Source organism: Calidris pugnax, unplaced genomic scaffold, assembly GCF_001431845.1.
Source record: "Calidris pugnax isolate Ruff unplaced genomic scaffold, ASM143184v1 scaffold1, whole genome shotgun sequence".
In the NCBI taxonomy this organism is placed as follows: Eukaryota; Metazoa; Chordata; class Aves; order Charadriiformes; family Scolopacidae; genus Calidris; species Calidris pugnax.
In genome coordinates this window covers 5,965,794-6,089,870 of record NW_015090800.1, presented here as the reverse complement: position 1 = coordinate 6,089,870, position 124,077 = coordinate 5,965,794, and the positions used below count along the sequence as shown (strand labels likewise).

General features: G+C 45.4%; 2 protein-coding genes across 7 annotated transcripts in view; one reads left to right on the top strand and one right to left on the bottom strand.

The window, feature by feature from the left end:
* The first annotated feature begins 45,608 nt into the window (after positions 1 to 45,608).
* Positions 45,609 to 104,885, top strand: IQSEC3 (IQ motif and Sec7 domain 3). Of its 6 annotated transcripts, none has more exons than XM_014937204.1 (15): positions 45,631 to 45,689; positions 52,666 to 52,744; positions 65,571 to 65,859; positions 72,833 to 73,926; positions 81,365 to 81,526; positions 92,923 to 93,045; positions 93,696 to 93,862; positions 95,947 to 96,086; positions 96,953 to 97,078; positions 98,234 to 98,333; positions 100,341 to 100,502; positions 101,301 to 101,393; positions 102,031 to 102,074; positions 102,158 to 102,237; positions 104,322 to 104,432. In XM_014937204.1, exons 1-14 carry the CDS (start codon positions 45,650 to 45,652, stop codon positions 102,230 to 102,232), a joined length of 2,694 nt encoding a protein of 897 aa, XP_014792690.1. In that variant the 5' UTR covers positions 45,631 to 45,649; the 3' UTR covers positions 102,233 to 102,237; positions 104,322 to 104,432. The 6 variants fall into 6 exon arrangements, with proteins under 6 accessions (XP_014792692.1, XP_014792693.1, XP_014792690.1 ...); XM_014937203.1 differs by having other exon boundaries at positions 104,305 to 104,432; XM_014937201.1 differs by lacking the exon at positions 102,158 to 102,237 and having other exon boundaries at positions 104,305 to 104,885.
* An 18,253-nt stretch (positions 104,886 to 123,138) lies between these two features.
* Positions 123,139 to 124,077, bottom strand: part of LOC106885315 (sodium- and chloride-dependent GABA transporter 1-like) — a 24,224-nt gene continuing 23,285 nt past the window's right edge. The window contains exon 14 of the mRNA XM_014937408.1: positions 123,139 to 123,243. Coding sequence (XP_014792894.1) covers positions 123,139 to 123,243 — 105 coding nt within the window. The remainder of the gene's footprint in view (positions 123,244 to 124,077) is intronic.

Below are 124,077 nucleotides of genomic sequence, written 5' to 3'. Positions count from 1 at the left end.
GAAGGGGGGCGGGCAGGGGTGGCGGTGGGGGAGCGGGAGCGTAACGGGCTCTTTCCGGGCCCAGATCCAAGAGGGAACTGGGTTATACCCCCTGCAGCCTTGCACGGAGAGAGGCAGCGTGTGGGTGGGTGGGGAATCCCTCCCTCCATGCGTTCTCGGGGTGAGCAGGCAAGAGTGCAGGAGAGGAGCCTGGATGCTGCTTCCCAGAGAGGCATTTGCCTCCCGGTTTCACCCCTTTGATTTCTGTGCACAAGTGTCCATGGCCCGTTTGAACCCGCTCGGGCCGCTCGCCTGCGGTGCTCACCCACAGAACCGTGCCCTCATTGTCTGTCATAAATAAGTAAGTCTTTGATCAAAGATGAGTGCGGTTCAGCCCAGGCAGGGAGAAGATTCGCAAAGGACAGCGGCATTGTAGCAGCTTCTCTTTGCCTTAAGTCTCTGGTATCTGTCAAAAAAAACCACCCCATCATCCCTGGAATGAGCTGGGATTTTCCTGCCCTGACTGATGCAAGGGGTCTAGGGTATGCGTTACATCGCACATGATATGCGTTACAACGTGATAATGCACATCATCTATGTGAACACATATGATGTGTTCATAGAGATACAGATTCTGTACATATGTTTGACATTTTGGATGCTTATTGCACTTGTGCGTGGGTTGTCTTGTTGTCTTTTTTTTTTTTTTTTTTTGGTGGGGGGCCCTTAGTACAAATGTGGGTCCACTGCCAGATGGGGCAGGAACTTGATGACAATGGACACAGAAAAGGCGAAGGTACTTGATGATGCTTTCTTCGTTTTGGAGTGGGTTGTTTTTTTTTTTTTTTTTTTTTTTTTTTTGGTGAGTGGCACCTGACACTAATCCAGCTCTTCAAAAGGACAAAGTATTTTTTGCTGGTCTTGCCCCTTGAGTGAAGAAAGCATGGTTACTAGTACTGAATACTGATGATGGTCTATATGCATGTGTGTATAGTAAACAAGGATGAGCATTCCAGCACTATAGGTGGTGGAAGAGGCTACTATTAAAGAGTCACATTTTCATGGATTACGCATCCAGTATATGCCATCAGTTCACCAGCTGGTAATTACAACTGCACTCGGTATTGTAATTTCCTTTGTTTGGGCACTTTGAAAGCAGGGGGATGATTTCTGGTTGAAAGTCAGAGTTAGTGAAGTTAGGATGAGAAGGAACATAGTTTCTGATGCGGCTTCCTTTATGTAAGAAAGAAGCTCATATAAGTAGTAAAACTAGATCAGAATTTCCTTCCTAGAACGTACTCTATTGTTTTGGTTATAGTAATGTCAAAACAAATGAAATACACAGCACACAGTATAGCCTGAAACGTCTTCCTTGTCTCTTTTGACACTTTAAATAAAAGTGACCTGTCTCTCATGTTTGTTTTGAATACACAAGCATAGCTACAACATGGAGCTGGATTTTCAGCTGGTGTAAGTAGAGTTACATTCATAACCGCTAAGCATCTATCACATGATTCTATAAAAATCAGTGGAGAAATTACTATTGAAAGAAATACTATTCAAGGAATATGTAGAGTCAAGGCATGCTAGAATCCCGAAAGGCAGATCCATACTTCTAAAATACTGCAGTGTAAGACTCAATTTAGCAATCACAACTTAAAGGAAGTGAGCAGGCTACTCAGAGTATTATTACAGGTAGTAAGCATTTGCAGGATCTAGCCCTTATTCATCATGCAATAGATGGAGCTTTAAAAAGACATAGGGCCAGAGCCTGAACTCATGCTGAATGGTGTAAATTCAGAATAGCATAGTTGAAGTCACCGGAGTCAAACCAGTAAGAAACCCATATAAAAATGCATAATCAACCTCATTGTTTTTTTCAATAGTGAATCCCTGCAGTGAAGGCTCTGTTAGAAGCATCGTATCGGCAAGGGCTTTCCTTTCTTCTGAAAAGAGTTTCTAACATACGTCATTACACAGACTGAAGAATCAGTTTCTATACATAAGTCTAAATACCTGCTTCTTATCTGAGCTTTTTTGGCAGTGGGGTTTGATTGGGGGAAGAATTGTAGATTTTTTCTTCATACCAAAATGCACAAGGAGAAGTGGATTAAGAACACAGCTGATTGCTGGTATATCATATGATAATCTTTATATTTCAGATAGATAGATGGATGTAGCCTTTTTGTGGAAAGACAGAGCTGCTGCTCGGGATAACAGAGCAATCCCTGCAGCGCTCTTCACTCAGGAAGATTAAAATAGACTGCTTCTGTTTCCTTCTATAGCTTAGGCAAACCAAAATCTTTGTATAGAAAAGGAAATATAAGAGATGCAAAACAGTCTACATTTCTCACTCCCGCAGGTTCTTTTTTTTCCCCCATTGATTGTACATGCTAGGTTTCATCCTCTCGCATCTCCGACTGTTGGAGGGAAATAAAAGAGACTGCAAAACCTAACTTAAAGACAACTTGGATGGAGGGAAGGGGGAATCTTTCACCGTCTATTGACAGCATGCCTGATATCCCTTATAATCCAGCTGGTCAACCCGAGAGTTATATTTTTGCTTTTGTGTGACAGCAGGATTATATACTTTAATATCTACACAGAGTAGGTATCTGCACTCTCTTCCTTCCTCCCCACATCGGAACATATTTTTCCCTACATTATAAACCCTGAAATTCAATGTTATCTATTTTTTTTCTCTTAGCTGAGAGCATAGGAACTGACTGTTCACTACAGAAAATGGCCACTCTAAACAGAACTGAAATTAAATTTTAGCATGTCAGAATGCAGTGGCTGAAAGCAAGGGTTAAAGCAGCACCCAGGCAGTGCCTGGCTGTCACTGCCCAGTAATGGAATTTCCTCTGCCTGTCACAAGGCAGGAGATTCTGGCAGCATGTTTAAGTGTACTTCTGCTGGCCCTTCTTACCTCGGGCACAGGCCAGGGATTTTGTTCATTTTGAGTCAGGATTGAGGTTTGAGATTTTTTGTAGCCCAGCTCACCTCAAGCCCTGGATAGAAGTGAAGACCTGAGCTTTTGGACTTGTGTGACTACTCGTGTCAACTGGGGCAGTCTTTTGTAAGGGATCCAGGTGAAGAAGAAACAACTGAAGGATCTCTATTATTTTAAAGAGAAGTTCAGTCTTGTTTTTGTTGTTAACTATTGCCAGAAAACTGATAAGCTTTCTTTTTTTAAAATAAAAAAATAGAGCACATTTTAAAAGAGAACAAAACCCAAGCCCATCTCTAGAAAGGGAAGAATTCCTGAGTTCTGCAGAGGCCCACTAATTGCTGTTGCATGTTGTTGTGTGAGAAAGGTAGCACTGAGCTTACCTATGAAAGGAGAGGCAAGGAGAAAGATTTTTGCAGAGATTCTCAGCAAGAATTAGGCTGATTATTATTCCGCGGCATCTGTCTCTTTCTACCTTAGGAGTCTATTGCATAAGCGCTTCACAGCTTTAAAAACAAAAAAATAAGGTCATTCGTCATGGAATGTTTTGCTTCAAAAATACAGGTTACCAAATTAGCATAGCTTAGATCACCCTTACAAGGCAGCCTCTTGTCTTAAGGGACCATCCCAAAGTATCATCAAATCCTGTGAGTATAAATTTTCCTTTCCTTCTTTATCAGAATACTACCTTTTTTGATAATCCCTAGTACCCTTCATTGAGTATCAGGGAAATGCCACGGGGTTGAATTTAGCAGATTAAGTCTAAATGGCCCAAATCCTGCTGGTTTTTATCAGTGAAACTCTCAGTAGGAGCACTGCCTATGGAAGGGCTTCAGATTTTGATCCCATGCATTAGCTGGAAAACTCACTTTGATAAATACAATTAGAATAATAGTTAATAATCCATGTTAGTTCATTTCATCAGAAGACGTGGGCACAATTTACAAACGTTCTGCATTAAAGTGGCATTAAAGTCTTCTTTTAACCATGGCACCAACATTGAAAACTAGGTGTAGAAACAGTATTTGTCTAGCGTGACATAAAAAATTTAAGTACTGCCTTTAAATTATTAGCCTGTGTTTGCTCTACGAGATACCTCATCATGCAAAACAAACTCTTAAAACTCTTGGAAGAAATTTTCTGAAATCACATTTTCCCAGAGGTCTTAAAGCTCATTTGGATTTGCATTGGGCTGAAAACTATTTTATTTTATTTTGTATTGGTTTAGGTTAGTATTTTTTTCTCAGTAAAGAGGCAAGTTTTAAAAGACAATACTAGATTCACTTAGTTGCTATTGTGGTCTGAGGCTGTTTGCTATATTTTCGTTTAATTTCAAAAGCTCAATTATGTAACTTTAAAATGAAGATATTGCATATGCAGAGGTGCTGTTTTCCATAATTTTTCTTTTTAACTATGCATTAATGTTCTATTCTATGGATTATCTCCAGGGTAAAGGCATTAGACAAAATCCCACAGATTTCAATGGATACTAACAATAATTGTAAATATTATGGCTTACTATTAACATATTTTGCTATATTTGCGCATTGCACCAGCACACACACACAAAAAAAAAAAAAAAAAAAAAAAAAAAGAAAACCAGAACAACTCTGAATGGCTTGTGCACCCCAGATACCCACTCCTTTCACTTAGGGTGCACAAGGGATGCTACGTTTGCCCTCTGCTTTCATTCCTTCAGGTTCAGATTTCCCCCAGCCTATTTCAGGGTTTAACTCCCTTGAGTTTTCACACGCCAGAAATAGTTGCATTGGTGCTGCCCTGGGTTGTGCAAATCCCTGCTAGCAATGTACCGTTTCGGCATCAAAAGTTATTTGGAGTTGAGTGCTGTGAGCTGGTTTCAAGTGACAGAGGTCTGCATTGGCATAGCTGCACAGATGCTAAAGCCCTGCTTAGATGATTTTGAAATAAAGAGTATAATGAGAGAAAAAAAGAAAGTAGACTCTCTGTGACTGTGGCCCGTTTAAAGATATATCCATACTGGTTCCATTCATATTGTAATGCAAGACAAACTTTATGACACGAACACACCTGTGTCGTATCTGCATCAGGGCCTGTATAATCCCAGGCAGAGGAATATGGAATTAATGATTCACAACAATATTTAAGAAATAACCGCTAAGTGAGAGAAGAAAAACGTCTCAGCTTAGGAAGGGTTCAGGATGAAGTTCTAGGTATAATATTACTGAGTAAAGATGGTATGAGGAATTCCTCCTGCAGGGACAGCACCTCAATATGATGCTGTATAAGGTCCCAGCAGTGTCAAGGCTGAAAATACTATTGTGGGAAATCTTTCTGGTTGGATGGAACCCTCAGGAAGTAATAACAAGGAAGGAATCTGTGTGAAATACTGCCTAGTGGTGCTTTGGCTAGATATTACCTGTGTATCTGTCTCCAGAGCCCAGGTATAGCAGCACCTGGAGTAACAAAGACTCATACTAATCTTTTCACAAGAGACGACAAGGGCTGAAAGCAACAGCAAAAAAAAGGTGAATTTTTAAATGTTTAAATGAGGAGGGATGCAAATGGATTATTTTATTTTTCTGACAAGATGGTGATATTTTTGTATCGCTCAGCTATATGTTCTGTTGCAGTCAGGCTGCTCTTGTCTTGTGACGAGAGCACCTTTCTTCCATATGCTTTGTATTGACCTATTTGGTGTCACTTCCCAGGCAAATCCAAGGTAAGGCTCTATGAGAAGATTTTAGGAGCAATGGACTCACATAGGAACGCTGTTAGCATTCAAAAGAATTCATGCATGGCTGTTTGGAAGAGGTATAAATGAAAAAATGTCCCAAATGAATAGGTATTAACAACGCCCTTGAGAATTCCTGCCAGGGACTCAGTGCCAGGTGACTCTTGGGCTGGCTGTCCCATTCTTTGCAGCATGCACAGCATGGAAGGACACCCGTTGTTCTGAGATTGCAACAAGCAACTGATACCTCCCCGTCCTTCATAAAATGGTGCACACACAAGAATACACAATTTAGGCATGGTTCATACAGTTTATGCATGCAGAAAGTGGCTAGTTATATGAGGCATAGACTGTACACATTCCCACCTACACCATACTTGAAATTATTTGCGCTTTTAGTCAGCGTAAGCCAGAGAAATCTAGCCTTGGGATTCTCTTCTAGTACTTATCTGGTGCCACACCAGAACCTGTCAGCTAGAAGTCTGGTCTTCTATTAATGATGCCTTCTACCTATTCATTCAAAAAAAGTTTTCACATGATAAAATGCGGTACACTTCTGCAAGCAAAAATACCTCTAGACAAACAGATGTATTAGATTGCAGAAATTTCCCACTTTTATTTTTTTTTCCTTCTGCCTTGGAATCCAAGTAGAAACAGTATAAAAGAGCTACTGTCTCTCTACCTTAATCTTTCTGTACGTAGTGTTTACTCATCTTCTGCTTTCCTGTTATTTTCCCTATAAATGCCTTGTTAGGTTGCTTGTTTTCTCCTTTCCTAGTTCAGCAGTGGTTTATTTCTCTTTTTCCATTCTTGATAATGAAACCTTTTGTTGTTTCTCCCTTAGGAAAACATTATAGAAAGCCAGAAATATTCCTCTGTTTAACAGATGGAAAATATTTCATTTATTATAAAATTACGTGTAGCCTGTGAACATTACTTGGTCCACAATCCATGGAACCACATAAGAAGAAATAAGGAAAAAAAAGAGTCATTTATGAAGACAGAGCCTGAAATGTGACCATTTTATCTTTCTTTTTCATACTTAAAAAATATATATATATTTTTTTTCCCTCAAAGAGGTGTATCTTGAAACAAACTTGTAATATTCCTGTACTCATCTATTCCGGAGTTTGTAATTTCTTTTAGCTAAGCCCTAGGTGAGAAAATGGGAATCTTGACTATTGGATTTGTTCTGCCCAATGGCTCTGTTTAAGATCTTTTGGTTAAAGCATCAGACTAACAGTCTTAAGATCAAAGTTTAATTCCTCCTAAATGTATTTTTAACAGACTTGTGATGTTGGACAGTCCCTTTCATCTCTGTGTATTTTAAGATCTGCAGCAAAGCAGTTGGAGATCTATTGTTACAGATAAGAGTGGGCAGATAGATCAGGAATGATCCTTTTTATAAATTTCAGCATAGGAAGCAGCATAAAGCTCCTGTCATTACTTGCAAAGTGTACTACAAGGCAATATGTATATTTGCACATAGAAGAGAGAATGCATTTGCATGAGCATTTTTCTACAGTAAGTGCCAAAGAGCAAAGTTGAAACAGTACCTAGTTTCTGTGCTTTTTACATACAGAAAAGCAAATCGTCTGCTGTAGGAAATCAGTGTGTATTTACTGACGTCAACACAGCCACGACAATTTACATCACCTGAGGATCTGTACCAGATTTTGTGTATCTGTCCTCACGCACAAATACTCATGGATCTGCTAGTGTAGATGAATGTTGACTATAGCAATGGATAGCAACTCATCACAGAATGAACAATGAGAAGACCATTAAGCAACATTCTGATTCTTCGTATAATAGGTTTGTAATGTTTTCTTATGGTATTTTAATATAAGGTCGTAAGAGTTTTGTTGCTGCAGGGTTATGAAGATATATTTGCTCTGTTTGATAATGTTTTTTCTTTTCTCTACCCTGTGCATGCACTCTCAGTCTGCTTCTCATACAGGTATTATTTTTATTGCTTTGCTAAGATTATGCTCATTGATCAGCTGTTATCTTCACGTGCTCCAAAGTTGCACTTTCTGAGAGGGATAGAAGGCGATCAATATTTTCCATGATTAGTCACATCTAGGAGGGGACATTTAGATGAAATTGAAGTGATTTTGAATACTAAATTAAAAATGGCAAACCTTATCCTTCCTGCACTTTTCTAGCTGAAAACAAAGGGGTCTGAGAACTGAAGAGCTAGTGAAGCTTGGCTTCCAGAAGATTTGTGTCACGGTTACATTTTTGGATGCCTAACAAGATGTGAGTTCTGATCCAAGCTTCTCCTGGTGTTGAGGCTTTTATAACATCTCTCTCCAACATGCAGACTTCTGTGTGGAGTAATGGCTTCAGTTCAGTTGGCAGCCTCTCCCTCAGTGGAGAACCTACAAAGTTCTCTCTGTTACACCCCACCAGTGATTTCCCTGAGATCACTGTTACTCACTCAAACTTGGTTGAAACTCATGGTGAGATCTGCAGTTACAAAGTAGGAACCGCCATAGACACACACTCACACAGAGAAAGAGAGACACACACATGCATAGAAGGAAAAAGCAAAAGATTATATGGTCACAGAAAATATATTTTGCTTAGGAACCCAGGCAGTAAAGACCAACTCCTAGATAATTTTTTGATTTAGCTCCCCAGTACTTGAAAATGGCTGAACAGTCCACTCCAAATCTATGACCCTTTCTTGGAGATGGTGTTCTACATGCAATAGCCTCTTAAAAGTCTTGGAATATTAAAGTTATAAAGAATTGGGAAATCACTGTAGGAATTCGGGGGGCAACTAGGTGGAGGTTTACCATTGGCAAATGACGTCTCTTGCTCCTCCTGTCTTTGCATCTGAAGTTGGTGCATCATCTTAATCCACCTGCCAACATTTGTGTGGGCACGGGCTGCTGCTGAGATGGTTACTACTAGAGAGATTAATTTATATTTGCTGAAGAACACTAAACCACCTATGTCATTCTCCAGATTGGTAGAAAGTTGACACTGAAATTATTGTAGATCTTTAGGAGGCTTGGGATTTTCTTCAGGTTTTGCTGTACTTTGGATGTTTGTTCAAATTCTGACCTTTCTATTAAAATTCAGGACCTTGCAGTCAATCTGTTGGTCTCTGTGATGTGGATTTCCAGGGAGTCCTCCAAAGTGGTTCACACTATCCTGCTCCAGTGGGAGAGTTGCTCTGATAGCATCTCCTTCAGCCTCAACGTCCAGCATCTTAGTGTTGCTGTGCCTGGGCGGGCTGGAACATCTTCAGATCTGCCTCCCAGATAAGTGTAGTTTTGGCCCCGAGGTCTTAATGGACTTTATAAATGATGGCATTTTCCAAAAGAGAGGGTATCTCTCCAGATTTATAGACTGTTACTTCTCTACTTCAGTTATGGAACCAAGATCAGACCTGTCTTTCCTTGGTTTTGCCCCTCTGTGAGGAATACTCTTTCTGCCTTTGTTGGGCTGTTCCAGGAAAAGTTTCAACTCTGCAGTCAGTTCAGAATTCTCCCAAATGTCCTTGTCTTTCATTTGCTGGTTTTTAATTTGCAAATCCATTCCCAGTAGGACACCAGTAAATTGCCTGTATCTGCCTAGGTACTTGCATGGCCCCCTTCACCATAGTAACTGAGTATCTGGATTTATCCTAAGGGCCCATGCTGATATCCATGTACGCTGGACCACTAACCTTCATCTGAACCAGCAAAGAATCTGAGGAATCTCCTCCCTTTTCTCTGAGCGTTCCCTGGTTCTTATGCCAAAGAGCTCTCTTCAAGCAGTTCTCTTCTATAATGTTTTGTACCAATAAATCTATATCCAGTCAAACTCCTGATATAGATGGACTGCACGGCTCTGATCAGTACTTTGCACTATTTTACAATCTAGGTATGTCTAAGAGCCAGATTCTGTTACCACTTACTGTAAATTTGAGTGGCTGAACTCACTTAACTAAGTGGCTTCAAATTTGAAGGGACCTGAGATAACACTCATATATAACTTCTGATATTATGGATCTTCTTGAACTGCCTTCTGTCCCACCACTGGAGCTCCTCAGTTTGAGTTAGCTCTTAGCCTATTAGATTCTGTGCATACTTGCCATGGCAATCATTTGGGATGGCACAGCCAACTGCTATAATGTTTCCCCCAAGAATTCTTTATTACTCATTTGGGAAAAGACTGATCTCCATGTTAGCTGCAGCAACATCCATTGCTGGTCCCTTGTTTCTGCCAAGAAAGGAGTGAGCTTCTCATCTTTGTCAAGCTAAATACATAAATATTGACTTCACCAGATATGCTCTGACTGGAACTATTATACCACCTTTATCACCTCATTTACCATGGCTCTTACACAGCCAAGCAGATAGGGAATACCAGATTGTATCCTTGATGGATGAAAAGCATTGGCAGAGAGTTTCAGTCTCAGATATTTAAAGGCTTTTAGCCTCCCAGAGGTGGACGAAAGAATCTACTCGTTTTTAAGGGAGGGATCAGACTTCTGCCAAATTTCATTTGCTTTCAGCAAATTATTTTACAGGTAGGCAGCAAAAAGGAAATATTGGTGACAGGGGAAGAGGGGAAGAAGAGGTTGAGAGGCATCTACAGCATCTCTACTCACTGCTAAGGGCAACCTTCAGGCTCATTTTCAGTCTATATTAACCTGCTCTTCAAATCCCAAACCTGAAAGCATGGCTGGAGCATTGCCTCAGGACTACATCCCAGTGGTGTGGATATATGCATGGTCTCCAAAGCTTCTGCAGCAGTCATTACATAGGGTATACTATACTTTTGGGTCCTGCAGAGGCTGTCTGTGGAGGGAGATACAAGCTGGTGGAAGAGTGGACAACAGTTCTAAGGGGAGGAGTTACAAGGGGAAGGGGAAAGGCCCCAGTGGAAACTACAGAATGCAGGAGAGCCAGGAGCCCCATCCTGCAGAGGCTGTGAAGTTTTCGAGTGCCTGGTTCATTTACATGTGCAATTGTAATGATGCTTCAGTGTAGCTGGGGGGAGGGAAGGAATGACAGGGGTTTATGTTCTATTTTAATAAAGCTTTTTTCTCAGGAGAAATAAATAATAAACAGCACATGCTGAACATTATCCTTAACAGATACTGACTGATTGAAGCTATCTCTTCAGTAGGCAACTCCTGATCTTAAGGAAGGAGCCCACTACTGTATGCCCAGAGGGTATGTGGCTAGTTCTCAGTGCTCTGGGATTGGAGGCTTATCAGATATCATAAAGTAATGCAGTTTAACCTGTCCAGGCAGCGTCTGGGAGATCTCCAAGAAACACCCAGAGTGCTAGGAGAGCACAGTGGGGTCTGTCTGCAGGTAGCATCCTTTTCAGGATGCCTCTGCCTGGCATTAGCACTCTTTTTTGAGATTAGATGTTGGGGATGTTTACCACCTTTGTCCCTTTGCAGGATTTACACACATGCAGAGCAAAGGTGTTATCCCTGTTCTCATGCTGGTGTAAATTTGTCATCATGTTTCTCTCACTGTTTTGCTTAATTGACAAGCCCCATTCTTTGCTATTTTCCTTCTTGTGAAATTGTTTTCCTTTGTGTGACATGGGTTTGAGATGCTAGCAAATCCTTGCTGAGCAATTTACATCCCACTATCTCAAGCACAAATGATAACATGACTTATAAAGTATAAGGAGACAGGGCCATTCCTCTGCTGCAGTTTTTTACAAGGCATCATTCTAGGCTGCTACAGCCAACTCTCATATCTAACACCAGAAACAGCTGCACTTCAGAGATGAGCACAGATACACAGTAATGTTATGTTTTCTGAAGTGCTTTGGGAAGTAATGCACTTATTCACGGGTGGAATATTGTTAGTATATGTCCCTACAAATATCTGAAAGTGCAGCAAGTACGAAAGCTTCTCCTTTAGCACACCTCTAACTATGGCAAGATCTTGCTGCAAGATGAAAGATAGAAATACCATGCAGAAATAGGTAGTAGTAGTAGTAGTAATAATAATAATAATAATAATAATAATAATAACATCTCTTCTGCATCACCCTTTATTTGCAGACCCTTCAGTGCTTACAGAGGTAGTCCTCATTTTACAGAAGGAGATGAAGACATGGAAAATGTTTTGCTTGAGTTCACCCAGCTACTCAAAGCTGAGAGTAAAACCTGTGTCCCATGGCTCTGATCTGTCAAGTAGGCTACAATGCCTTGAAAGAAGCAGACAAACAGGACAAGAAGTGTTAAATGCTACGAGGTCACTTCTATGGCATAAATAACACTGCTCTAAATCACAGAATCACAGAATCTTCTAGGATGGAATGGACTTTAAAGATCATCTTGTCCAACCGTCAACCTAATTTTGACAAAAATAAACACCCACACAACAAACAAAAAGCAACACCATCACTAAACCACATCTCCCAGCACTACATCAATCAGACTTTTGAACACCTCCAGGGATGGTGCCTCAACCAAATCCTGAAATCTGATTCACTGTCTGGACAGCTTGATACCAGGAAGAGGTTTGGGCTATTACAGATACATAACTTGGCCAAAAGTCCTTAACAGCCATTCATGATTGGTGTCAGTTATGTACACTACAAAGAACATGCAGTGGATGCTGGAGGTAAAATTGAATATTGAATCTGGGGAGGAATTGAGACACATAGTTTTAGCTTGGTGGGCTGTGAATGTGCACTGCATGCAAGTCCAGTATGGTTTACAAAAGCAGCTAGTCCAGCAAGAAAATATGTTGGAGTAAAAAAGGGGTGTAAATGTGTCAAAGTAAAAAAGTCCAAGAAACTACCCATGCATGCTGGAGCCTGTTTTGTTTCTTGCAGCAACGAACCAGTTATGAGTTGCACAGAATGGTGAAGGGAGGGGGGCAGCGAGAGAAGGTAGGTTAAGAGTCTATAGTCTCTGATGCTTCAGTCTGGTTTGATGGAAGAAAGCTCACCAAGCACATGGAAGACACCAAAAATATTCCTTTTGTGGGAGCGAGAGGAAAAGCCTCCCACAGAGATAGGCACTGCATGTGAGCTAGGGAAGCGGAAAGCAATTATCACATCTGTGCATGTGAATAAGTTGACAGAATACCTTCCCCAAAAACCACTGCCTAGCAAGACACAGTTTCTTCTTCCCACAGCTATATTTTTCCTCCCCCTGTTCTCCTATTAAATACAGAGCTATACTGGGGTCTGCTGCCTCCGTCCTCTCCTCCCCTGACACAGTCACAGCAGCACGCCCAGTCACCAAGGCATGCAGACAGTCTCAAAGTCTTGCTCTGTCAGATTTTTCCTACCTCACCCAAGGAGACCTCTTGCATGACTGGTGTGTGGGGCTTAATTAATTTCCGGTAATAAGAAGAACATTTGGGTTCCCTCCTCCCTCTTGTTTGTGGTACGGGGCTTAATGTTAGCAATGTTTCATTAGCTCAGTCTGATTAGCTGTTACCCGGGGACATCACTTCGATAGGGGTCTTCCATCCTGCCTGGTTCTTCATTCAGTACTGGGACAGGCCCCAGTGTTGTACAAACTCGTGCTCTTTGGCACGCTCTCGTGCATGTATTGTGTGGGGGGAGGATGCTCTGGGAATTCTTATACAACTTGAATACATTTCCCACGGTCATTTCAGTTGCATTTAGTATAGACCCAGCCTGCATTTAGTAATGACAGAGACGGCAAGGAAGATCTGGAACAAGGGCAAGAATGCCTTCAGGATGTGAATGCGCCTTGGATGTTTTTAGAATTCCTTTCTCTTACCAGCAAATAGATATTTATGTTGGTTACTTTTTCCTCTCAGCTTGTACTGTGGGAGTATACTGATTTCCTCAATTTGAAAGGACTCAGCACCTCAGAGTATCAGGACCTCACTCTCCTTTATCTTCCAGCTCTATTTTTTATTTTTCCATTCCGGTTTTATTTGCTGCTGTTTTGAATTCCCTGAGGTGAACACTAACCAGAGGCACAATTAGTAACTGTTCCCTTGGGATCCAGGATGACACTAGTTGGAGATATGTCACAAAAGATAGCTAAAATATGACTGATTTAATGACGTTTCTCTATTACTACTTCTTTTATTAAAGTCATTTTTCTGGTTTCAGCTGGGCTAGAATTAATTTTCTTCCTAGTAGCTGTTGTGTTTTGGATTTAGTATAAGAATAATGTTGATAACACATATTGTTTTAATTGTTGCTAAGTAATGTTTATATTAAGTCAAGGACTTTTTAAGCTTCTCATAGAATCTGAGGGGGAGCATAGACAGGACAAGCTGGCCAAAAGAATATTCTATACCATAGACAGCATGCTCAGTATATAAGTGGAGATTGGCTGGAGGGCAGGAATCCATGATTGCTGCTCAGGTTGGGCTGGGAAATAGATCATTGTGTGGTGAACAAATGTATTGCATTGCTTATTTTGTATATTCTTTTGCTATTATTATTATTATTATTATTATTATTATTATTATTATTATTTTCTCCTCCATTACTATTCTGTTAAACAGTCTCTATCTCAACCCATGAGGTGGGGTTTTTGTTGTTTTGTTTAGGTTTTTTTCCTTCCTCTTCTTGCTACCCTACCGGGGCAGGGGAGTAAGGGGAGTGAGTTAAGAGCAATGTGGTCCTAGTCGCCAGCTGGAGTTAAACCACAACAGTCCAAGTAAGATGTGCTTTATCTCACATATATCCAGTTTTTACATCTGGTGACTTATATGAGTTTCAGGAACCCATTGAATTAACAAAATCATCAGTAAGGAAAGACAAAAGGGAAGATTTGCCCAATGGTTTTTAAGGAGCCTAAAAGCAGCTCTGAGTAATTGAAAGAAGTCATGCTATAAGAAGGAAAGAACCAAGTAGAAGCTTCTAAGCAAGAGGAAGCTGAGCTTAGAAAAATTCTGATGGTGCACAAAAAAACAGAGATGGAAGTGCTCAGGAGGCAAGTAAAATGCTGATTGAGGCAAGCAAAATGCTGCCTGTCTACCTGTTACCCAGGCACCAGAAATTGTCCTGCTATACACTGAAACAAAGAGCCCTAGTTACACATACTACTAAAATCAAGCATAGCCTTTATTGGTATCAACCATCAGACCACAGTCTGTGGAGCTAAAAGATAATATCAACCTTTTTTGCCACTCCATTTCTGAGCTGTTGTAGCAGACAGTGTAGCTGTAGGATCAGCAGCAGCCACGGGTTTGTTTTGACGTGAACTTTAGAGATGTATTTATTGATACTAACACCATAACAGGGGATGCTCCTATGTAAACTGAAACAGTACATTTTGTCTATCCTCTGCTAGGTGGGGAAAGCTCTGACGGCAAGAAGTCCATACAGTAGCTCTCATGCTAGTAGGCTGCCATGGGTCTACCTTAAGATAAAGTAGAATGAATTTAGTGATGTTTGTCTACCCTTTAGGTGGATATTTCCCCAGGTGGCAAACCCAACTTGGCTCAGCAGAGCTGCTGTGCAAGTCCAGAACTGCATTTGTGAGGTAGGAGGATTTGCTGGGCAGTGTTGTGATGAATGCAAGAGCTCTGTGTTTTAAGGAAGAGACATGGAGAACTGGAGGAGGGGATGCTGCAGGAGTCAGACAAAGACTGAGTGTTGTGCAAGGGACTAGCAAATGCTGCACGTGGTGACAGGTGAAGGAGCAAGACTGGAATAACATGGGAGAGAGTAAGACAGGATTCTAATGCATCAGCAGAGCTGCATGGGCAATCCACACTGGAACAACAAGCGATAACACAGGCAGCTTTCTGCATCAGCAGCAGAGGATGAAAAGCTCTGGGCTAGCAGGGTTTGGGTGTACTGGCAGCTGCACGGGTGCTCAGGACTAAGCTAATGGTGGTGCTGCAGGTAAGGAGAAACTGCAGAGCTGCACGAAGGAAGCTTGCCTGCACTCTGCTTGGCACTAAGCAGTTGCTATTAATCTTTCACTTCTCCAAGCACTGATATTCATACAAATTACGAAGAAAAAAAAAGTTCCTCAAATGCAGCAGGAAATGCTCTTTAGCTTCATATTTATGAACTTAGATAAAAGAGAACATGGTGTGAATCTGGAAACGTGACAACTCAATTTTATCCTGCCCATCATCATGATGTGTGCAAGTGTGGGTTGATTTCTTGCTGCTGACCCCTCTCTTTCCCTCATCCTTTGTAAAGTTTTGTTTCTTAGGGAACTCCTTTTCACCGAACAGCTCAGGCTGTTCTTTGTCCTTACAGCCTTGTGATTTCCACTAGCACCAAGTCAGGAATCACCTCATTTACTAATAGGTATTCTAGTTAATAATAGCAAATCCATCCACTGAGGATATTTCTGGCCTGCTTTGCAAGGGAGGAATGCTGTTTTAATGGCACAATACTGACACAGGAGTGGGAATGCTTGCACCCATTTGTGTAGCCACATGTTGCACACAGTTGCACCCCTGAGAACTTGTGGTGCCCCAAATTGCTCACCAAACCGTAATTATGTTGGTGGAGAGAGCGTAACAATTCCATAGATAGCTGAAAATCTCCTGGGTAGAAAGACTTGCTGAATTTCCAGGGCACAGGATTTCTGGGTTTGCGTTCATGGGCTGTTTGGGGATTTGACTATGAAGAATCCAAACCAATTTTCTCAATCAGGCTTTTGATGTTGTTTTAATTATTAATTACATAAGAATAGGTTTTCAAGAAAAGATAGATCAAGCCATCTCTCAAACAGCATTCAAACCAGTTTCCAAAACTGATTTTCTTCAGAATGAACTATAGATCTAAACCAGAAAATTACTCATATTTTGTCTGTTCCCGAAGTCTTCTAGGTGCTTATCATATAATTCCTATTTTGCCCACCTTGGCACAAATGGCGAGTAACCTTTGAAGGCAATGAAACCAACCAGTGGAAGCCCACAGCCATGAACAGCCATAACTGAGGAGAGACCAGGGGCCCTTAGAGTTCCAATGGGCCCACAGGCAACAGATGCAGATTTTATTAAACTTTTAGTAGCTGGATTGAACAGTTAATAGGGAAGGCTATTTCAGCTTTGGTAGAAAGACAGGCTGCATTGCTAAAAAAAATGTGTTGAATAAGCAAACAAGAAGAAGGGTAACACTGTAGTCAAAAGTGGCTGCTGGCTGTAAGAGAACAATGGGACGTGGCGTGGGTCCCAATGCCACAGCAGCTGTTCTGTGTACTGCTGCATATCTCAAAGTTCACACCCATCCGGGTTCTATCACGAGTGAGACAAAGATGCATTGAGAAACATTTTTTTTTTTCTTTTAACTTGCATTTTTTAGCAACTTTTAGCAACAGATTTTTATTTTCCAGACACCCAAAGCATGAAGTCTTTGTCCCCCTATTTCCTCCTTTTTGTTGAATTCAGTCAAGGATATTGAAGAATCACGAATAGGAATGTCACATGAAGCCAACACTGATGCACTGCTTTTCTTCCACACTCCACTATTTAAGTACAAAAAAACCTCAAAGAAAACAATAATGATCATAATAATCAAAAACCTCCCAAAATGGAATAATAGTTACCCTAAATTTGTCCTTCATCCCCTACTTCTTCCATGACACACACTGTCAAGACCAAAAACCCCACATTCCTTTCAGTAAGGATCTGACACAAAAGAAAAAGAAGATAAGTTTGAAGAAAAATTGTGAGAGGAAAGGAGATATGAAATTAAAAATACAGTGTCACATGAAGTAGCCTTTATAGATGCTTAAGAAGCAAAAAGCAAACCACTATTTTGCCTTGCATTTCCCTGGAAAGCATTTACAGGGGGACACGAATACAACAGTCAATCTGTTGTAATACATGTATAGTTTTTAGTATACTTACTCAGTTGCTTTCGTTTTGCCTCCTTTAACAGACTGAGGGTCTTAAGACAGATTGCAAGCCTTCACAAGGAGAGATAATAAAGAAAACATTGATACAATAATTTGTTAAGACAAATGAGTTTCAGGAGAGTGATTTATGTAAAGGATCTTGTAATCAGTCCAACCCCAACACTGTCTGACAGCAGCTGGTTTTATGAAGGAAGTTAAATGCAGGAGTGACTGCTGCATAGCCCTCTCCTTCAGAAGGCTGGGATAATTAAACAAAGCAAAGCAAAACAACAAACAGCTGGAAGGAAAAGATGAGGTAGTAGCTGATGCTGTCAACTGGTAAGACCTGATACATTTCAGAGGTGCGTGCCATCCAGGAGTCACAAAGGCTCAGTGCAACTCAGCAAGATGGGGTTTGGTCATCAAAAGTTTCTGCTCCTGAGCCAGATGGCCTTATTGCTGTTGCATGTTGAGCAATCTGTTCTCTGATGCCAGCATTGTTGTTTTGTGGAGAGCTAAGGCTGATGTGGCAAGTTTCCCATTCTCAAATGTGATAGTTTTGCTTGATCCCAGAGGTTCACAATTACCTCACAGCTTTTTGTACTTCTTATGGAGCCCATCAGTGATGGAGCCTGCAGATTTGCCTTTGAGGACCAACTTTCAGATGCCTCAATTTCAATTCTATAAGGTTGCACAATCCTTTTATAATTTTTTCCTGACTGTATCCTCCGTGTCTTTCCATTAACAATTCCTTGTCTTTCATTGCAGCACCCCCTGGCTTGATGTAAAAGCCCTAACTTAGTTGGCAAGGCAGAATTAGGATGCCCAAACGCCATGGTAACACTCCACATCTACCTCTTGTACTTCCATCAGGCTCTGTTCCTTTCCTTTTTTAATCTTGCTTCTTGTAGGTTTTTCTTCCTATGAATCTGCCATTGGTCAAAAACCTCACATAACTGGAAAGACACAGGATTTTTATTTTGTCTGAGGTCAAACAATAAATGTAAGTGCCATCTCTTTGATTTTTTTGAGGTGCTGAGGCTGCCACAGTCTTTCTGAGTCATTATAAGCAAGCGAAAGGCTGAAGAAGGGGAATGAAGCACAAGCACCTCCTAATTTCATCCTGGCACTTGGAGCTGTCAGTACCAGCTGTTACAAAGTCACTGATTCTAGACCTTGCAGACAAAAGAAGCCATGGAGTAGATATCTAGTAACAAAAATCCACAAGGCTTTTATTCCATTCCACTTCAGACAGCAAAAAACTTTCCAACAAACTTGCAGCCTCCGTCAAAAGAGCAGAAGAGCACAAGCCAGAATTACAAAAGTCCCAGAGAGAGAGCAAAGGAAATCAAGAATACTGTAGAAGTTGGGTGTGGTAAGTCAAACTCAATGACCCTAGAAAGCAAGTCCTACTGTCCACTGGAGAGGGAGCCGATTAGAAAATAATGATAGCGTAAGGAACAGCATGAGAGAATATGACAAATGCTTTGGGTTTAGAATCTCCCAGAAAAAATGAAAAAGTGGCACAGACTTACATACACATAATCAAACTCCTCCCTCCCAACCATAACACCTCAGGAGCCCATGATTAAGGAACCTAGGTCTGTTTCTAAGCATTCACAGGATTTTGTTCAGAGCACTGAGCACATGAAAAGGCCAACCTGCTGCACCGGACTAAGATGGCCTGCATCTTTTATGTCTACATAGCGGCTATGAAAGTTTGAGTACTATATAAACCCTGTAGAGATTCAAAACACCGTCACTCCTTCTCTGCTTGTGAGTGTCTCATTAGCACCTCCTGCCCTGAGCTGTGTTTTAGCTTCTAAAAATTGAAGAGTCAGTCCTTTTACAGACATACTTTCAGAGGTTTAAGAGTTCAGCTCTGGGTTATGGAGAAGAGGGTGATAGAGAAGGCCCAAATAATTTTTTTTCCCATTTTAAAGGAAGGGAAATGTAAGGCTACGACACTGAACTGTTGAGTAAAGAATATTGAAGAATATCTTAGCAACCTCTAATGTCTTACTCATTCCAGCTAGCCATGGTTAGATTTCCAGTTAGATTTCCAGAATCAGCGAAATGCGAACTGTACACACGTGTGAAAGTTCAGCTCATCCCTTAGTCTCTTTGCTATTTAGCTTTCCTAAGGAAAGTCTGGCATGTACTTCCCTTCCGTGCATGCCCTCAGCAGTACCCAGCCCCACAGGTCAGCCTCAGAGCATCTCCTTGACACAACCATTATATATTTTCTATTCCAAGCATACTTTCAGGGTGCCCATGATCATTCCAGTGGATTCCAGTTCTCCTGCTCAATGAGCCCATCCCCTTCCCCCTCCTCCTCCCCTTTTTATATATCTTTGGTCTGCTAGAGGCTTTGGTGTGCACTTCACAGCAGTGCAATTAAATTTCTATTAGTTTTCGATAGGTGCATGAACTTTAAAGGGGTTCTTGGCATTCATATCCTGCACTGAAGCACTAGATGAAGCAGTTAAGAAATTCTCTCCCTCCATACACAGCCTTAACAAGGCTTTTCAGAAGCATTATTCCCCTTAGAAAAAAAGGGTTTGTGAATTAAGGAGTTCAGAGGATGTGTAATTGGAAACAAAATCAAATAATGGCTGTAGACTGGAATTCCCTTCTTGCCCTGAGGGACATTGTACTTTGTTTCTAGGCCAGAAGAATATTAATTTGCATTGACATAACCCTTCTTCTTTCTGAGCACTCAAACTGACCATTACCTGCCGCTGAGACATGGCTGCCTCTGGGACAGAAGGCAGCAGTCCCCTGTGATCAGAATTGCCATTTCTTCCACCAAATCTGTTGTGCAGGTGTTAGGCTAACCATCTGAGAACCAGGCCATTAGCTGGTGCACAGGACTGTAACCCCAGTGATTTCTGTTAACCAGATGGAGTTTGATAGAAGAGTCCAAGTTTAGACATGCAAGCATGGAAAACAACAAGAAAATATCCATTTACTCTTATTTGGAGTTCCAGTGACTTCAGCATTACATCTTGCTAGGAACACTGAACCTTACAGCAGCATGCCATGGCACTGGTGCAGTGACGACCGTGAAGGAAGACTGCCACTTACTGCAGCACCCCTTTTTATTGGAAGTCTTCAATCGGACTGCACGCCCAGACTGACTCACTTAGCTTATAATAGCTGCCACGAGTGCAGCCTAAGGAAGCGTAGCTGTAGGCCGCTGAGGGTTCCTAAATAGACTTTTTCAACTCGGTGAAGGAGGTCTAGCAACCGCAACAAAAACTTGTCACAGTCTGTCTGCTTAGGAGTCACCCTGAATCTGACTTTGCTATGAATTTTGTCATCCTAAACACAGGGATCTCACTCCAATTCTTTTTAAAGGAGAGAAATTTACCCTTGCAGGAGGTGAGAAAATAACACGAGCAATGCCCTGTCTTACTCCTAAAGCATTTCTAACTGCCAGTCTTGAACTATATGAGCCTCAATTTGTGCCTGTTCTCAGTATTTTCACATTTTTTCTTATATAAAGTCTTCTCATGCTGCATTTTCTACTGGTGAGAGGAAGGCTAAGCTATCAAACACAAGTGAAAGGGTAATTTTCCTTTTTGTAATCCAATCAACTGCAACAATGTAGAAGTGCAGAAAGACTAGTGTAAAGTGATAATCACATGCAAGCTTATGGATGGTCTAAAAGCAGTAGAATGACATACTCTTGTGGGAACTCACATAATCCATCCTGTACACTTGCTCTAGGACAACAGAATAAGCTTAAAGAAACCAGTCATCTTTCAAGGAACTTTGTTTTCCGAGGATATGTTGCAGTCATATGTGGCATCTTCAGGTTACCTGCAATCTACAGTCAAGCAGGACAGCTCTAAATTCCTATCCAAATTGGCTAAGTGATCCGAGCATTTATTTTCAAAAGGGGTGCAGTTCAAAGGGAAAGAAACTGGCTTCTAGATGCTCACAATGAAGAAGCAAATCTCAGATTTGGAATCTGAATGGCAGCATTCCCATCTGCTCTGAATGAGTTAAAAAGGCTGAGTCTTCCAAAGTCAGCAAGGGATTTCAAGTGCTTAGTTTCCATTAACACTCACGGAAAAGGAGCAGTTAGATGTTTCTAGGCAGACTTGAATCCCTAAATGATTTTCCAGTATTTTTTGCAAGAGAAAGGGTTTGTTTAGATGTCCCTGACTCAAAGCTCCTCCTTACACAGCTGTGCAGAATACTGACTGCCAAATCCCACCTAAGAAATGGCTAGACATCAATGGCACTCTCTCTGTTTCTCTCTCCCTCCTACGCCCCTTATAAAGCACTTAGAGGATTAATGGAAGTATTAAAAAGGTTGCTTATTTTTCTTATTCCCAACAGCTGTTCTACCTTCATTTTACAAAAGACATTAGTGGCGCCACAAATGGCAAGGTATCTTCACTGGTTCTTTTGACCAGTTATGCCCCTCATAAAGGGTTGGGAACTCAAGATGCTTAAGTTTAGTATAAAGAGATTTTTTATCTCTTTCACACCTTCACCAGCAATCAGGTTACTAGTATTTCCCTCCCCCCGATAGAAATGCAATCACATAAGTATCCGTGGTCACCACTACTGCATGAGAAAGAGTGACATGTTCCAGATCAATGAATAGCATTGCAATGCATTTCTCACAGCCACAGTGTGAAGGCAGACATCATAATGCCAGTAGATGGGGTGGGTGGGGGAGAGGAGGCAGGAATGTTTTCACAGGTAGTTTTGAACTGTACTAATGCTCTTTTACAGGGAGGTGAACTTCTCAGGTGAAGTTCAGCCACCCTAAACTGAGATGAGGGAGAAATGAGGGAGAAAACACTGCACTTAGTTCATGCTGATGGAATTGTGCTACCAGAATAACAGCATCCAGTGGCTAGTCTCCAAGAGGATAGGTTCCCCATGTTAAGAGGTAACACAGATTAGTTAGAATTCAGAAGCCCTTTCTGTTGAGCACAAGCATAAGGAGTTCTTGTAATCTCTCTCTGGCACCATTTGAGAATATTTATGAACACTAAAACTGGCTAAGAAACCACCCACACATTTTCAGTGTATGATAAGGTCTCTTGAGAACCTGTATCTTTCAATAAAATGTGACGCTTAAGAATCAGAAAACTGTTTTTTTGTTCCTAGCTTTTCAATTGGAAGGTCGTTAAAAAAAGTTAACCAACATTTAGAAAATTTTAAGTGTCCCTTCTGGGCCAAAAAGCACTTTTTGTCAGGAGAATGTTTGGACTCTGGCAATTTTTGATTACTTGTTTTTTAATGAATTGTCGTTCAGACAAAAACTTGAATCCGTTGACTTCTTTTGCTTCAACCAGAAGTGACATGGGTCACAGCACCTTTGGAGCAAGCTGTCAGAAAACGAATCAACAATTTTGCCTGTAATTGTTCCCATTAACAGAGCAAGGAAACTTCCTACTCATTATTACAAGAATAGCAACAATGCCTTTTTGAAAGGGGATTAGCTGAAATTTCAAGTGTGCCAGTACTCCTCAACTCAGAAAGCTCTTCCATTGACGCCAAGCAGCAAGATTAGTCTGCAGGAGGAAGGGAGCCTGCACAGCAGTGATGTGGTGTTCAGAATTGGTGACATAAGTTGCAATGTGATGAAAACTCCAAGCTATTCCATATGAGTAAGCACAGGTATAGCAAGATGGCCTTCCTACCGCCAGGCTCAGCAGAACTCATGCCTGTGGGAATCTGCAAAGGCTAACAACCTTCTTAAACCTAAAACTAAAGACAGGGCACAATGCTAGAACAATACGGAAGGGGGAAAAAAGCTGCTTTCCGTTCTGTGTGCATGGTATGGCCCATTGCTTTCAAGTTCTTTCTTCACACTGGAAATTCCACACAAAGGAATATGTGTTGGGATCAATCACAGAAGGGGATAAAACTCATGTGGGAGCTGCGTTTTGTTTATCTATGTTGTTCAATAAAGACAGAATGTCTTAAATGCTTATATGAAAGTTTGTTGGTGTTTGTTCCTGTTGGCTGTCTGAGGCTTCCATTTTGCAGGCTCTCCATTTTATTGTTTCCTTTGCTTGCAGTAGCTATTAGTAACAATTGGTTAGTAAAAGAGATTTATTTTTGCCTGTTAGGGTGTGTTGTAATTTTTCAGTCAGATTATTTCATTATATCAATCCAAATTAAGTATCTTGCTTATGCTGTACTTCCTGCCTCCTGATACACCTTTTGGACTGGGCAAGGTGTGAGGATTCAAGTAGATTGTTAATGTCTGCCATGGGGAAAGTTAACATTTTTAACGATCCCATGAAATAGACGCAAGTTCTAGACATACCCTTTATCTCTAGGGTTTTTTTGTGCATATGTGCCATCTGCTTTTGGCAGTGTAATAGAAGAGATGGAGAATGGAGGAAATAATCCCAATGACACCTACGCAGTCTCATAGAGATCCTCTTTTAGCTCAACCAGGAGAGGGTTCTTTCTCCATAAGAAGACATCAGGGCTCCATTTCTCTACTCACAATGTAGAAGCAGATATTTAGCCAGGTGCTGCTGTGCCCATTTGTATGCTGCTGCAAAACTTTTATGAGCTTTAGTGGTGATTTCAACAGAAAGGTGTTGCTTATTTGGTGTGCTTACAAATAACTGGAGGTTCTCACTGGGTTATTGAGGCTATATGTTCTCTTCTGGAGAGTAGGAGACTGGTTAAAATACCTGTAGAGCTAGCTTATTAGTAACAACTGAGCAGTAAAGGTCAGCTTCATGTCTGCTCCTGTGGTTTATTGGTGATGTGAACCATTTCATTCTAGTTCATTGTGTTGCCTTTGCTACTAATAATGAATGGATTGGTTTTTTTCAGGTTTATACTACTTAAGTTCAAGGACTTTTTCTGGTTATGTGAGCTCATTTGCTATTCCAATGACAGGTTACATAGCATCTGTAACCCTGTCAGAACAAGGGTAATACTTAATTTAGATAGGCACAGCATAGTGCTTCTGAGAGAGACATACTCTTTCAGGACCACAGTTTAGGCAATGTAGAAGAGCACCAGGATTCCGATGCCATTCTTTTCAAGGAGAGGTGTCCAGTTCTGTTTCTTGGGGCTGCTATCTAGTAAAGGAACTTACAGTGACCATTAGGGCGGCACCTGGCCAAGTGAACTACTGGGCAGAAGTGACTTGCACTCTGTTCTCTCAAAAGTTTTCCCCTCATTTAAAGAGACATTTTGCTTTAAAACTTATCACAAATCAGGGCAGGGGGAAGCAGTACGGGAGGGCTAGATTTGACAACTACAAGCTTTAGCAGTTAAGCATAGACTGTTTCTGTCTCTTAATCAGTACCTATGTTCTTCACCCCCCAACTTGCTGAATTCTTTGTGCTAGTTTCTTCCTCCCCTGTGACATTAATTCTTTTGGCTCCTGTTCAATATGGTGTTAAGTACCTACTTAATCCTTTGCAGTAGTCTGAGCTGCTGAATAGAGTGGAAGCTTGGGCTATTGCTTAGAAACCAGGACTGAGGTGTTAGAAAGGTAGGAGCTTCGTGCTACAGACAAGGCTGCTGTGTGACAGTGGGCAAATTGTACCGCCTCACTTTACTTTAGCATCCCTCTGCGCGACTAGAGGAGTGTTACTCATTTCCCTTGCAGGGGGTAGCACGAGGTGTCTGCCAGTGGGGTTTGTAAAGAGCTTTGAGGATGCTGCCTTTGAAAGATGAACAGTTTTGCTGCAGCGAGTGCTGGATGACTGGACATGTTTGACAGCACTTTGTGGAGCAAAGAAATGAGTGGGACTGTGCATTATTGTCACAAAGGGGAGACAGTTTCTGAGACAGCTTTTGAAGTTGAATTCTATAGATCATTTTAATGCAAGAATATATTTTAATTTAAACACAAGACAAGGCGCCACAACTTTAAAAATTAGAGTAGAGGCTGAATCAGGCAGCCATGCTAGAACATTCCTCAGTGCCCCACAGCCAGCCAAGCTTTGGGTCTTGATAGCCTCTGATGGAAAGAGTCACATACTATGCTTAACAACTCCCATGTTCTTTTTGAGTTCAGGTGAGGTGGAGCAGTTTGAGGTACAAACACCGGTGGGTGAGAGCTCTGAGGATGTTTTAAATTGCTTACCCACATTCCTATTTTTCCAGCACCTCAAAGCAAGCACAGCGATTAGGACATAAGGGTAACAACACAACTTCCTATCCCAAAAGGTGGAAGACAGACTCTGAAAAGAGGCAAAAGTTGCCTGAGAAAGCTCAAGGAAAACAAAAGTAGTGAGAGTGTTCTGCTAGTCTCTGACGAAATTTAATAAAATTGTTGGTATTTAAATACGTTTACATGATTAAATCTGTAGATGGGCATGGCATTCCAAATGCAATGGTATAATTTGCTAGTGAGAATACTAAGCAAAAAATTTGGAGGCTGAAATTCACATCCAGCTTAGCATTTTTGCAGGTAAGTTTTTTGGATTCAGAGCTCATTTGCAAAGGGAGAGGTAGGCATAAGCTCAAGTCTCTGAAAATTCAGAGCAAAGGTTTTTCTCTCCAGTCACCCCGAATTAAGTAGAAGAGGAACACAGCTCACTCAGTCTTCCACATGCCACATCAACAACTGGAAAAGCCCGTTATGCAGGTTGTACAGGACAATCAGAGGTCTCCTTTTGCCCTTCTGGCACACTCATGAGAGGACGATGTAAGACAAGATATGAGATAACTAAATGTCGAGATCACTACTGCTGCTCTTTTCCCTTCAAACGGAATTTAGCCCTGGTGAGAAGTTCAGAATTGACGTTACTAAGGTCTGAGATTTCCTGTTTACCTCAGAAAACAAGCACAGCACAGGCCGTGGTAGCTCAGGCTTCCACGGAGTGCCTCAACAAATCATCATCACCCCTCGCCCAAAGGAACACGCCGCAGGAGCGCAGGGGTAATATCATACAGCCACCACCGCTCTGCTCTTTCAAAGTGTCTTCAGCCCACAGATCAAAGGTCTTTCCAGACATTCCTAAACGGTGTGCCTAGCACCCACAAGAGATTCAGTGATCTCAGTGAGGAGATGGGACAGCTAAGGACTGCTGTGTTTTTTTTTCCCTATAAGTGAAGCACGCACCGCCTTCTGCTGCAAGCTGTGCCTGCTCTCGGCATCAACTTAGTGGGACGCAGTAAGTCATGTAGAACTTTGTAATACTGGCACGCAGGCTCTGTACAGATAAGTGGGACAGTTCACACCTCTCTTGCTGTTGCTTCAATCTTCTTGTGGCTCGTGCTTGTTCATGTGTTGTGGATTATATGTGAGCCACAGACTTTTCAGAACTGCATGCCTGCACACGTAATCTCTCTTTAAACCCATATTCAAGAAGTATTCAGCATGGAATCACTTGGGGCTCTTAAGATCACACTGTTGATTCTGCTACCCATAGGAAAATATTCCCAATTTAAAGTGTTTAGTTATAAATGTAAAAAGATTGAAGACGGACAGTATAGCCTAGGGGAGGCCGCTGTGTGAGAAGCCATATTGTTTACTGATTCTCCAGCTTGAACTGGCAATAAATGACATTTCTCATGCAACAGACACAAGAATAAGTTCTGTTCATAAGTAGGAAGAGCCTTCATTTGGATGCGGATATTTAGCATTTGAGTCAGGACAATCCTTAAGAGCTGAATTGGCTAGGATTCACTGCATGGGACTTGAAATCAGATCACATACAGACTGAGTGGAAACACTGTTTTAGTGGTAGTTGGAGGAGATCCCAGATGAATAACAATCAGATTCCATTTCAACCCTTACTCTTGGCCAGCTGCTTCTTTTGTATGTGCTGGGAAAGATTAAAAAGTTTGGAAACAGTATTCATGTAGTGCCTTATCGCAGTTCTGGGACATTCTCTGTCTCTCTCACTGTACCAGAAGTACGAACAGTTTAATAAGACCAGAGTTTGGGGTTTGAGAGTGTGATATGAAAGGATTGCATATAGCCAGTCAAGGTACATTCTGCTTCAATGAAACCCATTCTGCCTTGAGAAAACTTCGAGGACAAAGGATTGATGCCTACACAAGCAAGTAGGTGGTCAAAGACATTACCAGCTTTATTTACCATTTTCTGACGAGTGTATTGATAACAGTTATTATCTGTTTCCTCTGAAAAGAGTAAGAATTGCCTCCAAACTTCCCCCTTATGTTCTGTACCTCAGAGTCTGTACAGAGATCTCCCAGTGTATCATTGGAAACCTTTTGGTCTTCTGGAATTCTTCCAGTCTTTTTGCTTATGGGGAATCTCCTAGTACATTTATGTTTTGCTTATGTTTTATTTATGGAGCATCTTCTGTTATGGTTAACCTTTGCCAGAATCTCTGACCCTGTCTCATAACTGTTGATAAGAGGATTGCATGGGAACATTACCATGGTACCTATGAAGATCTTTCATAGAGCTGGACAAACTGATTCTAGAGTAAGAAATATCACAAAGTTCACTGAATATATTATTCACTGATTTTCACTTTATTCACACAGCTACAGAGTGAATAAAAACAGTTAATGTCATTTGCCTAACTACTGCATAAGAACAGAATCCTGCTTCTCCTGATATCAAGGGCTGACATTGCCATTAAACTTGTTGATTAGATAGGAGCTACAAGTCTCCAAACCAGATTGATCTGTGCATAGGCTATGTAAATGCCATTGATGCCAATAAATTTACAGGAGGGTTGTGTTTTGCCTTAGGTGTCCTTTAGATGATTCTTCTCCACAAAATCCAGTGTTTTGTTAGTACTTTAATCTCAGCGTAGCACAAATTCACCCTGGGTTTGACTACTGATTCTTTTTTAAAATAGCCTTATATCTTGAAAACACACAAAAAAGCTGTATGTTTTCAGCTATGTAAGCAGTGAGAGCTGACTACTCCAGATAGCATCTTAACAATGGTACCTGAAACACACATGCAATTGAATCATTGTATGCAGTTACACACTGTGGATGAAGCAGCAAAACTCCCCTCTTTTTTCTCTATTGATGACTTTTATACAATTTAGCACTGTTTTGCAAAGTCTCAATAAATGCTAGAAAAGCATGGTCTGTTCCAAGTGCAACCTAACCATGAGACTCCAATCTGTAGTGCAGCCTGTTTTTCAAGATGGGAAATTCTGTCTCCGTCCAACTAAGAGTGGATCACTCTTTGGAGGTGAATGTAAGAATGGAGTCCAAGTCCTGCTGTCGTAAGACTGGAAGAGAAAGACAGTCTCTTCCACTTATTTGAAGAGCATTACTTTGGCAAGAAAAGAAAAAATATTGCTATTCTGAGACATTGCCGGTTCCAAAATAACATCCCTGTAGAATATTCCAATATACTTTTCCAGTGATCCTTGTCTGTGCTGGGTCAAAGCTCTGGCAATATGATCTTCACAGTCTTAATACTGTCTTAATACTGTCCACTGTGTAGACACAAGTGGTACACAAGAGGAAAATTATTAAGGCAGTGATTGTTCCTAGAGATACAGAAATTAAAGCATGTAGTAACTGAGTACATAGAAACAAGGTCTGACATGTCTTATGTGTCATTCCATCAATTTTCTTTGGAAAAAAGAGATGGTGGTCTCAACATGACTAAAAGGGTGGAAGAATTCAACTGTTCTGCACAAAAGTGCAAAATCCAAACAAATGCACTGAAATTCACAATGGCATCAATTACCCTGAACTTGAGAATTTGGAAGATATGCTTCAAATAATGGAGTAAAGCAGAAACGGAATAAATAAAACAGCCAAGTATGACATTACCCTTAACACACAGAGAGTCATGGAGTGAAGTAGCAAAGCAGACTTTAGAATCTGCCCTTTCCTTAAAGAGACAAACCTAAAGTTTGTCATGTACTTCCTTCCCCAGCCTCCACACCCTGCTGTGCTTCCTTAAAAGGTGGGAACCTTGCACCAGCAGAGGGAATTCCACAGCCATCAATGAGAGTAACTTCTGACTTGCAAGAATCAACTTAACTTTTTTTTTCAGTATTCTGCTTTATACAAAATGCCTATATCTCAGGACTGTAAAATACTGCTTCTTTCTACCACATACAGACAAACATTAGTACCTTTAATAACATCTCTTTGGTCACTGTGTAAATGTCACATAATCCATCCTTGCTCATAAAAGCAAAATTCCACCAGGTAGAAACTGGCTTTCAGAGTAGCCCACCACATAATCTGTAGTGACCACTGTTATTGTCCTCTTGCCAAAATAATGATTCAGATCCCAGCAAGGACCACTGTGCTGACCCCCATCCCAGTATTGTGAGCATAATTGCTGCCACACAGATCAGAGAGATTAATCCATTAGCATCAAGCTAAATTTGAAAATATGGTGGATAGAAGGAGATTCAAACATGAATGAAGTATCAGTTTATATGAGCGGTGGTGAAAGCAATTCAGCTGAGAAACAACTGTTAGGAGAGGTACAATGAGAAGGGGAATAAAATGCAATGAGAGTTAAGTTTAGACTGAGCTGAGAGACAGAAGCATATAATCATAGAATTATAAAATGGTTTGGCTTGGAAGGGACTTTAAAAATCATCTAGTTCAAACCCTCCTGCCATGGGCAGGGGTACCTTCCACTAGACCAGGTTGCTCAAAGGCCCATCCATCCTGGCCTTGAACACCTCCAGGGATGGGGCATCCACAAGTTCTCTGGGCAACCTGTTCCAGTGTCTCACCACCCTCACAGTAAAGAATTTCTTCCTAGTATCTAATCTAAATCTACCCTTTATCAGTTTAAAACCATTACCTCATGTCATATTGCTGCAGTCCCTGATAAAGAGTCCCTCCTCATCTCTCCTGAAGTCCACCTTTAAGTACTGGAATGCTGCTATAAGGTCTCCCCAGAGGCTTCTCTTCTCCAGGCTGAACAACCCTAGCTCTCCCAGCCTGTCTTCGTAGGAGAGGTGCTCCAGCCCACTGATTATCTTTGTGGCCCTCTTCTGGACTTGTTCCAATGGGTCCATGTCCTTCTTCAGTTGGGGGCCCCAGAGCTAGATGCAGTACTCCATGTGGGGTCTCACAAGAGTGGAGCAGAGGGCTAGAATCCCCCCTCCCTTGACAAGCTGGCCATGCTTCTTTTGATGCAGCCCAGGATGCAGTTGGCTTTCTCGGCTGCAAGAGCACATCACTGATCATATTGAGTTTCTCATCAACCAATACCTCCAAGTCCTTCTCTGCAGGGCTGCTCTCAGTCCATTCTCCACCCAACCTCTATTTGTGCTTGGGATTGCACTGACCCACGTGCAGGACCTTGCACTTGGCATTGTTGAACTCATAAGGTTCACATTGGGCCCACTTCTTAAGCCTCTCAAGGTCCCTCTGGATGGCATCCTTTCCCTCCAGCATGTCGACCACACCACACAGCTTGGTGTCATTGGAAAACTTGCTGAGGGTGCACTCAGTCCCACTGTCCATGTTACCAACAAAATTATTTAACAGTCGTGGTCCGAATACTGACCCCTGAGGAATGTCACTCGTCACTGGTCTCCACTTGGAAATCAAGCCGTTCACCACAACCCTTTGAGCGTGGCCATCCAGCCAATTCCTTATCCACTGAGTGGTCTATCCATCAAATTCTTGTCTCTCCAACTTAGAGACAAGGATGTCATGCATGACAGTTTCAAATGCTCAATGTTATTTACTTGCTGTTTTTGCAAGCAATGCAGAACAACTTTTCTCTCAAAAATAGGGAGAATGCCCCTTTCTCACCCCATTTAGGTGTTTTTTTTGTCAGTTTGCTGCAAGGATGGATATAATTTAGTATTACCTGCCTCCCATTATGAATCCCTTTTGATTTTTTTTTAAATCAGGTGACTGCTGACTGTGTAACAAGAATTTCGCTTTACATATGGTCCCCAGTTCTCTGTCCAAAATGACCATGGAGGCCTCAGCCGATACAGACTAAATAGTTATCTGCAGCTGCAACTCAATTTCTGCCTTTCTCAAGGGCACACAGGCAGAAGCCCAGGACTGCTTCTTCATACATTTTAGGAGTATTTCTGCGGTGTGACTGTGCTTATCTCTGCTAACTGTGTAAGGAATCAGGTACTAATTCTTTAGAAGAGTAAGTGGCAACCATGGGAAGACAGGAGTTCTGGCAATCCGGAATCAAGATGCAAGGCAGTAAGATTCATATCTCCCTGTAGCACATGACTGGGGTGGACCAGCAGAAGCACATACAAACAGCATAGAATAAGACAACCCTGGAGAGAGTGTACGCATCCTATCACAGTGGGGAGGGTATTTAGTCTCCATGGCACATTGAGTGAGCTTTATTTCATTGCCATGAAAGAAATCCAGTGACTAATGAATCTCTGTCACAATTTGTTTGCTCTGGAGTCACCCTGAGAATAGCTATTATGTGTAGCTACTCCCTGGATGCAGGGGGCCTGTGCTTCAGCTACAAGCAAGGCTGACCCTCCTAGCCTAGGGGTGTGATAATTGCTCTCGCCTGTTTATACCTCAGAGAATAGGAAGGAAGATGGCTCTCCTTTCTAATCCAGAGTTCTACCTCTGTGTTTCTCACTGTTTGACACTTGTTTGATTAAAATCTTATTTTTACTAGGTTGTTTTCCCTGTGAGAGGCTTCATTGTCTCTTCCCAACACCTTTTCTACAGGTCTGGGATCTCTTCATGCGCTACACACTTCTTATACAGAACAGTAGCTGCCAGAAGTGGAATTTCCCCCACCACGCAGCTTCCAAGGTTAAACTAGAGTCCAGGAATAATCTGTTCATCACAAGAATCAAGCTTTCAACAGCTCCTAGTGCTAAAGTAACCACAGATGCAGATACTGCCACTGCTGTCGCCTCTTTTCAAGATGGGAAGTATTGTCACATCCCAGCATCTAGGGTCTGGAACCATCACTGAGGTAGCTTCACAGCTGAAGTGTGAAAGCACAAATAGCACTGCCAGCTTATGCTGAGCCACATTCTATCAGCTTATGCTACAGTCCTGTTGGCACCAGGGTACTGAAGCAAACTTGCTAAATCTCAGTTGTTAGAGGAGATTGCCCAGCTCTAAGTACCACAAGGTTCAGAAGGTCTACATCAGCCGTCTTCTTTAAGGAGCAGAAACACAATCAGTCCCACAGTTCCTCACTCTGATTTTGAGTAATTGCTATTGCAACTTTCCTGATATATCTCTGCAAATAAAGGGAAGGAAACAAAGGACTCCAGTGCATGGTGGGAAGCTCAACGCTTTATTAAGTAGAGAATAGTAATGGATTTCTAAGTCAGATGCTTCAAAAAGTTAAGACTCCCCACAAGGCACAAGCTAACTGCTGTAAGGCACTGCAGAGAAATCCAGTAGCACAGACAGATACAAGCTGCTCATTTAATTCAAGATGAGCTGTACGTTTGGTTGCACATGCAGGCTATATAGGCTCCTATAGGCTCCTATAGCCACCAGTGGCTGAAGAACTGTTCTTTTGGCTAGGTATATGAGTGTAAGCTGACATTTGTATCTCAATTCAGAGATAAGGTATGGATGAACAGCTAGTGTTTGCAAAGCATCACGTTAAGAAGTGATGCCTTCTCCATTTTTGTGGTGGTTTTTTTCCCACTGCTGCTACACCCGACAGGCAGTATAAAATAATCCAACTTGTGGGTCTAAGACTAACTTAAACTGTCACCATTTTGATAAATTGACTTGACAGTACATTGTATGTCTTACTGGTTTTAAATCATGGGAATTATTGAGCAGTTAAGATGGGGAAAGGGAACAACTTGCATAGCTTTTCCAAACCTTAGGATACCTCACTAATTCTGCATGCTCTTGTGCTACCTTAGCAACCTCAGGAGTTTATGAAGCCTCAAGAAACTGTGAAATCTCTTAACCCAAACCCAAGTGTCCATGATGGTCAAGTGGGGATGGTAAAACTCCTCTCGTTGTACTGTTTTGTGTCAAGCTCCAACATACAGTAGAGCCTGAGCAGCTCAGTACTAGGCAGCAGGACTTACCCACAGAACAATCTTGTTAATCTTTGGTGAGTACACCCAAAGTACAGGAATAAAACCCTTACTTAAATTTAGTGCCCCAGCCCAATGTGGTAGTAGCAAGCTTTTAAGCTTGTCTTTAATAGGTGGTACAATTCACTGTCATAGTACTCTGGTATGCAGCATTGAATACCGAGCTGCCTGCAAGGGCACAAAACTGCTGTGATAGAAGCAGCAAATCTGGCCACGCATTTCTATGCAGGGGCAAGTCTACAGAAGGCAGTGTTGCTAAGGTTCATGAAGATCTCAGTGGTGAGCCATTTCTTTGTATGCAGCTAATTTGCATGTTTATGGGATTCTGAATTATTAAACAGCACTCCTTCATATAGCTTTGTGTCATTCTTCAGTGCTGAGGGGACAGTTTGATTTTAGCCTCTGGAAAATTCCAGGGCTTTCTTCCTATACTAAGGAGTTAAATATGAGTGAGAAACCAGTAAGAAGTCTAAGCCTGATTAAAAACAGATCTAATACTCAGTCATAACAAAAATCCTTTTACTGAGTCCAATTCTGATACTTATTCAAGAAGTAAAAATAATTTATTCTTACTGAGGAAGAGACCTAAATTCCATTTATATCTCACAGTCCCAGTAATTGTGAAAAGGGTTGCCAATTCCACCAACACAAGCCATAGCTTTTTTTTAGTGTTCATGCATATTAGCCCAAAATAGGAGAGAAGAAAAAAGGTGTTTACTCTGCTAGCAGAGCATTCAGGCTGAGTTCTAGTTCCTGATCTCTTTAGGAGGACCATGTGCTCATTGGTATTAGGCTGGCAAACTATAATTATTTTATGAAGAACTGGAAGGGATTTGAAGAATGCTCATCAGTGTAATTAAAAGTGAGCTTTTGCTAGCTATTTCCATTTTATGTAGTTATAAATCTATTATTTGAACAAAGAAGACAGGGCCTTTGTATAGTACAAAACAAAAGAGGTATGAAAAGATGTTTTAAAGGTACAGAAAGGTCGCTATCAGCATGCATTTGCAGACATGCAATTATTCCATTACATATATAACCTTTAAAAGAAATTATGATATTGAGGATAGTTGGAAGTGAGGGATGCTGTCTTGGAAAAGGTCACATGTTGTCTTGGAAAAGTAGTTTTGTATGAATATACCATCTTTCCATTAAGAAATTAATCGATACAACTTCTGTTTATGGTAATTATTTAATTGAAACTATTTCAGGAACTTAACACAAACTCCCCCTCACACATGCTCCAGATTTACATAGCAGCTTCCTAGTTGTGATAGCTGAAGTGTAGTTTTGGCTACAACTTATTAAACCTCTGCTCACTCCCAGTGAGTGTTGCATGTGTCACTAGAGGATCCCCTCCACACGATTAGCTGTGCACACGCACTTAGAATATCAGATTGCTCTTTTATACAGTAGCTGGTTTTTCTGAGTACCTGTTTGCAAGTCAGAGCAAATGATGCTGTGACTTGTCTATCACATTAAGTCATCAACTGTTTTCACCGTCGACAGAGGATCTAAACAAGACTGCTGGTGAACATTGAGGTATTCCATAGTCCAACGTACAGTGCTTCCTCCCATCATGCCCACTCTATGTTCTTCCTCTTAGTGCTTACAAAGTTCCAACCCAATTAGCAGACAGCCATGATCTATGTGGCGGATGTTCTTCTGGAAGAGAGAAATCCAATTTAAATGGGGTGAATGGACTCCCCATTCACATGTGATTCAAAGATATTTCAGGAGAGGCAGCCCCCTACAACCTTTCTAGCAGCTGATGACAAACTCTCTTCCACCCAGGAAGTTTCTTCCTGGGAATTGCATAGCAGGTACAATCATTTCCCTCATCCCTATTCCTACTGTGCCTTAGGAAAGGAATTAATAGCAAGAAGAGAAGCTTCTGAGTGAATCACTTCCTCTCGGCAAATATGAGAGCATGAGAAGCACCCTCCATAAACCTAAAGAGTATTTCCTCAACTAGTAATGCAATAAGAGACACCAATGTAGCTAGATCAGATACAAGTACCCCTCTACAGAGAGCCTTCAGAATGCTAGCTTCTCCCAGGCCATTCACGTATCCCAAATCTGAATGTTTTTGTTCCAACTGAATTGAGTACTGTTTCCAAATCTCTTCAAGCTACTGCCTTTTATTAAGGCACCGCATGTGTATGCAATGCATTATGTTTACTGCTTTAAGGATTAGACTTTCTTTGTACAGTAGATACTTGATCTTAAGTTTCCTCCTGTGGACAGTTTTTGTCACCTAGACTGACTCTGGTTTTAATGAAGTTAGTTCACAGATAATTGAGAGTGAGCGTATCATACTTAATTCACCTCAAATAAGTTATTTCATCCCACTGTAGTTGAAGCACCAAGAGCCACAAAACTGCATAAAGAGTAATGTGCCACCTAACATGAAAAGTGCTGGAAGTGGGTCCAAAATCAGGCCCCAGACTTTGCTTCTGGCTGTCACAAGATTATCTGTCAGACTGGACCCAGAAGCCAGTATGGTCTCTCCCCCTCCAGTTGATATCTGGGGCATATATGGGTACCAGCTGCTCCTTCCATTCCTTTTTCTGCTCTTGCCCATTTCTAGCACGTAGGGGAAATCTGACAGTTTGCCCAACCACTCCGTGTAGGCTTAACAAATGGATTAGATTTCCTTCAAGTGTTTCCGGGCAACAAAATGGGAGTTGTCTGTAGCAATTTTCACTGAGTACAGTGAATCCACAGGTGACATCTTTCCAGTCTTCCTCACTCTTGTTAGTGATGTCTGGAGCCTAGAGCCTCAGGTAGGGAAATTTCTGTCAAATATGAAATTTCTGTCAATTTCTGTCACCAACAAGAGAAAACAGAGGACCTAGGTCTATGACAGAGGTGCAGAACCCACTGAGCCAAAACACAACCACAGCTCATTTTCACTATCTCCCAGACACATGGATTACTCTGAACTTAAGCCCATAAATGCCAGCTTATACTGTGGGATCTACACACATTTGTCCCCTGGTCATGTTCTTCGCACTGAAGTTGGTGCAGAACACCCCAAGTTCTTTTGGAAATTCATGCACTCATCTGCCAGACATTCCTACACTTTTCCCCAAGAATTTCTTCAAGGTAAGAGTGAGGATGTACAGAAGAAATTCCTGCCCCATATATAGACTCAAGTAAGCTGTGAAACAAACCGTTCAGGAAGAAATGTCATTAATATCTCCATCCCTGGAAGCAGATGGTGATAAATGACTGGCATATTTGACATATCTGTTGTAGTCACCCAACTAGTTAACCAAAAAAAGATCAGATCACAGCAGCATTGGCTCAGATCTTCCTCCAACACAGGAAATTCCATTTCCTCAGCACGGTGCCTTGTGCTTATCCTTCCAAGCTGTGCTGTTCTGAAGAACCCACAATAGCTCAAAGACACACACTTGCGTCAGCATGTCACATTGAATTTCCACTTTCCAAACGGTAGTGTATGCATATGGTGTTTTGTACTACTGAGGTGAAATTGTTTTAAGATATTTTATAGGGCCTCTAAAATGAACATATTCTGATGAGAAACTGGAAATAGTCTGTCAATGGGAATCCCATATTCATCCCATCCCCTAGCACTAGAAAAACAAATTGATAGTAATGCTATACAAAGGGTGCATGACTCAAAATTAACTTGTACCAAGAAACAATATAATGATTAAGCATATACTAAGGAGGTTTTAGAGGATGAGCTCTATCTTTTGATCATCAGATAACTAGGGAAACATCATGGAAGAAGACACTCTCTCCAACACTCATGAAGTGTTCAAGCAGGCCAAGTTCCAAACTACAAGACATAAATGATTTTTCATTTTTGTCAGGCAAGCAGAGAAGATTGCTGCTCCTGTTAAGTTCTCCCCTCTTCACCCCTCCCAGCATGACTTTGTGGGGTGGAGAAGGGAAGAAGGAAGAACCACTTTCAAAATGGTAAAGAAAGAGCTATGGAATGATAAGCACTCAAGTGGACTGAAAGAAGAACTACCATGAATCCTGGCAAGGCTGGGCATCTATATGTATATTATACATTCATCCATCATGCTGAAAGTGTCAGGGGGTTTCTTCAGCAGTTTGTTTGTACACAGTAGTTATGTGCTGGTATCTACACATTGTGTAGACACATAATCTTTTTTTTTTTTTCACACAATTAATTAGATATCTAAGCGTGTGAAGGGTTACAGGCAGACAGCTGTAACAGTCCCTAGTCTGAAATAAGTTAAGAAAGTCCTAGATCTGGATGATGTAACAGGCACTCTGCACGTAGATACATAACGAGCATCTTCCTCTGTAGGCAACAGACCAGGGGGTCAATGACAAGTATGTGGAACAGATATAAAGTGGTTCTGCATAGACTATAGTGGCGTATGCAAACCCTTTACAAATATGGCACTGTCCTTCCAGATAGCTAAAGGACTAAGGATGGTCACTGCCACTTGAGAGGATGTTTCTGATGAGGAAGTGAAGGCACTGATGACTTGGAAAGCGAAGTAAACCTATAGCCATAAAATTAACAGATAGGAGTATAGGAAGAGGCAGACACTAAGAAGTTAGGAAACAGAAAATAAAATCAAAGTAACTTATAAGTGTTGGTAAGAGCTTGCTGGGTCAACATACAGAAATTCCAAATCATCTTCCTATCATCTTTTGCTCAAGTCTTCCTTCTGCTTCACTTCTTGTAGTTTCATCCTCAGTAATCTACCATGCAAATCTGACTCCAGACTGCTTCATTGTTGTTCTCCTTTTTGAATGTTAATACTGGAACATTTTTTGGCTGAATACAGTTGTTTTTGGCAATTTAGAGCAGTTTACCAAATCAGTCCGTCCCTAAGATGCATCCCAAGGACACTCAGGTTGGGATTGTTGTAGTTACTGGGAATGTGTAATAAATGAGTTTCAGTTTTGCTGCGTGCCTACACTTCAGTATCTTGGCTACTAAGCCCCTTACCCTTTAACATGGTATTTCTGAGACAGTCAGATGTGTGAATCTGGTTTGTGAAGCTGTTTTTCAGAGATAGCCAACATCAAATGCTCAGTGGGAAAAGCAAGAAGAGGCACAGTAGATAGCCATGGGACACCCATAAAAGTCTGCTTCTAATACTGAAGGATTTCAGTCCTATACATTGGCTTTGCAAAGGATCTGCATTAAGTATTCCCATAGGACGGTCTTTAAATTGTCCACTTCCTCTCTGAATCTTGTCAAATTCTTGCCATCAACAGTACCCTGTAACAGTGAGGAGGCCATCAGAATTACAAGATGTTAAAGAAATTCCAGAAGTTACCTTGAATTTATTTTTTAATCACGTATGGTTTCCCTACAACATAAACTCTGCCCGTACTCAGCTCCCTCCAAAACACCGGTCTAATGAGCTACAATCGAGATGAGTAATTAAGACAGCTATAAAGTTTCAGCAAGGGTATTTTGGAATGAAGTGAAGGACTGAGGGAGAAACAGCAAGTTGCTATAAAGTACTCTTTTGGAAACACTGCCTCTTTCAGATCTCACTTCAAGTGTCAGTTCCGTGTTGACTGCAGTCAGAAATAGATCTAGCTCAGGAGGGAGGTGATAGAAGGAGTAAGACCTGCAGCTAACCTTAGCTAGGTTGTGTCATAGCTCAGTTGGTAGGTAGAGGTAGCATTGAGCTACCTCATTTTGGGTGAGTCAGAAGACTCTGCAACTGTCCTTTCGTAAACTTAGCATTGCTAAATAGAACCTGTTTGTGGTTCCCCAGTCCTCATCTTAGAAAAGATAACAGCCAGTAAAACTTCATCTGAGATTAATTGAGTTCTCCTTTGACTTTTTCTGCCTTTAATCTTCCCCTTCTAGGCCATGATTTTCTGTGACTCCATCTGTTCTGTTGGCAGCTATCCAAAAAAATGCAAGATAGAGACAAAAATAAAGACTCCAGGAAAGCTGAGATATCCAGCACTGCAAACAATGACTTTTGGTCAAAGCCTCTAGCATTTCTTCAAAAGGTGGAGTTTTAAAGAGGCTATGTGAGTTGGACTGGTTATTTACTGATAGAACATTGTTTGAGGGGTCACCATTTGCCTTTTAGCATGGTCAGATTTCTAAGAACTGATGTGCTTTTGAGCCAAGAGCAAGGCTACTGAATATGCAGGTCAGTAGGACCCAAGTTACCAGGCTACAGGGGTTAAGCAAGTACAGGCAATTGGAGGACCCAGTGATCTTAATTTTTCTTGCAGAAGGGCCCATGCCAGCTATCCTACATAACTGACCAGGGCAGCAGCCATGGTGGGATGCAGGGGTGATGCAGCATGTTAGAGAGAAGCATGCTCTGTGTACTCACAGTGAGAGCAATTTTCATTCTGTCTTGTTTTGGCATTTCTTGTAGTCTAAAATCATTCATGCAGAAAAACACAGAGCTGCTCTTTATCTATGGGAACAGGCCACACTGGATATTTGTTTAATTAAAGCTGACTGCTGAGAGCAGGGAGCACCACTGTTTTCCGTATGTTGTCTGGGTTGGGGGGTTGCTTCTGTGGGGGGCAGGAGAAGAAGAAAAAGGGGTTAGACTTGTTTACCGTAACACAGCTCTCAGCAGACAGGCATCTCTATTTCAGGACAGCTGTCATCACTGCTAAACTAGTGGGCACTGATGCTTGGGATGGGCAACAACACTGAATGAAGATAAAGCCCCAGGCACTTGTCCTAAGGGAAGATAAAGCATTAAGGCAATTTTAGAAAGTTTGCACTTCTTTGGCTCTGAGATGTGCAATGTTGGTAGCTGCAGAGACTTTTAGTTTTTGGAGCTCAACTCTTGTACTCTCTGTAACACCAGTTTTTAAGAGAAAAGAGGCTTGGCTCTTTGGGATCCATAGCTGTAAAGACCAAGGCAGCACAAGTCAGGCTGCTCCTTTTCAGCACAATCTAACTTTTTAAGAAGCCAGAAGGGTAGAGCTAACTGCTGAGCTGATTAGACAGCTTGTGCTAGCCAGGAAGTGTGGCACAGGGCTCTCTAAAGTTCATCAGAGAGGAGGAATTGCAGTGGCCGGACAGTTCATTCACAGATACCCGCATGGAGGCTGCAGGCAGCTAGCTGGAGGACACCTCTTGTCAGGAGCAATGTTAAAGACAACTGAATAAAATCCAGTCAGTTGTTTTCTCTCAGAGGAGAGGGGGCTAATGTTTCAATTGACAGCATGGGTTACTACTGGGCCAAGCACAGCTTTCTCTGCATTTAAGATAGGTCTGGACTGTCAAATCCTTGCCTCCGGAGCATGCGTCCCAGCTAGACAGAGCAAGGCAGTGACAGGCTTAGGCTGTTCCCAGTCCCCTTTTTGCATCTGTGCTTGTCCTTGTCCTCTGCTGTTCCTCCACACACAACTCACATACTGCTTGGCAATGTTTACCTCAATAAGCTCTTCAGCATGCTGCCTTCTCTCCATTAGCCTCTTCCTCTTCTGTACCACACAATGCCTCTTCACTCACCCAGAACACCTTTTCTTCTTGCTGGCTTTTCCCTTCCAAGCTTTCATTGGGGTGCAGCCCAATAGATTATAATTTGTTTGGTTTTAAAGCAAAAAATTGGAAGCAGAACACTTTAACAGTATCCTGACAGGAGAAATTCTTTCTCTTCCCAATCTCCTGCCTGATCTGCCCACAACAGTGTTTGTTTAGCTGCACTCTCTGATGGTTTGTGATTCTGAGGAAAGCAAGGTAGGGGACGGAGAGGACAGAAAGGCAAAAAAAGAAGCCATGGACCTACCCTTTTAATTGGTAGACCATTACCACCTACTTGAATTATTTAGAAACAACAAAAAAAAAATACAGATCAGGACCCCAAAGTAATGAGTCTGAATCAACTGTCAGTGGATTGAAGACACCTTGCCTTCCCTCCCTGTTTTTCAAAGGCAAAGAAGAACTTATGCTTCCTCGTGTTTAACCCCTCAGAGGCTGCACATTCAAGTTTTATGTAGCCTTTCTGACTTACGAAGTAAGATTTGTTTAAAAAACAAAATAAAAAGAAAGCACAGAAAGGAAATAAAACCCACCATCAAGTGTCTTACACTGACTTCAGACCGATATTTAGTATCTCAAGACTCACTTTAAAGCTTCAAAGGTTGACATCACCAAAAGGGAATGAAATCCAGGTAGCCACCAGCCATTACAAGCCTGCCAGGCCCTCTTGAATCACAGCAACAAAAATAACATCTTACCTGAAGGCTTCACGCATTAAGAAGACAGCTGCTTTCCTAGAGCACTTACTTCAGGCTTAGAAGTGATAGTAAAGCCCTAGGACACTTGTCTTTTGCACCCAAATGAGAGCTGCTTTGCCTAAATAGAAATTAATACAGCCTCTCCAGGGTGGGAACAGGTCCACTTCTTCCATAACAAGTTAACCCTTCCTCTCCCAGCTCCTGTCTGGGCTTTGCATGCCATGCTACGAAGGCGAGGACATGGATTTGCAAAATGTCAGATATATGCAGGATCAAGAGATGGAAAAAAAGAGGAAGATGAACAGGGATAGACTCTAAGGTAAAAACCCCCATCCCTGTGGCATATGCCTGGATAGCACAAAGGAGAAGGAGAAGCAAGCTTTACAAGAAGAATGTAAATAGACCCAGAGCTCCAACTGCTTGTAGGCATTTGGGGAACTCAGATATAATAGGACTAACAAGATGTCCTTCCCTGAGTCAAGAGAAGAGCTTTCAGCTCAGTCTTGGAATACCCATTTACACCTCATATATTTAGCTCTATCAGGGAGTGCCTGCTCCTCATCACCTCCCTGATGGCTTCTCCATGGGAGTCATGGCCCTGAGAGGGGGATTCAAGGATCTCAAATGGCCTAGAGGCAGATTTCTGCCTGTGGACACGATCAACATCTGGTAGTGGTATATAAGGTGCACAACTACTTCAGAGATCCTGGGATCTCTGAGGTTCAACAGGACTCTGGTTTGGGCAGAAAATACCAAAGGTTAGTGTTAAACACACATGAGAAATCATGAAAACTAGAGTCAACAGCTGACTGTGCAGCTGCAGTGCTCAGAGCATACTGATTCTCTGAAGAGTATTTGTGAGATGTTTTTTCTTAAAACACCCACAGGAGACTGAGTTTAAAGTCCTGTAACTTCGCACCATTCTTACTTTCCCTGTTTCCCCTTTACTTTTCTCTGTGTTTCTGTCCTCATAATTAACTAGCAAGACATTTAATCTATATACAAGCTTCTATTTCTCATTTTTTTGATCCTTGTTCCTTCCTCTCTTTCCCTGTGTTTTTCCTCCCTGTTTGCTTTCTTCATGGGTAATTAGGAATTGGAGTGGTGCATCTGCTGTTCGAATAAAAGCAGAGGACAGTATAGTTCATTTAGGTAAATGCCAAGACTAGAAATGGCTGAAATTTGGGGTGTCCATTTTTTGGAAGATTCCATTTGGAAGTTGGTGAAGGGTCTAGAGAACAAGAAGCAGCAGCTTCTAGAGAAGTGGCTGAGGGAACTGGGGTTGTTTAGACTGGAGAAATTGAGGCTGAGGGGAGACTTTATCACTCTCTCCAACTCCCTGGAAGGAGGTTATATCAAGGTGGAGGTTGGTCTCTTCTCCCAAGTTACAGGTTATAGGACAAGAGGAAATGGCCTCAAATTGTGCCAGAGGAAGTTTAGGTTGGATATTACGAAAAATTTCTTCACTTAAAGGGTTATCAAGCATTGGAACAGGCTGCCCAGGGAAATGGTTGAGTCACCATCACTGGAGATATTTAAAAGATGTGTAGATGTGGTGCTTAGGGACATGGTTTAGTGGTGGACTTGGCAGTGTTAGGTTAACGGTTGGACTCAATGATCTTAAGGTTCCCTTCTAACCTAAATGATTCTATGGTTTCAAAATATGTTGTTACTTTTATCTGGAAGTAGGCCCTTTTTTTTCCCCAATGGTACCTGTAGAGATGAAATTCAGTAAGAAATGCCGATATATAATACTTCTGAAACCAGTTGGGATCTTCAGAATGAATGTCAGCTGTTGCTGATTCAGCTGAGTGCCTTGTGCATTTCCACACTGCAGCTGAGGATGTCTGTGACTCCAGGGCTGCTCTGCAGAGCTGATTGCCTTGGTGCAGGTGCTCTACACCTCTTGAGCCAGCTAGCTCCCAGCATGGCTGCTTTGGGAGTTGGGCAGAACAAAAACCTGGGTGGAAAAACTGATGGCCCTTCTCCAAGGGGCTACTTGTATGGTGTGACTGCCTAGAGATGTGGGATATGGAGCCATGGCCCTTCAGCAGCCTGCCAGGAAATCCAGGTAATTTGGTGAATCTTTGTCAAACCCAAGATGATTTCACCAGATGAATTTGATGAATCAGTGTTTTTATGCAAAATCAAAATTTTAACAGAAAATTCCTGATGGATTCTAGCTGGAACCAGAATGACAAGATGTAGGAGCTGGAGTATTTGTGTGAGCCTGCTTGAACATAGCCTCCAATGTGTTCCTACCACTTGCTTTAGTAAAAAGACAACACAAGTAATTTATGGACACACCAGTCAGATAGGTACTTGCCACATGAGAAGTTTAAATAGGAAAGAGTGTAGTGAGAACCAGCAATAACCAGGTTGGCAGGAGAGAAGGTTTGTGAGCTGGGTTACAGAAATGGAAGACCAGGAGATGAATTTGATATGTCATGCAAACATGTCCTCTCTTTTCCAGCATGTTGCATGTCATAGGCAGGGATGGAGGGCATGGGCAGAGGTCAGTGAGATAAAAACTAATGCTTTTATCTTTCCCCTGCTGTGTTGCTCCTGCCAATCCTGTTGTTTCTGAGGAAAGATACCTTTTGAGAATGCATTGGAAGCCAAGGAAGCAGAAGAACTAAGCTGTTTGTTATATTAAGCTAGCCAGGAGGCCTGAAGGAGGTGCTGAGAATCATCATTGTAATTTAGTTATATTTGTGTCCATGTCTGACAGATTTTGAGAAAGACAAAGGTGATAAGCTTCACATTTCACAGTGTAGGAAACTGTGGCAGGGCCTTTGGAAGAATCTGAGACTCCATGAGAAGCCAGGAGACTTAACTTTACAGCTTATGTCTGGGTTAGAAGCTGCAAAAATATTTTTGAAAGGAAATGACCCCATTTGAGCCCTGGGTCTCTGCAGTAGCACTGAGAACAGAGCTCTAAGTGCTGTTCCACTGACTTGGAGACGAGGTGATTTTATGCTATCTGAGGATTCAGCCTGCTTTATCTGCCCTGCTTTTCTTCTCCTCTTTTAATTTTCTTTTCCATTCCCCTCTTACCTCCCCGCCTTGACACTGTGTCTCTTTTTAGTGACTCCTTTTCATTGATGAAGGTCATTGTGTTTAAAGTTGTCTGTTGATTTGTGCTGCCTGTGACACCTCAAGGGTCTCTCTGCAGGTATCTTAAAAGGATATTATTTTCAGAGATGCTGAGCAGCTTTTACTGGGTTCCAACACCGTGATAAGTGTCCAAACCCCTGAAAACCAGGCTCCTTACAAATGTTTTCAGGCAAGGGACCCAAGAACAAGTCACTCAAGACTAGTGAGCAGTTTTGGAAGTTTAATGTAGAATTTCTTCCTTTGGATGAATTCTTTTGCCTTTTTTCTCTAATAAATGCATTTTAAGCTTTTTATTCTCATGTTTTGCTCAGGTTTGTTACTTCTTATGGTTTTGCTTTTCTTTGCTCTGATCTCTTCCTCTCATCATGATCTCAGCTCTCCTACTTGTGCTTGTCCTATAAGTTTCTGCTACTATATCTGATAATGCCCAGTGCTGATGTGCTGAGGCCATCTCTGTGCTCTAGACAGGTTTCAGGAGAAATGTCTGCAGAGTTAATTTGGCACTGTCAACAAAAATCAACATTATATTGTATAGGAACCATACCTAAGGAAACATATAAGGAGATGTTTCTGTCCCAAAAGAAACAAAAGTTAGAGACAGGCAAAACTATTTTTCATGAGTTGTATGGGTTCATGAGACAGATACTGATAGAAGGAAAGCTTTTTATTTGGGTGCTTTTGCCTCATTCTCTTCAGCTTGACATGAGCAGCAGGACAGGTGAGGCAGGGGAACAGAACTGTCAGCCTCCTCCTCTCCTGCTCCCCACCACCAAAATGTTCATGTAGTAATCAGATTTCTGTTTCAGCATCAATGGGAGTCTCTGTCCCTTTGGAACACTCCCAGGAAGGGCATTTTCCCTTGAATATTATGTTAAGTGAACTGAACACTGACCTGCTATGTTTTTTTTGTTGTTTTTCTTACAGGAATGAAACTGTTTTACACCAGTTCTGTTGCCCAGCAGCTGATGCAGAGCAGAAGCCTTCATCTCCAGACTCCTCACCAAGGTGGGAAATTGCTGCCAGCAAGACCTTTTCTTTTCCATTCCCTACTTCCTTTTCATTCATCATTAATCTTCCTGCCCCAGACTAAACTCACGTATTTTACACTCCCATCCTCCGACATCCTCCCTTATGGCCCATGTCCCCAGCACTGCTGTCTCTCTCTTTTCCCTCCCAGAGATTAGTGATCATTCTGTTGTGCAATTGCTCACAAACCTGTTCTGGCCTCCACTCACACACACCTGTGTACCTCCAAAACCATACTTTTAGCCTCTCTTCAAACATCTACTTCCATCAACCCACATTCACACTTGTACCTTTTCTTACCCTTCTGCATCACTTTGACACCAACATACACATGCTTCACTCTTGTCCTTTAAATTTGTTATCCCACATTATTAGGTGCCTGGAGACACGCCAGTGTAGACCCATAACCTTTAAGTTACAGCAAAAGTCACCAAATGAACTCAGGGTTCTGTGTCTCACCCTGGGACAGGGTGGGAGGGTGTACAGTTTTACGTGTGTTGAAATGCTCTGAGCTTACCAGTGAAGGTCAATTATAGATGGGTATTATTAACTATTACCAACTTGTATCCAGTGCAGCCAGGTGTGGGTACACCAGCAACTGTCATAGCTCTCCCTCATCAGTGACCCAATGGGTCCAAGGAGCTTCAAAAATACTTGAGATGTACATACTGTATATAGCTTCCATGCTCACCCTTGTCCCTCTCTTCTTGCCATGTCCTTCTCTCACAACTTCTTACACCTCCATCTCACAAACCTACTCCTTTTCCTCGTGCCCTATCGCCCTTCTGTCAACAGCAAACAGGTTTCTCTTTCAAAGTTTCACTCATCACACTGCTAGACTTTACATCTAACCTTTGGCATCTGTATAAGAAGCCTGAGTTACTAGGGAGGGCTCTGGACAGAATTGGGCAGCTGAATTGCAGTAGTGAGGCTACAGCATATTTTAAATGATATTTCTCTTATTTGTTCTGCTCACTGGAGCAAACCATGGTTTCTGATTTCCTTCCAAGGAAAAAATGTGAGTGCTGGACATCCGTAAAGAGAACAGGGCGGTACGCATGTATGTTCAAAAGTAGGGTTCAGCCACACTTGGAGACATGGTAAAGAAGCAGGACCCCCCCCCGCCCCCCACCAACTTGTGTGTGAAGATGGAAGGGTTAAGCCCCATGATGTCTGTACGAAGGCCTTTCAACCATTGGTAAAGTTTGCATGACAGCTCAGTGGGACATCTGCAGTAGCACCTCTGTGGCAGCTGGGGAGATGCTGGCAAGGAAGAGGAGGAGACAGCAGAAGTTTCTGTGGCAGGGAGAGCACCCTCTCCCTTGCATTTTTGGAGAGAGAGAGTTTTGGTTATGTGCTCTATTTTGTCTGAAGCAAGGCTCAGTTTTGCCGTAGTGTTCTGTCTTCATACCCTTCTCCTTGACCTTGTCCCCTTCTTGGCCAAGCTTCCATCTCATTTCTGATCAGTTCCCTTGGTTTCTAGTGGTTTTGTGTCCTGCAAGGCTCTCACTCCTACTGTGAAGACACTCTAGTGTCGTTTTTGTCATGCTCATACTTCACGCCTTCCTTTTGTCCCAGTGACTCCCAAAGGTCCTACCCATCCTTTGAGCATGAGTTTGTCTGCCCTCCTTGTGCTGGGAAACACCAAATTTCTCACCTGGGGTTTGGCAGATAAATTGAAGTGGAAGCAATCATTTGTTCCAGTAATTTAACAATTTTGGCAAGCTGCATCTGAAGAGGAGTCTGAGCCAGGAAAGTCAGAAGTGGGGATGAATGACAGTGACCCCTACAGCATGTTGCATCTGGGCTTCCAGTTAAGGGGCTTCTCATACTGATCTACTCCTGTCCATTTTGTGTCATTTGTAGCTTGTCTGACTCTGCAGGATTCCTGCTTCCCTTACTTTTTTTCCCAAGGCTTTCCCTTGTCCTCTCCGTTTCTGTTGTCCCCCAGATCCCAATAGCAGTCCTGAATCTGTCTCTGTGTGACACAATATTCTATGTAGAGATAGAGATGGTTGGAGCCATCATGGCTATTTGAAGGTGAGAAACAGGCATGCAGAATTTTTGCTTTTGGAAACAGAGAAATTTTTATATGTTTTCTCATGATCTCTCTATGTGACTGTCTCAGGCAAGAAGAGCATCCCTACTTCACACACTGTGCCAGAGCAAAGGCAGGGCACAGGCTGGAATATTAAACTCACTGGTCAACTTCATGCTGACTGGAAAACATTTCCTAGCCTCTTGCAGGTCCTGCAGTCAGCCATGGGCTTCCTTCATATCTGAAGTTACCTATACAATGCAGTGAAGAGGGCAAAAAATGGCAGAGGGAAAAACACAGGGTCAATGTGGAACTGGTGTCCGTAGCTGATAGCTATGCTGCTCTGGAATGGCACAATAAGTTGCTGGGAGAAGCTCATCAGATCATTTACAGAGTCCGTCATCCTGCTCAAATCATGAACAGGCTCCCCATTGAACCAAGGCAGAACAAAAGTCAATCGAGACTGAAATATGTGGGTCAGACAGCCTGAATAGGCAATCAATTCCTGGGTGAGCAAGGCATATCCCTAAATAAGCTCATCAGGGCTCCTGGTGGGAGAGCCTGGGACACAGGGGCTCCCTGTGCAGCTTTCCTGAGCCCTGCTGAATGGCCAGCCAGCCACAAGTGATGCTGTGATGAATTTGATAAACCAACTTGGGTTTATTCTTTCTTTTCCCCCTCCATGATCAGGCATTTCCCTAAATGAGATAAATCCTGTCAGAACTGATGCCACTAATAACCATCAGCCGTCTAGTTTTAATTAGAGTTTGCTTCATTAATGCCCCAACTCCTCTCTGTGCAGCAGATTAAATAATGTACTTGCAGCTCATTTACACAAACCCCCAAACTGCAGGGCTGAGCTGCAATCCTTTAATTAAACAGCCCGGCTGATCCCTACCGCTGCCTCGCCTCATCAGTCTAAGCCGATTAAAGAGAATAGGGACTAATAAAGAGCATAAACAGGGAAGTGACTCTCGTCTCTTCAAGGGACTTGGAGACTCCAGTGGTGATTGGCTGCTTTCTCCTTCTCTACCAGGAACCTTACCTCAGCCCATGTAACTTCCTTCTGGGACCTGCAAGAATAGTCCTGCTTTCAGCAGGAACCCAACCTTACCTTGTGGGACAGAAATCCTTTGGGAGACTGAGGGAACATTGGCAGCAGGAGGGTAACACAGTAGGGAAAGTGAAGATGAAGGGGGGCTTCAAGGCAGTAGGAAGGGTGACTGCATGAGAGACCAACAAGAGCAGCCATACAGCTCAAGCGTGGGGCAGAAAGAGAAGGAAGCAGAGAACATGACAGTAAGAGGTTGGCTGGCAGGAACAGTCTGGGACAAAAGTTTGTCTCTGCTTGTGGTTTGTGATGGTCATTGTTGTTCTTGTGTGGTCTTCCCTAATGTTTGTCCTGTGAGATTTCTGACTCTTTCTTTACTACCCGTCCAGCTAAAAATGCCTTGGCTTCACTTGGGTGGGAATGATTTGGAAAATGTCAGTGTCTAACCACTCAACAGAAGCCAGCTCAGTGAGGCGGTTGTGATCATTCCCACTCGTATTGTTCTGCTTTGCTTCACTGACTGCCATAAGCAGCGCTAGCTCCCTTCTCTCCTCCAGCATATGAATTCCTTGTGGGGGGGTTACAGCTCCATGAGTTTAGCAATGCAAATTTCCCACCTGGCTGCTTAGCTGGGTTGCACCAGCAATCAGCAAGACTGGTGCCGTAGGCCATGTGTATTAGGAGATAGATTTGATGGCAGAATTTGCCCTCAAGAAGCTCAGAGCCAAAGTACAGTATGAGGTGATGGCAGCAGCAGACAGATTCCTGTTGCTGAACTCTTATGGCTTCCCCATTTCAAAGTGCAGTGTAAATCCTGGACATGGACCACCACTGGACTTGTATACCACTGGTTCCATGACCATAACCCATCCTGCAGGTTGAGCTTCTACTGGGGATGCCAAAGATCAGGTTGAAGGGAATGAGGAGACTCCATGTATGGCAGTAGGAGCTAACCTTGCTCCTTTATTGAGGTGGTGATTAGACCCTGATTTAGCCAAACCCTATAATTTCATAAAGCAACTGCTCTTTTTCTTGCTGGCTTCTGCCTGTTAACAGCAGCATTTCATTCTAGGGAATTGAATAGCCTAGTAATTGCATTTCCCACTTCTCCCAGTCTCTCACAGTGGAGACTGGCATCCCAGAACAATGACCTTAAAATGTGTCCAGCAGCAGCCCAGCTCTAACAGGATTACATACCATTTTCCTTTGTGTGAGGTAATAGGGCTGAGATGAGAAAGATTTGTTTCTATTAGAGTAATGAGAGGAAATGATGGAGTCACAATTGGAGGGAACAGTATATTCATTCAGTTGCCTTTCATAGGCTTTTTGGAGCCTGCCTCTGGCTCACCTGAGGTGCTGAATAGGAAATCAGCAGAAAATCATCTCTGCTCCAGTGATGGGAAAAGTTCTGCATAAAACTTTAAGCACCTGAGGCAGGTCCACTTTAGCAATGGACATGGGGATATCACTGGAGGGCTGAAGAATCATGTCACAAAGGAGACTGAATGGGGTCTGGGTACATTTGTGTGAAGGGAAGGATGAGATGCCAGATGGCTCTTTGGGAAGGGAAGATGTTCCATCTACATTTGTGAGAGAGAGAAGGTCCCCTGCCCTGCAAGAAGGGCAGATGAGACCTGAGCTGCTTTTAAGGCCAAGGAGACCAAGAGTCCTCCCAGGAAGAGGAGAGGCTGGGGATCTAAACAGAGTCTTCTGGAAGGACTTGGATGTGTACTGAGCAGAAGGGTTAGGGTCTGAAACATCCATGGAAAAGTTGGGCAAGATTTGCTCATATTTTCATATAATATTTCCTCCCTTTCTGGTAGGGAGACTGCTGCCTAGATCAGGGTTGAAACATGATTAGTACAACTGGCAAGTGTTTACTTCATGATTACAGACCAATTAAATTGTAACTCAATATAGTTTAGACTTCAAACAGCTGTGTACTCGTTTCTAAAGTGCCTGCTGGAATAGTCACTGTCACAGATTGGTTACTGCCTGGCATCACAGCACCAATTAGTGGTAAGGAGACATGTAAGTCATTGGCTACATCTCCAGGCCAGCCTTACTTGCAGTTCTGGTGAAATTCCCTCTTGCCCCACTTCTGATTTACCAAAGTACTCAAACGGAAATATGTCTGGAATGAGTCCTTTTCGCTTGTTGCTCCATTTTTACATGTGGGAGTGTGAAAAGTGGATGGACAGATTTTAGACAGTTCTTTGAAATCAGGCCTTCAAACATCTTTCTTCCCAGCTCTCTGAGTTGCATAATAGTATGCTAGACCCTAAGAAGCACATGGTTAAAAAACAAAATCTGATTTCATTTACTTCTGGAGATCTGCTCTCTCTGACTCTTCATGTCTCTTTACCTGAACTCTTGGTGTTCATTGAACATGTGTTTGTACTTTGTCCTATGAAGTCATCATGGAAGGCGTTGGCACAAAAGAACCATGAGTATTATCCACTGCACAGTCACAGCATCATGTCTCTCTTTGGCTCCCCACTGCTGTAGCCCAGGAGTGTCTTTCCTCTCAGTACGGCTCTCACTTTGCCCTTGGGTCACTCTAGGTCCTCTAACACTTAGATCCTCCTGAGAAATCCACAAGACTTTGGATTGTGAATGCAATACCCCTTAAGACTGAGGCCCATGAAACTGATAAGAACTGAGCCACTCTTCAAGTCAATTCTCCGTTTAGATACCACTGAAGCATCTTGATAAAAAACAGGTGGGGAATGATGATTTTCCGCCCGTATCCAATCACTATTTAAGCATTACAAAAAAACAACTGAGCTACCCAACATTTTGCCTGAACTTGTGAAAAATTGACATCGCCTGACAGAAAGAATGTACATCCAGTTTGTGAAATGGGAAATTAGCCTTTCTGATTTAGGATTGCTGGCAGGATACTGAATATACAATCTGGAGGTTAGTGCTTCCTCTCAGCCCAGAGGTATACTCGGTGGCTCTGGCTCAGGTGTGAAACATGAAAATGATTCTAGTCTGTATCAAATCAGATCTATAACCTATCACACAAAACATCATAACAGCTCTTGACTAATTGACCCACAGCTGGTGGTGTCAAGTGCAAGCTCCTACAATTAGTGGATCATGGATGCTGAATTTTCCTCTTTTCGTAATCAAGAACACTCCAGGTCAGGCATACAGCACCTGGACATGCCAGTGCAACGCAAGCCTCTGCTCTCATGGTCAGTGCCTTGTGTGCTCCGAGGACAAATGACTTCGTATACATAGCTCTTCAGTCTGACTTCTTTCATTTGTGCAAAAGTTCTCCATGGCACTTTTTTTGAAAACACACAGGAGAAGTTTGAGCAGCATTTCTGCTTTGTTAGCACATCTTGTTTGTGCTTCTTTTCTCATTGCTTTTCCTTATTGAGGTCACAGGCTTGAAGAAAGGATTTTTTTCTGCTTCTTAACAGGTCATCTACTTCTTAGTCTTTCCTCCCTGTAGACTTAATAATCCTGTTCAAGATACTATGATTGGAGGTTGTGAAGATGCTGCAAACAGGCAGGGATGGGTCAGCAAAGTTCACATAAATATTCCCCAAGCTCACAGTTGTCAGCATTTTGATTTTAGTCTGACACTGAGACGTGGGTGAGGAGTAATGTCTAGACCCAAATTTGAACTCTTCCTCAACTTGGGAGCGAGTAGATTCCTCACTTTTTATGGGTGTTTTGTACAGTCAGGACTAGCAGCTTTAATTGCTTTGCAGGAGCCTAAGTCCAGAATCACAAAGGTACTTAGTGCATGTGGATTTGGGGGAAATAGAGAAACACAGTTGTAAGGAAAAAATGTTTTAGAGAACATCCTTAACATCATAGTTACCAACAACCTTGGGAATCTCTTACAGGGAGGTATAGTTGGCAATTCTTCTGGTACTATGACCTGGGAGGAATGTCTCTCTCTGGAAGCATCCAAAGAAACAGGAGGTGAGTTTCAGATGCAGCGTCTCAGTCCTGTAAAGGAGATCTGCCAGGACATTTTGGCACTATCTCGTGTACGGGCTCCTGCTCCTTCTCCCCAACAGCTGGTGCAGCCACTTCCAGGCAAGTTTGAAGAATATGAGGGTGGGGAAGTAAAGTGAGGAATAGATGGGCTCTTCAACAAGAAAAGAAAAAAATCTCTGGCAGAAATTGGAGTCTCCCTGTCATATTGCTTGCTTGCTTTGCCTCTATCAACACCTTTCTTCAGGAAGGAGCAAGATGGCAGGAGAGAGACGCCAAAGAAAACCCATCTGAAATACCCTTTTTGAAACTGCAGAGATATCCATCACGTGTTTTCTGAGAGCCTGAAGCTGTATCCAGCCTTGACTGGTCACATGTTCTTCCAGTTCTTCCTTTTTCCCTGGTACTTCTGTTGCTTATATGGGTCTAGCCCTAGGGGAATTTAGACTTAGATTCTGGTACATTTCTCCTATGTGTGACAGTGCTTGCCATTTCTTGGGCTGCAGCAGCAGTAAAGAGAATCAGTCATAGCCAACCTTAGAGTTGTGGGAGCCACTTTCAACAGCTACTGAGATCAGTTAGTTACTTTAATACTAGGTGATTCACTTGTGGCTTGCAGACAATCCTCATGTTCTCTCTCTTGTATTTCAAAGAATTCCCTGTCCATAACATGGCAATGTTTTGGTACCAGTGGAATGCAACATAAACACCTGCTATATCCTGTGTTTTCTGTATGATAATGCCACAGAGATGCATGAGAAGAGGCTATGACAGCTTTGGAAATAGTCTTGTATCGAGCACTGGAAAATGGGCACAGACAGTGGATGAACTAATAGCAGAACTGATCTGCATCAGTCAAGATGCACCCACCTGCAAAGTTGGGCTGTTCCAGATCTTTTGTACACTAAGGTGTGTTCTGTTGAACTTGACAGGTGGTTTCTGTGGACCCTCTGTCCACACATTTGTTCATGGCTTACAAGGCAGAGAGAGATAAGGCAAAGAGATGGAAAAAAGAGCCATTGAGAAAGAAAGGGAGACAGACTCGCCCCAACAAAGATAACAGTGCTACTGTAAGGAAAATGGATGACAAATATGCTCTGCAGAGAAGGAGAATGACAGCAGAGAAGGAGCAGAAAAAGCAGGGAGTTAAAAAATAGTGTAAATGAAAGAAGAAACTGAAGGGAACAAGAACATATGAACGTGAGATAAATGAGCATGTCCCTTGGCTGGAATATTCCTGTTCATTACAGTATTATTTGGCAGTGACAGCAGTGAGCCTGTGGCCTTTTATTACATATTTTCTTGCAGTGTGATGTCAATCCAAAGGCCTTTTGTCTTTTCTGTGCTCTAGAATATTAACTCACCTCTGACCATCCCCATGGGGCAAGCTCTGTGCTCAAATACAATAAGCTCTCCCTTTGGAAAAACATGTCTGTGCTCCAGAGTTCCTTCTGCATTTGGCCCTGGCAGGATTTCATATACTTCAGGAAGAACTGAAGAGTCTGAGATGCTGAAGAGGAGCACATTGTACAGCTGCTCAGGCCGCTCTATATGGGCTCTGTAAAAAGCTAGATAGCAGAGGGAGAGGGTGTAAAAAAGTTGTGAGATTTTTGGGACTGTCACCTGGCTTGTTCAAAAACTGCAGAAGAGCTGGAGAACACCCCATCTTCCTCATCTTGAGGAAAAGCATCAAGACATAAATAGAAGCTGAGTTCAGTGAGATTTTTCTTTTGAGACTGAGTAACCTAACTCTGGCCACACCAGAAAGTGTGTTCTAGTAACTTCTAATCATCTCTGGTTGGCACCTTTGTTCTTTCCACACACACATTTTACTGTCATCCTACCAGGAACTGTATTTGCCTAGTGACTAGAGCCATGTGTCGCCTTTGTCATGTTCCACCCTGGTATGTTGCTGCTTTCCTGTAAACAGGTTATGATGCTTTTATTATTGCTTGTGTATGGGAATTGACTGCAATCTCGCTCAACCCATCTTCTGGGGAAAGAGGGAAGATGGGGATAGACTACCCTATGTACACATTGCTGGTTCTCTTTTGCAAAAGTCTCCTGGGGTGATTGGCAAAATATAACAGATGCCTGTAATTTTCCAGAATACACTAATGTGAGAGTGGTAGGTCAATATGCACAAAAATGGATGGTGCAGAATTACATTGTGAAAAGTATTGCTGTACTGTTACACCATAATTGGATCTGATAAGGATGTTACAAATTGTCTTAAAATATAGCATATTGGGCTAGATCCTCCATTGACTTTGGTGCAGTCCACTGGCATAATGCCATTCAGCACCAGCCATATTTCTGCTAAACAGCACAGTAGGATTGGTTATGTCAGCCAAAGCTCCTGTTTTTCTTAATGATCTTGCCCCAAAAGGTCCATGTCTGAGTACAAAGTATAGGGACGGCAATCATCCTCATTCCTCATAGGGAAGAAAAAGTTTAAGTGGCCATAGGGGAATCTGAGCTTGCATGACCAAATGTTGAAGCTGCTAAGTCATCCTGTTTTCCAAGTGGGAAGGAATAAAGATAGAAAAGGGAATAATGCCTCAGAGAAGAGAAGTGACATGAAGTGGATCAGAGTGTGAGTGAAGCAGCAGTGACAAAATAGGTTAGAAATTGGAAACGTAGAGCTTTGTGCCTGCTGCACAGGCCTGGGGAGGTGATCACTGGGTGGAGGAAAGGAGGACGGAACACTAACCACACTGTATCTGTCTTCATCTTCAACCATAGGACAACCCAAAACCCTAGATCTGAACACACGGGCAAAGTTAAAATCTGGATCATATCTGATTTCCTAAAGCTGGTGAATGGTGTTTGAACTGTATTGAGGATGGTATTTGAGTCTGTGTTACTCCTTATGGTGATAAGGACTGAGCTTCCTTCTCCTTGGTTTGACACAAGCAGTGGCCTTCTACTGGGCATTAGTGATCACAAGAGACAAAATAGCTAAGATACTTGACAACAGAATCAAAATTTATCTGGGTTACACAAAGAAGCAGCTCACTCACTGCCTTCATAAAATCATAGAATAGTGTTGGCAAGGACCTTAAAGGTCATCTAGTCCAACCCCCCTGCAATAAGCAGAGACATCTTCAACTAGATCAGGTTGCTCAGAGCCACATCCAACCTGACCTTGAATGTTTCCAGGGATGGGGCATCTACCACCTCTCTGGGCAACCTGTTCCAGTGTTTCATCACTCTCAGGATAAAGCATTGTTTTCTTATATCTAGTCTAAATCTATCCTCTTTTAGTTTAAAACCATTGCCCCCTGTCCTGTTGCAACAGACCCTGCTAAAAATTTTTTCCCCATCTTTCTTACAAGTTCCCTTTGCGTACTGAAAGGCCACAATAAGGTCTCTCAGAGCCGCCTTTTCTCCAGGTTAGATGATTCGTTCAGCCTTTTTTCATAGGAGAGGTGCTCCAGCCTTTTGATCATTTCTGTGGCCCTCCTCTGGACATGCTCCAACAGGTCCACGCTTTTCCTGTGCTGAGTTGAATGCGGTACTCCAGGTTGGGCTCCACTGGAGTGGAGTAGAAGGGCAGAACCACCTTCCTCAACCTGCTAGCCACACTTCTTTTGATGCAGCCCAGGATATGGTTGGCTTTCTGGGCTGTGAGCTCACATTGTCGGCTCATGTCCAGCTTTTCATCCAACACACCCAAGTCTTTCTCCTCAGAGTTGCTCTCAATCCCTTCATACCCCAGCCTGTATTGTTACTGGGGGTTGCCCTGAGCCAGGTGCAGAACTTTGCACTTGACCTTGCTAGACCTCATGAGGTTCATATGGGCCCACTTCTCAAGCTTGTCCAGGTCCCTCAGGTGTGTCAACCCCACCTCTCAGCTTGGTGTCATCTGCAAACTTGCTGAGTGTGCAATCAATTCCACTGTCTATGTCATTAATGAAGATATTAAACAGTACCGGTCCCAATGTGGACCCCTGAGGGACACCACTTGTCACCAATCTTCCTTTGGACATTGAGCCATTGACCCGTACCCTCTGGATGTGATCATCCAACCAAGGGGCCCACTTCTCAAGCTTGTCCAGGTCCCTCAGGTGTGTCAACCCCACCTCTCAGCTTGGTGTCATCTGCAAACTTGCTGAGTGTGCAATCAATTCCACTGTCTATGTCATTAATGAAGATATTAAACAGTACCGGTCCCAATGTGGACCCCTGAGGGACACCACTTGTCACCAATCTTCCTTTGGACATTGAGCCATTGACCCGTACCCTCTGGATGTGATCATCCAACCAAGTCTTCATCCACTGAACAGTCCACCCATCAAATCCATACCTTTCCAATTTGGAACCTCTCAGCTTGGTGTCATCTGCAAACTTGCTGAGTGTGCAATCAATTCCACTGTCTATGTCATTAATGAAGATATTAAACAGTACCGGTCCCAATGTGGACCCCTGAGGGACACCACTTGTCACCAATCTTCCTTTGGACATTGAGCCATTGACCCGTACCCTCTGGATGTGATCATCCAACCAAGTCTTCATCCACTGAACAGTCCACCCATCAAATCCATACCTTTCCAATTTGGACAGAAGGATGTTGTGGAGGACTGTGTCAAAGGCCTTACAGAAGTACAGATAGATGACATCCGTATCTCTTCCCTTGTCCGCTCATGTAAACACTCCATCATAGAAGGCCACTAGTTTGGTCAGGCAGGACTTGCCATGCTGGCTCTGTTGAATCACCTCTCTGTCCTCCATGTGCTTTAGCAGAGCTTCTAGGAGGATCTGTTCCATGATCTTCCCAGGCACAGAAGTGAGGCTGGCAGGTCAGTAATTACCGGGGTCCTCCTTTCTACTCTTTTTCAAAATGGGTGCAACGTTTCCCTTTTTCCAGTCACTAGAGACTTCACCTGACTGCCATGGCTTTTCAAATATCAAGGAGAGTGGCTTGGCACTCAGTAATCAGTTACCCTGATCCCTTAGAAAGGAACTCAGAAGTGCAGTCCAACCCAGGGTCTGTCCCAACAGGTGGAAAAAGAAGACCACAGAAGCCCTTGTTTATGTCTATAACTGCCACTATTTGTGTCCCCAACACAGCTCACAGGTAGCTGGAATAGGAGAGCAAGGGGCTGAGGAGATATGCAAGAACTTCCTTGCCTTGTAGAGGCTCTGCTGCCTCCCAGCCCTGAATTCGTCTCATTTTAGCAGTGAAATTCTATCTTCTGCATGATTGCACCGGCAGGCTTTTGTCAGCGAATTCGGTGCTGTTCAAACCTGCCTCAGGGATGAGGAGCCAAGAGATCTGAGTTGAAGTGGCAGAAAGACTGCTGCTGAGAAGCCAAGTTTCTCTTTCCCGGGGTGCTGAGCGGGCAGTTACACTAATGCAGGATGCCATCTGTTTTTCCTTCTCTAAAGGGTCGTGTTTACCAAACATTGCAGAGGCAGAAGAAGTCTGGGGTTAAAGTACAAGTAATTAAACCCTGCAGAGCAGGGCCCCCCCTATGCCTTCACTGTCCACTTGATGCTTTTCACACCTCAGTGATAAGCACAGGTGCCCCATTTGACGCAGCCAGAAGTAACCCCCTCTGCAGTGACAGGCTGTGGGACCTCCTCCTGTTCTCACCTGCAGGGACATCACAGCAACCAGCCTGGAGAGTCAAGCACCAAGGGTGGTGGGCAGCTGAGAAAAGGGCTCTACTTCCTAAGCTGAGTCCTGGGCTGGTGGTGAAATGGGATGCATGGCTAGGAAGAGAGGAGGAAAGAGAGGTATGTCCCAGAGATGGCCCAAGTCTTATTCTAAGGTGTCACCCAGACACACGTAGGAACTATAAGGAAAAAGTTGTGTGAGAAACACACCACCCAGCACAGCTAGCCTTGCACCATAAACCCGTACAGTGAGAGTGTTTTCAGTTGTTCCAAGTCACTCTCTGGAGGACCCTGTCTGTCTCCATTAAAAAGCAGAGACTGTAGTCCTCAGTTGGCTGAAGTTAGTCATGAGGAGCCTGGCACTCAGACAGGCAACCAGTCCAGACTGACACCTGGACAATCAAGGACATGGGGTGCATCAGAAAAGTTTAGCTCCTGTAGTGTTGTTCGGTAGCAAAAGGTACAACAACACAACAGTGTGGGGATTGCACAGCACATGGTGATGATATTTAAATACCAAATCTGAGATGGAGGCCCTGACTTTGGCGTGTTGGACCCTGTGGGACATGAGGCATTTGCTAGTATTATTACATTTTCTGTCTGCTTAGTATACATCTCACCGAAAACACTTTAAGCAATGTTGAAAAGATGTTGCCTGGTTCGGTCTGCGCTAAAGGATGTTAAATTTAATTGATTTCCAATATATTCACTGTACTGTACTGTCAAATCTATTTTACAGGTGTGTGTGCCAGCTTTTTTATGAAACAAGTAATATATTCCGGGATGGGTAATGAGCTTGGCTAATTATCATTAATTCCTCTTGGGTAAAACTAGTGTGAGAAGATGGCTTGGTGCCACCGCTTTGCAAGGTGTTACGTGAATGTAGACAAAATCAGAATCTTGTTCCTATATTTGTCTGTGTTGGGGGAGACTGTCTGAGAAAGCTGTAGCTCGCCTGGCAGGGGATGATTTGCCAAGATCAAGTTCCAAGTTCCCTGCCTCTCTGGCAGGAGAGACTTTGCCTTCCATCATTTTCAGCATGCTTCCAGAGAGCATTGCCTCCAAGTCACCCTAAAACCTGAACTTAAAAGCAAATCAGAAGCAATTCTTTTGCACTCAGACCCCCAGCATGTCAGAAATCTCTGAACCTTGAAAAGATCCCATAAATTACCAAGCCTGTCTCAGCCACTTTTTTTCATTGAATTCTGATCAACCCATTCACCATATGTTATGGATGTCCTCAGGGAACACTGAAATGAAATAAACTGAAAAGGCACTTTGGACCCTGCTAGCTCAGCAACTGATATATTTATTTTTTTTGTGAGCAGGGAGAGGAGAGAGGACAGCAGAAATCCTGAAATGTCTTAAGACAGAGGGGGCACAGGTTCTTGCAGACTTGGGGTCTGGACTCTGTTCTCTTGGCATTAGCTACTGACCTCTTTGTCTAATTCTCCATATGGTACTTTCTAACGGTTTTTTATTCTGATATCTCTGAAGCTTTGAAGTCTCATATGGCTCTCAGGCCATGACAATATTAATTGCTTACAGCCCTTTAGAGCAGCTTATATACAATAACCAAATGAACCTCATAAGGAGCTCTGTGAAATGGATTCATAAATTTTTGTGGTCCCTCACAACTAGTCCATGTAGTCTTTCCCTCAGTTACAGGTCACAATCCTGCTCACTGACCTTGAATACCATGAAGAAGGTGTTTAGTAAGTTATACAAAAGAAACAGCAATGTGTCCTTCTCCTGGAGTGACATAGGTACACATAGAGGAGGTGAAATCAGCCTCCTTAATATCTTTATCCAGAAGAGCCATTGCTATTTTTATTACTCTGTTATTACTCTTGTTTATCTGCAATAATTTTTCTTCTCTCAGGAGAGAAGGAGCAAAGAGATGAGCTTTCTGTCTTGGAGTGATCAGTGAGAAAGCTCAGTTTTAATTTCTTACAGGACTAACATTACTGTCCTTGATAAGAGTAGCTCTCCTGGCCTTAGAGCCCTGTTTAGTCACTCAAGTAGCCTGTAAACACCTTTCCGAGAGCTATGAAAATCACTCTCAGACCATGCACTGATTCTGGTATTTGCCAGTGGGGCAATGGAATCTAATGTGTGGAGCATCCAACTAGATAAAAATATTTAAGGGTGCCAGATGAATTGTCTCAGTGAGAGCTTTTTTACCATCCTGCTTTCTTGAAACAAACACTAGGATTCAGCCCAGAACCCCGATAACCCTGTTTTGAAATGCTAGAGTATCTGTAGTATTTCACATAAGCCCCAGGTCAGATTGTCTGTAGTCACCATCTTTGTTAACAAAACTGGTTTCTGTCTGCAGCAGGCATATACAAGTCAGCAGTGCAAAAGTAGCAGGAGATACCTGAAACATGGGAGATGTTTTCTACAGCAGATGAAATCTCTTTGTAATAATGACTAAGCTTGTTGCTATGGGTCATAAAAGTCATGTAGGAACGTCTAGGAAGAACAGAAGAGCTGAATTTGTAGCCTTCCTTTTTTATCTGATTGCAAGTGATTTACATTAATATTACAACTTTCAATCAAAGAGAATTCAAAGACGTTACAAACCTTCCCTACCTGATTGCATGACTAGCAGAAAATTGCTTCGTTTATCATGCAAAAGTAGCTGTAAAAACTGTGAAAGATGGTGGTATATGATACTTTAGGACAGCAAGTAAAGAACACTGATTACAGTTGAAACTGCAGGGGTGATGCCGGGATACTAAATTAACCTAGTTGGATTTGGGCCAGGACATTGGGATTCACACCTCAGTCTCTGCATGGGACTTCTAATTATTACAAGTGGTTAGAAAAATTTGCTCGTCTAAGAAACAGAATGTGCAATAGCTCCATTCCCTTCCTTCATCCCACAGCCAGGGAGGTTGATCGCTCACTGGCCAGTGGAAAGTAGGTGGATCCCCATAATATACTTCATAACAATTTTTCCCAGATATCTTCTATGCCGTGGCATCTATCCTTGCCCTACTTACTTTTCTTACTGTTGGGGGTTTTTTTGTTACTATCATTACAATAGCTACTGAGCCTTGACTCATTAACAAAAATTGTGCTCCACCAATGCAAATCAACTGTGTAAATCAGAGGGAAAAAAACCCACCAGGATTGTTAAGATTTTAGCTTATATTTCGCTGCAGCATCAGTATCAATCTTTAGCAGCATGTTTTGTCACTCATATGAGAGCTTCATCCATTGCTGCTACTGGACAACAGAGAATAGGCCTCCTCACAAAACCCTCAAAACAGGTTCAAGGTGGGAGTAAACCCAGGAGAAGTACAGGCTGGTAAGTGGAACCATCGGGCTGTAATGCTAACATTCAGGCTGCTAAGCAAGGTCTGTCTTTACCCCTTTTTTCCATTGCTTATAAGTCACTGAAGTTTACCAGCTAAAGCTGAAATTTCCCAGGTTTGGTCTCTTCCTCAAAGGTGAAGTAGGTTTCTCTTTTTTTGGGGGGGGGAGATTTTTTTTCCCCACTAAGTAGTTCAGCCATTTTTATTTTATTTTGTTTTTTCACAAAAAGAACACGTAGAAACTATCCCCACTTCAGCAAGACTGTTTGCTATTGCTTTCTGAACAGCACAACAGCCAAACCAGCAGGGGGTTAAAAAGTTTATATTTAGCATAAAAACGTCTAGCTGAAAAATGCCTTTGAGTGCTTCAGTGGAATCTGATTTTGATTTGACCGAGTTTTGACCCTCAGAAAATTCCACGCATAAGCAGAATACATTCTTTATGGGTGTATTCACTAGGCTGAGAGCATGCATGGAGGAGGAAGGCAAGGTTATATGTGTACGTGTGGTTAGCTTACACCCTTATCCTAGCACAGTGTCTTTAGGGGCTTCAGTTACTCACTGTGAGCGGGAGCACTGAGATTGGTGGTGCTTCTCACACAACTGTCACTGAATGTGTGCGCTTAGTACTTGCAGTCTTAGGGCCCTCCTGTGTCTTGAGGAATGTCCTAAATGCCTAATGAGGTGAAAGGCATTTAACCGAAATGCTCAGCTCTGAGCATTTTGGGTTGGTCCAAAGCCCTCTGCCTCATAGTCCAGGGTAAGAATCAGGTCCAGCGAGAGTCAGACAGAGACAGTGATCAATGGGTAGGTCCATGGTGATGAGGCAGGTCCAAGGTCAAGCTGGGGAGTCAGTCTGCAGGTCAGAGTCCAGATCGAGTGGGTCCGTGGCCGTGGAAAGGGGAAGGCAGTGGTGGAGCTGGAGATCAGCATCTTACAGCATTGCTGGGGGAGGGACTGATGGCCCTGGGATGGGTTGAAAGGGGGAAACTGTGCAGGGGGTATTTGTATGGGCCCCAGGTGAAGTGGGTTAGACCATTAAGGTCTATTTGTGCACTAAGGGCCCTGACAAGGTTTTCCAGAGAGCCTGGGGAGTCTTCATGTCCGGAAGTATTCAAGAGTTGATTGGAGAAAGCCCAGGTCAACCTATCTGTCTTTGAAAATGGTCCTGCTTTGAGTAGGGAGTTGGAATACAGACCTCCAGCCTTGCCTCCCAGCCTAGGTTATTCTGTGATTCTATAAAGCCTGCTGGTTTTTTCTCCTGTATTAGCAGTGCATGCAGGGTATCCTGTCACTATGAATGTTACTCACTCAGACTCTAAACTGTATGCGACAGAAAACCAAATAGGTAGCATACACTAGAGGTGATGTTCAGCCTTACAGAGCAATGGGTCTGAATGCTGCAAACTCTTATGCACACACTTCACGTTCTACCACGAGCGTTCAGTGGAGGCCCTCAGAAAAATAGAGTTAAGCATATGTGCAAGTGTTTAGAGGACCACCACGTCAGGGAATATTTGCTGGCATTTAGAGTCCATTCATGCTCCAAGGGAAGTCAACTATCTCTCTAGTCTGCTGCCTCAGGCCCTGAACTGCCCTAAAGAAAGTCTGTGTAACACACTGTGCACTGCGGCCTTGACTCAGCAGAGCAATTTGGGATATGTGGCTTGCTGAATCAGAGCTTATGAGTCTAGCTGAAATTGCATTGCAGGGCACAGTCCGGTTCCCACTGAAATACTTGTTAGGCTTTTGGCATGCACTTCAATGAAAACATGATCAAATCTATGTTCGCTTGGTTATCCCTTGAGCTGAGGATAAAAATTACTGCTCTGCTGCTTAAAATGAGAATGGATAAAACAGAGGCTGCCAATAAAAACGTTTCAGTGAGAGCTGTAAGAGAAAAGACTTTTGTTAATGTTTCTTGCAATGTGGATGGACGTAGAATAGGAGGAGTTAAAAATGAGTACATACTCTACATGTATGTATTTAGGCGTACAAAAAAAGTGTTCCATTGTATAGTATCAGGAATAGAACAAGGAAAGATTTTGTAAGGTGTACAACCTAAAAGGACAGTTTTATGCCTCATTTTAGTGGTGGTATTTGCTGGTTGATGAGTATGCAGATATGTCATTTTAATGTGTTTTGAAAAAGTTAATTATATAGCATGTATGTAAGAGACTAGTTTCTTCTGTGAATTTATTTTTTCAGTCCAACTGGTGACTGCATGCATGTGTATAAAAGGGGACACTTTCTACCTTTAAATCCTTTGTTTTTCTTAATTCTGAAGTTGTGGTACTGTCTTTGGCTCATCAGATTTTTTAGAAACTATGGGAATATTTCTAAATTTGATTGTTAAATCTCCTGAACAGAAGAGCTGCCATTAGAGAGAATAAACTTCATTTTAAAGTACTACTAAGTATGCAAAAGTGCTCCGAGGCTTAGGAGGCAAAGTCTATTTACAGTTAGAAGACTTGGGCTCTTAAGTGCTTACAGCACTTTTGAAAATGAGACTTAAATGCCTCTGAGTAATTTGGGCACTACAGAAAATCATATCTAATTTCCCTGATTTTGCTCTGACATCAACACCAATCATAAAATGATTTGTTATCTAGATGACAGCAGAACTGGTCCTATGTGGAGCAAATCCAAGAGAAAGAAATATGATTCAGAAGTGAATTAAATAATTTAATAGTATTTAAATATGGGAGGCGATACGCATCCTTGGTTTCAATGGAATTAAACGCATTGATTCTGTGGTAACTATTTTCAAACTAGATGTTGCTCTCAGCTAAATACTCATCCCCTGGAAATCAGTGGAGCTGTATCTGATATACATGGTACAGTAGAACCCAAAGTCCATCTGGACTGGCCTGCACGCTCTTGGAAATCATAAATTATTCCTTTGTAGCCACTGGAAGGAGACTAATGTAACAACAAACAAACACTCTCATGGTTCAAACGGTAACCCAGAATACCAAAACCTTTTTTGAAATTGGATGATTCTTGAAAATATTCAGCAAGAGAGGTTTAATGACAGGCTTCCTCAGCACTTCAACGCACCAGACATGCGCTAATCCCATCCTGTCTAGAGCCCCATGCCAGGTCTCCAGCTCTCTTAGAGTTCACTGCTGCCGGGCCCTGGTTTCACACAATTCGTGCTGTGGCTGGCAGGAGAAAGGGATGTTTTTCTTTCTCCGCAGGTTCTCAGTGGCACAACAATCTGTGGGTCAGAAAGAAACAGCTTCTTTCATGGGAGTTTTGCAGTCTGCTACAGCCGTATCACAGACATGCTTTAAAGATTCAGGGTCTCAGGGCTGGCTGGCTCTGTTGCATCTTTATACTCTCAGGTCTCCAAGAGTTTCTCTGGAAACTCTGCAACGTTCAGCTGCCCCTGCACCATTTCCCACATGCCCTTAGGCAGGGGAAAACTGAACCCTGGGGTCCAGGCTCCATTCCTGGTGGGACTCTGGGATGCACAGGGGGATGCTGAGCAATAGGCAGCGGGGGCACAGGGGTGACTGCCAGCTGCTAGCTACTCCAAGGAGCAGGAGAGTTGTCTGTTGGCCACGACACCCTCCTTGGCTCCTCACCTCCAACTACAGCACCTTCAGGCAGCCCCAGGAGTCACGGGACTGGTTTATACAGGTTCCTGCTCTCAGGGAAGGAGGTATCAGCTTTGGCTGCACCAGCCTAAAGTCCTGATCCATCACTGAGAGAGACCTTCCCCCCAGCCCAGGCTCTCTAAACGTTTAAAATGCAGCTCAGTGAATGAGTATAGCAAGCAACAAGAAACATAATCATAAATAAAATATATATTAAAAAAAAAAATCAAATAAAAAAAGCAAAACATTGCATTTTGTTCACAGTGACGATCCCAGCGGTTCCACAAGCAAGAAAGCCGGGTGTGAAACGGAGGATCCGAAGGAGGCCGGCAGACAGAGTGGCCAGGAAGGCAGGTCCGACACCCTGACGCTAAAAGCCCAGCATGAGGAGCTCCAAGAAGAGCAGGCAGCGGGGTGTTCCCCTCTGGTGCAGAAGGCGAGCCTCCACCACACGGGCTCCCCAGTGAGAGTGCAGCGCAGCAAAGGGACGGCCTCGTGTTCCCATGCAGCTGCCTCCGATTATGAGCTCTCCCTTGACCTAAAGAATAAACAGGTACAGAGACTTCCTCCTCAGGCTGTGGGAGAAGGGGACGGGGTGGGTGGGACTGCATTCGCACTGTGGTGGGATGGCTTTTCAGCAAATATTTTAGCCTTTTGTTCACCTTGAGCTTTTGACCTGCCTGGCCCTTTGGCTACATGGGGCTGATGGAGGAAGTAGCTTCCCCCACCTATGACTGTGACACCCTTTCACCCAAAACTGCTGGGCTCTGCTCCTCGTTGCCTGGGTTCTGTGGTCCAAAACGGACCCAGATACCCAGTTGTGACTGTAGGCTTAGGAACAGGTTGCGGGCAGCCAAGAGCTATGGCATCCAGAGATACTGCCTTGCTCACAATCCTACAGTGCTTATAGGGCTCCCAGCAACTGACTGTCACAACAGACCTCCGTCATGGGATGGTCTCCAAGAGCCATCTTGTCCTCTTGGATCACACTGGCCAAGTCCCCAGTGTGCTACCATGTTCGCATCTTCAAAGTATGGGCTTTCAGGAGAAGTGGGGTTTATTCAATGAGTGTCGTGCACAGTGTCTACCACGATGTTTTTGTATTGCTACCAACCCTGCCTTCAATCTAGCGATGGATGCTGAAAAGACAGGCAGGTTTAACAGGCTGAGAGAAAATGATTCAGTTCTTGAAGTTGCGAGCCTTGCCTCCTGTGCCTGAGGCTACAGCCTAGCTCCAGAGCACAAATCTACCCATCTCTAGCTACATCTGATGGGATCACAGCAGGGGATAGTGGGACCAGGGCTAATAGCAGCTGGCCTCCTTACTCAAAAGCAATGAGGTGAAACGTGCCCCCTCTTCCACTTCCCCTCCCCACAGCATCTCTGCAGATTACAGCCCAGGAGAGCTGTTGTGCCAAACAAACCCTAAAGAGTCATTTCTGACTTTTCCCAGGGATGGCAACTCATCCAGAGGCTGTTTGATATCCAGACCCTGCAGTATGTGAGATGAGGAGGACAGGCAAGCGCTAGTGACAGTACCCAGATTACGTTCAGTGGGAGCTGTACTATTGCAGATGAAGGGTCTCAGCTAATGAGGTTTATATAGAAGAAGCTGCTGCTCCTGGGACATCTCTCTGCCATTTCCCTCAAGGCATAGCTGATGTCCTTAAACATAAATATCAGATCAATGGCCCAATAAATTCCTGAGCAGAAAAGAGACCTTGGTTCTTTAGCTCTGTCTTTCTCAAAATACTGCATACTCAACTCAGACAGAATTCCTGCTTCACACCAGGAAAAGAAACAAGAGAGGCTAATTAACTGGCTTCACAAACTAATGTGACATATCCTCAGGGTGGGCCAGATCTTGGCTGCTATATATGGGCTTAGCCTCCGCAATGCCCTAGAGCTGCTCTGATCTGTCCTGGGGAGTGTCTGTCCTGTGTTATTTTGGCTTTAAGGTCATGTTGTCCTATCACTGTTCTTGCAGCAGAGGCCAGACCTGCCCTGCCTGCATGTGAGACAGAGAGACATGTTAGCTACTCGTTCATTAAATTCTGGTGCCTCGCAGTACTGACCTTGCGGGGACCTAGACTATCTCAAAGGGGAAACCACTTTTCTCACAGAAAAAGGGGCTTGATGGTATGTGTGCTCCCAGCCTGATGGATGCCGTCAGTGGATTGGCTCCAGCTCTGGAAGGGTGATTTTCAGTGAGTGGAGAGTATTAGTTCTTCCAGTCTTGCACTCTAACGTGTTTTCATAGATAATCCTATCAACTTACTTGTCAGGTACTTTTTTTGAATGGGAATAAAGATGATAGGACCCTCACAGCACTATTTCAGTAGTTCCCTAGTCATAGCACAAATTGTAATACATTAATAGAACTTGCAGTAAGAAACACAAGTGGAAGAGGACATCTTTAGCCTCACAGTGCAGTTGAAGTCACATTTAGCTTTCAGGAGAAGACTGAGTAAGGAAGGAGGGTAGCATGCAGCCTCCTCTGCAGGTCTTAGAGTTGCAGGTCATCTACCTCTCAGCATCATACTAGAGGGTTGGTGAGTGCTGTCATGGCTCTCCTTGCTCTCTATCCCATGAAACAGAGCATGCTGACAGTGTACAAAGCAGAAGTACACTAAGCTGGAAGGCTGGAAAGGAAACTCAAGTGCTAAAGTTCCCCAATGCTTAGGCTGTACTGTATATTGGGAAAATGGAGGGGATCACAGAAGAGAGGAACATGCTTTCAGTCATACATATTCTTCTGCTGTGCTAAGGGTGGCAGATGTCCCATGTATGAAGGAAAAGTCCCATAAACACATGGCCCTTAATGCAATATCCTTCCATTGTGAAAGGTTGGTGGAAGGGAGAGGCATTAAGAATGAGTGATAGGGAACGTGTATGTTCTGTGTGTCTTTTTTTTATTTTATTTTTTTAGAACACATACATTGACTGGAGTGACTCCGATTCTGTCACTGAGCCTGATTCTCTTCTTGCTAACGTGGTGCTATGTCACCATGCTCAGTGGCAACCTGGGTGGAAACTGGTGCTGAGAATAAGATCAGGCCCATTCTTTCCTGGTGTATTTAGGAATTTATGCCTATAGGCAGCAAAGCCATGGGTGTGCACCTCAAATGTTGGCCATTTTCAGGCCAACATGGTTTGCCTTAGGCTGACCTTGTTAAAGCTGCCTTCATGTGCAATCCCTCATGGCAATGGATATTTCCCAGCCATTTCTAATTCAGCCACAAGGCCTGAATTGCTCAGACTGAGTGTTCATATTGAGGTCCAGAGATGTATTAAGCTAATTATTCTTTGAAATCCCCCCGACCCCCCTCCCGCTTTTCCCTTCCTTTGGCGCCGGCTGTCAGATCATTCCCCAGAGAAGAGTAGCTTTAAGTAGGCAATTACTTGTGATTCATAGGGTTTATTAGGAGTGAGAGAAGGCCAATCATGTCTGGCCTTTCTCGCCTCTCAGATGGGAAGAGAAGGTTCCTCCAGCAAGCCAGACATACATCTCCATTACCTGTGACTGCTGTGGTGCTAATGGATGCCCTTTCCTCCTCTTGAGAGGAAGAAAACAGGCCAACAGCTGTGTGAAATCCTTAATTCCTCTGGAGTGTCAGTTAGCTTGACCTGATAGCAAATGTGAATGTCTCAGACATCAGTAAACAGTACATGGCTGGGGTGCATCAAGGAGAGAGAGTCTGAGACCGACTCCTACCAAGCAAGGGTGGGAAGGACACTTCTCCATGGGGGTGCTGCTTCTGACTTCACCAGTCTTCTCAAGCATTGTTTGCACCAGTCCCTGGTCCTTGTTATCCCAGCCCCAGGACACTGTAGGACTCCCCTGGCATTGGACAGGGACGGGTGGCAGAACTCGCCCTTGCACACCTGGTATGAACTGGAGAACAGTCTACGTTGGGAGTCCTCTCACTTTACATCTTCTTCTACTTCTTAGTGCCTTAGCCTTTTGGGAGGTCTGAGATAATGGGCTGAGAAAAGCTGGTGATGTTTTATGAAGGTACTGACAGCCTGCACTGTTCTTTTAGACTTTTAGAAGGATCTCTCCTCTTAGTAGTTATTAAAGTCTGCCTTTTTGGGAACTGTCCTTGCATGAGATAAACTGGCCTTTTACTTCAGATCAGCAATGACATCTTGTCTTGGCCTCTAATAAGATCAGAGCATATGAATTTCATGTTTTCAGAATGGCTGTTACCTCCTTGGAAACCTCAGATAATTATAAGGCTCTTGCTTCTGCCTTATTTTGCATCTTACTATTATTCTGTCCCTCAGATAGCTGTGTCTGTCCCTCCCATTTGTTCCTCTTTTCCTCCCAGCACAATTAGCTCTCCATTGTGATTAACCAGACTGTTATATTAAGTGCTCATGGTCAGTTGTCAGTAATAACTGTCTGTGTTGGGCCTGTGCAGGTTATTGGTTTAATTTGCATTTATCTGCCTGAGCCTTCCTCCTGAAGGGAAGGGCCAGGGCATAACTCAGTCTATTTCCAGTGAGTCCAACTTTGCAGAGATGTGGCAGGAGTGCTGGTTTTATGGTGGGATTTAAGATGGTCATTTTGGAAAGAAGGACAAAGAAACCCAGCAAAACCCTTCTGCTTGCTACCCAGAATCTCTTCTTGTCCTTGTATCCCTCTTTCCTGCCACATCAAATTCTGGAGATAAGCAGGGACCTTGTTTATCCAAAATGCCTACTGAGAGGTCTTGTGGTAAATGAACCTGGATCCCTGGTCATTGTGTGGGTGATTTTTAGCACCAGTTCTACAGACCCTTTCTGGGAGGGCAGCAGGGCAAGTATTAGGCCAATGTTTTTTAAATTAGGGGTAGGCAGAACCCTGAGACAGCTGCCTCTGTAACGGCAGTGACCAATTCCATTGCTAAACAAATTGCTATTATTCTCCATGCTGGTCTTTGATGCTTGCTTTGGACAGATGGAATTCAAGGACAGGACAAGGCAGACAGAAAACTGAAGCCTACCCTGTTTTTGAGCATAAGGCAAAGAGTCGCTGCTTCATTTCCAGCAAGGGAAATATGGAATCATGGAATCATAGAACGGTTAGAGTTGGAAAGGACCTTAAAGATCATCTAGTTCCAACACCCCTGCAATGAGTAGGGACGTCTTCCAGTAGACCAGGTTGCTCAAAGCCCCATCCAACCTGACCTTGAACACCTCCAGGGATGGGGCATCCACAACTTCTCTGGGCAACCTGTTCCAGTGCATTACCACTGTCCTAGTGAAGAATTTTTTCCTAATACCTAATCAAGATATACCCTGTCTCAGTTTGAAACCATTACCCCTTGTCCTATCACTACATGCCCTTGTAAAAAGTCCCTCTCCAGCTTTCTTGGAAGCCCCCTTGAGGTACTGAAATGCCACAAGGTCTCTCTGGATCCTTTTATTCTCCAGGCTGAACAACTCCAACTCTCTCAGCCTGTCTTCATAGGAGAGGTGCCCCAGCACTCTGATCATTTTAGTGGCCCTCCACTGAACCCATTCCAACTGGTCCATGTCCTTCCTGTGTTGAGGACTCCAGAGCTGGATGCAGTACTCCAGGTGGAGTCTTAGGAGAGCAGTGTAGAGGGGTAGAATCACCCGTGACCTGCTGGCCACATTTCTCTTGATGCAGCCCAGGATGCGGTTGGCTTTCTGGGCTGCCAGCATGCACTGCTGGCTCATATGAAAGGATGTGCCCTCTCCTGCTCCCTTCCAGAAATAGCAGCCTCTCATCCAGTGTGCAGCAGGATCCCTAAACCTGTTGCTGCCTGGGGTGATGGGGGCAAATGATGAATGGGCAAATCCTTCAGTACTTACTCCAGCAGCCAGGATTCCAGTGCTGGGTAGAGAATGGCTGGGGTCATGTTGTTCCTTTCTTCCTGTCATCTCCCAAGGTCATATCATCTTCACCTACTTCCAGAGGAGTTAGTATTGGAAAGACACCAGAGGTGATTTACACTTCTCACAGCTATCATTTCAGGGCTTCACTTGTAGCTAGATCACTCACTGGTGGTTTTATCTGCAACTTACATAGTGTTACAAAAAAAAGGAAAAGACAGAAGCAGATGGCATGACATGACTGCAAGCTGAGGCTCATGCCTCAGTCTCGCTTTGACTACAAAAACAGTTTGCACTTAAACTCAGATCTTTTGTGCAGTCCTTCATCCTGGGCCAGAAAGGTATGGTGAGGGGAAAGTGGTATCTGTCCAGGGATAAGGATGCAGTCAGTGAAACTCATCCTTTGGATCTGCTAATGAGCTCATACTCACCACATTAATGATGTACTGCTGTTAATTCAGGAATGATTTTATCAGCACTCCCAGTCCTGCACTTCACCTTTATTTTTGGCTTTTCCACATGTGCACACACGAATATAAACACTACAGTCTGCACCTGCACTCTGCAGTGTGAAGTGCTGGCAATGTAGAGTTTAGCTCATAGTTCAGGCAAAACCTCAGTGAAGGCAATTTGAGTTCGTCCTTTTTTCTTCAATCCCATCATCCACCATCGTCTTCACACTGTCCCACTTGTCCTCTGTCGGTCGCTCAATGGAACCAAGTTATCTGTCATTCTCCCATAGCCTGTTAGTGAAGATCCAGCTGCAGAGGAAGAGTGAGGGAAGTATAAATGCTAGACTATGGAAGAGAAACCACCATACACACTTGCTTTGTTGAAGGCTGTTGAGATGCCACTTAGCTGTATGCATATGTATTTACATGTGTATTTGTTGTTACCAGCTCAGGAAGGAGTAAATCCTCCTTCTACTTGTTCTTAATATCTTGACTCAACATTTTAAATCAGGATTTTTTACCTTTCAAAACTGAGAGTTTTTCTTCTCTTGGGTAGTTTCCAATTCACTGCTGGCTGACACCTGAAAAACTCAGGTATCAGAAAGGAAGACACTTTGGGATTCAGATTGTTTTTTAAAAGAACTGAACAAACCTAGCCTTCACTAGCTTCTGTGGAAGCTGATGTTTCTCACTAGCACCCATGATCAAGTCAGCATTTTCTACCTTTAAAAATTAACTTTTCTTTCCTTTTTCTGAATGGTTTCTCCTTTCCCTGGGAGGATTTCTTAAGGTGACTAAGGAGGGGAGGAGCATTAGTAACACTCTGAGAAAAGGGATGATGCTTGACATTACCAGAGCACTGCTGGCCAGGAAGACACATTGCTAAAACACTGTATTTGCAGTGATGAGTGTGCCCTAAAGGCCATCAGAAGTGGGTCTGCAAGGGAAGGGCACCTCCAGGCTCCAGCTTTTATGGCTGACACTCTAGGAAGAGGCACGGTCATGTTACAGCTGTGAGGAAGCTCACAGTACCGCTGCTTTAGCCAGCCATGCCCTAAGGGGGGCCTTCTGTTGAAGTCAAGGGCACTGGCAGTGCAGGAAAAAGCTAATTCAGTGTTAGAAGTTCTTCTGACAGTCATTACAGGCTAATCAGTGTAGGAACTCGTGTAACAGAAAGCCATCAGAAGTCAATTAGCAAAAAATAACCTCTTGTGTTTGTATGTCTTTCAGATCGAAATGTTAGAGCACAAATACGGAGGTCACCTGGTATCTCGCAGGGCAGCCTGCACCATCCAGACTGCTTTCCGGCAGTACCAGCTCAGCAAGAACTTTGAGAAGATCCGCAACTCACTGCTGGAGAGCCGCATGCCACGTCGCATCTCACTGAGAAAAGTCCGGGTCCAGAACTCGGAGAGCTTCTCCGCTGAGAAAGCCCTGGTGGAGGGGTACAACTTTGTGGGCATCCCATTGGTGAGGTCCCCGTCTTTGCCAGCTACCATCAGTGGAGCACTGACCGAGCTGGAGGACTCCTTCACGGAACAAGTTCAGTCACTGGCCAAGTCTATTGATGATGCCCTCAGCACCTGGAGCCTGAAGACCATGTGCTCACTGCAAGATGGGGGCTCATACCAGATAAGGGAGACCTTCAGTGCCAGCTCAATGCAGCCAAACCAAGACTTAGAAGCTGAGCTGCAGGAGAAGGAGAAGGAGGAAGGGCTCCTGCCAGATACCCTACCCAAGAGCAGCAGCACTCTTATGATGGCTTTTCGAGATGTCACAGTCCAGATTGACAACAAGAACATCTCTGTCTCATCGTCTACCTCGGTGTCCATGGCAAACTGCCTCAGCAGCAATGGTCAGGCTGGGCTCTCTCAAGCTGCCAAGGCTGAAGAAAGCCCAGGAGAAGGGGAGGCAGAAGCCAGTGAACCACCGGCTGCCCCAGAGAGCTCACCTGAGTCTGGAGCTCTCCAGAACAGCCACACTCTCACTGAGGTGAATGTCAGTACTAATGGCACAGGAGACAGCAGTGCTGAGCCTGGGCAGATGACAGTGCAGAAGCTCCAGTTGGATGCTAGCAACGAGATGGGGCAAAGCAAAGGCTCCGAGTCTGAGAATGCAGACAATTCAGAGCAGCTGAGCAGCAGCAGCACTTCCACTTCAGCCAAGTCAGCCTCTGAGGTGTCCTCAAAAGAAGCACTGCAGGCCATGATCCTCAGCCTCCCAAGGTACCACTGCGAGAATCCAGCCAGCTGCAAGTCCCCCACACTTTCCACAGACACCATGAGGAAGCGTCTCTACCGCATTGGGCTGAACCTCTTTAATATGTAAGTGACTCTTCCTCTTTCCTGTTTCCCAGCCTATTTCGTGCCTCACAGGAACAGGTGATGTCAGGCTCTTGGTCTAGATCCATCTCTGGGGAAGTTCTTTTCATATTCAAGGGCATGACCATCTGGGCATGCAATGCAGACCACAGATTGGCTGTCCAGAAGCTTTTTCCTTAAAGTCATCCAAGTGCTGTCCTGATCTTCTGCCCAACAGAGGAACAAGCCCAGTGCCCCAGTAGTAGTGCCCATGCTCTCCTGAATTCTGAACCTTCATTCTCAGTTGTTGTCCATTTGGCATCCACCAGTTGAACCTGGGATCTGGGTTCCTGCTCCACTCTGTTGCAAAGGAACAAGCGTAGCTGGGGATGTAAACCCAGCCCTGGTTACTTAACATGGGGCATTCCCAAGTAAAGAGAAGGTAGAGCTGAGCTTGGCTAGGCCAGTATGAGTGCTCTGGCTGTCATTTTCCTTCTGGTGTTCAGATAGATTTTCACCTGACAGACCAGTCTCTCATACATCTGAGTCTGATATCCTATGAAAAGGCTGTAGGTGTGAAAGCAAAAGCAGAGCAGCCCAGAGATTACCGTCAGAAGAGGTTAACTGAAGGGGTCACACATAATCTATTCTGGATTGGCAGAAAGCAGCTGAGCTGCTATAAGGAGCTTTAGATTTGCTCGTTGCCTTTCAGTGAGACTTTTCTCATCAAAGTAAGCCATGAGAAATACTGGGTTTTGCTCTGTCATCACGCTCTCATCTTATGCTGTCTTGGTTTCCATTTGAGTCCCCTGACAAAGATGCTGGGAATGCAATGCACCCATACTAGAAGAATGTTTTGCCACGCATTGATGAGAGTGAGGTCTAAAGATTGTCCTAGGCAGAAGTTTTGCACAGACAAAGGGGAAGTGCACAGGACTTATATATTTGCAGCATGTAGGCTGTGGCCTCTATGAGGCAGGAACATGGAATAGAGATTTTTAGGGCTGGGCTCAGAGCACATCTAGAACCGAAATGATGTTAGAGCAGACAGATTTGGGACTCTTACGGAACTGAGGAGGACATTTTACTGCCTCCAAGATCAGGCTGTGAACAGGTGGGTGCATGTGTATATATCAAAGTCAGGCTCCGGGCACACACAGATTTGCCTGATGAACACAAGCAGGCTGGAATGAGAGAAGGGAGGCACCACAGGCAGGTGGGGTTGATTATGATAGAGATAGTTCCAGGTCCACATATATGTTCTGATGTTAGTGTTGGGATAGATGTACTTCTGGAGGGGGATGTAGGGCTCGTGTCTCTGCTACTAAGTGTTTCAGTATTCTCAGCCGTGCTTGGCAGGAGTCCCTCTACTCAATGTGTTTTCCTTTGGTTCCTGCACAGTTGACATGAGCACGGATGTGAAGATAAAGCAGGAGTGAAAATGCTTTTTCTCGCCCTCTCCTCCACCCCCCAGTCTGCCTAGCACACATTCATATGACATATTAGCAGCACCAAGTCTGTTTTGGGGAAGCAGCTCTGCCATCCTCCATTCAGTGACCTGGGTTAACTGCATCTGGCAGGTCCCTGTGGAATAGAAGACTTAATGTGGAGCTCCAAAACACAACTTCCTAGCCAGACCTCCCCTACTGCCTTGTGTTCCAGTGAGTGTTAGAATGGAAGGACAGGCAGGGGAGATGAGGAGGGGGTGTCACCCTCTGTGTCAATGACCAGCTGGAGTACGTGGAGCTCTGCCTGGCGAGGGATGAGGAGCAGACCAAGAGCTTCTGGGTTAGGATTAAAGGGAGGGGAGAAGCAGGTGATGTTACAGTGAGGGTCTGCTACAGGCCACCCAACCAGGAAGATTGAGCAGATAAGGCCCTCTATAGACAGACAGGAGGAGCAGCCTCACGTTCACAAGCCCTGGGACCCATGGGACCTTCAACCACCCCGATATCTGTTGGAGGGACAACACAGCAGGGCATAAGCAATCCAGGAGATTCCTGGAATGCGTTGATGATAACTTCCTTCTGCAGGTGATAGAGGAGCCAATGAGGTGAGGTGTCATGCTGAACCTTGTTCTCACCAACAAGGAGGGGCTGGTGGGGAATGTGAATGTCAAGGGCAGCCTTGGCTGCAGTGACATGAAATGGTGGAGTTCAAGATCCATAGGCAGTGATGGGGATGCACAGCAAGCTCACTACCCTGGACTTCAAGAGAACAGACTTTGGCCTCTTGAGGGATCTGCTTGGTAGGGTCCTGTGGGATAAAGCTCTGGAGGGACGGGGGGCCAAAGAAACCTGGTTAATATTCAAGGATCACCTCCTCCAAGCTCAGGAGTGATGCATCTCAACAAAGAGGAAGTCGGGCAAAAATGCCAAGAGGCCTGCAGGGATGAACAAGGAGCTCCTGGGCAAACTCAAACACAGAAAGAAAACCTACAGAGGGTGGAAGCAAGGACAGGTAGCCTGAGAGGAATACAGAGAAATTGTCTGAGTAGCCAGGGATCGGGTTAGGAAAGTTAAAGCCCAGAGTGAAATAATCTGGCTAGGGATATCAAGGGTAATAAGAAAAGCTTCTACAGGTACATCAGTGATAAAAGGAAAACTTGGGAAAATGTGGGCCCTCTCCAGAAGGAAATGGGAGATCTGGTTACCCAGGATATGGAGAAGGCTGAGGTACTCAATGACTTTTTTGCCTTGGTTTTCACTGGCAAGTACTCTAGCCACACTGCCCAAGTCACAGAATGTAAAGATAGGGACTGAGAGAATGAAGAACCACTCACTGTAGAAGAAGATCAGGTTCAAAACCATCTAAGGAACCTGAAGGTACACACAAGTCCATGGGACCTGATGAGAAACACCCATGGGTCCTGAGAGAACTGGCGGATGAAGTTGCTAAGCTATTATCCATCATATGTGAGAAGGTGTGGCAGTCCGGTGAAGTTCTAACTGACTGGAAGAGGGGAAACGAAACATAACCCCCATTTTTTAAAATAGAAAAAAGTAAGACCTGGGAAACTACAGGCCTGTCAGTCTCACTTGTGTGCCTGGGAAGATCATGGAGCAGATACTCTTGGAAACCATGCTAAGGCACATGGGAAAAAAGGAGGTGACTTGTAACAGCCAACACAGCTTCACTAAGGGTAAATCATGTCTGACAAATTTGGTGGCCTTCTACCACATTACAGCATTTGTAGATAAGGGAAGAGCAACAGATGTCATCTACCTGGACTTGTGCAAAGCATTTCGCACTGTTCGACATCCTTGTCTCTAAATTGGAGAGACAAGGATTTGGCAGATTAATCACTCAGTGGATAAGGAATTGACTGGATGGTCACACTTAAAAGAGTTGCAGTGAATGGCTCAATATCCAAGCAGGGATCAGTGACAAGTGGCATTCCTCAGGGATTGGTATCGGGACTGGTGCTGTTAAACATCTTTGTTGGAGACATGGACAGTGGGATAGAGTGCACCCTCAGCAAGTTTCCTGATGAAATCAAGCTGTGTGGTGCAATCGACACACTGGAGGAAAGGGATGCCATCCAGAGAGACCTTGACAGCTTGAGAAGTGGGCCCTTGTGAACCTCATGAAGTTCAATAAAGCTAAGTGCAAGGTCCTGCATGTGGGTCGAGTCAATCCCAAGCACAAATACAGGTTGGACAGAGAATGGATTGAGAGCAGCGCTGAGAAGGATTTGGGAGACTTGGTTATGAGAAGCTCAACATGAACAGGCAATGTGCACTTGCAGCCCGGAAAGCCAACTGTATCCTGGGCTGCATCAAAAGGAGCATTACCAGCAGGTTGAGGGAAGTGATTCTGCCCCTTTACACCACTCTCATGAGACCCCAGATGGAGTCCTGCATCCAGCTCTGGGGCCCCTAACGTAAGAAGGACATGGACTTATTGGAGCAGGTCCAGAGGGCCATGATGATGATCAGAGGGCTGGAGCACCTCTCCTATGGAGACAGGCTGAGAGAGTTGGGGTTGTTCAGCCTGGCGAATAAAAGGATCCAGAGAGACCTTGTGGCCGTTCAGTACCTAAAGGGGGCCTACAAGAAAGCTGGAGAGGGACTTTTTACAAGGGCATGTAGTGATAGGACAAGGGGAAATGGGTTCAAACTGAGGGAGGGTATATCTTTATTAGGTATTAGGAAAAAAATCTCCATTCGGACAGTGGTAATGCGCTGGAACAGGTTGCCCAGAGAAGTTGTGGATGCCTCATCCCTGGAGGTGTTTAAGATCAGTTTGAATGGGGCTTTGAGCAACATGGTCTCATGGGAGGTGTCCCTGCCCATGGCAGGGGGGTTGGAACTAGATGATCTTTAAGGTCCCTTCCAACCCAAACCATTCTATGGTTCCATCACCTGTTAGCTTTGGGGAGGGAAGCCCTTGTTTTATTCTCTGAGCAGGATGTAAAGGACACATGGCTCCCCTTGTGACTCTATAGCACACCTCCATGGCTGGGAAGGCCATTCAGCTTTCTGATCTTATTGGGTTGTTAGTTTCCCTGTCAAATTCCAGCAAGAAACCGGCTTACTATTGTAGGATTTGTGATGTGGGCACCATCCTGCACGACGTGAAGCTGAGGGCATGCATGCGTGTGGGCACATCCTTTTTGCTGACTGCTCCCCTGGACCAAAAGCCGAAAGTCTCCAGTTTCTAGCAGCATCTGCCATAGTCTGTCTGGCCTTGCATTGCCTTTTCAGCAAGCAGTGCTCTGGCTCAGAGCAGGCCCCCGGGGAGCACATCGATGCCGCGCTGCTGTGGCATTTTCCCCATCCCCACTCCACGGTGAGGGGGTGGAATCCCTGGAACCGAGAGTGCTTCATTATGCAGTGCTGCTGTAATAACTCAGTGTGTGTGGGCAGCTGGCTGCGTGGGCAGAGGGAAAGCCAGCAGGACGTGAGGAATCCCGCAGCATTTGCTGGCCGTGCTTAACACCCCTGCAACACTAAAGAAAATATCAGGTACCGGGCTCAGGAGAGATGGAATTGGAGTTGTCTGGGTAAAAGCCGCATGCTGCAGTACATGGGATACATCTGCAGGTGTTCAGTGGCAGAGATGCTATATTGCTATCAGGATTTTGTGTGGAGCAAATTCAATCCAAGGGAAAACTGATGAAAGGCTCCTGTTAGCGAAATAATAGTGTATGCATGTATATTTGAGTTATAGTCTAGGCGGCACAGGAGGGCTGTCACAGCTGGATTGTGTTATCCTACATCCTCTTGCGTCGCCATCCCTACTGAAATCTGCACATCCACACAAGTGTGTGAGCTGCGTTTTTCTGGCCGCATTCAGCTCTCAGATCCTCTGGAGTGAATCCAAATTCAGTCCAGTGGCTTTGGAGTCACACCACTGTAGCTGAGATCATCCTTGTGCTGTGAACACCATCCAGTCCTTTGCCAAATACCAAAGGGTGCAGGTGGAGGTGCATTTTATGAATCTCTGTTGCTTAACTTGACTTCTGCCCTAACCATATGACCTTTGCGCTCAGCAGAGAACTTTGCCTGTGTTCTTCAAAGGTGAACCAGGAGATCTGTGTGATAATACAGAAGATGCAGTGTTGTTTTCCCCGAAGAAGGCCTGGGTTTTCCAGTGTCAGATCTTGCAGCTCTCCTGTTCACAAATGTAATGGGCTGACTTGTTCTCCCAGCTGCTCTCCCCGGGGATGTCACACTGCCCAGGATATTATCTTGGTTCCATTGCAGAGTAAGCAGAACTATTTCAAGCCCATCTACTTTTCGTATACCCACGAAGCGCCTGTAAGGAGCAGACCGTTCTCCTGAATGCTGATCCCCCTAAAGCTAGACATATGTTGCTCACCCACATCCTTCACCACCTGACAGTGTCACAGTCTGTGCCTGTGCGTATCATGCATTCACGTGCTCTGAGATCTCATGCTATCCTTTCCTCACCCCACCAAACTGCCTGAGCAAACTCATTCCTTGAAGAATGAGTCCCTGAATTTGGGTTAATGGTGGGAGTACAGCATCCTTTCATGAAGAAGCTACCCTCTTACCTCTCCCCACTCACCAGCTCAGAGAACCAAAGGAGTGTGGAAGTCTTCCTGGCATGGCACTAGTTCCCCTCAGCAAGAGTGCATCATGACAGACACCCTTCAGTGGGGCAGGCTGAACTACAGGAAGAAAACCTCCTGTACAATACACACTTACACACTCATTCCTGCCTGTACTGTGGGACAGCCACTCCCAGGATACATGGAAGCACATGTGCTCCTAGGAGATGTGAGGAGAAAGCCAAAATGTGCAGGCAGTGATGAACACGTATGGTGCAGGAGAAATCTGCGTGTGCAGGACATAGACACACACAGACATTGCTTGTTGAGACACACACTAACCCCCCCCACCAAGAGCTGTGAATACGGGCACAGGCACTGGCACACTAACAAGCAGAAAATGACTCCAACAAGCAGAAAATGACTCCCACATCCAGACAGTCAGGCCCACTCGGCGTCACAGCCACCGAGGGAGAAAAACCCTCTGTCTGGGAGCTGCAGGAAGCTCTCTCTTGTCTCTGACAAGGCATTCTCCAGGTGCATGCTCTCATCCACCCACACACAGAGATTTCTGCCTGAGGGGGCAAATCAATAGGGAAGGGAAGAACAACACAGCTAAGGGTGGGGGAAGTGGAGGAAGAGCTAAGCAAATCTGAGCATGGAATTTCTCTTCAGGGAGCCAGCATCAGGCTCAGGTGAGGAAGGTAGAAAGTGTCACTCAACACTGACCACTAAACAATGTATGAAAAAGAGAATGATTTTTTTTTTCTCCCCCAGAAAAGGTTCCCACCTTTGGTTATCCCACTTTGTGTCTTGAGCCTTGTTTGCCTGTAGTCCATCTCAGCGATGTCTCCTAAGTCTCTCTACATTTTTGCCTTTGTGTGTCCTACAGAAGGTGCAACCCCAGCTCCCCTAAAGCAAAAGGTCACATGCCCAGCTCTCAGCCCTGGTCCTTGGGAACAGCACTCTGTGGGTTGCATTTGGAGCAGCTGAACATGCTGATATTTCCTCTGCTGTCTGTGTGGGGGACACAGCCTGATCGTGTCCTCACAGGGACGCTAAACAAAGCGAGCTGGGGCTGGGGAGTACGACAACCTTTGACTCTGGAGCAGAGGGATGGTGGAAGAGGGTCACTGATGAGGCTGGTGGTGTGCAGCGGGATCCTTTGTAGCAGTGGGGTGGCACTTGTGATCACCAGGTGACAGCAGGTACTACAAGTGATACAGCAGGTGCCATGGCATCTGTTTGTCCTCAGCAACTGGGGAAACTGGGGGGGACTCCCCCAAGTCACTTTTCCCTGCCTCCCCACCAGTCTCATCCCTGCCACTCGCAGGAGCCCACGCACATAATGAGGGCTGCATTACTGCAAGCCATGAGGTCAGCCAGAGGCTATAATGCCTCAAAGAGGTCATGCAAACTCACCATGTCTCTGTCCTTCCCTTTCAGAAACCCAGACAAAGGGATCCAGTTCCTGATCTCCCGAGGCTTCATCCCGGACACCCCCATTGGCGTGGCACACTTCCTGCTCCAGCGGAAGGGCCTCAGCCGCCAGATGATTGGGGAGTTCCTGGGCAACAGCAAGAAGCAGTTCAACAGGGACGTCCTGGAGTAAGTGTGGAAACCTCTTCCTCTCCTTCCTGCACTGTAAAGGAGTTGCCAGCCAACTCTGCCCCTTGCTAAACCAGCAAGCAACCCATCCTCCATGCCCTTCCATCCCCACTCTGCAGGAACTTCACCATTCCCACTCTCTATCTGACACCTCTCAATGCATTTCCCAGCAATGTTTTTCCCCTTTAATATCAGCAGCCCTTTCATTTCAGTCTCTCCTCAGAGGGCCCGTGAGCATCCAGGAGGAGCTCAGCATTGTTGTGGGGTAGGACTAGTGATGCTGGGAAGTCTTGTGGCTGGGAAACTCTGTGACTGGAGTCTCACCACATCTAGATAAAGCACCTTTGAGGCTTTCTGGGAAGTACTTAAGAGAGGCAGAGGAGGAAAAATATCTGTTCCTTGCTGTGAGACCAGCAGGGGAGCAGCAAATGCTGGCTCCACACCTGGTTTTGTTTCTGTTGAGTTTTGAGATGGGTGACCTTTTCGGTTTGTCCAACTGCACTACGGGGACAGTAAGAAGGGAGCTGGTCCTGTTTGTGGTAATAAAGAAGCCTGCCTGAGGAAGCATGCTACTAATGGTTTATCGTTACCACTGCAGTCACAGAGCACTGAGGAACATCACCACTCCAAAAACTCCAAGGGGCTGAGCTGTCCCTTCTCTGAACAAGATCTCAGGTTTCTGCCCTGCTTCTGTTCAGTGGCTGCCTTTGCTGGATTGTTCCCTTTAATTCTCTCACTGTGACCTTCTCCTGCTTGCCCAAGTCATGCATGTCTCCACCTACACCTCTCTCCTCTTTCAATTTGGGCTGCAAAATCCTGTGAATACCTGAGACCTATACTGCCTCAGCACCTGCCTGCTGCTTTGCCTTCCATATAGTAATCATTACTAACTTGTTAGCTCCCGGCGTCACAGGATCGGGGTCTGAGGTGTTGGGAAGAAAAGATGACAGGCTTTCTTGCAAAAATAGGCTTGAGAAACGGAGATGAGCCTTTGTCTCCTGCTTGGCTTGGTCCTGATTTACTTCAGGTGAGGGAAAAGGAGAAAGCACAGCTCTCTGTATAATAAAAAAGGGACATCAGGAACAGAGGGCATCACCTCTCCCACCCTGAGAACTGCTACAGTGAAAGCAGGACAAGTTTGCACCAGAGTGTGAATGTGAGGTCTGTGACATGCAGTCAGGGGACAAGAAGCTTGTTCAGAGACCTTTTTCAAGGGATGACCAGCACTCAGCTGGGTCTTTCTTTTATTAGGAAGAAGCATGGTTCTTAGTTAGAGCAGCCTTTCCACTAAGCAGAAAGCCCTTTGCACTGAATCCTTTATTGTATTCTCCCATTCTCCAAAATGTTCTCTACCTAGCTTTAATTTTGCAGTGGTTTCTCTTGAACCAAATCAAATAGAACCCCTAAATCAAATACATACACCACTTCTACTCCAGGGAAAGACTGGAGGATGCTAGTTCAAGAGCCAAATCTGGGCCGAAATTTCACAATTCGTTCTTGCTGCAGTTGCTGCTTATTGCTGCAGGTACCTGACCTTTGGTCCAGCTCTTTTTTTAATATACTGTATGGGTATTGATTTGGCCAGCAACAAGACACATGTTCTCTGCAGTCTCTTCATGCTGAGAGCTACAATTAAAAGTAATTGCCTCTTTTTCTCCAGCAAGCGATGTGTGGGCTGCTTCCCCTGACGGATACTCTGCTGAAGTCCAAACCTAGCCTCTGCACAGACAGGGAAATACTGCAATAGCAATAGGCTGGCACTTCCTTGTAGTCCTAAATTTGGCATCATCCCTGCAAATGACCATGTTCTTCTGCCTCATGTGACTACAAACTCTGTGTCAGCAGCTCCTGGGAACAGTCCCCGTTGTAGTTGCCTGTCTTGTCTCTGCATGTCACAGGAGGGCCATTAAAGCAGGTGGCCCTACTCCGTCATGCTCATTACTCTCAGTTTCCACTGCACCTCTCAATGTAGCGCTCCAAATGTTTGATGAAAGAGTGACCCTGCCATCCTATTTACAGATGTAGAAAGCAAGGTTCAGAGCTGGGAGATAGCAATTGATGGTGTTTTTTGCAAGCAAATTTTCATCAACTGCTTGTGAGAGCTGGCTGGGCAATGACTGCACACCCAGCAGTGTGACATCCATGAAAACTAGGCATTGACAGGAGTAATTCTGACCCAGGATTATCATCCTGGATATTTTTTCTGTCCATGCTGCAGGAAGAAGAGGACTGGCAGTGTAGTACAGTGTTCTGGCATCTCCAGTGCAAGGGCTAGTCATAACTTCTGAGCTGTTTGTGGGGGAGCAAGACATAGCTCAAAGATCTAGAATTCTCATAGTTCCTTTTTTTAATATACTGTATGGGTATTGATTTGGCCAGCAACAAGACACATGTTCTCTGCAGTCTCTTCATGCTGAGAGCTACAATTAAAAGTAATTGCCTCTTTTTCTCCAGCAAGCGATGTGTGGGCTGCTTCCCCTGACGGATACTCTGCTGAAGTCCAAACCTAGCCTCTGCACAGACAGGGAAATACTGCAATAGCAATAGGCTGGCACTTCCTTGTAGTCCTAAATTTGGCATCATCCCTGCAAATGACCATGTTCTTCTGCCTCATGTGACTACAAACTCTGTGTCAGCAGCTCCTGGGAACAGTCCCCGTTGTAGTTGCCTGTCTTGTCTCTGCATGTCACAGGAGGGCCATTAAAGCAGGTGGCCCTACTCCGTCATGCTCATTACTCTCAGTTTCCACTGCACCTCTCAATGTAGCGCTCCAAATGTTTGATGAAAGAGTGACCCTGCCATCCTATTTACAGATGTAGAAAGCAAGGTTCAGAGCTGGGAGATAGCAATTGATGGTGTTTTTTGCAAGCAAATTTTCATCAACTGCTTGTGAGAGCTGGCTGGGCAATGACTGCACACCCAGCAGTGTGACATCCATGAAAACTAGGCATTGACAGGAGTAATTCTGACCCAGGATTATCATCCTGGATATTTTTTCTGTCCATGCTGCAGGAAGAAGAGGACTGGCAGTGTAGTACAGTGTTCTGGCATCTCCAGTGCAAGGGCTAGTCATAACTTCTGAGCTGTTTGTGGGGGAGCAAGACATAGCTCAAAGATCTAGAATTCTCATAGTTCAGGGAATGGTTTCAAGCTCCAACAGGGTAGGTTTAGATTGAACATTAGGAAAGAATTTTTCACCGAAAGATTGGAACAGGCTGCCCAGGGAGGGGGTGGAGTCACCATCCCTGGCTGTGTTTAAGGGCCGTTTAGATGCAGTGCTAAGGGACATGGTGTAGGGGAGGACTTTGTAGAGTAGGGTAGATGGTTGGACTCGATGATCCCAAGGGTCTCTTCCAACCTAGACGATTCTATGATTCTATGATTCTAGTTCTAGACATAGTCTGGTTCTCATTCCCCATCCAACTCCAATCAAATTAGCTCAGGAACACTGGCACAGATTGGGAGAATGGAGTCTGCAAGGGCTGTCTCGCAGTCCCTGTATATACCCGCACTTAACAAGCCAATGTTAGGGTATGGGTTATGCCCTGAAGAGCATGTAGCAGACAGGATAACTCTTATGGTAGCTTCTGCACAATTTGCCCAATTGGACAGATATTCTTGGGGTCCAAGTGGCCAGAAGAACAGGCACTGCTGGTCCTGGCAAGCTTAAATGCCCTGGCAGGGTGGCCATGAGCAGGCAGTAGTTGTTGTACAGGCACTGACCACCTGAAATGAGGAAATCTGTTTGCAGGGGGAGCTGTCTCTCATCTTTCACGTTCCAGACCTGGCCCTGGAGCCTTCCTAGCCCATCTTCTCCCTCCCCAAAGCAATTTCAATTATTGATGCCACTTGCCGTGTTAGTTCAGCTTTCGCTCAATATGAAAACTTGTGTTAGAATTGTGTATTGTAAGCATTGTTTCTATTGCAGCCAGGTTGAATTAACCCAACTGCATGAATAAATAATAGGACAGCTTTTAAAACATCTGCAAAAGTGTCAGGCTCCCTTGTGTGTTTGGAGGAGGGGCAGAGCTGCCCAGGTTATAAACTCCAGACTCAGCTGTAAGTCCAGCTGTAAGTCTATACTCTGCAAACTTCTCTTGGCTTACACAGGTATTGAAGCTGTGCTGGCTGACAAACCAGCCAGCCACTGCCTGTTGCTGGCGTCAGGCAACAGAGCTCAGGAGAGCACAGTGGCATTTGGCCCTGTGAGGATGATCCCTCTTTACTGCCCACCTAGTAAATGCAGAACTCCAGAGAAGTGCCACGCTGGTTGCAAAGCCTCTTATGTACCTGGGCAAGGGGGTGAGTGAGGGTAAGCATAGTATGAGGCTTGAGCATTTTGGTATGCTACTTTGCCTTCCCACACCTGCGTGCCCAGTGCCTAACAGCCATGAAATTATATTCTCACTTCCATCCTTCTAGTTTATCTTTCAACCTTTAACTGATTTTCTTGGAACCCAGAAAAGGTGTCTGGATAACTCACAAGTAATTATACACGCTAGCCAGAGGAACAAGGGTGAGAGCAGGGGGATTTTCAACAGTATCTGATTATACTTGGCACACACATCTTTTGATAACACTAAACTGTTCAAGCATATCTGTTTAGGGAGATGTAGTACGTTATTTTCTCTTGCAAAAAAGTCTTCAGTCTTTAAAAGCAGGATTTATCTCCCCTGTTGTTAGCCACTACCAAGTTTTGTGTCTTCTATCAATTTATTAATTTCTTTAGTAAATGGAGACACACAGGTCCCTCAAGAGTGTTATTTCTCTCAATGTACTAGTTTAGGCTGGACATACAGCTTTTAAGCATTTTATATTACAGGGGATGTGCCATAAAATCATCATACAAATAAATCCCATCTGTAACCAATTTTGCGCATCCCATGTTAGCAACCACTCCCTGTGATCCAGCATCCCACAGTAAGATCCAGCCTCTTCTCCTGGGAATCTGCTTCCACAACCTGCTCTGCAGCTGGCTGGGAGGAGTCACTGGGGACATACCCCAGGGTTTCAATGTCTCCCGGTCCAGGGAATACAGCTGTAGAGAGGTAGCCAGGGCTATTAAGGCATTGATCTGGTACTGAGCAGTTTTTATCGAGTCTACTTGGCAAGTACTGCAGAAAAGTCATTTTGTTACTTTGTCAGGCCCAAGGCATTAACACATATTTTTAAAATGAGACATACCATCATTCTTGCATCCTTTCTTCATTCCTTTCTTTTGTATTACATGCTCAGATGTATTGTGTACTTCTTTTTGTGCACTCTTCATTCTGCCTTTATTTGTTGCTTTTGTTCTCCTTCATTCATACTTCCCTACACTTTAGTGCATTCTTCCCCTCCACCTGTTTCTGACTCAGGAATTGCTTCCATTTATAGTTCATTCATGAACAAGATGATGTGAGTGAGGCCATGAATGGAGTCGGCTGTGCTGCTGGTACTGGATAGTTTGTGTTGAGGTCATGGGACTTGGAAGTGCAGAAGTGGCTGTCCTGGTGCATTTGCTGTCAGAGGAGAAAGAGGCAGGGATTCAAGCAGAGGAGACGTTGTGCTGAGTCGAGGGCTGGTTTGTGTTAGACTGTAAGTTGCTGTTAGATACGCTCTCCCTGTGGGTGAGCAGCTCTCCTGCCTGACAAGCGTGCATAGTCTTCTCTTTCTCTCATGGGAAGTCAGGGAGAGAAAAGCTGCTCTTAGGAGTGCGAGTGCAGAGCTGGGAGCCCAGCAAAGACACTGTCTCTCAAAGAAGTGTTAGATTCCTCTTGGACTGGCAGAGTGAACTTGACAGGTTAGCCCAAACTAACCTCCGTTCCTGTTCTCACTGAGGGCATTACAGAGGATCAATAAGGGACCTGCATTACAGGAGGGTTTGAGCAGCACAGCGCTGCAGCTTGTGCTGTGGAGCAGTAGATAATGAAGGGATGGAAACAGGACAGAGGGAAGAACGTGTTAGGCAGTTCTGATCTCCTGCTGCAAGCAGAGCTGTGGCACAGATCAAACTTGTGAACAAGAGCAGCTTTCCCATACCAGGCTTGCAAAGGCTGAAGGTGCAGCTTCAACCTGCCTGGATGCCCAGGGAAATACCATTTTTCCTTGTTTCTTGGAGGACAAGGGTTCCCAATGTCCCCTGGAGGGGAAAGTGAAGGCTGGGCAGAACCCTCCCCTCCATGACCAATGTGCTTGAAGTGGGAACAGCTCTTTACCTTAGGAGGCAGCTCATAGTACACTGGGAAATTTCTCGTTTAGCAAGGAGTGGATGCTCAAGTGAGTAGCCGTGTGAGCTTCTGACAATCCTGAGAGGACAAGTATGCGTGACTCAGCCCTCGAAAAAACCAGGTAATACCTGTAGTACAGCGTCTTTGAAAGAAGGAAGACTGGTGTGGGCCATGGTAATCTCCATGGTCTCCATTGTAGAGACTACCCTTGCACAAGGAGGACATGGAAAGCAGGGTTGAGACACACACCCATGCCCACCAGAAATCAGTGGGTCCTGCTTACTGTTCTTCCGTGAGCCTCAATTAACACATGCAGGGAGCTGAGCTCTTCCTCTACTGTCCACCCTAAGTCTGGTTCATCTTCAGAATGCTCGTAGGGTTAGGGAAGATGAGAAGAGGGATGTTTTTTATTAGTATCTTTGTGCCTCGTGGTTTTAAACTTTCCACCTGGCTGCCTCCCCCCTTGCTCCCTCCCTGAGCGTGGGCTGCAGGTTCATTACAGACACTTTTAGTTGCAGCCCAGCTCTTGCTGCATTGTCACCTGAGCGGAAAAGCTGGAAAATAGGTCATTACGCTTGGGTGAGCAGATTCCAGCCCCACACGATACAGCTGCTTCCTGCCTTCACTGAACCCTTTCGCCACAAGGCTTTTTTACCATACTTAGCCCTGTGCTAAATCCTTGCAGCTCTGATGCCACTATGTCCGCTCCCTTTTTGGGGGGGGATGTATGCCCTGCAGCCTAGGAGGTGGCATGGCCACCACAGAGGTAATAGCTGAGCAAAATGATCCAACTAGGAGCCCACCCTTTGGTCCCATCACCTGGCACCTGGCATGCAATTCTCCGTGCAATTCATTGTGAGGTGCCCGTCCACTGAGGGTCTCAGGACAGAGCAAACTCCCCATGTATACATGTGACACAAGAGTCTCCAAACTCCACCACTTTATGAAGCAGGGTGTCAGCACTTTCCCTGCTCACTTTAGCAGCATGATCCAAACATCTGAAGTCCTATTCCTGTGGGTATACTGGGCTAAATGCATCTCTGGATGCACCCTGAACTTACTTCATATGGCTTGTTGCAAGTCTGTGGGGAAGAAGGAGTTGAAAGAGGAGATTTTATAAGGTGATTACTTTGCCCCTGCTTCGTTACCTTTCGTGCCTCCTGGTGGTCCTGGAATTGGCATCTCACAGGCATTCTGTTGTTTGTGGAAAAATGAACTCAGCACTGGTGTTGGCACATGAACATAAGCTGCTGGTTTATTCCTTCAATGCAGAGAGCCATCCGCTCTCAGCTCAAGCTTTATCTCTGGCAAATCCAGTTCTGGGGAGAGACACCTCCCTCATGCATGTGGTTACACTGCCTTTTGTATTGCTGCTCTAGGCTGACAAGATCAATGTACTTTTTGCAGTAGACTTGCCAAGATATCCTGTGTCAGCTTCCAGGGTCTCTGCCTTGGAAAGAAAAGACCTCGTGCTCTGGTTTCACAAAAACTAGTTTCATTGCATTTTGGAGGAACTCTGACATAGGCACCACAGTGCTTTTGGAAAGTTAACAGGAGTCTGCATAGGAATCTGAGGTCAGGCAAGGCAGCAAAACTTGTAGCCACCTAGAAGAGGAGTGAGAACATGGCAGCCCCATGGCACAATGCTCTTTGACTCTTTGAATGGACTTTGCTGTGTCAAATTTTCTTACGAAAAACACCAGACAACTGGAATCCACAATTCTTTCTACTGTCCATCTAGCAGCAGGAACATACCTCATGGCTCCTCTAGGAGCTATTCCTCAGACCTTTGGCACACACTTTGCCAGATAAATCAAATGCATGCTCAGGCTGACTTTGCTTGAGTCAAACTTTCTTCCTAATCTGTCCTTTCTGCCTGGTCAGCTTTTCTCAGGAAGCAGGGTGGGGGGGCACCCTTCTTTGTGCTGAGAGCCAAATGGAAGGGACTCCCAGGAGTTTATCTTAGAATTTACAAAGCAAACCTGCATCTGTCACTTTGTGAAAGAAACTCTCAAAGGAGAAGCTGAGCATAACTCATGTAGCAATGCCTGTTTGAGTTTGAAAAGAGCTATAAACAGCCGCCTTGTCCTACTTGTCTTAATAAAGGCTTGATGCTTTCTGTATCAAGGGCATTGACTTTAGTATTTGAGATTTGTACAGAAAAGGGAGGATGTGTTAGAGCAGCCTGTGTGGCGAGGGAAGGATTGGTCAATGAGGGAGAGAGCGAAAGATACATGATTTAGTGCTTGTGGATTGGGGTTACTAAGGTGACCTCAGAGGGTCTCAGTGGTGTATGAAAGGACTCTGCTTTCACATGTCTGGAAACAGACAATAACAGCAAAATTATTGGGGTCAATGCTGAGAAACATCACTCATTGGAAAGGACTGAAAAATAATAACAAAAGTCCAACTGCAGAGGTGGTTGCAGCTGTGAACACAATAATGACTAACCAGATAAAAACTTTTCTTACTATCAAAGATAAATTCTGAGAAGCAGAGTGCCTTGATGTCAACCCGAGGGGCATCTGAGTATGAGAAAAAAAAAAATAACAAAGGGAAGAGGTAGTGGAGGAAGCTTTTGCTGTTGCCAGGAACCATTTGTGAGTGCTTTTGCTGTCCACCTGTTGGAGAGGAAAAAGAAAGATTTAATGTAAAATTCCCTATGAGCGCCTCCCCACTGAGTCTCTGTCCTTGTTCCTACATTTTGATTATGTGGAGTTTGTGCAGGGAAAGAGCACACATTTCCTAGTTGAGTTTGTAAGGACTCCAACCTTAGAAGATACTCAAAACTCCATGTTCAGCCAGAGCTCTTGGTAAGTTATTCTGGAGGTGTCCCTCCAATTCAGCCATGATACCTCAACTCTTGAATCAATAGGGTGATGGAGAGACATCTCTGAGCATTTTGACCCCTGTCCCTCGCCCGTTTGAGACATCATGCAATAGATTTTTGTTCTAGCAAGGCTGCACATGGCATTCAACAACTTAGCTCACAAAACACTTCCCAAGAGCCTACAGCAAGCTGCAGCACTATAGAAAAGACCAACAGACACATCTCCAGTTTATCACAGAAGGGAAGAAGAAGAAACTCATGAGAGCACATCCCTTTAGCAGAGGTTTGTTTGGTAAAATTTCCAGATAATCCTAGCAAATGGAAGAATCCAGACAAGAACTAATCCTCCCCTCCTCTGTTTTCCCTGTACTACTCCTCATATAGTCCCAGACAACCTGTACTGGGGAAAATTTCCTCCTAACCCTAAATTTGGGGTCAGTTTATCCTTTACAACATGAGAAAGCAAACCGAACACAGCACAGAGGATGAGATAAAGGGCGGGGGGTGGAGGGAGATAGAATTAGCATCCAAGGTAGAAAATATGAAGTCCTTGAATTTTTAATACACTTACAGTGTTCAGGTGGTGCCATATGAGCAATGATTAGCAAATTAGTAACTTTGTACTTAAGGAAGGCTTAAGGAAAGTGGGATTTTGGAACCTGCAAATTTCTTGGTCTGTCAGAATGTCAGCTCTGAGAATTTATTTATGGGAAAGAATGGCAGACAGGAAGGTAAATGGTACATACCAAAGCCAGTGGAGAATAGATTAATTCAATGTCTTTCTTTGTTAAAATAACTGGTTTTCTAGACAAGGGACATGCAGAAGGTAATTTTAGATTTCAGTAAAGCATTTGACATGAGAAATTGTTAGTTGAGAGTAGAAGAGAGAGAAATTAGGAGAGGAATGGTAAATGAGGAGAGAACTGGTTGATGCAGACATTAGTGCCTGCATACTCTGCTGAAATGGGAAGCTGAGCCTAAGGGAGGTTATGAGCAGAGTTTTCTGACTCTAGTCTTTTGATTAATGCTTGCAGTAATGACCTGTACACAAAAGGTAGGAATACTCTTAACAAAATGTGCTGAAGCCACATGGGAAAGGTGTTGTCATTACAAATTACCAAAATATCATGCAGTAAGAATAAGGACGACTAGATTATTTGACTAATCCAAACAGCCAGAACTGTAGTAGTGGGTTTTAGAGGCTAACAGTAGGACCTTTATAAGCTGAGAATATTTTAGTGGGAAACAAGAGATGATTCATCCCCTTCTTTGGGTATCTAAATTGTCTATGAGTTACCGGTGTGCAATGCATCACTGTAAAAGGAAAAGCAATACCAGATGTATGAGGTGAAGGATGTCCAGCAGATAACAGGGAAGGATGGTAGTGGGATATGGTGGAAATGGAAAAGATCGTGTGGAATTGGTAGAAATGTATAAAATGAATATAGGTTTGGACAGAATTAACTGTTGGGGAGTCCAGATGTTTGACTGCATGGGCAGAGTTTTACCCAACCTTGGTGTTACAAGCCAGCTGACGTTGCAATGTTATTTCTGTACAACAGCTACCATTTCCTATTTTCTCTGAGCTGGCTCTGGTCTTTAAAGACCTAATGAACATTGTTGCTGCAGCGGTTGGGTGGGAGTAATGAGTGGTGAAGAAGGTATAGGTTGCAAATGGGGATGTATGCTGGACTGAATGAAAGATGAGGAGGGGACAAATGCAGGAACAGCACAGTGAATAAGGGAAGGATGGATAAGTGGGTAGTGAACAAGTCTATGTGCTGAGAGGGAGACAGGAAGGGACAATGTGTAAATGATTGCCAGATGATAGGAAAGGCAGAAATAGATGGATCTATATCTATATTGATATTGGTGTCTATCTATGTCAATTTAGACGTGGTGAGGTTTTTTTGGTTGTTTTTTTTTTTTTAAGGTTGGACTTGATGATCTCAGAGGTCCCTTCCAACCATGGTGATTCTGTGATATCTGTATCTGGTTAGATTTAGATAAATATCAACACATATACATACACCTTCTTTGTATATGTATACGTCAATGCTGTATATATGCTGTATATGGTATGATATGAGATATATATATATCATGGTGTATATATACACTCATGCATATATACATATGGTTAGGCACAAGAATTTCCCATCTGCTGTAGGATGCAGGAATCACTTGTCTGAAATTACTGCCCATTTTGAGTACCATCTGGGCAGCTGTAGTGACGTCTCAGGGCCTCTCCCATGGTATTTTCCTTGGGTACCGAGCCTTGGCACCTCAGTGAAGGTGCCTGCCTGGAGTCCTCGGTGGGAGGAGGTGCTGATGAAGGCTGTGTTCCCCTCCCACAGCTGTGTGGTGGACGAGATGGACTTCTCAGGCATGGAGCTGGACGAAGCCCTGCGGAAATTCCAGGCCCACATCCGCGTGCAGGGGGAGGCGCAGAAGGTCGAGCGGCTCATTGAGGCTTTCAGGTAAGAGAATGAGCCCTGCAGCCCCACTGCTGAAACCAGGTGGAAACATAGAGCACACCCAAGGCAGAAAACATGAAGCAGCCATGGAATGAGTGGCCAAGGACCTCCCTTCCAAACAAGGTGATCATGGAGGGGCTTCTGAAGCCCAGAATCCTCTGTGCCACTGCTGCAGCAGAGCCATGTCCTTGTCAGATATTCAGTGGCATGAAGGGCACAAAGGCCCAGAGGAGGCCAGACCTGACATGTCTGCCAGCAAGGGACTCCCTGTTCATTGGTGTCTCCCAGGAAGAGCAGCACTGGGGCTTGCAGAGGTGCTGGGTTGCTCCCCTGGTACATCCAGAGGAGTGCTGTGCCCTTAGCAAGGCAGGCTGGAGCATACACCTCCTATATTACCTTTTCGTAGTGACACCAGTCTGAGTAGTCCTCTCTAGTCTCACTTGCCATTTTGGTTCCTTAAGACAAGAAGGCTGAACTTTCAGTCATCTACTTCAGCCATTGGTGGGTAAATATGGCTTCAGAGAGCAGCCGGGTCCTTCTCATTTGTGTGAGAGGTGGAGTGAAAGGAGGAATTTGATCCACTTGTGACTAAGCCATTGCCACCCTGGAACAGAGGACTTTCATGTTAAGTGTGTGCATCCCTCCTGCTGCAGCCAGAGGTACTGCATGTGTAACCCAGATGTGGTCCAGCAGTTTCACAACCCGGACACCATCTTCATCTTGGCCTTTGCAATCATCCTCCTCAATACGGACATGTACAGCCCCAACATCAAGCCTGACAGGAAGATGATGCTGGAGGACTTCATTCGCAATCTGAGAGGTGAGTGTCTTGCTTTGATTTTTTTTTCCCCTCTTTCTGCTCTAAATTCTGCCTAGGTGAAGGCAGCAAAAACCTAGTGGAGCTGCCTTTCTCCAGACCTACTGCTGCTCCCTGTGAGCTATCCATGGAGGGCCTTTTGAGGTGTCCTCTAGAATTCCAGGGAAGGGGAAAGTCTAGGCTCTGTCTTCTGCAGAAAGCTGTCCAGCCTTCTCACTAACCAGCCATTTTCCTTGAGAAATGGTTTCATCTTTTAATAGATCTCACTGCTTGGAAGCAGTCCATTGTATTACATTTTCCTATTGTTCAGTTCCATCCTTCTTAGACCCTGCTGGATTGTGCTAAACAAGCCATTCCCCTCCTTGCTGCTTTGAATGTATGAACACATTTTCCTTCTATTCAGGCTAAATCTCCCCCTTCTTAATTGCTTGCAATTACTTATAGTAACTGTAGGCCTGACAGAGTTCATGCATACATTACCTCTTCACAATTTCTGATACGTTAGTTCCCCAAATAAATTTTCTTCTGTATTTCAAGGTCAGTCTTTCCCATCTTAGTAATAGGTTGCTAAAAGCACTTTTTCAGATGTGGTCACAACATACTCAGATATAGAGCCACTGCCTCCTCCTTATTTTCAGATCTGCTAATGCAGCTTAGTATTGTTTGGCCTTTTTGACATCATGGCTAGACAAATTCTTGTCTAATTTTCCAGGCTTGTTTACTCCTAGGTCATCCTAGGTCCAACATCTTCCAAGTGTCTCTTACTGCACATCTGCAATTCCAATGAAGCTCCCTCAAAGTTTTCTCAGTGTAAATCCCTGTCTAGATTTTTAACTTCTGTGGGTTCCTTTGACTTGTTTCTTTGTCGTGGCTGCTGTTCAGAAAGTGTCGTCTCAGCCTCCCACACCTTCCCCAATTTGTCATCCACTTCAGACTGGTATAATGTGACACTGAGGCCCTCTTTCAAGTTATTTCCTGAGATACTGAATGGGGCTGATATCTGCCATCATTCCCTTTGGTATTACAGCTGGTAGCACTAACTCAAAAGGGTTTTTTATGTTAACTTACACTTAGAGTTACTTGAAAATCTGCCACTTCACAATGAATTCAACCAATGCAAGGATCACTCACCTCTAGTATGTAACACACCACAACTCACTAGAGCAAGTGCATGTCACCCCGTTACAGATAAGGGGAGACAGTTCATTCCAGGCTCACTTGCAGGCTAGTGCCCAGGTCAGTAGCTTCACCAGCCTGTGTTTGAAAAACACAGATTATTCAGGATGTATTTGCAAGGATGTGGATGAGGGAGCCAGGAGATGAAAATGCCTCTCCGTTCCTCAGCAGTTCCTCACCTGCATGACTCAGGGTAGTACCTGTCAGATCAGGGAGCTGGAGGGAAAGCAGAGAAAATGAATATAAAATGACTGAAGGAATTTAGTTCAGAGGAAAGACTGGCAGTTTAATTTGTGGTGTTTGGATCAAGAAAGGGGGAAAGAAAATTTTTCTGCAAGGCTCTGCAAGGGTCAGACAGCAAAAATTGAAGAGTTATCTAAGGAGATGTAAAAGAGGAAAGGGACAGGGCCAAGACAGAGATATCACAGATAGAATAACAGGGAATTATTACTCCTAAGAGACACCACAAAAGGAAGATGATGGAGGCCACCGAGCAAACAAGAGAGCTGACGCTTGCATTGGCAAGAGGAACAGCTGAATCCCACCATAGATCTCCTCCACATCTAGCACTTCTGATGATATGAAATCAATGCAGGGGTTGCTGCTGAGTGGCCCAAGATATATGAATGTGAAATTGTGGCTATAAAACCTTAGGGAACACATGGAAAGGAGCCACCATGCAGAGCAAAGGAATAATGAAATCTTCTGCATTGGCCTTAGAGATGTCAGTCACTTCTGCTGGTGCATTAGATGTGTTAGAGCAAGAAAGAAGACAGCGTAAAGCAAAGTATTGCTCTTTCCTTTCAGTCTTTCCAGCATTGCACAGCGCAGAGGCAGTAGTTACCTGTCAGGGGCCACTTGTTTTCCTTTTCTCCCTGCCTAGCCTGCCCAACATTTTCTGTGTTTGGCAGGGGTAGACGACGGTGCTGACATCCCACGGGAGCTGGTGGTGGGGATCTATGAGAGAATCCAGCAGAAAGAGCTAAAATCCAATGAGGACCACGTGACTTATGTCACCAAAGTGGAGAAGTCCATAGTTGGAATGAAAACGGTAAGCACCCATAACCCTGCTAACATCCACTCACCCCCTTCACCCCCACCTCCCTCACTGCCCTCTTTTCTGCCTTTTTCCTGCCCCTACTCCTCTTCTGTAATACTTTATTTGCCTATATTGATGAATTCACTCTTTTTTCTCCAAACACTTTCTTCCTTGCTATCTCATTCTTTCCTAATTTTGGAGGATCTCCTTGGCCAGAGTTTACAGTATCTGGTGCGGTAATTGTTTGCCCAAGAATCTCATTGCAGGTCCTGCCTGCCAATGCAGGTCTTGCCTGCCAATACTCCAGAGATAGCTCTGCAGTACTTCAAACTTTCAGGCCTTGTCAGGGTGTAGGAAGCGGAAAGCAAAGTGATAGAAAACAAATTTCACCTATCTGTCTCTAATGAGTTCCCTAAGGATTGCTGGCGTTAAGAGACCCCCAAATGCAGAGACAGCTTCTTTAGCAGTAACCAATCTGTAATGCAAAATCACGCAAACTGTTTACCCAAAATGAGCAGAATAATTTCCCAAAGCCCAAGAAACCTGCAAGGTGTCCAGTGGAGTGAGAGAAGATGAGCAGTCACCCAGTGATTGGAAGCCAGAGGTACATGAAGATAGGACGTGTGAGCAAGAGGGTTGCCTACAGCCTGTCCCACTCCTCTGATTTATCCAGATGACAAAGGCATAGCTCTCTCTGCTGTTGCACCAGCAGGAAAAGTGATGGTGAGGAGTGGTGGTGAGGAGATGATTTGAGTGGGCAGAGTGGGTAGAACTGGCTTGTGCTACTGTCCCTGGGCAGGGTTGTGCAGACTGAGGAGGGGGGAGACCCACAGTTGCACCTCCCTCAGCCTCTTCATGCTCTTGTGGGTCTTCTGCAGGTTCTGTCCGTGCCCCATCGCCGGCTGGTCTGCTGCAGCCGCTTGTACGAAGTGACTGATGTGAACAAAGTGCAGAAGCAGGCAGCTCACCAGAGGGAAGTTTTTCTCTTCAATGACCTGCTGGTGGTGAGTGCTCTCTGACAATTAGGCACTGCAGTGATAAAACTCACCCTGATTTCGATGAAGAAATCTAAAACCAGTCCACAACATCCATTTCCCCTGTCCTAAGGACAGACCATCTCCTGGTCCATCATTGTTGTAGGAGTCAGTTGTGGATCCTTCACTGTTAAAAAACGTACCAAATCTAAAACTCCTCTAACCCATGAAAAAGCAAACTGTCACATCCCACAGCCATCCAAGCAATGTCACTGCTCTCTCTCATGCCTTTGCTGGCAGGGAGGTTCATTTCATGAAAGGGAGGTTCATTTCTTTGTCTGTTTGTACTGTAGTAGACAGAGCCCTCCCATGCACTTTAAATCTTTCCTGCTAGACACTTTACAACTATTGCCTTTAACATTGCAAAGGCTGCAGGAGAGTAGATATGACTTACTGGAGCCCCAAATGGGTATAGTACTTTTAAAAGTGTTCTGCCCCAGCAACCTTGCAACTGAGTTCAGACAGGTAAAAGGGAGTGCAGAGGTACGCTGAGACTAGGAGGAGGCCAAACAAGGTGGAAGTTCTGCTGAATTTAATGGCAAAATGAAACTGTGGATGTTGCAAATGTAAGGCTAAACCCAAACCCTTTTGTAGGAGGAGCAGAGGACAAGAGAGCTTTCCCCACCTGTTCCTCTGCGCCCATTTGTACAATTGTGAACGTGGGGAGAGGTTCTGCTCCTTGCTGTCCCTCTACTCCATGGGATAGATCAGATCCATAAGAACTAGCGCTAAGGGAATGAGGACAGCACAGAATTCACATATGTTTCCAGCCTGTTTCCAGCTCTAAGGTATTTCTGACAGGCTTCCTTTCGCCTTTTGATCTGGCCCTTGGTGAAGAGAATGACCCTTGCAAAGTCAGAAATGTGGGCATCAAAAAGCCAGTACCCCTGGGAGACAGGGAGCTGAATGGGCCCCAGAGCCATGCATACAGAATTTCAGAAGTGTTGTTACAAGTGCAGCATGCCAGGCAGCTTTCTGGGCAAAATGCCTGTCAGTCACCAAGTGTTACTCCCATGTACAATTAACAGAGCTCGCAAAAAGCTTTTTTGCTTTGAGCAGTTCACATTGTTCTTGCCTCACTGTTCCCAGCTACCCTGCCCAATGATGCATCTCTTCCTCCAACAGATCCTCAAGCTTTGCCCCAAGAAGAAAAGCTCCTCAACGTACACATTTTGCAAGTCGGTCGGCCTGCTAGGGATGCAGTTCCATCTCTTTGAGAATGAATGTAAGTCCATTTCTCCTTGGTTGCCGAGAGGCATTTGGCAGGGAAAAAGAGAAGGAGGGAGGAGGCTGTGTCACCCAATGTGAGTTTGCATCAGAAGAGAAATTCCATCAGGGTTAAAAGTGGAGGAGAGAAAACTGAGGCTTGGTGCTGAGGAGATCACTGTGCAGGTACAATGTGATGAGAAGAGGCTCCTCTCACTAGGCCTGAGTATCTACAGAAGGGCTGAATTAAGGTCATTGAAGGATCTGGCTTGTCATGGCAGCAGGGAGAGCACTAGTGGGGAGGAATGAGGGAATCAACCCCCAGATATATCTCATTGAGCTCTCAGGAGCCCACTGTAGGTGGAGAACCTTGTTGATAAAACTGCTGCTGCCAGCTTTAGCCCCCTCTCTCCTCATGCCCAAAGTCACAACTCCCACCTCTACCTTTGACATTGATAAAGGCTCAGGTGCTGCTGCCACATCCTGCACTGTGCCGTGCCGCGCTGCGCTGAAAGCTTCCCAAGACAGAAGCAGAGCCCTTGGAACAGCACCCACCAAAGGATGGCGAGAGGCCAGCCCTAGTCAGCCTGACCTTGATGGTCTGGGAATAGAGCCATGATGTGTCATGATTGAGGCTGGTTGTGTGGTGGAGGAGTTCCAAAAACAGGCAGGCTTCCTGCTGGCGCAGGCAGAGGGGCTGCACAGCGGTCCCAGGCAAGCACGGCTGATGCCCACTGGGGTTTTTGTGAGCACCTGCAGAACGTGCTGCAAGGAAGGAAGACTGTAGCAGCACTATGGCTATGCTAAGTCTTTTACAGCCTCCCTCTACCCGATTGGCAGCAAGAGTGACTCTCTCATCACCCTACCCTCTGCAGAGGCTTTCACATCCCTGTATGTACAAAAGAGTAATTCATAATGGAGCATCCCCAGGAGACACCATCAGAGCTGGAATCATCTTTCAGGGGTATTGTGACAATCCTTTGAGTGCCCAAGGATCTTCTGGCAAAAGCAACCTGTTGTGTATCCCCTGCAGAGACAGAAAAGCAGATATCCTAAAGAGCTTGTGATCTGAACAGATGAGACAGACACAGGGTGGGAAAAGGGGCCTGGGACACAAACGGTGGGAGCTGATGGCTGGCAGCACATAGCAGGTTGGTCCTTTGACTGCAGATGCAGTAGCAGTGGAGGAGAAGAAAAAGCAGGAAAGGGGAAGAGGGAAATTAAATGTAGAGAAGGGTGAGAGGGAAGGAGATAAAGGAGTGAAACCACAGACCATTGAGCAAAAGGTAGAGAAAGTCAAGTCACAAGCGTAGCAAGTTCTCTGCATGCTCTCATTCTCCTGATTCTTTTGGTTGAAACTCCAGCCACCACCTCCCTACACCCAACTTGATCTTTAAAACACAAGGCCTTTTGTTATATTTTCACTCTCTGGTCATGTCCTTTCGTTTACATTCCCGTCTGTTTTGCCTGTTGGGGAGTATTAAGTGGAGATCTACAAACCAACATCTTTCTCTGTACCATTCTCTGCACAACACAATGAGCTCCCCACCCATGCTGCCCTAACATCTCTGCCACGTTCTCTGCTGGTGCAAGTAGAGACTGGGGAGAAGTCCTGCCACTGTGGGTGTTCTGGCTTTGACTCCAGGAGCCAACCTCTCCTGCTGCATCTCCCACAGGAGAAAAAGTGTTGTTGGCCTCATATATACTGTTTACTCCTCCGCAGATTCAGAAGGGCTTTAGAGTCCTACCTCAGGTTCCTAGAGCCAATGTTGTACTAAGTGTAACTAAGAGCTAGTGTTTTCTGGTTTTGGCAGCGCTGTGGTGCTGGTGGCACTTGACCATTCTGTTCCCTTGGAGGGCTGGAATGCTGCAGGTTCCAACAATTTGCAGTGTGACAAACTCTAGGTGTGCCATTCCTTTGGGCTCACGTTGGAAACCCTCTGTCCTGCAGAAGTACCAAAGCATCCAGCTACTCCAGCAAGAATGCCTAATGCCTCTTTGTTTTGTCAACACGTCTTCTTTACAGACTACCCCCATGGCATCACACTGGTGACTCCAGTTTCAGGCTCAGAGAAGAAACAGGTACTACACTTCTGTGCTCTGGGCGCCGAGGAAATGCAGAAGTTTGTGGAAGATCTGAAAGAGTCAATAGCAGAAGTGACAGAGCTGGAGCAGATACGAATCGAATGTAAGGGCCTCTAAAACAATTCACACTCCAATGCCATCACACTGCATGTGTCTACAAGGGAGAAAGGGTAAAAGAAATTAGTTCTTCAGGAACAGGGGGGAAGAGGAAGTCTGTGCAGGAGTGTTCTTGTCTTCACCAATAGGGTAAAAGACACAGTCAGGCTCTGTGACTACCCACCAGCAGAAGAAATGGAAGAACTTCAGTACTTAAAATGCTTATGAGGCAGAAGGTATGATACAATGGCCTGGAACAGGGAAGCTTAGACTGTCAGACCCAGAAAACTCTCCTCCATCCCATCCTCCTTTGACTATGCAAATATGAGCTGTAGATAGCTGGGAATTACAAGACAGGTCTGGTAACCTTTAGGAGAGTTATCCTTCATTCCAGGAATGTCTGGGGGACAAGCAGTCTGCACTGTGTTCTTCTGTGGCCTGTCTTAGACAGATTAGATGTCCATGTAGCCTTTGATGGCCTTTCACTGGATAAACTGAATAGCCAAAGTAGCTCAGCATCCACTCCTGTGGAGCAATAACCTATTCTGTATAAATGCAGGTCATACATAGAAGGTCATGTGGAGATATATAAGTTCTTCCACAGGTCAAGTTCTCCTCCACTGTCTCCGTCTTTTTTTTTTTTTTTTTTTTCTTGGCTGTTCCTCTCTTCCTCCCTATTTGACATTCTCCTGTAATTTTCTTGCATTAATTCTCCTTGCTGACTTCCCATACTGTTCCTTCAATATGCTGGTGTCCTCTTCATCCCTCTCAGTATTCACTGCCGTATGTCATGTCTGTCTTACAGGGGAGCTGGAGAAACAGCAAGGGGCAAAGACTCTCTCATTAAGGACCAATGGAGCCCAGATGGAACTGCAGTCCAAGCAAGGCTCTCCAACAGGTAAGAGGGCACCCAACTTCTCTTGGTCAAGCAGTGGTTCTTTGCAAATGTGTTCTCATTGATTCCTGTGAGGATAACTGCAAAATGAGATGTTTGGGTTTGTATCCTTTAGCCTTGGGCAAATAGTGGAAATATGAGAACATATGGATTCTTCAAATATCCTAGAAAAGCCATTAAAGTCTCATTACCCAGTCCGTAGCCATAACACCTAGCAAAGAGACATTACTGATGGAGCACAGGTAACTGTTGGAGAGCCTGCTCCACTTTTTCTTTCCTGAACTGATGCAACACGGTAACTGCGCAATCAATTTCCTCCAGCCTCTTCACCAACAATTTGGACCAGCCTCTTTGTATCAAAGGCTTTGTGTCCATTCATGCCTTGGCTCATATGCCAGCCACTCACGCAGAGGTGAGTGGCTACCAACTCAATGATACTGGTATCAGGACCTAAGGGTAGGCCCCAAAGGGGCCCACTAAACAGCGATCAGGTTGCAAGGAAGTCTGGATTTGTTCTTGCAGTCAAGAGTCTTGTCTGGTCCTGCACCTTTCCCTTTAGCTTTCCAGTCCACAGTATGAGCACCAGCTCTTGACTAGAGGTACAGACCTCATGAGTGAGACCTTTTGTTTTATTCCAAAGGCAAGAAGGATTTGGGGGAGAAGGTCTCGGACAGCACAGTGGAGGTAAGTAGAGTGCAGAGCAGCTGAGGTAAGTAATTCTCTCTCACTTCAGCTCTTCTCACATTCTCTGTTGTTTCTTTTCTCAGGTTTTAATCAATGCCTCCCCAGCCAGACTGACAATTTTACCAATTTCCAGAGATACAATTAAAAGTTACTGCTAGGACGGGTAATACAACTTTCAAATCCAAACTAAACTTCAAAGCATTTTCAATCCGTTTTTATAACTGTAACATCCCTCATGGACCAAGCTCCCAAACGCTGTAGACTAACCCACCCCACTGCTTATGGGGAGACTGAGAACCCCCACTAAAGACTTCTCTGACATGCTAACTCCATGCAGCATCACATGCAAATTCCCCGCAGCCCAGCTTTCCTGCACAATCTCTGCAACTCTGTCTCTCCATCCCCTCTTGAAGGGGATTAAGCATGGCCACTGTATACCAGAGACTTTCCCTAGAGCCTCATCTTCCTAGGTAGGGAGCTTGGCTGTCCTGTGTACATCTATCTTTGCAGGGATGTCTAGCATCCAGTGGGTTGCCTGTTTCTTCACAGACACCCATACTCACACTGCCTGTGAGGAAACAGGAAAATGCGATCTTCACACTGAAATTCTTATCTACTGCTTTCTACTCTCTCCCTGTCTGGAATATCTCCATTGTCCTGAATTTGCCCTTTTCCAGGGTAGTTCTTTCCCCTCTTGTCATAGTATATTTACTTAAAGAGTTCAGCTTCTCTGTGGGAAGTGAGTGCTTCTTCTTTTCCCTGAAGAGCACCCTATTTCCCTGCAGACACCCCCGTCCTTGGGAAGGTGCCCCTCCCAACCAATTTCCTATTCCTGTTGTTTCCATGTGGAGAATGGCTTCTGTGTATCCTAATGTCATTAGCACTTCATGGCCCAGAAACTAGTTTTTTCCTATGGGATGTTCTGAATGAATATTGACACATTATTGTGTCCTGCTGTGTAGTGAGTCTGAGCAACCTCCATGCTTGAGTAGGGATGGACAGCTTGTCCTCGTTCCAGCATGGTGGGAAGCTTTGCCACTCCACAGCTTCTGCTTCCCAGTTGCTGGCGCTGCCACCCAACATGCCAGACCATCAGAGCACCCCCACTGTCCCGGCTGCCTATTTGTACCCCTGCCTAGCTGGAAGTGCCATGCCAACCTGCAAGCACTTGTTTCCTACCCAGGCTTTGTCACTTGACTGACATTCAGTTTTGAACCGGCAACTTTGCTCTGGTTTGGGGTCTCCATCAGCCCATATCCTTGCCAGGAGGAACTATAGCTTCATCCACCATTCAGGAAGCACCATTTTCCTGCTCCGCGTACCCACCTAGGGACCTCCAGTCCAGGCCAGCTCCTCCTTTTAAACTGGCTCCCTTAAGTGAGCTCCCTTATTTGACTCCGTTATCAGCATCTCTCTGTGAGGACCCTGATGACCTCCTGCTTCCCTCCCCCCTTTCAGCTGCCCAAGTAATACTCTGCCAGCAGAGGAGCATTTCCATTTCTTTGAGATTATCTAATCTGCTGCCATTTCATCATGAATTTCTTTTATCATTGTATGAGCTAGACGGGCATTTTTTCTTTCTTTTTTCTTTTTTTTGAAAATCATTTCCTTTCACTGACAAACCATCAAATGGATCAGAGGGAGCTGCCTTTTGCTAGAGTATGTCAGATTTCTGCTTTTTCCTTTGTAAACAGATTATCCAGTCATGTGGTGTACCTTCCTACTCAGAAAGGCAGGGAGCTGGGAAAGGCTTGAGTCTCTCTGTCTCTCTCTATCTCAGATTCAGCCACTGTCATTTTGTGGAAACGTACAACCTCGATTATCTGAAACTTTTCTGTCTGGTTCCCTTCTCCTTTTTGCTGGTGGGGACAAGGGCATGACCTCCAAGGTCTGTTCATTACCATGAGAATTCATGGACGCCTCCACTCCTGAGAGTTGATTTTCGTTCCCTGTGCTGTTTGGATAATCAAAGTTGCACTGCATTTGGGAACGCCGGCCCTGCCGCCTTTGACGTGATGGAAAGGACAGGGGCACTTAGGCCTAGATGGGGACGATGGGGCTACTTAGGGAGGAGGGGGCTATCAGCCAGGGTTTTGCCTGTTCTGTTGGTTTTTTTTGAGGGTTTTAATGCATGCGAGGCTGAGTGGTGGTGGGGGTTCAGGGCAGCCAGTAGCAGCGGATGGGAAAAGTCTTGTAACATTTAATGCTTCTTTGGCTGTTTCTAAACTAGGTGTCAATTCACAACAGGCTTCAAACGTACCAGCACAACTCCGCCCTGGGGCCCGAGAGTGGAATGCAGCCCAGCATGCGTCTTAACGTGGTGCCACGGGAGCGGCTGGAGACAGCACTGGTGCCCTCGCACCCCGCCTCGGCGGGGACACTTGTACAGTGCCAGCAGATTGTCAAAGTCATTGTCTTGGACAAGCCGTGCCTCGCTCGGATGGAGCCGGCCCTCAACCAGACTCTGACGCGCTACGTCACCTCCGATTCCTGCACCTCCACCCCTTGGCGTGGTGTGGGCACTGGGCTCCCTGGGACCCCCATGAAGCTGGTCCATCAGCCTCCCCTTCCACCTCCACCACCTCCCTACAACCACCCCCACCAGTATTGTCCCCCTAGCTCCCTGCTTCAGAGGCGCAGGTACTCCAGTGGCTCACGCAGCCTCGTGTAGCCACACCACCAGCACCAAAACAGCACAGACTTCCCCGCTTCCCTTCCCTCCCACCTCCCGGGGACCCTTTCTGCCTACAGAGATCTAGTTTGTGATTTATTTTTTAAGTAAAAGAAGAAGGAAAAAAAAAAAAAAAAAAAAAAAAAAGAGCACGCTCTCCTATGGACCTGATATAAAGCGGGTATATGGTGCATTTTACTCCTTAGGTTTACAGTTTCCACAAATGAAAATTCATGCTGGGAATCCACCCCACATAGAACAAGGGGAACCCAATATTTCTGTGATTTTCTGGAGAGTTTCAGCTTCATAAACGTACTCAGCACACTATTTCCAGCCTTTGTTTTCACCTTATTCATAGTTCCTAGTTTGTAATCTTCTAATATTGCATTTCTCTCACATCTGGCCACTCTGGAAACTTCACAAAAATTTAGTCTGTAGCTAAAATAAACTCAGTCATAAGCCTGCTACTGTTAATAGAGTCCACCATTATTTCCAGTGCAAACCTTTTTGCTTTGTTAGAACTATGTTAGTAGTCAGAAGGTTGTTGCAGAGATGGTGATTCAAAAGGAATCAGAAAATTGTGTACAAAATATTCTATATTTTTTTAAATTGTATATGCATAATCCTCTACACATAAGCACAAAAACAAGCAAAACTAGGGAAAAGATATTTTTTTAAAAAAAAAAAAAAAGAAAAAAAAAAAAAAAAAAAAAAAGAAGCCGACCGACCTAACTCTTACCCTGTCTCCCCTCAAGGTGATGCTAATTGTGAGGAGCCATCTCTAGAACCTGCCAACCTACATGCTCACACATCCTCACACCCTGCCAGCCCAGCTGGCCTCCCGTGCTCGTTGCCGTCCCCATGTAGCACTTTGCTGCCCTGTTCCTGAGAGGCTTGATGACCTGCTGCTTTCTAGGCACTGTGTCTTCCGTTTGCTACTCCTCGACCTCCTTCCTCACCTTGCATTTAGCCGGCCATAGGTTTGTACCCACCCCAAAACTTCACCAGCCTCGGAGAGAAACGGACTCACCCATGCCAAGGACCGACCTTGGGGCACTCCCAGGGGTGGAGTTCCTCCTGCCACCACTGCTGCTGCCTGCTAAGCTGGAGCTGAGAACTTGTACCACTTGCCATGCTTTCTCCTCATCGCTCTTCAAATATTATCTCCTTGCAGCAGCCGGTTCCAAGCGAGGGAGCGCACGAGTGAAAGAGAGCTCGAGAGGAGGAGAGACTGTCCTGAGCTGCAGTACAACGCAAAGATGGCCTCACTCTGAACACCAAAACTCTTTCTGTTGTTATTATTTTGGAGCATTGTACCAGAGACCTCTGCTGAGACCTAGCAGACCTCATCACATGTAAATACACCTGTATGGTAGCGTATGTATGGCGCATGCTTACTAAAGGAAACACCAAGCAGTTCTGAGGGAGCAGAAGGGAGGGATTAAGCTCAAGGATCTTTCTGGAATGGATGAGTACTTTTCCAAAGAGATGGCACCAAGAGGTGCCCTCCAACCTCAACACACACACATAACGATTGTCTTCTCTAGCATCAAACAGACCCACCTCTGCTTTCCTCCTTCTAGCTGGTTTTGTGTTTCCTGCACACCTGCTTTTTTATATTCTGAAAGCTAAGCCAGGTGTTACATTCACCTTCTGGGGTGGATGTTCTCTTCACTTGGGCTCTTCCTCCCAGGGGCTAGAGGGAAGGGGCTTTTTGGAGACCACCCATGTGAGATCCCATCTGTATCTCTTGCCTGGCTATACTCTTGTCTCCATCAGCCCTTCCTACAGGAAACCTGCCCAGATAGCAGACTCCAAGGCCTCTTCTCCTCTCTTTCTCCCTATCCCAGCTTCAAAGTGAGGGGAGGGGAAGATCCTGAGATAGAGATGACAGCTCAGCTCCTCTGCTTTATTTGGGACATTGATGTGAAGAAAGATGGCATTAAAATGGGCTATGGATGTATTTTTAGAAAAAAAAATCTCTTCGAGCAGCAGGGAGGGGAAGGTATTAATTAGCTTAAAGGCTTTGGTCTCGCTCACTCACTCTGTCTCCCTTCAAGGCTTAAGAAGATCAACTTTAGGATTTTAAAACAGGACAGAATGCCTTTTAGGGCCTTTACTTTTATTTTATTTTAAGAGGGAAAGAAAGAAATGCTCTTCCTTCCCGTGCAAGGCTGCGGCTTGAGCCCTGGGTGCTGATGATGCAGCCACTGGGTGAGGAGTGGCAGGAGGTGGTGGCGATGTGCAAAATGTCAGGGAAAGGGGGACAGCGAAGGCAGAGGCAGGATGGCACTGGTATGCTCATCTCTGGGGCTATTTCCAGTGGCAAAAAACACGGTGCATCAGGGACTGGCTCCCACTCAGTACTCTTTGGATGTCTGTTGGCTCTGCTGTACTGTTCAGATGAGAGGGTTCACATATTTGACATGGGCATAAGCCCAGATGGAGTTAGGGAAGCAGAGAGGGGCTGGGTGCAGCCCTCTGGGGCAGAAGCCTGCTCGCTTCCCAGTCCCCTTATTGCTGAGCCTTGACCCATGCACCCAGGTGCTCCAACAGGTCTGTCTAAGTTGTTTGCTTTGACATCTGGAGCGGGGCACTAGGCTGCCACTTCAACATGCAGTAGCAGATGTACTGACCAGGAGCCAACAGGCACAGCCTCAGGGAGGACTGTGGAAGCAGAAGACAGAAAAGATTGTAAAACAATCCTGAATAGAAGGCCAGTCTTCCTCCAGGCCAGAGAAGGTTTCTTCTAGCCAGCCCCCTCCAGGGCAGTGAGGATGCTCCACGTCTTAAAGCTGGACCCAGTGAAAGGTCTTCACCCCCAGCCCATCACCTTCCAGACAACTCTGAGGCACAACTGGCTCCCTGCAAGGTGACACCCTGCCACCTCACAGAAGCTGGGATCTCATCCAACCTGCCCGTAGCTTCCTGGGAAAGTATACCTGTGGCATCTGCCATTGTCCGGTCAACATAGCATGTAGCTACCATTTTATTTTCACTCAAAGGGGTGGTGTCCATGAGGCACTGACACTGCCCTCCCTTCTCAGCGGTGACTTCGCTGTCTGAGAGGAATGGCAGTATTTATTTGTTTGGGTTTTTTTTTTTCCCAGAGTGCAGTGAGCCACTGAAAATCTCTCTGTGTGTTAAAATAAATAAATTAGATTTTACTTGACATTTAACACAAAGTGACAACAACAAAAAACCTTAAGGTACTTGATGAAATAATTTTTTTAGATAAAATATTTATAGCAATGCCTATGAAGTTCCTCCAAGAGAGGTTTGCTGCTTTAATAATTGATTGGGAGAGCTACAAGAATGTAAAGAAGAAATAAGGAAGCTTCCATGAGACTCCCTTCTTCCAGCTGGATGAAGGATGGAAGTGAGTTAACTGAAGTGCCAAGGTACCTGAGGCACAGCAGTCTCTCGGGGTAATTTGTCTGCATTTCCCTGATTTCCCAGCAAAGGATACTGCTGGCCTTGAGCTTTGGACAGAGACGCAGACATAGCTAAGCCTCGCTGTCTGCTGGCTACAACATCTTCTGTCAGGTTTAGCTGGAGAGACACCAAACCACTGTATTCCAGGTTGTCGTGGAACAGGTTGCTCTAATTTCTACTGTGTAGCTGAGCCCTTCGGACTTCACTTCAAAATACCCAGATTTTTTTTTTTTTTCCTTTTTTCCTTTGAAGGTTAGTCTCGAAGGATGACAAGCACTTTAAAGCATGTCTACACCTCATCTGATCTATTGTACTGTCTGCTCCCACAGCCCTCCCACACACAAGCAAGACACACAGACTCAGTGTAGCTGTAGTACCGTGAACAGACACCCTCGCACACAGACTGATCCTCGACGGGGTGGCAGGCTAGAAGGAGCATGTCAGTGACAACCTGATGAAGGACAAAAAAGTATACCACAGCTCGCCCAGAGGGATCAGCCCAAAGAAAAATCACCAGCTCTTGACAGCAGTGATTCTGATCATGACCCTAGCACAATCTTTCAGGTGGAGGGATCAGGCAGGAATTTCTGCTGCAGAGATTAGATCAACCCAAACGTACCTGTGGCTTTTTCCTACCGAATTCATATCCTTTTATATTAAAAAAGGAGGGGAGGGAGAGAGAAAAGAGAAACCCAGTAAAAAGTATTCTGCAGTGAGTGTTGGGTACTGAGTGGCCGAACACGACAGTGGCTCTGCTGGATGGTGAGAGAGAGGAAGGTGTTACTGAGGTCTGCAGAGCTGCATTACACAAAATCTAGGCTCTGTCCTGATTCTCCCTTGCTCATGTTAGTGCCTGTCCAGTGAAATTAATCTGTTTGCACCAGTAGCAAAGGGATGGAAAAATGCAACAGGACAATCAAGCTTAGTGCAAACAGTGTGGGTTTATTGCAGTGTTTGCTGCTGTAGTACTTTTAATGCCATAGTCTGGGCCACTGTGGTAGCAACGCCTAGTGCTTTCTGCAAGACCTTCAAAGCATCCCACTGGTCACATTTTCTCTCCTCCCTGTAGAGGAAAGGTGTGGGTATGGCCCACAACCAGAATTTCATCAATACTCAAACTTCTTCACAAAAAGGTACCACCAGATTTGGCAGTATTTGAGGGCCTCTGAGCTGTAATAGTCTGAGTTTTGTTACCTGTTTTTCAGAAGGCTCCACCTGCAACTATCTGCACGTGTTTGTGAGGTCTCCAAAACAAATCTGAGCCCTAAAATCAAAGAAGCTGCTGCTTGGCAGAGTCTCTGCTTTGAAATGCAAGTTGCTGAGCAAGCTCCTCCATCTCCCACTCCACCAGCTGCCTCACTGTGCTGGTGGAGGCTCCAGGGACTGCCGGCAGTGTTTCGTGAGCTAGAGCTGTCCTTGTCCTGCCCGCTCTTTCACAGCCACGCCTGGGACAGCAGCTTGGAAGTCACCCAGCTCTTCAACACTAGTCACGACCCCATCTGAATGTGTCTTTTTAAAAAAAAAAAAAACTAACAACAGAAGTGTTACCTGTGTGTAGGCTTTTGAAAGCACCTGTCTGTCTGTACCTGTTTCCTGCTGTAAATATCACCAAGAAAAGCTTCCTTTGGGAAAAGTGGTGTGGTCACACCTAGCAAAGAGTCCAAATGGCTAATATTTTGTAACAAAATAACAAAAATAGATCAGAGGTATTTTATCTGTTCAATTAATAGAGTTTTAGAAATTATATTGAGATATGTCACTTGTGCGCTAATGTCTTCTTTGCCTCGGCCCCTCTCCTGTGTCCCTGGCTCCACTGGTGTGCGCAGGCCCATGGGTGACACACCATGGCCATGCTCCCAAGGAGTCTTGGGCATCGTGGCTTCCTGCCGGCCTCGGGGGCATCCCACTGCAGCTCCTGCTGATTTTTCATCAAATGCAGCAGGAGCAAGCTCGATGTTCAGGCAATCTGAGGATCAGATCCAGAGGAAGCCAAGAAGAAATAATCTTGTCCAAGAGATGGCAACTCAATGTGAAGTTCACCCCTGCGGCGAGGCAGAGAGGGAAATGGTGAGGGGGGGGAAAGGCAAAGCCCTTCTGTGCCGCAGCTCCTTCCTTGTTGGCACGCAGCAGAGCCAGCCCCAAACCCTCTGCTCACGCCTGTGTAGCTCTGCACCTCTGGGGAAGGAGGCCCTCCCACCCACGAGGAGAAGCAGAAGGCATGGAGAGCAACTTCGCAAGGCGCGCGTGCCAAGGCGTGCGTTGGACGCCAGCTGGCCCCAGAAAAACTCATGCACCCAGAGACATCAGCACATACCGCGTGTTAATGCACACACCATCTGCCGGCTTGTAGGACTCCACGGCAGAGAACGTGTAGGCACCTCTGCTCTCCACACAGCTGAAGATGCTGTACAAAAAATACCAGGCAGGACAGCTGCGCTGGCTGCCGTCACCGTCCCAGCACATCTCACAAGCTACGTAGGCTCAGGCTTGGTTAACATTTGGATGGGAGACACGTAAGGAAAATGACATTTCCCATGCAAATCAGATGTACATGCATATTTACACAAAGCGTAGCCCGAGGGTTAATGAAACTGACCTTTGTGAAGTTCTGCGCAGGGAGGAGGGAGATGATGGGGGACAAACACGTGCACCCAAAGCAAGCTCTCCTCTGCAGTGGAGGGGGGAAGGCAACCTGCTTCTTTGCAGCCGAGTCAAATAGATGCCGGGTTCAGATTGACCCCGCTGAAAAAACACCATCTATAGGTTGCAAATTCTTTGCTGGCTTCAAAGAATCCCTTAGACCCCCCAGGCCCACGGTGGAACACTTGGGAGGACAGAAATCCCTCTGAGACACAGACAGGAAATTTCCCAAGGGATTCAGAGGCTTCCGTTTATGTTTCTGTGTGCCACGGATATAGTACAAATCAGCCCATCCCAAACAATCATTTTCTAAGATGTTTTGAAACAGGAATTTATTGGAGAAGTTTCTGCCTGATGTTTAGATCACACACCTGGCTGTAAAGATGAAAGCAATAAAACCAGATTGTCTATACGTGAAATACTCCTAACTTGCTCCAATGTGCAGATGCTATTATTAATTGGAAGATGGCCGGTCCCTTTGGGACGTATACTACTTAGATGCATATAGATAGTGCTGGTGCCAAGAGATTACAATCCAAAAAGCACATACCACAACCATCACACTCTATCTGTACACTATTACATCTATACAGTATACATAATGTGCAATAACATATAGGTAGTGCATTCAGAACTGATCAAGAATTTTGAGATGCAGTTTTTCCTCTGAAACTTTTATGATGGACTTTAAATTAAGCACATCCCCCAGGTGCGTTGCTGTAGCTGGGTTCCACTTACCCCTCGTCAAGCAAGATGCAGAAGACTTGCCACTGAACGCTACCCAGGCTGCTCTCTCCTGCTTCACCGGCGTCATCCCTGGGGTCACATACCCATCCCAGGGCCACCACAAAGAGTGGAGACCCCGGGGAGCAGTGTGGTGGCAGGAAGGTTACCACAAAGCCAACGGTGCCATGCCACTGTCCCTTACTGGGGACGGTGAGGTGACAGTGCCTGCGATGTCACTGTTGTGTTTTGAGCCCAATAGGCCTCTTCCCACCTCACCTGGGGGACTCTGGAAAGTCCCACCTCAGAGGCACAGCTGGTCACTGGGTGATCACCCACCTTTCCCCATGGATTCTGGCGTCCTGAATGGCCAGCTGCTGGGAAAGCGGTGACCCTCTGTACATCACTGCCCCGATCCTGAGCCTAGCAACCCGGAGTCATGATATACTCCTGCTGGACCTGAGAAAGGCGGCTGGAAATAAGCAAGTGTTTCAAGGATGAGGATGACTGGTGAGTAGGGCTGTGGGATTTAACCAGTTTAGGAGCTCTGTCACACCTGGATGATGTCTTGGATCAGCTCTCCCACAGCTGATGAGTGCAGCTGAGGTTAAAAGCTGGCTGAGGAGCTGTGTTCTCTGCCTTAATCCATGCAATCCATGAGCTGGGGTTGTTCTCAAGCAAGTAGGGTACGATCTTATTTTATGCAACACCTTTTATGCTCCATCCTTGGGGTCTGACAGAGCAGCACATCATCAGTGACTTAGTGAAAACAAGTGTCCTGTCTTCCTAAGCCTTCCTCCTCATGAAGAGTAGGGTCTCCCAAACAAGTTAGTTTTAAAAAAAAAAACAAACACAACAGGGAGTGGAAACGAAGAGGGAAGGATCTTCCTCCACAGGAAGCCCAGTGCCAGGTCTGTAGCAGCAAAACCACTTTAAGTGAAATCTGCCCGTTCCTGATACTCAATGTAAACCTTCCTATTCCTTCCCATTCTGGAAGGCCAGACTTTTCAGTACATTTCAGCTCTTCATCTCAAACGCGCAGAAGCCTCACGCTGACTGCTCAGACTTGCTGATCAAACAGGACTCACACAGGGCCAGCAGCAGGAGAAATTGCCCCCCCTCCTCCACTTGCACAGCTGCCAGCGCTCACAATCTCCCTGAGCTGGTGGCCCCTCTTTCCTACCCTCATGAATTTACAATTGCCAAACCAGAGAGAACGGGGCAGCCTCCTCCCACATCCGGCTGCAAACCGGTGTCCACCTGCAGGGCACTAAAATCATCCCTGTCCTTCCATTGCCACCCCTGTGCCACAGCTGCCTCCTCACCCTCCTGCCCCCCGCTGCTGCCTGCCACGGGGGAAGTGCTTTCCCCTTCCTCCCCTGGCCGCATTTTTTTGAAATGAGCTATTCATTATATTCCGTAAAAAATTTGGAGCAAAGCGTTTGGGCAGCACAGGAGGAGGACACATTCCCAAGGGTCTTTTACAACCTAAATGATTCTATGGTGTAGGGGAGAACTTTGTAGAGTAGTGTAGATGGTTGCACTCGATGATCCTAAGGGTCTTTTCCATCCTAAATGATTCTATGATTCCCTGCAGGAAAACACAAATCCATATATTCTGAGCAGACATTTCTGTGCTGGCTCTGGCTGAACCTCAAACAGCTAGAGCTGGTGCAGGCAGGCCATGCCAACATGAGGGTGTAGGATTGGGGGATGCCAGCTGGGCTCTGATGGCAGCGAGGTGGGTGCCAACCCTCCTGGGACACTACGAGCAGGGCTTTTTCCTCTCCAGGACAAGGAGCCCCAGCAGGAACAGGAGCAATCTGGGACAGCTGATGTTATGACTGTCGTTAGTACCCAAGTGGAAGGCAAGAAAAGCCACCGAAATTGTCTTCAGGTTCCTAGGCAGGGGTAAATAAAGTCAGGGAAAAAACAAAACAGCAAACGGTGCTGCAGCCCCGGCTTGGAAAATTCTTTAGGAAATCCAAGTGCAGAAAAAGCCTGCTAAAATCCGGGAAAATATCACTGAAGCCTGACCCTAGCAGGGCCTGATGCCTGGTGATGGTGTCTCCACTGAGGAGTTCCACAAAGCGGTTGGTGCCTAAAGGTTCCTTCTGTTTCCCTGATCTTAGCTCTTGTGCAATGTGAAGCTTTCCCCTTGCTCCTGGAGCAGGTCCAGAAGGGTTTGTGCCCTTCTACATTCCCTTCAGAGCCCGGGAGTCAGCAACGGTGGGGGGAAATCACAGCCTGAGCTTTCCAAAACTGAGCATCCAGCCCCACTTCCCAGCTGGCCCATCCCATCCCTGCCACCTTAGCTCTCCTTTATCTCCCCAGACACAGCCTGTGACCCTCCGCCTACAGAAGGAATTACATTCTTTGCACCCAGCGGGCCACAGCAAAGCCCCAGGGCTGCTGGCAGTGTGAGCCCGAGCACAGGTCGGTCCCTGTAAGATCGATTTCAGGTGGTGTGAGTGGGCAGCACGCCAGTTTCGGTGCCTACATCAGCCTTCTGCAGTCTTAGGATCTGCCTTGTAGGACCCAGCATTTGACACAGCCCTTCTCGCCTCCCTGTGGGGACCGGTTCTCCAGCGTCGCTCACTGAGAGCCACATGAACCCAGGCAGGATTATCTTCCCTTTCTAAAAGGAAAGGAAAAAAAAAAAACATCCCCTGGGATGTGACCTCGGCCTTCAGCCTCAGCTCACATCTCCTGGCATCCCCAGTGAAAAGGATAACTCATCCAGCAGCTCAGAACAAGCGGCCGGGAAAGAAATGTGCAAGGGAGAAGCAGGAGCCTTTATTAAATAGCTTGTTCAAAGATAAAACCGCGGCCATCTGTCGACTTGCCCTAGAAGAGGCACTGCTATCATAATTAGCAGAGGGAAAGGCGGCAGAGATGCCAGTGAAAAAAACAGCAGTTTGCTAACACTTCACACAGGTCTGCCACGAACACAGCGGGAGGAAGGAGCAGAGGGAAAAAGTGCAAAGGAAGAAAGATCACCTTGGCTTGCTGGGGCAGATGCTGCTGGTGGTGAGGGGCAGAAGCTTCCCCGGGGGCCATGGGACGCGTTGGGTTTGTTTAATTAGGCACTCAGCATCCCAGGAGCAGAAGATGCCATGAAGGACCAGCAGCAGCCAATCTCTCTCAGATCCCGGGGTCCTGAAGAGGAGTCTCCACAGCTTGGGGCAATTCTGGGGGTTGTGCTGCTACTGGGGATGGGGGAACCCCCGTGGGGCTGGGGGCATGTGGCACCCCACCGGGCAGTGGCTGGGACGCTGGCAGGGGGATGGGGCTGTGGAACACGTCTCACCATTGCTGTGCTGCCCACCCAGCATGTTCCTTTTTAAACGGTGGGGACACTTGCCCTCTGCCCCCAAATAAAGAGTCCCTTCTTTCTTTTCAAAGTTCAAAGGACCCAGGAACCCCTGAAAATCCATCGGTAGCCCCTGTCCAGTACTCAGACATGCTCCGTGGTGCCAAGGCAGGCTGAGCTGCAGAGCCCTTCACAGTCCCCAACACCCTCCTCCCTGCCCAAGCATCGCCGCTTCCAGATCCCGGTGGACACTGCTGAAATTTGGCTGCCCAAGCACCTGCGGTGGCTGGGGCTGTGACAGCTGCTCTGTCACCACGCTCCCCCAGGAGCATCAGGCTGAAGTTCCCCTCACAGAGCTGAAAAGCCGCTTTAAAATAAAAATCTTGGATTATAATTCCTAATCCCCTCATTTGCAGTAAGCGCAGAGAGGGGACAGAGCTGCTGGCTCTCTTTCTCTCCTTCTCTCTCCTCCTGAAGACCAAATGCTCTTCAAAAACACATCAAAGAGTCCGTGCCACAGAGCTGGGCAGGCGGCAACCTGGAGCGTCCACTCAGCTGGGACCTCATGGTCCTGTTGGGAGAGGCAGAGGGGGATGTTGTCCCCCTCCCAACAAGAATGCTCATCCCTCTCTGTCTCTTGTCCTCGTCCCCACTGAGGAATTATTTTTAAAGGCATGTCTGCTGGGGCTGGCATCTGTCAGAAGGGGATGCACAAACGAGGGGATGGTGGCTGGCTGGGCTCAGCCACGCAGACAAGGGTGAGCTGGGGCCAAAAGGCACATGAGCTCTTCAAGGATGGGCAGAGAGCAGGGTGGGTGTCCCCATGTCCTGCCTCTTGTCCCCCAGGGCCAGCACTAGGAGCCATTGAGTAGAGGAGAGGCAGCGCTCTCCAGGCTGATGGCAAGGGCTGAGTTTACACTGAAGAACCCCATATCTGGACAAATATGGGGCAGCTTCTGCCTGAAGCCGGGTCAGCAGCATCAGCACAAAACTCATGGGTGCTTTTCTTTACAGGGGGGCTTGTGGGGGTACCTGTGTTTTCCCAAACAGCACGATGCCATGCAAACCAGCCAAGAGCCTTCTTTCAGCCATGCACCCTTCAAAGGGAGAAGAACATCCAGCCAGGCAGCTGTGCACCGCTCTCCCGGTTTCAGTGGGACAGAACTAGTTTTCTTTCTAGTAACTGCTGCTTTTTTGACATAGTATGAGAAAAATGCTGATAACAAACATTGTTTTAGTTGTTGCTAAGTGATGTTTACATTAGTCAAGAATATTTTTCCCAAAGAAGCTGAGAGGGAGCATAGACAGGAAAAGCTGGCCAGAGGAATATTCCACACCATAGATGTGTATAAATGTATGCTATTTATATTGTCATTTAGTGTATAAATGTGGTTGGCCAGAGGGCAGGAATCTGTGATCACTTCTCTGGGTGAGCTGGCCAACCAGTCATTGGGTGGTGAGAGCGACTTGTGTTGTATCACTTTATTTTGTATATTCTTTTACCATTATTATTATTATTGGGTTTTATTATTATTATTATTATTATCCTCTTCCATTATTTCCATTACTGTTCTATTAAACTGTCTTTATCTCAACCCGTGAGTTTTTTGGGGTGTTTTTTCCCCCTTTCTCTTCTCCCTACACTAGTGGGACACGGGGAGGGTGAGCAAGCAGCTGTATGGTCCTGGATGCTGCCTGGGGTTAAATCATGACACCTGCTCTGCTGGCAGCCCCTGGACTCACAGGACATGCAAAGCCTGAGCAGCAATGTCCCCCAGGCAGGTTACCTGCCCCATGCCATGGCTATGGAGCCCTCTGAGGCCAGTCCCCTCACTGCTATCATTACACCAGTGACTCAGATACCTTCTGCTGGGTTGGGTTTTGTCATCTGGAAGCAGAAACACCCAGAGTCCCCCGAAGGCCCCTGGAGAAAGCTGCTGCAGAGCAGGAATACAGCCAGGATGACCAAGGTTGCTGGTCACCAGGGGCTTTGGCAGGTACCTCTGCCTCTCTGCGAGGGTCCATGGCTTTGTCCTCATGGTCAGGCTGCAGCGAGCCGAGGGGCCAGGGCTGCTCCCCAGGGCCCCAGTGAAGCTTGGTGGTGTTTTCTTGGCAGCGCAGCAGCATCATGCCGGGCTGTCAGGAGGCATCTCCATCAGCGTCACAGCCATCAGGTATCGGCGCGGGGAGCACTAACCTCTCCTGAGCGTCTCCAGACATGGACACTTCCCGGCTGACAGCATCGCAGGGATGATGGACGGGTGCTTGGCAGGAGCCCCACGCTGCCCTCGGCAGAGCTGCCTCAGCCAGCACTGCAGTGGGGACACCAGGATGCCACCCCTGTCCCCTGCCACTCCCCTGGGTGTCTGCCCCAGGGCCACCACCCGTGGCTCCCCCCATGGGTATGGTCCTGGGGCTCAAACCCCTTTATTCAGTGGTTAACAGCTGCAGGTAGCTCCCAGCCCCTGGGGATATGCCCGGCCAAGCACTAAAGCCAAGGGAGATGCCACACAGCCCCACAGGTAGCCCTCCTGATGCATGCCACTGGGGTATGGGAGGGGACACGTGAGGACCAATGCTGGAGACAACACCCAAGGTGATGGAGGGAGGGACCCCAGCCCTGGGAGCTGCCCCCAGTGGGGTGAACAAACCCTGAGGGCCAGGGTGACAATATCACTGCCACCACGCAGCTCTGAGACGATCCAATGCCTGCCTGGACTGACCACAAGCACCACTTTAACAGCATGTTAAAGACGCAGAAAGTGGAGGAAAGCTGTTAAAACACACGGGGTGTACAGGAAGGAAGGAAGGAAGGAAGGAAGGAACTTGCACGGGGGTGACTGAGGAGGCAAGAAAATCTGGCCCAGGCTGGCAAGTTGCTCCCCAGAGAAGGTGAGACAGGAGAGTGAGAGGGTGCAAAGCAGAGAAGGGGGAAACGAGTCACAGGTACCTGTGGAATGAGCCACAATACCCAAGGGCTCCTGCAGTGACCAAGATGTTTGAGGGGGAGATGGTAGCCAGCCCCTATCTTTCAGCCCTCCCTTGACATCTCTTCTCTTGCCTTTCCAAGGGCTTTGAAGTGGTGCAATGATCAGAATGATCCTTGCACTCATTTCTAACAGCTCGTTCCCACCTGTCATCAGTTTCAGGCTGTTTCTTCCTACCTCTGAGCTGCTCAGGTGGGCTCTGACCAATAGCTGGAGCTGTACAGAGACAGGATCAGATATCAGGAGAAGATAAACATGCTGCATGGATGCACCTCCAGAGCCAGTATTGGCATCCAACACTGAGAACCGTGCTTCGTGAACTCACCTCCTGGGGAAAGCAAGCAGTGTGCTTGGTGCAAGCTCTGCCACCATGGGTGGGCTGGTAGCCCATGGGGCCACTGCCCTCATTACAAGCAAAACCACACTGTCCATGCCTCTTAGTGGTGTAGAGCACCTCCCCATTTGGCCATCGCCACCAAATGCAACCGGGATCCCCCAAATCCGGAGAGAATTCCCCCAGGACAGGAGAGGGATAAGGACAAGTTGCTCACCCAGAAAGACACTGGCTTTAAGGGCACCCCTCGATGCACAGCCCAGCTGCACCCTAACACATCGTAGAGTAGGGTTGTGGAGAGACTACAAGCTACGCGGCCATCGGATAGTTAAAGCCTTACAGTGCCACACGGCATCAGTATTGTGGACCTTTCACATGTGTTTTACAACCAGCTGCCAGCTGTTAGAGAACATCTGGGAGAACGGCAGCAGGAAGACCTCCCCTCTCCAGGGGGAGAAGACGACACCCACACCTCCTGGGGAAGCAGCTCTTGAGCAGCAGCAAGATAATCCTGCCTTTCCCATTGCCCCCCTCAGCCCCTGCTGCTGCAGCAGAGCTGGGGGGAAATGGCATTTATTTTATTTTTCACAGCTCTCGGGAAAAAGAGGATTTCAGATGGATTTGAGCACAGCTCCCTAAATAGCTCCTTAGAATTAAGAGGTTTCACGGGGGATTATTTTTGAGCGGCTGCCTGTGGTGGGAGGGAGAGGCCGGCAGGTGCCGGGGGGGCAGAGAAAAGGCAGGAATGAGATAGGTGAGCACAAGGGAGCTGGATCCCCAGCTGAACCACAGCGTGGGGGTGAGGGAAGCATCCCACGCCCTGGCCATGCACGCCCATGTGACCCACTGGGTGGGCCAGAAAGAATGAGGAGCAGAGTGGTGGTCAGCAGAAGTGACGCCCTGTGGGAAGGGCACAAAAGCACTGGCACTGAGCTCGGCCAAAGTGCCTTTCAGCTGGTAGCCGCCAAAGCCTGACATCAAAAACTCAACACACAGATGTGGCTGCTTCACCAGACCTGCCCAGAGTGGCAGTTCTGAGGTGTGGGATGAACTCAAGGGGCTGATCCCATCCCTCCCTTCTCACTAGACAGGAAACCGGCATGCGATGGAGGTGAGAAGGCTCTGCTAGCACTAAGGATGGAATGATTTTAAAATGCTGGAGAAGAGGATCAGTCAATCAGACGGATCTTGACAAAGGGCAAATTCCTCCATGCAAGGCTGGGAACGCCAGACTTTGCAGATCCAAACATTAAAGATGGGAATAAAATAGTGCAAAACCAGGAAAGGCCACAAAATCTTTCAGAACAGGCACAGCTCTGCAGAGACCTGGTGGAATATGGGTTGAAATGTCTCTTCTAGTAATACCAAGAGATAGCATTGCTTGGCACAGCACTTTCTGGTACAAAGAGGAAGAGGAGATAGCTGGAACTTCATTATAATTTTGAGGTGGGGATGAAAATTAGTTCTTAGGGGCAGGATCCTGTAAAAAAGCTGAGCTCCTCCATGGGATCCTGAGCTCCAGCTTTCAGCAGGCAGAAGGGTTGAGCACATGCATAGCAAGCATCTGAGCCACAGACATGGAGGAATAAGTAATAAGGCTGGAAGGAGAGCGCATGAGAGAAGCAGGGAAGTGAGGCTGGTAACAGTAGAGAGAGCCAGAAATGAGAAAAGAATAGAAAGGAGAAGATAAAGCAAGGGGAGCTGTAATTTGACAGTAATGGAAGCAAAAGAGGAAGAAGCAAGCTGAGGTAGATAATTTCCACTGAACAGGTGGTAGTGGGGAAGAAGCGAGGCAAAAGAACAAAAAGGAGCAAGGCAAGAGGGAGAGCAAAGGAGAAGTTCACAGAGAGAAAACTGAGCAAATGGTTAAATAACATCAAATGATGTTAATTATAAGCAGCCCATGTGTGGGGTAGCCCCTGCTGCTACACCTGGAGGGTACCTGCCACAGGCAAGGCCACAGGTCAGATTGATGCTGGGATTAAAATCCCATTAAGATTTAGGGATTTCCTCAGCCACCAGGATGGGACTTTGTTTTCTGGACCTTTCCTTCTCCCTTCCCCTGGAGGAACAACCTGGACAGTACAACCCTTTGAACAGCTCTCCCAGCAACCAAGCTCTTTGGCCAAGAGTTTAAAAAATAACCGCTGACACTGATTTGCTTTCCCTCAAATCTGAGCTGCCCCAATGAAGCTGGAAAAACAGGGGTCTTCCATGGTGCTAAGGCCTTGCTGAAGAATTGACTCCTTTGCCCATCACCCACCTGCACAACTCAGTCTGCATTTAAGGGGAGGGGGGGGCTACATCACCTGGATGCATGGGCACAAGCAGGTTCCTAGTAAAGGTCATTACTGCAAAGATCAGAAGTTAACATCTGTTTTCAACACAGAAGTCCCTCTCAAAGGACATACATGTATATAAAAAGTGGTTTCCTTTATCCTGCTGTTTATAAAAACGGGTGAAAGCGGAATAGAAAATTTCAGCTACACTAGTGCTGGCAATTAGGGGACAAGGAAAGATGACATGTCTGTGACTGGCTGAGATCAATTGTGATGAACTATGATTGCAGCTTTCAGTGTTTGGCTTTCGGCTTTACAGCCAATCAAGCCTGTAAATTCAGCATTTCCTCATGCCTGTTTAACAGTTGCAATTTTTTTGACACAAACACCCTAACGATCAGACACGGGATGGGGCCTGATCTCAGCTGTTGAAGACTGCAAAACATACACTCAAAGCCTGGCAGCTGTGACCACTAAGAGCCAGGACACAGGACATGTCACAGGTACAAACACAAATCAGTTACACATCTAAAGCAGCTTTAATTGAGATGCACTGGTGAGTTGGCAGAGGACCCAACCCCAAAGGTGAGTCATGTGACACAACAAGAGGTAACGGGCGCAAACTTGAGCATAAGAAGTTCCATCTAAACGTGAGGAGGAACTTCTTTACTTTGAGGGTGGCAGAGCACTGGAACAGGCTGCCCAGGGAGATGGTGGAGTCTCCTTCTCTGGAGACATTCAAAACCCAGCTGGACATGTTCCTGTGCAACCTGCTCTAGGTGGACCTGCTTTGGCAGGGGGGTTGGACTAGATGATCTCCAGAGGTCCCTTCCAACCCCATATCATTCTGTGATTCTGTGACTTCAGCTTTAACCAGACAGCTTCTTTCCTCTTTATATTGCTGATCCTCAGGCTGGGAGACCAGCAGAAGAGCAGGTTGGTCCTATGAACCGGCTGGTCCCAGGGACAGGCAGCACAGGGCCAACCTGCATCATTTTGCAGCTCCTGTGGGAGTGCAGGGTAATTGCACAAAGGCTCATCACTCAGCTGGCGCCTGCGGTGGGACCCCCGGGGGACTTCAGCATGTCATCTGCAAGACCAGACCCTTTGGTAGGAAGTGTGAGTGGGACGTACCCTTTCTTGGACACTCATGTATGAATTTATTGATTCTGAGCTGAACCTGGGAGCACGAGCAGATGTGGTGATGCTGTCAGGGTGTCATGGGAGGGGAGAGGCTAATTTCCACTGAGCCACACCGGATGGGCACAAGTATGGTGGGTGCTCATCAAATGCCCTGAATACATGGGTATCTCTGCGTGGGGTCATTGGGAGGCTGTCACTCCTGCACATGGTGCTATGATGAGCCAACCCCTTTCTCAAGACTTTGGAACCAAGAAATACACTGCTGCTTTAGGACTGCTCTGAAACACATCCCAGCCTTCTTCGAGGTGTTATACACTCCTCCAGCATCTTCTACAACAGCTCACGGCCCCCTGTGATATCTGTGCTGAGTTGGGATGTGCCAGCACCAGCAGCTGACTGTACAGACACTTCCCAAGGGAAGTCAGCACTGGCTCACGGCGGTGGGTTTAAGCATGGTGGCTACATCCTACCAGCTCCCTCAGGAGCTTCTGCCTTCCATGGGCTGGAATTTAGGTGTTGCCACTTCCCCAAAAAGGTATAAGATAAACCACCTGTGGGCACTATGCTTCATCTTACTGCTTCCCACCCAGGGATGCAACTAGGGAGGATGTTTGCCAGGAACTACCCTGCTCCAGCCACGGGGGGAGATTTGTACAGTGCTGGAAGGTCTCTCCATCACACAGCAGACCTCTTGCCGCTGCACAAAGCTGACTGGAGTGTGACTGGTCAGTGCAGGAGACTGGGACAGCCTCTAGTAAAAAGCCCTCTGCTTACCCTCTTAAATGCATTTTAGGGTCAGGGAGTGGCATCTGCACACAGCTGCAGAGGGCAGGATGCTCCAGAAGAAAAAGGTTGCCTACTCTGCCAGACTCTGGCTCATGGTGCCAGCCCCAATGGACACAGTGAGAGTGGCTGGAGACCACACAGGGCTGGAACATGGCACCTGTGAGCAACACACACTGTTCTGATGACCTTTTCCCGTTGTGGGGTGATGTCCTACAGCTCCCAGCGTGCTGGACTCCTCACTGGAATCCCTTGTTCTGCCACTTCCCTCCCCCCAAGTTGTACATTTTCTAGTGTTAGATTATGCTAGATCAGTCAACAACAATGTGGGATTGAACCTGGTGTCAGCTGGCTCTCTGGGGTGAAAACACAGCTGCGTGCTATGGGATGCTCTGCAGAGATTCACATGGCAAGGCAAGAAGAAGAACAGAGAAGTGGTCAGAGATCAGTCTCTAGAAACATCACCTCTTGTCAGGAGAAGGAAGACCTGAGCACCGGCTGCTCCTCCCTGAGAGACCAGACCAGGATGTTGCAGGATGAAGATGGTCACCACACAACGCCCTGGTGGGAAGTCATGCAAGGCCTTGGTAATCCGGGCTGGGAGGAAGAGATGCAAGGGTGTTCCTCCGCCAGGCCCTCTCTTCGACAACTGAAAGCCACCACGGAGTTGGGGAAAGCGAGCCGTGCCGGAGGAGCTCGAGGGACAATGTGGCACAAGCAGCTACAGGGCAGGGCGAAGAGGTCAGGGCTGTTGTCCTAGACGGCGGCATCCGATACCCTCCCATTCAAGGATGTCTTCGGTTGGAGGCCGTTCTTCTGAGCCTGCACGTCTGGCTTGGGCTGTGTCATCTGCTGCAAACGCTGCCCGGGAATGAAGGGAGAGAGTGTGTCAGTTACGGGGACCAGAGGCAACAGTGGTGGGACAGCAGGGCCACAACAGCAGCTGAGGGCTGGACACCTCACCCCAAAGCCTCAGAGGTGGCCCTAGTCACCGGAGAAGGGACAGTGCGTGTGGCAGGAGTTACTTCTCCAGCACCGTTTGGCAATCCACCCCAAGCCTCTGCAGGTCACCTTGGCTTTGGTGCTGCAGGTGGCCCAGCAGCCTCTCCTTTTATCTGAAACATGGGGCTCACCCTCAATACCAGCTGTAAGGAGGACCCAGAGAGCCAACGTCACAGGCTTCAGAGCAGACCTATTTTCCCAGTTTCCATAATTTTTCAACTAGGGTTGGTTATAAAGCATCACTCAGCGGCCACAGCAGGATGGCCTGGCCGCGGCCTGTGCCACTGGTGCAGGCCAGACCCATCCACCTGCACCAACCCTTGCACCGGTGGCAAGTCCTGTCACCCTGAGCCCATCAAATGGAAACTGCAGAGCCAAGTAAAGCAAAGCAAGAAAACACGGCAGGGCAAGTCATTACTGGAGGCTTGCGAACTGAGCAGCAGGAGAGAGGAAGAAGAATGAATCACTTTTTGCCTGTCAGGGAGGGACTGACGCTGCCAGTTGCGGCAGAGAAGGCAGAGGAAGATGGAGCCTGACCTGAACAGACATCACTAAGTCAGGAAGAAGCTCCTTCCAGCAAAGGGAAACGAGCTCCTACTCTCCAATACCACTGAAGTGGCTGTTGCTGGGTGAAGTCCCTGAAATTTTCACTGAGCTGCTTCTGCCATTCATGGTCTTTCCCCCCCCCCCCCC

Coding starts and splice junctions, on each gene's coding strand:
- IQSEC3 (XM_014937201.1), top strand. CDS start 45,650: ATGCAGAGCAGAAGCCTTCATCTCCAGACTCCTCACCAAG. Junction 73,927..81,364: donor GGGCTGAACCTCTTTAATAT/GTAAGTGACTCT, acceptor CTTCCCTTTCAG/AAACCCAGACAAAGGGATCC. Junction 98,334..100,340: donor CCATCTCTTTGAGAATGAAT/GTAAGTCCATTT, acceptor TCTTCTTTACAG/ACTACCCCCATGGCATCACA.